Source organism: Eulemur rufifrons, chromosome 5 (genome assembly GCF_041146395.1).
Source record: "Eulemur rufifrons isolate Redbay chromosome 5, OSU_ERuf_1, whole genome shotgun sequence".
NCBI classification, from domain to species: Eukaryota; Metazoa; Chordata; class Mammalia; order Primates; family Lemuridae; genus Eulemur; species Eulemur rufifrons.
In genome coordinates, this window is record NC_090987.1 from 54,615,214 (window position 1) to 54,759,392 (window position 144,179).

General features: G+C 43.6%; 1 protein-coding gene across 5 annotated transcripts; it reads right to left on the reverse strand.

The window, feature by feature from the left end:
* Positions 1-4,205: 4,205 nt before the first annotated feature.
* Positions 4,206-113,974, reverse strand: RNF130 (ring finger protein 130). Of its 5 annotated transcripts, XM_069468598.1 has the most exons (9): positions 113,660-113,974; positions 86,359-86,553; positions 64,556-64,806; positions 49,366-49,437; positions 47,071-47,153; positions 39,513-39,609; positions 37,181-37,385; positions 33,399-33,492; positions 26,062-26,219 (listed from the first exon to the last, which is right to left on the reverse strand). In XM_069468598.1, the coding sequence occupies exons 1-9, from the start codon at positions 113,904-113,906 to the stop codon at positions 26,204-26,206; spliced, it is 1,260 nt and encodes a 419-aa protein (XP_069324699.1). In that variant the 5' UTR covers positions 113,907-113,974; the 3' UTR covers positions 26,062-26,203. The 5 variants fall into 5 exon arrangements, with proteins under 5 accessions (XP_069324700.1, XP_069324699.1, XP_069324701.1 ...); XM_069468599.1 differs by lacking the exons at positions 26,062-26,219; positions 33,399-33,492 and adding an exon at positions 4,206-4,363; XM_069468600.1 differs by lacking the exon at positions 33,399-33,492.
* Positions 113,975-144,179: the final 30,205 nt, after the last annotated feature.

Genomic DNA, 144,179 nt, shown 5'->3' on the forward strand with positions numbered 1-144,179 from the left:
GGGAAATCACACCTGGTAGTTTTCCAGACTGTTTGCCTTTAGCATTGACTGCTCCTTCTGTCCATGCCTTAAATGTCAGTGTCCCCAGGGCTGTACCCAAGCCCTGCTCTCATGGCTCGGGGCAATTCCAGCCCCACTCTGGCTTCCACCTTCATCTGAACTAAAGGAATACCGCACCGGCTGGACTTTCACTCCAGGACATTCTGAGCCCAGCGAGTGTACACCTGTGCCTGGTGCACGCACATCCCTGTGTGGGGCAGCACAGGGGGAGAGAACGCTCGGGACGCCTGAGGGACTGCGAGCACGTGGAGACCACCTCAGCCTGGCTAGGTGGCATGCACACTTAACACAGCTGCCCAGGAACTCTGGTGCAGGAGGGGCCACACCTTGCCCACCTTCCCTCACAGACCTCCACCTGAGATCCGGAGCTGCACCTTCCTGTCCCCCTCTGGAGACCCTGCCAGCCCCAGACCTAACATGGGCTCTTCCTGGGTCCCTCCAGCACCCACCCCGCACCGCGACTGGACACGGGGCTTCTGCTCTCCCCCACCCCCGGCGCCCCTCCTTCCACACAGAGGCCGGGGTCGCCCTCCCTGCCCAGGGAGTGAGGCCCTTGCCACCTGCCCATGCCGCTCCTCCTCTGGGTCCTTGTCTCGGCTTCTCTGTGGCTGCAATGCCACCCCCCACCGTGCCCTGGGGAGTCCTCCTCTCCCAGACTCACCCTGATTCCATTTGATCTCATGTCCCAGATGGTCGTTAATGTGCCAGTTTTCTACAACAGTCAAAATCCTAATAGTCACTGGACTCCCCTCAACTTCAAGTATCTGTGTTTGGCACATAGTGAGAATGTGATAAGGGTCTGTTGACAAAATTAACTTTGAAATCCTCCTTTTTGCTTTCTAAATTCTTCCTAAAATCAGCGTTTTTGTTTCATGACATTTATGAGCAGCAACCACTTGTCAAGCACCATGTTGTTGCTTGTCAGTGGTTAATGTCAACCACTGACGTTAATGTCACCTCCTTGTTTTCCTACGGCAGAGCCACTGCCTAGACAATACAAGTTAACAGCAGGAGAACACTCTACTTTTTCTTCAGTTAGTCCCAGCTAGTTGGGGGGCTGAGGGTGCGGCGCGCCAGGGTCACACCTGTGAACAGTCACCGCGCTCGAGCAAAAAGTCCCAAAAAAGTTAAAAAAAAAAAAAAAGCCATTTCATTTAGCATGTAGCTCAATGTGCGGGTGATGAAAATATGAGAAGAGCTAACAAAGCCCACAGGAAATGTCAGGTTCGAAAAATTCAGTAGTCTCCTTTGTTTAATCCCCTTGGCTCCCTGGCAGCTGGGCTGCGCTGTGCCAGGGTCCACACCAGTGCTAGGGGTGAGGCCTCAGGGATGTCCCTGGAGCCAGGCGGGGCCGCCAGAGGCGCTGGCGAGGACCCAGGGGACGGACCCACCTTTGCAGCAGGGCTCAGCACACCCTGCGGAGCTGCTGACTGTCTGGGGTGGAGCCTGGCACCCGGGAGGAGGGCGACCCCGAACCCAACCCCCTCTGGTGGACGTCCTGCCTGCTGTCTGGCCAGCCTGCTCGCCCCCCCCCCCACCCCTGAAGCAACAGGAAAGAAGGGCTAGGGCAGTCCCCCGCTCAGGGCGTTCAACCTCACCAGAGCTTACGCATTTGCCCTTCAACTGTCATGGCTGAATTCCCAGTTGATGCTTCTGGCTGCTCTGGGCCCCACTCCACGTGCATCCTGTGGCCCGTGCCAGTGGCTCTGCCCCCGCTCGCTGGGGACGGGGTGAAGGTGGCGGGGGAGGAAGAGGCTGGAGAGCGGCCCAGCTCAGAGCGGCCCGCTGGAGGTGCAGAGGCCCGTGGGGTGAGCAGCTCACTCCTCAGCCCTTGCTCTCCTCAAACAGCACCACCCAGCCCGGGAAACCGATCCGAGGTCACCGTCCGTGTCCTGAGGAACAGCCACTGCGGGCGGTAAGACTCGCAGCAACTGAGATACGCGCTGCCCAAGAATCGCCTATCTGTGCCCACCACGCCTGCCACGCCAGTGCACTCTGCCCGCCGAGCTCCTCAGAGATCGCCATGCTCATGTGCAGGGTCCCCCACAGCCGGTACTGCAAGCAGCCCTGGCCACCTGCACCCTGCCAGGGTCCCCTCTGCACAGCTGCTAGTAAAGAGGTTGTTACTTGGGATAAAAAAATGCCATCCTGTCTCTACCTGAAGCACGACCTTGATGGAGAAGTTAGCGTCCCTCCTGACAAAGACAGGATATTCTATAGCTGAGCGGGAAAGTGCCCCGATTTTTAGGAAAAGGGTCTTGAGCTGGAATCTGGAGCACTATTCTGAGCAAATCCCCATGAGAAACGCCTCCTTGGTTATTCTACAGTGAATGTGTGCCCCAGATTTCCAGGAAATTCAAATGTAATATTAATAGATTTTAAGGGCCTGAATCTTTTATTTCTTCTCAAGTATTTTCATTCCTTTTCAGTAAAGAAACTGTCTCGAGTGGAATTTAATGTATGTTCCTTTCTAAGACCGCACAAATTGGAAGAAGATAACACGCCCAATCTGGGTGTTGGGGAGTCCTAGTCTCCTGGACACGCGTTCTCCTATGAGAAGCCAGCGCTGCAAACCTGCTTCTCTGAGCCATGCTCTCTTGAAACTGCTTATGGAAAATATTTTTTTTTATAGTACAAAGACTTTAAAAATGAAAAAGAAAACAAAAGCTGCTAAAACCTTCAATCTGCACCATTCCTGCCTCAAATTATTAAAACCAAGATGCTGCTGGTCACTCTGCAGCGCACTCCCAAAGGCTGTCACCGTCCCCGTTGTGTTTCGGGCACACCTGTGTCTGAGGCATGTTCGCAACACATGACAAGAAAAGATGCTGACATAGAGGAGAAGCCGCACACGGGAAAATGGGAAGTGCTCATTTCAAACTTACGTTCCACAGAGTCAATAGAACCAGCAGGGTGGGATTCGCGTGTCTGCTTGGTTTGCCGTCAGACCTAACCGTGGACATGTGGAGACGGAATGCCCACTCTCATAACAAGGAAGTGCAGGCCTTTACGCCTCTGTGCAGCTCCTAGTAATAAGGGCAGCGTGTCCCTTCCCAAAAAGGAGGCGTAGATTTGTTTTATAAACTTGCTCATCACAGTTCCATGCTGAGATTACTCATAACATACAAGTTTCTCGACATGTTAACTTGATGTCATCCCAGGTGTGTGGGAAGAGCCCATGTGTCCCTGACGTTCACCACACTGGCCACCACGCCCTCTTCTGTAAGCCTGGCAACCAATGCTCCTTGTGCCTTCTTCATGCCAAGGCTGAGGCCAGCGAGGGGACCGGAGTGGATGATGAACCTGGAAGGGGGCTGCTCATCTGGTATCTGCAGCAGGAGGTGGGCTTGGTTTTCTCAACAAAACATTCCAGAATGTTCTGATTTGGACAACTGCTAGCCATGCCCCTGAGATCAGTGTGCCCGGAGAGGCTGCTGGGCGTGCTTCCAGGTGCCACCCCCCATATACACACCTTAGTGGTCACCAAGTAGACAAGTCCACAGGCTTCAGGGACAGAGGGGCCTTCGGTGTTTTTGTGGTGACATAAACACTTGTCACCATACATCATGCTCAACACGGAGGCTGGAGAATGATGATGGCGCTGGCTGCCCGTCCCCACATGCAGACCCTGGCCAGGGGCCGGTGCCTCCTGTGGCCAAGCTCTGGCAGGAAAGGGGTGGTCAGAGTTTCCGAGGAGGTACAAAAAGCAAGGCTTTCTCTCAACTCCTTTTAGCAAGCGCTCCTTAACAAGAAGTAGAGTGTAAGACAGAAGGGAATACAGAGCAGGGCAGGAGCAGCGACTTGCGTTCAGCATGGGTGAGACGTTTCACCCGCAGCTTTAGTGCACATTGTAAGTGGAGATCACAGAAATTAGTTTATAGAAACCCCAACTCCACCAGACACAGCATAGCATGTCAGAGATGTGTTTGCAACACAACATTAACCCCCAGGCTGCCTATTCTCTGGAAACAGCCAGGCTCGTGGGTGGGATCAGTATCACAAGGCCCACCTGGGCAATAAGGCTGTCCTCAAAGCCGCATCTTGGGGAACTTTGCAAATTAACCCTGAACCCCAACCGTGCTTGGAAAGCGCTGCCACTCTTCTGAAACAGACGCGGACAGGAGAATACAAAATAAAGGTGATCATAAATCAAATCACAAAAGATATGACTCCCAACAACCCATTTTTAAAAATCAGGTTTTGTTCTCATCATACATGTCCAAAGAAGGTTCGATTGTGGAGAATTCACTCTCATATACCAGGCTCCGAGGGGACAGAGAGTTTCGATGAAAGAAGTGACCACCTGAAAAGGAACAAGAGAAACAGCTTAAGTCATCGGACCCACCTTTCCCATATGGCCTGGAGGAAAGAATGTGGACTGTCTTCGATGCATCACATTTTCTCAACTATCCCTCATTTTGGGCTCTTATTAGAGAGATGGGAAGATGCAGGCACCCCTTAATCTAAGCACACTTGCAACATCTGAGTTCCAATGTTTGTATCCCTAAGAAACTGACCGCTGGAGCTCTTCAAAGCAAAAGCTACCTGGTGCTCTTAAAAAGGTTCCACTTAAAATTTGAAGACTTCTTCCTAGGGACACAGATCATATGGACACGTGCCCCAGCCCTCCTGTTGGAGGCCCTGTTCCAGGCTGATCCTGGGGCTGGGGTCTGCACGGAGCCCCTTCATCAGCTGGGTAGACAGGGGGGTGTGACCTTGAGGCTCTGACTCTGTTAATACATTTAATAAAGTTTAAGTTATATTAAAGTTATACCTTCACATGGTTTAGTTAATTAATTCCACATGTAATGAACATGGAAAGGAGGTGCTTATGTGGCACCTGCAGCACAGAGAGGGTTTGGTCTTCTCAGTGAAACATTCGCCATCATTCTGATTTTGACACTGCTCTTAAGCCCAGTCAGTAATCTCTCCTTTCTCAGAGCCACTTTCAGCTGCTGCTTACGGTATCGACCTCCATGTCTCTAAAGCGTACACCTATGTTGATCCTTCCTAATTTTTTCAGTCTTAGACTTTATCTACTGAATTCTCACGATGGAAGATGAGGATTTCCTCCCACCCCTTTCCTGTGCCTCTTGGTAATCCCTTCACCTTGTCTCTGCCCTACTTCTATCACCAGGTAAACAGATTAGTTTGCATCTTTCCAGAACTTTTTTTTTTTTGGAGACAGAGTCTCGCTCTGTTGCCCGGGCTAGAGTGCCATGGCGTCAGCCTAGCTCACAGCAACCTCAAACTCCTGAGCTCAAGGGATCCTCCTGCCTCAGCCTCCCGAGTAGCTGGGACTACAGGCATGAGCCACCACGCCCGGCCTAGAATTTTATATAAATGGAATCGCATAGTATATACTCTTACAAACAAAGCTGCCATGAACATTTGTGTACAAGTCCATGTGTGACCATAAGCTTTCACGTCTCTTGGGTAAATGGCTATGAGTGGAATGACTGGGTAGCGATATGCTTAATTTTTAAGAAACTGCCAAATTGTTTTCTAAAATGGTGATACCATTTTACATTCCTATCAGTGGTGTATGAAAATTCCAGTTCCTCTGCATCCTTACCAACACTTGATATGGCCAGGCTGTAAAAATTTTAGCTATTCTAGCAGGACTGTCGCAGTATTCCATTGTGGTTTTCATTTGTATTCTCCCTGATGACTCATGACGTTGAGCGTCTCTTGAAGTGCTTATTCACCAATTGTATACCTTCTTTTGTGAAGTGTTTCGTTCTAATCTTTAGTCCATTAAAAAAATTTGGTTGTCTTTGTATTATCAAGTATAAAAGTTGTAAAAAACATTCTAGATATGTCATCTGTCAAACATACATTCTGCAAATATTTTCTCCCAGTCTGTGGCTTGCCCTTTCATTTTCATAGCAGTATCTTTTGGAGAACAAAAGTTTCATAGTTTGATAAGATCTAATTTATTGATTTTTCCTTTTATAGTTTGTGCTTTTTGTACAACATTTAAGAAACATTGTCAATCCTAAGGTTATTAAGATTTTCTCCTATGTGTTCATCTAGAAGTTTCATAGTTTCAGTTCTTACATTTATTTACATGATCCACTTGCATTTAGATGATCCACTAAATTTTTGAATATGGTGGAAAATAAGAGTTGAAGTTCATATGGATATCCACTTTTTTTGCATGTGATATGCAATTTTGGTCCATCATCATTTCTTTAAAAGATTGTCCTTCCCTGGCCGGGCACAGTGGCTCACGCCTGTAATCCTAGCACTCTGGGAGGCCGAGGTGGGCGGATCGTTTGAGCTCAGGAGTTCGAGACCAGCCTGAGCAAGAGCGAGATCCCGTCTCTACTAAAAATAGAAAGAAATTATATGGACAGCTAAAAATATATATAGAAAAAATTAGCTGGGCATGGTGGTGCATGCCTGTAGTCCCAGCTACTCGGGAGGCTGAGACAGGAGGATCGCTTGAGCTCAGGAGTTTGAGGTTGCTGTGAGCTAGGCTGACGCCACGGCACTCACTCTAGCCTGGGCAACAGAGTGCGACTCTGTCTCAAAAAAAAAAAAAAAAAAAAAAAAAAGATTGTCCTTCCCCCATTGAATTGCCTTGGCACCTATGTTGAAAATCTACTGACTGTATACATATGGGTCTACTTCTGGGCACTGTTGTGTTCCAGGAATCCATTTGTCTATCTTTACACTGCTAAATTAAGTTTAGCCTAACGCTGCTTCCTTACATATTTTAAGTTCAGCTCAAAGGTTTTTCCATACATATCCCTGATATGTCACCTACCTGGATACGTAAACAGACTGTAACCTACCCTTGTACTAAGTAGCTCAGTCTCAGCCAATCATAGCACCTGGGTTTTGGCCAATCACAGGCAGTCAACTGTTTAAACCATGTTCAAATAAGGCAAAGCGGAGCTGTAACCAATCTCGTTGTTTCTGTACCTCACTTCCTTTCATGCATGTCACTTTCACTTTTCTGTCCATAAATGCAACATGACCACATGGCAGCCTCGAGTCACTTTGACCCTATTCTTGAATAATTCTTTGCTCAATTAAACCCCGTTAAATTTAATTTCTCTAAAGTTTTTCTTTTAACAACACTAATATCACATTGTCTTGATTACTGTAGCTTTGTAAGTCTTGAAATTAGGTGTTATAAGTTCTGTAACTTTGTTCCCATTTTTCAAATGGTGTGGTGGACAGGGAGGAGAGGAAGGCTGCTACAGAGTACAGACAGGCATCAAATAAAAGCATCTCACATACTGGTGTATGAGTGCTGGGACCAATTCTGTTTTCTAAACTTTTCTATATTTAAAAATATGCACTTAAAAAATTGGAATAAAGATGGGCACGGTGGCGCATGTTTGTAGTCCCAGCTACAAGGCAAGACGAGGCAGGAGGATTACTTGAGCCCAGGAGTTTGAGACCAGCCTGGGCAACATAGTAAGATCCCTATCTCTAAAGATAAATAAATAATAAAAAATTGAGATGAATTCAAAATGCTTCCTATCTGCACGAAGTAGTCCTCTAAGAATAAAGTCCTATGTAAAATATGGGATGTTTCACCTTTGATAATGGAGTTTCAGCCCCCAAAGGAATTTGCACAATCTAATAGTGCTAAAGAGTGAAAGATTAAAAAAAAAAGAGAGATAATATGGAGGTTTCTGCGCTGCAGGATGAACTAAAGCCATCTGTGATAGTGTGAAATATATATTGGTCTTTATCCTTGATACACAACTCCCAAAATACTTGGAAACTCCACAGAGCTGTCTTTTGTATGCTAATGAGTTGACTGGTGGCTGGCAGCCTCTGGGCAGCTTCAGGATGGGGGCTGGTCACCAAGACCAAGGCAGGTTCAGAGGGTGGGGACCTCCAGCCCCATCCCGCAACCTCAGGGAGGGCAGGGGCCGAAGGTTAGGTTGATGGCCAATGGCCAATGGTTTAATCAGTTGTGCCCATGTAACGAAGCCTCCATAAAAACCCAAAAGGACAGGCTTCAGAGAGCTTGCGGACAGCTGGACACAAGGAGGCCCTGAGGGTGGTGCCTCCAGGACTGCATGGAAGCTCCGCGCCCCTCCCCCCGTACCTCGCCCTATGCATCTCTTTGTCAGCATCCTTTGTAATGCCCTTTATAATAAACCAGTAAACGTTAAGTGTTTCCCAGAGTTCTGTGAGCTGCTCCAGCAAATTAATCAAACCCAAGGAGGGCATTGTGGGAACCCCCATTTATAGCTGGTCGGTTGGAAGCACAGAGTAAACACCTTGGGACTTGTAATTGGTATCAAAAGCGGGGTGGGGGGTGGTGGGACAGTCTCATGGGACAAAGCCCTCGGCCTGTGGGATCTGATGCTTCCTCCAGGTAGAGAATGTCAAGATTGCATTGAACTGGAGGACACCCAGCTGGTGTCCGCTGTAGAACTGATTGCTTGCTTTGTGTGGGAACCCACCCACATTTGGTCACAGAAGTTTCTGTGTAGATCATCATGGGATCAGCCTGGGCAACATGGCAAGATCCCATCTCTACTAAAAATAGAAAAATTAGCCGGGCGTGGTGAACGTGCCTGTAGTCCCAGCTACTCTGGAGGCTGAGGCAGGAGGATCGCTTGAACCCAGGAGTTGGAGGTTGCGTGAGCGATGACGATGTCACTGCACTCTAGTCCAGTGACAGAGCAAGACCCTGTCTCAAGACAAAGAAAAAGAAAAAAGAAAAGTCTGACATTTATGTTGCAACATTCATCCCTATCACCGAACACAGCAGCAGCCCGCTCACTTCCACTGCCGCAGGCCATGCCATTGTGTGACCTCCGCGTAACCTACTTGCCTACGCTTTCCTGACAGACGTCGGCACTGTTTCCATTTAGGGGCTCTTACGAGTGCTGCTGTTAGGAACATTCATTCTGTGTATATCTTTTGTACACGTGTGTGTGCAATTCTCTTGGTAACGCCCAGGGGTGCAAGGGCTGGGACGCTGGGCATGCATATGCTCAGCTTCAGCACACACCGGCAGGCTTCCAAGGCGTCTGTGCCAACTGTGACTCCACCGGCAGGTAAGAATTCTAATTGTTCTATTATCTGTGCCAATTCTTGATATTTTCTGTCTTTTTCACTTTAGTACTTCTGGTGGGTGTGTAATGGCATTTTGCTGTGGTTCTAATTTATATTCCCCTGATGACTAAAAAGGATGAAAACTTTTCATGTGTTTTTAGGCTATCTGTATATCTGGTTCACTCCGAAATGTCCAATTATTTCTTTTGCTCATTTTTCCATCAGGTTGTCAGTCTTTTTTCCTTACTCTGACTACGAGTCCTTTGTGAGTTATAAGTATTGCAGGTATCCTCTTCCAAAGAGTGCACTTTGATGAACATAATTTCTTTCTTTTTTGAAACAGAGTCTCACTCTGTCACCTGGGCTAGAGTGTAGGGGCGTCAGCCTAGCTCACAGCAACCTAAAACTCCTGGGCTCAAGCGATCCTCCTGCCTCAGCCTCCTGAGTAGCTAGGACTACAGGTGCATGCCAGACCCCAGATAATTTTTCTATTTTTAGTAGAGACAGGTTCTCACTCTTGCTCAGGCTGGTCTCTAACTCCTGAGCTCAAGCGATCCACCCGCCTCGGCCTCCCAGAGTGCTAGGATTACAGGCGTGAGCCACCGCACGCTACCAACACAATTTGTTCCTTTTAGTATGGACCAACTTATCTTGTATTTTATGGTTAGTGCTTTTCTGAGTCCTTTAAAAGAAATCTTTGCCTATCTAAGGTTTTGACAATATTCTGTTTTATCTTTTAGAAGCTTCGTTGTTTTACCTTTTGCATTTAGGTCTATGCTCCATTTTAAGTTAATTTTTGAATGTGGTGTGAAGCAGGAAATTAAGATTCATTTTTTTCTATGTAGCCATTCAGCTGAGCCAGCACCACCTTGCAAAGACCGCCCCATCCCCGCCGCTGCGCCCGCCACCTTTGTCACGCGCGCGTCGCTTCAGCACTGTGTTCTGTCCTGTGAGCTCTTCGTTCATCCTGCATCAGCACCTCACTGTCTTAATTGCCATATTTTTATAAAAAGTCCTAAATTCCAGTTCTGTGAGCCCCTCCGCTTTATTGTTCTTCAAGATTGTCTCGTTACTCTTGGCCCTTTTCATTTCCGTACAGATTCTAGAATCCGTACATCAAGTTGCCACCCCCCGCACTGGGATGTGATTGAAATTGCGTCAATCGATAGATCACTTTGGGGAGAAGCAACACCTTTACAATATTGAGTCTTCCATTCTGTCAACCTCTTACATTCGTTTATTTAGGTCATCTTTAACTTCTCTCAATAATGCATGCAGCTTTCTATGTAAAAGCCTGCTCTTAGATGTACTCCTCAGTATGTTTATTTGATGCTCTCATAAATGGTATCTTTCTGAAAATTTCATTTTTAATTGATTATTGGTATATAGAAATATAAATGACTCTGCCACATTTATTCATTTTAAGAGCTAGTTTGTAGAATATACTGAATTTTCTACATATACTGCTGTGTTGTCTGTGAATAGTGACAGTTTTATTTCTTCCTTTCTAATCCTTACACCTTTTATTTAGTTTTCTTGCCTTATCATAATGGCTAACACTGCCAATGTAATGTTGAAAGAGATTGTAACAGCTAGTGTCCTTATTTATTTAAAATCTTAGGGAAAAAAATTTTCAGTATTTCACCATGAAGTATGATGTTTGCTGTAGTGTTGAAAATACATATTAAAGAAGTCTCTGTTTTTCCTAGTTTGCTAAAAGTTCTTTTCTCTTAAAATCAAGAATGGCTATTTAATTTTAGCAAATGCTTTTTTCTGTATCTATTAAGGTGAAAACATGACTTTCCACTTTTATTCTATTAATGTGCTGAATCACACTTTCAATCTTGCATTTTTAAAAATAAAGCCAACTTGATTGTAACATTTTTTTCCTATTTATATATTGTCAGATTCATTTAGCTAGTATTTTGTTTAAAACACTTACATCTATATTCATATAAGAAATTAACCTGTAATTTACTTTCTTTCTTTTTTTTTAAGATCCTACAATAAGCAGAATAATTTCCCTTTTTGTAATGTCCTTGTAATGATTTGGTATTAATGCTATGTTGGTCTCATAGAAGGACTTGGGAAGTTTTCTTCTTTTGCTACTCTCTGGACAAATTTGTGTAAGACTGGTGTTATTTTTTCCTTAAATGTTGAAAGGAATTCATCAGTGAAATCATCCAGGCCTAGAGTTTTTCTTTGAGGGAAGGTTTTAAACTATGTATTCAATTTATTGCCTAGATGTAGGAGAATTCAGATTTCCTATTTCTTCCTATATCAATTTGTATTGTTTAAGAATTTGTCGACTTCATTTACTTTTCAGAATTTACTAACAAAGTTCTCCTAACACCGTTTTATTATTATTGTTTTCTTTATTGTCGTAAAAAGCACATAGCATACAATTTGCCATCTCAACCATTTTTAAGCATGCTCTTCAGTATGGCAAGTATATTCACATTATTGTGAAACAGATCGCCAACTTTTTCACCTTACAAATCTGAAACTCTATGCCCACTAAACAACTCCCTTTTTTCCCTCCTTACAAGCCCTCATAACTGCTCTTCTACTTTCTATCTCTATGTGCTTTATTATGATCATTCTTTTTAACATACGTAGGCTTGGTAGCAGTGCCCCCCTTCACTCCTGATAGGGATCATTTAGGTTTTCTTTCTTGATCAACAGAGGTTTATTAATTTTATTAATCTTTTTAAAGAAACAACATTGTGCTTGGTTGATTTTTTCTTATTGTGCATTTGTTTTCCATTGACTTCATTTATAATCTTTATTGCCTTCATTTGATTTCGTTTGTTGTTCTTTGTTTGGTAGAATGCTTACAACATCAATCGTAGACTTTCCATATTTAAGTGGAAAGTCACAGGTTTCCCTCTAACATGGCTTGAGCTCCATCACACAAGTTTAGACATGGCATATTTTTATCAGCACTCAATTAAACATTTTTAATAATTTCCACTGCAATTTCCTCTTTGATCCATGAATTTTTTTTAGAAGTATACTGCTTAATTCCAAACATATGGGGATCTTTCTCAATTATGTTTTTGTTATTGATTTATCACTTAATTCCACTGGTCAGAAAACATACTCTGTATGATTTTAATCCCTATCTATTTGCTAAAATTTGCTTAACATCCAGTATATGGTCTTAGTAAATGATACATGTGTACTTGAAAATAATATATATACTATTGGCTGGGTGTGGTGGCTCACACCTGTAATCCTAGCACTTTGGGAATCCGAGGTGGGAGGATTGCTTGAGGCCAGGAGTTCAAGACCGGCCTGAGCATGAACAAGACTCCAGCCCTACAAAAAAACAGAAAAATTAGCCAAGTGTGGTGGTGTGCGCCTGTAGTCCCAGCTGCTCAGGAGGCTGAGGCAGGAGGATCACTGGAGCCTGGGAGTTGGGGGTTTCAGTGAGCTATGATGATGCCATGGCAGTGTAGCTGCAGTGACAGAGGAAGACCCTCTTTAAAAAAAATTATATATATACTGTAGTTGATGAGTGCTACAGAAATATACATGTCAGTTACATCTTGCCTGTCAATTGTGATGGTCAAGTCTTCTAGATCCTTGGTGAGCTTATTAACAAGAGATGCATTTAAATTTCCCACTATAATAGTGGAACTGTCTATTTCTCCTTCTATATCCATCAGTTTTCCTTCACATGTTTTGAGGCTACATTAGATTCACGAATTTAGATCTGTTTGCTTCAGGATGAACTAACCCTTTCATTTAGTTTTGACGGATTTTCTTTCTCTAGGTATTTAGGTTGGCAGGTTTTTTCCTCCCAGCACTTCACTCCATTATTTTCTGGTTCTGTTGTTTCTCTCAAGACACCAACTGACAGCCTTCCATTGCTACTTTAATGTACCTCTTATCAGAAAAAGGAAAAACAAAGCTACTACAAAATTATACTGATTAAGACAGTGTGGTACTGGCATAAAGATAGACATATAATTTAATGAAATAAAATTAAGAGTCCAGAAATAAACGCACACATCTATGGCCAATTTATTTTCAACAATGGTTCCAAGGCCACTCAGTGGGGAAAAGAACAGTCTCTTCAACAAATGGTATTGAGAAAACTGGACGTCCACCTGCAAAAAGACGGAGCTGGACCCCTACCTCACACCATATACAAGTATTAACTTAAAATGGATCAAACACCTAAATGTAAGTGTAAAACTATAAATTCTTGGAAGTTTTTGTGACCTCAAATTAGTCAATGGTTTCTAAGCAACCAAAGAAAAAACAGACAAATTGGACTTCACAAAATTACAAATTGGCACTTTGAAAGTCACTACTAAGAAAATGAATAGACAACTTATATAATGGAGAAAATATTTGTAAAGTGGAGAAAAAAATTTATCACATATATGAAAATGGCCTAGTATCTGGAATACATAAAGAAACTCTTTCTTCCCCCCTCTCTCCCATAAGACAGAGTCTCACTCTGTTGCCCGGGTTAGAGTGCCATGGCGTCAGCCTAGCTCACAGCAACCTCAAATTCCTGGGCTCAGGCAATCCACCTGCCTCAGCCTCCCGAGTAGCTGGGACTACAGGCATGTGCCACCATACCTGGCTAATTTTTTCTACATATTTTTAGTTGTCCATATAATTTCTTTCTATTTTTAGTAGAGATGGGGTCTTGCTCTTGCTCAGGCTGGTCTTGAACTCCTGAGCTCAAACGATCTACCTGCCTCGGCCTCCCAGAGTGCTAGGATTACAGGCGTGAGCCACCGCGCCCGACCCATAAACTCTTAAAACTCAACCACAGAAAGACAACACCTCCAAATACTGGAAAAGAATATATGGTCTACGTATTCTTTTTTGGAGAATGTATTGTATTCTGTATTCTTAGTCTAAAATTTTGTGAAGTACTTGTTTTGTTATTCAGTTCTAGAAAATAGCAAATAGAAGCCCATCTAGGCCTTGACATTGCAAGCTTTGGTAAGAAGGAATTTTAGACATTTGAGGGAACTGTTGATGCAGATGTAAAAAGAAAACAGCATTCTGTATAGTGAAGCCATTTCAGAGAAACTTGTAAGGTTTATATGAAGACTGGAAACATTCACAAAAGCCTAAGCTTTAACTCTTAGTGACAGTATTCATGAAGTCCCTTTCTCAGACTCCTGGACTTCAAAGCTGTGATGTTTCCTTCAGAGATGTTACATGTTTTCTTAAAATAGCCTTTGCTAATTTGTTGCTATGGGCAACCATATTTCCACTGTCATCTGTAACTCTTTTCTGTGGAAATAACATGGAGATTTTTTGTTTGTTTGTTTGTTTGGCAGAATAGCCTCAGAAATGTCTATTTTCCTCTGGGCTAAAGGAAAACTAATAGGTCAGTGACCAATAGATAACTGGTTTTAAGACTATGAGACTAGGAGAGATTTTGTTGGGGAAGGACAATGTGCATATTATGTTAGTAACTATCTTAAAGAGGTGTGTGTGAAAGAATGTACTTGTACATGCACACGATCTCTTGAGGTGTGCACACAGACACAGGTAACAAGGGAGTGCTGGTAGAGGCCTGGGAAACAGGTTCCACGTGGGAGTGAGATGAACTTTTTACCTTCCAACCCTTTTCTATTTTTTTTTTTTTTTTTGCCATGTGCATTTATTACTCATTCAGAAAAATAATTAAAATGATTTCTAAGTAGGAGAAAAAGAGGTAAAGGGGGAAAACTTAATATTTATGTATAATTTTACAAGCCTGCAAGATAGATATGTAACTCTTATTTATAGCTAGAACTGAGGCTCAGAGAGAGAAAATCAGAGAAAATCATAAAGCTAGAATTAGAATTCAAGTAAATCTGAACCCAAAACCAAGTTATCTTTCAGTTTTATATTCTCATACTTATAAGTAATGTGGATTATAGCTATGATCAAATTGCAAAATACATTTAATGGTAATTTAAATTCCCTCACTGCAGTACTACTGATTGATTTAAGAGCTTATGCTGCATAAGAAATGGAAATAGTAAATGAAAAGATACACTTTTTCTAGGGCAATCAAAATTTAATTAAAATTCAAAAACTTCTCAAGGCCTTTACAAAGGTCCAATGTTGCTATCACTTCTCTTTATTTTCAAGAAATTTAAAATATTACAAAAATGAAGACAGACAAGTCTTCAGTGCTATTTCCAGTAGACCAACTGAATAACTAAAGGATGTGACAAATTTTTAGAATTATTTTCACTGTGTAAATCTCACTGTGTTCCTATAATAAATGTAACAATGGGCCAGGCGTGGTGTCTCACACCTGTAGTCCCAGCTACTCAGGAGGCTGAGGCAGGAGGATCGCTTGAGCCCAGGAGTTTGAGGCTGCAGTGAGCTATGATGACACTGTGCCACTAGCCTGGGTGACAGAGACCCTGTCTCAAAAAAAATAGTGTAATAATGTAATCTACAAAACTGGTGTCTTTGTAAAGAATTCAATAATACTCAATGTCCTCTACTCCGAGTCATCAAGAGTGCACATGGAGCGAGGCTACGGGGGTGGGCGCCTGGCTCTGTGGGAGGGGCTCCACCCCAACTCCCGTCCCTTCCCTAACATTTTCTCTATCATTGTGAGCATAACTGCAGGTCCTGTTTCCAGGTCAGGAGCAGTATCTGCTCACGAGTGGAAAAGCTTTGTGTTATCGTGCTGCACGCGGTGGAAGTGATAACCGACTAGAATTTTCACATTAAGCTCTCGTAGAAAATAGGAAGGGTGGCTGGAGGTGAGACTGAGCCCTTCCGAGAGTCCTTTCCAAGGGCTGCAAGAGTCCTCCAGACCTGCGGTCCCTGTTCTTCCACAAGGACCTGTGGCTCCGTCCCAACACACCATGGCGTGTACCGGGAAAGTAGCGGGACCTAAAAGACCCAAACACTGGACAGAAGATCAGCTGCCAAACCTCAGTGGTGCGGGGACTTTCCTGGGCTCAGCGACACCAGAACCAGGCTTTTCTATCACCAGTGTTAGGAAGGACTTTGATGGATCAGTTCATCTTTTCATGCAAGAAAGGAAAAAGCCACTGCTGATCAGCACTCCATGCCAAGCACGCTCGCAAACACCATCCTTCTAATCCTCACGGCCTGTGGCTCTGCTGCGGCACCTTTATTCCACCTGTGAGGAACCTGAAGCAGGGAGGGGCCCAGCAACGCCCCAGCGCGGGGGCAGGCCAGGCTCACACCTAGCGGCTGCGGTGCGCCCACCCCCGTGCGGGGCGCCAAGTCTCCTGCGCAGACCGGCTCCAGTTGATTCAGCTGGCGACGCAGTTGACGCGCTCAAGAGGGATGACAGAAATCTGCTTGCTCCACCCAAAGCTTAGGAGCAGTGTCTGGCCTCAGCAGGAACCTAAACTCCACCAGCCGTTGCTGGGAACTCTGTTTCCTGTCCTGGGCTGCTCCTGTGAACTGCCGGAGTGCAGAAGATTCTGGCTGAAGCTGTCTGCAGCACGGGAGGCTGCGTCGCCTTTGTGCCCACTCAACAACGAGTGCCAAGAGGAAGAGTGGGTGGGGAGAGGGAGAGAGAATATCTGAACAATGGGTGATTCTGCCTAGCAGGCGAGCACCTGCCCAGGTGTGAGTGACAAGAGGAACGTATGACTGACGGTCCTTACGTCTCAGCTCCCCTGTACTTCTCATCAGCAGTTCACTGTCATCTGAGGGATTCTCCAATTGTCACTTAGACGACACTTTGCTTTTTGCATTTATAAACTAACCCCAAGCCCCTAGCATGCAGCTGCCCTACAGTTACGATGAGCATGCCACCAAAAGCCAGGTGCTGGGAGCTCACTGTCTAGGTCTCAAGAGAAGGAAATCATTTGCGCCTTCGAAATCTGAGTGACCCTTTACTGTCCCTGTGTCTGGGCCGCTCCTGTCTTAGTCATGGCGCGGCCAGGCCACCAGGAGAGAGGCCCCTGCCCCTGCAGGCCGGGCAGGAAAGGGCGCCACCTTCAGGCCCATGCGGGAAGGCCCCTCTCCCCAGCCTTTGGTCAGGAGACACCAACTGACATTTCCTACAAGGAACTTTCACGAAGAACTTCAAGGTAAAGAAAACAAGAGTAAAGGAGCTGGAGAATTTTTACAGACTTACTCACTTTCTTCTCTGTTTTCTCAAAGCTCCTCAGAGGCTGGCCAGGCTGCGGCCACCAACACACCCATTCTGGCATCTTCTTGTTCCCTGGGTTTGCCTTTACCCTCCTTCAGCCTCCGGCTGGGCCCTGGCGCCTGTTATTCCTACTTGCTTTCTTAACCCCTCAGGAAAGACAGCATTCTCCCTCTCCGAGCAAGCACTGCTGGGGGGGCACACATGCACCGATGACCTCCTCCCCTGTGGGTTTCTAGACTCTTCTCCTCATCAGACCTAACTGTCTTCACTCCGACTCTTGCCTGCTGGCTTCTTTGGGAAAGGCAGTTTCTGAACTATTGATATAATGTTCTAAACTAGCACCTCTACCGGCTTTCATTAGTAACCCCATTATTTGAGTTTCAGGAGCCAGTCTGCCTCCAACTGACACTTTCCAGAAAGCACGAGCCTCCTCGCTGCTCCCCCAGGAAAGCCAGGGGAGCCCGTGCTCTGGACCAGCATCAGCACCCAGCCCTAGGGCTCCCGAGGTCCAGGGCCAGCACACTGCCGGCTTTCCACCGTCCTGCTCCACACACGTCCTGCTCCACACACCGGGGCCGCCGGTTGGGATGCCCCCTGACCTGCCCCTGCCACGGGGTGAGCTTCTCCCCGAGGCAAAGCAGAGGGGGTTAGAACACAGAGTCTGGAGCCAGACCGTATGCGCTGGAACCTTACTCGCAGTGTACCCTTGGCAGATCACTGAATTTCTCTGAGTTTGTTTCCTTATCTGTACAATGGGGTTCATAAGAGGGTTGTTGCAAGGATTAAATGAGTTAATATATGCAAAACGCTTAGAAGAGTCCCTAAGCACTATATGTGTTATTATTACTGTGATTGTTCACTAACTTTAAAAAATAGTGTATATGTGTATGTAGATGTATAGGTACATATATGTACACACACCCCATATGTATGTCTATACATGTACATCAGGTGTGTGTGTTGCTCAGCCCCCAAATATTAAATAGTTCTCTCTAGTCATTTCTCCTAGTTTTTCTCGGAGGCTCTGAATTGCTTAAGCATCCTAAGCGACAGACTCTTAGCAATGCTGGTCTGGCTGTCTCAAGGCTAGAGGGCAATGAGTCGTTACGGGCAATGACTGAGCTGCTTGGGTCTCAGTTCTGACTTTGCTACTTACCTAGTAAGTGATTCGGGTCAAGTTACTCGAAGCTCTCTAAACATTAGTTTCTTTACTTGTAAAAGAGGAAAACTACTATACCTTCTCTCACTGGATGTTGCCAAGATTAAAATGATAATATATGTAAAAAACCCAGCACGGTATCTGATGTGGACCTGCCAGCAACAGTTAACAGTTTCTTCCTGCCCAGCTTCCTAGCAGCGATCTAGAATGGCAGTTTCCTATTTCACTTAGATTCTTTATTCTATTTGTTGCTATTAGTTCTATTCTTAAACTGTCTTGATAAGGAACTTAGCATAACCAAACACTTTGGAAGATAAAAAGTCAAGGAAGTTTCAAGCTTTTCTCAACTATTTAAAAAGTCCAAAGTTAAAACTTAGCTAGCCAGAGAGAAATCAGACTTAACCCCGTCAGGCCTTAGGCCACTGGGGAGGATCACGAGAACTGCTTTCCCGTGTAAGCTCTTGGGACCATATTCTTACCATCTTTGACAAACTTGGTCAGTGCTTCCTTGAAATAAAATATTTCTGAAAAACATTTTGTTTTGGGGAGTAAAAAAAGAACCTATGCTTTATGCATTACAAAAGTTTGTCCAAGAAAGGTTTAAAACTCTGAAATATCACATCTATTCTAGACTAAATATTGGTCACTTTCTAATTTATAAAATAGTAAGTGAGAAATTATTTAACTTCATACATTGCTTCTATTTGTAGATCTGACTTCTTAAGTTGATAGCATCATGCCCATTAATAAATAACTGCATTTCAGTCCGGGCGCGGTGGCTCACGCCTATAATCCTAGCACTCTGGGAGGCCGAGGCGGGTGGATCGCTCGAGGTCAGGAGTTCGAGACCAGCCTGAGCAAGAGCGAGACCCCGTCTCTACTAAAAATAGAAAGACATTATATGGACAACTAAAAATCTATATAGAAAAAATTAGCCGGGCATAGTGGTGCATGCCTGTAGTCCCAGCTACTCGGGAGGCTGAGGCAGTAGGATCGCTTGAGCCCAGGAGTTTGAGGTTGCTGTGAGCTAGGCTGACGCCACGGCACTCACTCTAGCCCGGGCAACAGAGTGAGACTCTTGTCTCAAAAAAAAAAAGAAAGAACTGCATTTTGATGCGGATTCTATATGCCTATTCACACACAAAATGCGTTACTTTCCTGGTCACTGAGAGCATGATTCATTAAATCAAGAAAACTGAATGATGTCAGTTAAGTCTCAAAGACACAAAACAACAGGTTCAAATTTCAATGGCTGATGACAAATCTTCCCTCAGACTGATAGGAAACCTCATCTATTAATTAATTCACTTCTTACTTCTTGCAAAAATTCTGTATCTGCCCCTGAACAGCACCTATTACAAAAACAAAGTCTTACTTAATGCTAGGACTTAAAATAATGAGAAAAGAGTGATAGAATATTAAATGAGTAGAAAGTTACACTATCATTAAAAGTCCTACGTCTCCTGATGTAGTCCAGCATCTTCGGATGAATGTTGATAAAATAATAACTCACCATAAATAAGACAGAAAGGAAAAAGCAGAACTTCTTTGACTTCCACTAGGATAAAACTAAGTGGAGAGGAACTATACTATTAATTTATGAAAATACTGCCAGAAGAAAAAATTTTGTACTGAGGAAGATGTCAACACAAGAGAGTCCACTCTAGAGAATAAGGCCAAACACACGCCGCCGAACTCCAGCGTTTTCAACTGGTGGGTATATCATGTGGGCCACTGAACCAGTGAATTGCAATGGGCAGAGATATAACGAAAAACCTGTGCAGCTTTTTAAAGTTCTTCAACTCCACATACCCCTAACAGTAGAGTCCCGAAATACATAAAACAAAAACTGAGAATGGAAGGGAAATACAATTAAATAATAATAGGTAGAGATGTCAATACCCACTTTCAATAATGGATAGAACTAGACAGAAGATAAACAAGGAAAGAGAAGATTTGAACAGCATTATTAACCAACTGGACCTCACAGACATCTACAGAATACTCTATCCAACAATAGCAGAATGTACATTCTTAAGTGCACATGGAACATTCTCCAGGAGAGACTGTATGTTAGGTCATAAAAGAAGCCTCAGTAAATTTAAAATAATTGAAGTCATACAAAGTATGTTCTCCAACCAATGAATAATTTAGAATGAATTTAAAATTTAGAATGAAAATAGAAACCTATGAAAAAAGTAAATTTGGGAAATTCACAAATACATAGGATTTAAACAACATATTCCTAAATAACTAATGGGTCAAAGAAGAAATCATAGGGTAAACTAGAGATGAATGAAATAAAAATGACAGGGCCAAGCACGGTGGCTCATGCCTATAATCCCAGCACTTTAGGAGGCCCAGACAGGAGGAATCTTGAGGCCAGGAATTCAAGACCTGCCTAGGCAACATAGTGAGATCCCATCTCTACAAAAATTTTTAAAAACATTAGCCGGGTATGGTGTTTGTTGCATGCCTGTAGTCCTGGCTACCTGGGAGGCCAAGGTGAAAAGATTGCTCAAGCCCAGGAATTTGAGGTTACAGTGAGCTATGACTGCGCCACTGCCCTCCAGCCTGGGTGACATAGAGAGACCCTGTCTATAAAAACAAACAAACCCACAAAACCCTAAAGAATACCAAAATTTATGAATGAGCAAAATAGGACTTAGAGGGAAATTATAGCTGTAAATACCAATATTAATACAGAAGACAGAAGGCTGGGTGCAGTGGCTCATGCCTGTAATCCTAGCACTTTGGGAGGCTGAGGCAGGAGGACTGCTTGAAGCCAGAAGTTCAAGACCAGCCTGGTTAACATGGCGAGACCCTGTCTCTACAAAAAGTTAAAAAAAAAAAAATTAGCTGGGTATGGTAGTGTGTGCCTATAATCTCAGCCACTCAGGAAGCTGAAGCAGGAGGATCGCTTGAGCCCAGGAGGAGGTCTGAGGTTGCTGCGAGCTGTGATCGCATCACTTCACTCCAGCCCGAGCAACAGAGCAAGACCGTTTCAAAAAAAAAAAAAAGATCTCACATCAATAACCTAATTTGCCACCTTAAAAGTTGAAAAACTAAACTTCAAAGAAGGAGAAAGAAAATAAAGATTTGAGTAAAAAGCAATGAAATAGAGAACAGAAAAGAAAGGAGAAAAATCAATAAAATTGTAAGTTGGTTCTTTGAAAAAAATCAACAAAATTGACAAAACTTTAGCTAGACTGACAAAAAAAAAGATAATCAAATTACTAAAAACAGAAATGAAAAAAGGAACATTACTACCTACATTACAGAAATAAATAAAATATAAAGGAATTCTATGAACAATTATATGCCAACAAATTAGATAACCCAAATGCAATGAATAAATTCCTAGAAAGATAAAACTACCAAAACTGTCTCAACTATAAAACAGAAAATCAAACCTATATTTAAGGCCGGGCGCGGTGGCTCACGCCTGTAATCCTAGCACTCTGGGAGGCCGAGGTGGGCGGATCGTTTGAGCTCAGGAGTTCGAGACCAGCCTGAGCAAGAGCGAGACCCCATCTCTACTAAAAAATAGAAAGAAATTATATGGACAGCTAAAAATATATATAGAAAAAATTAGCCGGGCATGATGGTGCATGCCTGTAGTCCCAGCTACTCGGGAGGCTGAGACAGGAGGATCCCTTGAGCCCAGGAGTTTGAGGTTGCTGTGAGCTAGGCTGACGCCACGGCACTTACTCTAGCCTGGGCAACAAAGTGAGACTCTGTCTCAAAAAAAAAAAACAAAAAACCTATATTTAACAAGAGAGAGCGAGCTGGTAATCAAAAAACTTCCCACAAATAAAAGCCCAGGACCGGATGGCTTCCAAATATCTAAAAAAGAATTAACACCAATTCTTCTTAAACTCTTCTAAAACACAGAAGAGGAAAGAATACGACATAACTTACTATATGAAGCCAGCATCACAATGGTAGCAAAGCCAGATAAAGACATCGCAAGAAAATTACAGACCAATATCCCTCATGAATATAAATGCAAAAATCCTTAGCAAAATATCAGCAAACTGAATCCAGCAACAGATAAAAAGCATTACATACTATACCAAGTGAAATTTATCCCCATATTGGTTTAACATAAGAAAACCAATGTAATATACCATATGAATAGAATAAAATACAATCATCTCAATAGACACAGAAAAAGCATTTGACAAAATCCAAAACTCATGATAAAAACAAGGTCGGGCATGGTGGCTTACACCTATAATCCCAGCATTTGGGAGCCAAGGTGAGACCCAGACAGAGTTCAGGACCATCCTGGGCATCATAGCAAGTCCCTGTCTCTACAAATATAAATAAATTAGTCAGGCATGGTGGCATGTACTTGTAGTCCCAACTACTCAGAAGGCAGCAGCAGGAGGATCACTAGAGCCCCGGAGTTTGAGGTTACAGGGAGCTATGATCATGTCACTACACTCCAGCCTGGAGGACAGAGTGAGACCCTTTCTCCAAAAATGGAACAGAACATATCAGATTAAAATAGAATAGAGTAGAACAGATTAGAACATAGAATAGAGTAGAATAAAGTAAAATACAATAGAGTAGCCCAGTCAACAAGCCAGGAATAGAAGGTAATTTTCTCAACTTGATAAAAGGCATCTAATCTATGAAAATCCTAACAGCTAACTTTGTAAAATCAGTGGTGATAGAGTGAAAGCTTTTCCCCCAAGATCATAAGACATGGATGTCTGTTCGTACCACTTCTACTCAACTATCTACTATCTGAGATTTTAGCCAGGGACAATTAGGAAAAAAAAAAAAAAAAAAGAAATAAAAAGGCATCCAGACTGGAAAGGAAGGACAAAAACTCTATTTGCAGATGATATGATCTTGTATATAGAAAATCCTAAGAAACCCACTAAAAAAGATTAGAGATAATAAATGAGCTTGGCAAGGTTGCAGCACGAAAGATCAATGTATAAAAATCAATCATATTTCTATAGAAATTAAATAACTTATTTATTTAAGACACCCCATGTTCATGTACTGGAAGCCTTAATACCGTTGGGATGGTAATGCTACCTAAGATGATCTATGGATTCAGTGCAATCCCTATAAAATCCCAGCTGGTTTTTTTTGTAGAAATTGAGAAGCTGATCCTAAAATTCATATGGAAAAGGGACACTAAATAATAAAAACAAACTTGAAAAAGAACAAAGTTGGAGAACTCACAGCTCCCGATTTCAAAACTTACTAAACAGCAACAGTAATCAATTTCATATGGCACTGGAACAAAAACAGAGAACAGTGGACTGAGAATCTGGAAATAAGCTCACACCTTATGCTCCACTGATTTTCAACAAAGGTGCCTAATGGGGGAAAGAACAATCTGTCTCTTTAACACATGGTGCTGGGAAAACTGAGTATCTACATGCAAAGAATGAAGCTGGAGCCCCACCTCACACCATATGACAAATATCAACTCAAAATGGATCAAAAATCTAAATGTAAGAGCTAAAACTATACAGCTCTTGGAAGTTTCTGTGAACTTCAATTAGGTAATAGTTTCTGAGACACGACACCTACAGCACAAGCAACCAAAGGAAAAAAAAGACAAAATTGACTCTATCAAAATTTAAAACTTGTGCTTTAAATGACATTACCAAGAAAATGAATACTTTATAGAATGGGAGAAAATATTTGCAACTCATATATTTGGTAAGGGCCTAGTATCTGGAATATATAAAGAACTCTTACAACTCAACAAAAAGACAAACAGGCTAATTAAAAAATGGGCAAAGCACTAGAATAGGTATTTCCCCAAATATACACAAATGGCCAACATCCACATGAAAAGATGCTCAACACCATTAGCGATTAGAGTAATGCATGTTAAAAACACAATGAGGTAACTACACCCACTAGGATGTCTATAACAAAAAACACAGTCACCGGTGTTATGGAGGGTGTGGGGAAATTGCCACCTCACACATTCTTGGTGGGAATGGCAAATTGCATAGGTGCTTTGGAGAACACTTTGGCTGTTTCTCAAAAAGTTAAATATAGAGTTAAAAAATATGATACAGTAATTCCATTCCCAAGAATACTCAAGAGAACTGACAGTATACATTCACTCTAAAATCTGCATACAAATGTTCACAGCAGCACTATCCATAATAGCCAACAGGTGGAAACCCCACATACCCATCAACAGATGCACGGATGAGGCAATGTGGCACATCCACACGGGGGAGGGTCATCCAGCCACGAAAAGGAATGAAGTACTGATGAACGGTACCACGTGTATGAACCCTGAACACATTGTGCTAAGTCAAAGGAGCCAGATACAAACACCTCCTATTATATGATTTTATTTATATGAAATGCCCCAAATAGCCAAATCCATAGAGACACGGAGCAGATTTCCTGGGTTTCAGGGCTGGCAGAGGTAAGAAGTTACTATTAATGGGTATGAGGCTTCCTTTTGGGATGACGAAAGTGTTCTGGAATTAGACAGTGGCGATGGTCGCACAATCTTGTGAATATACTAAAAATTGCTAACATGTATACTTTACAAGGGTAAATTTTATGGTACGTGAATTATATTTCAATTTAAAAAACCCTTCAGTCCTCTACTGATTTGAGTGTGACTGCTGTAGTGAGCTCCATTCTCAGTAGAAACATGTTCTTATCCCTCAGGGATGCTGATGTAGGTTAAGAATTCTCTGCTTAAAACACGTTTACAAGGCCAGGCGCGGTGGCTCACGCCTGTAATCCTAGCACTCTGGGAGGCCGAGGCGGGAGGATCGCTCAAGGTCAGGAGTTCGAGACCAGCCTGAGCAAGAGCAAGACCCCATCTCTGCTAAAAATAGAAAGAAATTATCTCGCCAACTAAAATATATATAGAAAAAATTAGCTGGGCATGGTGGCACATGCCTATAGTCCCAGCTACCCGGGAGGCTGATGCAGTAGGATCACTTAAGCCCAGGAGTTTGAGGTTGCTGTGAGCTAGGCTGATGCCACGGCACTCACTCTAGCCTGGGCAACAAAGCGAGACTCTGTCTCAAAAAAAAAACACGTTTACAAATACTGAAAATCCTTCAAGCATACAATTCAATGTAACAGAGTATGTCAATATTTTCATCAATAAAGCAAAAATTATTTCATTTACACATGTAGAATTGCTTTCATCCACCCAACTTTTTTGAATTTGCTGTTTTTAAAAGAACACTGTACAAACTAGGTAAAAAAAAAAAAAATCTTAGATGTGATTTATTACTAATCAGTATGTATTTTGGAAAATCCTTTGTACACGCATCCCTTCATTCCACAAATATTTACTGAGCACGTACGATGTACAGAGCACTCTGCTAGGTGGCAGCAGGGCTAAGTCTCTGCACTGCGGAGCTGGAGTTCCGGAGGAGGCAAAGCCACCACAAACAAAGGAAGAAGTCATCACAGAGTCGATGCCCACCTTGAAGATGAAATGCCTGAGGGGGCACTGCTGTGCGGGAGTATCCTGCTTGGGTGAGGAGCCAGGGTGACAATACCAACAGCAGCAGTGTCACTGCACCTCTCCCAGGGAGTCACGAGCATATTCTGTCTATGAGACACACACAGGGAAACCTGGGTATGTGATCTCCAAATCAGCCCTCAAAACACGAGTCCAGCGAATAACACACAATACCACAGTCTTTTATTTATTATTTATTTCTTTTAATACAAAGCTTTGGCATTAGCAATTTTATGAAAAAATAAAATGTACTAAAAATAAATGCTTGTGTGGCATGATTGGTAAATGATGCACAAAAATAGGTTCTTTTTCCTTCAAGGCAATCAGTCAGAAAGCAGTTTTCTTCTCTTCAAAACCATTCTACCCTATGGAATAAAAGGAAAAAAGCAGTCATGAATTAGTTAAAAGTTAGTTGTCAATGTTTAAAATAACAGAGAGGTGGTCCTAACTGAGGGGTGGCCTGGCTGTCCCCAGCTATTTCCCAGCCCCTTCTGGTGAGGGCAGCAAGCCACCAGCACGCCCCTGAAGTCTGCAGCTCACTGCTCGGTCATCTGGGAAGGGCCTTATATTCTCAGACGGGATGCACGGAAAAGTACCGGTTAATAGCATCTTATTTAAATATACAGGGACAATTGCCACGTAATTCACAACATGTTCTAAGTGCTGAGTGTGCTGAGGTCTGCAGCTGTCCTCTCTGGAATATGCTCCTTGTTTACCCTCCAATGACAATCTTATCACTTATTTTGACATAAGAGCTAAAGAGCACAGATATCAGGAACGTATGTCTCTCTCAGGAATTCTCCAGATCTTGGAGGGGTGTGTGTGTTTCTGTCCCTACATCAGGTGCTAAAAGTGCCTATAGTCTTTGGAGAAGTCCCCACCTGCCCCTCAGGCTCCTACAGCCTCTCTGCAGCCCCTCGTACTGTGGGGCTGCCCGGCTCTGTGATCCCTGGGACTTCTGCTCACTTCTGTGGCTCCCAAATCATGCCTACAGCTCTGACCTGTCTTCTCTTTGCTGAGCTCTGGGTCTATGTTTCAAACCACTGAATCTTTGTTTGTCAGATACTCTCTAGCTTTTATCTCCTCCCTGCCTCCCTGATTTCTTCCTTCAACTCCATATTTTTACCTAACCTAGCTTCCTGCCTCCACTCTGTAACCACTTCAAAACAACTTTCCGGCCACCAGGAATGATCTTTCTGCTGAAAAGCCTTAGGTATTACCTACTAATAAAGTCCAAATTCTGTCGCTGGCTTACTACCACCACCGCCTATAGCAGACACCACACAACTCCCAGATCCTGCTCTGCTCTGTCCTCCCTTTGTGCCCTCATTATGCCCGGCCTTGTTCCTAAGTCACCCCCTCCATGAAGCCTTCCTTTTTCAACTCCTCCACAGCAAAAGCGGCAGCTCCTTGGGCTGTGACACAGAAGCACGCCGTGTGCACTCCCGCCAGCACACACGCACGGTGCGCGCACAGCTCTGAGCGCCAGCGGGGCATGGCCAGGGAGGGCCCTACGGGCTTCAGGGCTGTAAGCCCAGCACCTGGCACAGGCCTGGTGTCCCGTGGGTGCTCAGTAAATGGCATCAAATGAGTGAGAGGGAGTTGCTCGACTGTTTTGAAAACGCTCTGGTATGAAGGATGTTCACAATGACTTCATATAAGAAAACACTGCCCTTATATTTCCTCAGAAAACTGGATATTGGATATAAGGATTTTTTAGGGGTGATCAAGTTTTTAAAGCTACTTTATTTTGTTGCCCTTCTAAGAAATTATAAACTAATGCAGCCCTAACATTGAAGTTATTCTGAAAAGCAAAATAGTAGCCACTGCCAAAGACAGTAGAGGCGTCCAATGGAAGGTCCCCGTTGCCTTCGACACTCTTTTTGCATCACGTTTTTAGAAAACCAAATCTGTCTTCTTCAATCACATCCTTTGGCGCCATCTCAGACGGCTCTGCGGAGTCGTCAAAGGCAAGCAGGAGCCAGGAGTGTCGGCTTTGACTCCAGCCCTTCACCCTACAGCATCTCCCAGCAGTCACCCAGTCGCCCTGGGCCAGTGTTCGTTCCTTTGTGTACATATAGCCCACACTCCGAGTGGCTAAAAGGAGAAATGAATACTAAGAGAACATTCATTACCCAGCAATATACCTCAAATAGAGATTAAATTTACATCTTTGCTGGAAATGCTCTAAGAAAGGCAGCCTCAGAAAAGTAAAAGCAATCAATGATGTGCACCAGTGTGAGCAAAATACTAGGTCGAGAACTGAAAATTCAAAATTCTTTAGACCAGTGTTTCTCAAACTGAAGGACACAAGCTATTAATGGTTGATGTATTAATGTGGCAGTTCGTGACTAGTATTAACAACAAAGCCCAGAATAACCTGTATCAGAGAACACTGCATACAGCGAGGGGAGCGCCTGTGAAATCTGTCTCGGCTGTCCACGGGAGCGCCGGGCCAGCGCAGGACGCAGTTCTCACAGTGGGAGAGGGCAGAAGACAGGCTTGAACAACACGCTCTGGGGCTTAAGGTTCCAAAAGAGGCACTGGTAGAGAACCCAATCCCTCTCCTTGGGCTCTCACCCCTCCTAGGAAGGAACCACTCAAGAGGGACCTTCAGAACCGGAAGGAGAGTCTTCGAGACGCCACCTGGTGTGAGATGTGCCTCAGAACAGCTCTGGCCTTGCAGCTTCTGTCTGAACGACCAGGTCCTGGCAAGCTCAGTAGCTTTCAAAGTATCCCATGCTACGGGTGGACAATTCTGACTGGTGGACAATTCCGTCTTACATTAAGTGGAAGTCCACCTCCCTGCAGATGTCTCCAAGGGTCCAGAACTGCAGCTTAAGAATCACCCTGGCAAGTGCGGGCCAGCCAGCCTGAGGCCACCGCAAGTACGAAACAAGGCCGCGAGGGCGGAAAAGCCCAGCGAAGGAGCAAGCTCTTGGCAGGCATTCAGTGAGTAGTTATTCTCATCTTTAGGAGTCCTTCGAACAACTGGAAACATCTATCACCTCAGGCCCCTTTTCTAAGCCAAGCATCCTCCAGACATCAAATGATTAAGTTTTCAGACCCTTTTATATTGAGACGTGCTCATCTGTCAATGTTACTCTTAAAAAGAGGCCCCCACCCGCCCCAAACGGAATAATTCAGAAATAACGAGTAGAGAGTAAAATAGACACATCGTTTCTTTTTATTGGTGTACAAGGTTCTGCTACTACACCTAAGAGGAGGACAGCAAATCAGGAATTCTGGTGGGGCAACCAAAGCCCACTGGCCTGCTGCAAGCAGCCAGGGCTTTCTGAGCTCGGGCAGTGCTTTAGGAACATTTGTTCAGCTATTTCATCACGTTAACCATATCAGGGTCATTTCTTTCTGCCAAGATCGCTTTGAGTCTTGAATGCTTGGGCTACACTTCTCTGCAAATCTTAGGACATGATTTCTATGAATCAGAATCTAGGACCTGGAAAAGGGCTTTAGGGGACACCTAGTCAAACTTCAAACTCAACTTAAAATCTCTCCTACAGGCCGGGTGCAGTGACTCACACCTGTAATCCCAGCACTCTGGGAGGCCGAGGCAGGAGGATCACTTGAGCTCAGGAGTTGAGACCAGCCTGAGCAAGAGCGAGACACCATCTCTACTGTAAATAGAAAAATTAGCTGGGCGTGGTACGTGCCTATAGCCCCAGTTACTTGGGAGGCTGAGGCAGTAGGATCGCTTGAGCCCAGGAGTTTGAGGTTGCTGTGAGCTAGGCTGATGCCACTGCACTCTAGCCAGGGAAACAGTGAAACTCTACCTCAAAAAAACTCTCCTACATCATCCATATATTTGTTCCTCAAATAATGAAAATATTTATTTTTCTTATATTGAAGGAAAAATAGTGACACAAATATAAGCTGGTAAATGTTGGGATTCCACAAGGCTTGTATGAATAACAAAGTAAAGCAAAAATCCTCCTTTGGGAACTGAAGTCCAATAACGTTGCTCACGTGGGTACTAAGAAATAGAAGTGTGAGAAAGTAATACATAAATACATTTACCTTGCATTTACTTGCTTCTTTGTCTGACTACCATCTGTTTATATCTTCAAAGTCTCAAATTCATCAGATTTGTTTATAGTGTTAAAAAAATTTAATGCACAATTAGTCACAGTTGAGCATTTAAATAAATAGTATCTCATCACAACAGAAGGGCAGTGATTCCAAACACATGGACCTTGGCTGGACATCTGACTGAAGTCGGTAGTGTCAGGACCGTGATAAATGCATGGTGAGTGGGGGAAGGATGGGGGTTGGGGGGTTGCACCACCTGCTGGCCACTCTTGTGCAGTCAGCAACCTACCCACTGCAGGGGAACCTGGACCACTTGGGTCCCCCATGCCTGCCTTTGCATCTTGCCTGGAGGGCTTCATGAGTGACTAGACTGGGTCAATGGCTTGCTGAAATTGTGCTGTACAAGATCAGCGACCAGCAACACTGTCAGAAAAGTAAACTATTCCAGTAGGCATAAGTGTAAAGTTCATCATCAATTTTCAATCATTAAAATGCCAAAAGATGAATCTGCTTATATTATATTTGAGACTATCTTTCAAATGGATGAGGTTACCCAGAAAACTAAACCAGGACAATTAAAATGAAAAAAAATAAAAAAATAAAATCTCATTTTGGCTATAAGCTTCTTGGTAGATAAAGGCAAAAAGAGAAATAAGAGATTTAAAAAAATTCATTAATGAAGAATAATTGCAAATTTATTTGCTAAAATAAAACTTTTCTCTGGAACAAAATCACATAGGAATTTTTCATCTATAAATATATATATATATTTTTAGACAGAGTCTCATTCTGTTTCCTGGGCTAGAGTGAGTGCCATGGCGTCAGCCTACCTCAGAGCAACCTCAAACTCCTGGGCTCAAGCGATCCTTCTGTCTCAGCCTCCCGAGTAGCTGACACTACAGGCACGCGCCACCATGCCCAGCTAATTTTTTCTATATATATTTTTAGCTGTCCATATAATTTCTTTCTATTTTTAGTAGAGACAGGGTCTCGCTCTTGCTCAGGCTGGTCTCGAACTCCTGACCTTGAGCGATCCTCCTGTCTCAGCCTCCCACAGTGCTAGGATTACAGGTGTGAGCCACCGCTCCTGGCCTCATCAATATTTTTGAGAGACATTGGGTAAGAGTGATTATTATCTTTTCTATTATCCCCCACATAAAAATGGCCTTAAAAAAACTAAATAATTCTTGCTCATTGTTTAAAAAAAAAATCAATACACACAAAAGCATACATTGAAAAGGAAAACATTACCCCAAATTCTAATTTTAGACGATCGCCATTAATATTTTGGTGACCGTCCTTTCATGAATCCCTATGTGTGTATATGTACACACATCCACACACATCCACACACTCTCTCTCAATTGTTCTTTCTAAATGGGGTCATGAATATTGTCCTTCAGAGTGGTTTCGACCCAAGGCACAGAAATCCTATCTGAATGAACAACTGCAGCAGCAACCCTCTACAAGGCTAATGGGGAAGGGCTGGACTAAGCCATGGAGCTCAGACCCATGACTTGGCTCTGAATCACGCAGGCACACATGCATGGACTGGAAATGTCATGGCCCAGGCACTCCGCTTTGCAGCAGGCAACATGTTTACTGAGCATTCTCCAAGATACCTGATGCGTGGACTGAGCATCTGGCAGATTCTGAGTGGCAGCCAGGTGGCTATTAAATTACTCACTAATTCTCTAAAAGTTCAGTGTGTCACTATCTGCTTGCGTAGGGCATCACTCATCTGTGAAGTTTCTAAGTGAGCTTGAATCCCAGCCCAGCCTGCTGGATCAGCACAGGAGTGAGCAAGAGTGGTGGCGGCAGGGGATGGATATTCCCTCCTGACTCGGGTCTGAACCATCGGCACTCACAGAGTTCCTATGGCTCTATGTCCTATTTCATGAAAGAAATTAAATTCATTTGTCAAACGATAAAGACTGACGGCCATCTTATTCACAGAACTTTGACAGAATCTCAGCAGCATCAGTTTGGCTAACATTTATTGAGCACTTATTATGTACCAGGCACTGTGCTAAGCACTTTATATGCTAATGCTCACAGCACTACCAGTGTGGTGGTAGCCCTACCATTACCTCCATTTTATGGATGACTGAAGGGAGCATCAGATAAACATAACTGTCCAGGTCCCACAACTGAAAAATGGAGGAGATGGGAGTCAAATCCAGGGGTGTCTGACCCTCGAATCTGAGTCATTAACACTGTGCTGAGTTGAAGAGAAACTGCGCCGGGCGGCCCAGCAGAAGCAGCTGGTGGTCCACCCGCTGGACGACACTACCCAGCTCAAGACTGGAGAACGCCAGCGGGCTGGGACCCACCCGCCGCCCTGTGTGCAAGGGGTCCCTCTTGCAAGTCTCTGGCCAACAGATCAGGTTAGATGCATTAAGATCATGTCCCTGGGTGGTGGTCTGCCCAGTGTTTCTCCAGCTGGACAACGGCAGCCAACGAATTCAACTGCGTGAGCCAGTCTGGCTACGACTCCCCAGGTAAAGTGTCAGGACCTAACTGAACATGGAGAGCACGTTGAGACTCACTAGTGCCAATTTAGGGTCAAATTTAGGCAGTGACCCAGGGTTCCTTTCATCTTTAACTAGTTTTCATGAATACTAGTAAAAGAAAGGACTGAAAAATATCCTGTAGTAAAATGCCTCCAATTTAAAACAAAACAAAACCAAAAAACTTTTTCTACATCTTATACCTGTGGAAAGCTACTCTTGGAAAATCACTGCATCAAAATGGACCTTAACAGTCATCTAGCCCAATTTTCCACCCTCTGGAAAGCACGACCCCACCTCTGCCTGCATTCCTGGCCCCGGGCACTCCCCGCAGGAAACCATCCCCCCAGTAAGTGGCCTCCCTGACAGATGTTCTTCCTTTTACTTGGGTGAAGCTTGCCTTCCCGTAGCCTCCCTTCGGTCCTCACTTTGCGTTTTGGAGATGGAGTTTATCATTATTTTCTCTGCCCCCCAACAGTCTTCCTAATATTTGGCAACAGCGGGTCTTCCTGATGGCTTCTTTCCTGCAAGCTAAACACCCAAGGCACCGTGCCTTGACCACAGCAAGGCTGCCTGGGTTCCACCAAAAGCTGACCATGGAAGACTCCAGATAAGGTCTGATGAGCACAAGTAAAGCGGGGCTGTCCCTGTCAGTGAGGAGGACACCGACATTCTTTACACACAAAGACTACACTGGTTCCCTTGGCATTTGTACAACATTGTTGATTCATTCTAAGCTTGTGGCTAATGAAAACCTTTAGATCTTTTCTCAAAGGAGCTGTTTCTGTGGAACAAGGAGAACTCCCAATCTGTGTTAACTGACTGAAAATAAACGTTCATGAAATAAATTATTTTGCTAGATATGATCCTATCAGGATCAGTATTAAACTGGGGGAACCCAATTCTCACTACCTTCATGAAAATCACTGTATGTGTTTTCTTGGGATCATCTGGCACATGCAATCCAACAAACAATTTGTTACTTACTCATTAGCATTCAAGCTAGCTGTGGCTCTGATGATCATGTAGCAGAGCGTGAGCGCACTGAGGAGGCCAAAGCTGGCAATAATAAACCATTCTTCTGTTGACAAAGGAAAGGGAGGAAATCACTCTGGGGAGAAGGTTTAAGTCAAATCGACGTCAACATTTCCCTCAAATGCAACGAAGCAGACGTCAACGGAGGTGTAAGCCAAGACTGGCCCAAGGAAGTGCAGCAGGAGGAGGTTTGCCAGAGAGCTACTAACTGGAGGAGGTTAGTGGACGTACTGATGAAAGCTGCAAGGGAGAAAGGAAAGCACGGCCCAACCACTTCTTCCAGTTTAGGTGCTGAGGTCTGCGAGTGTGGCCACCCAGAAGTGTGCAGTAAAAGTATGTATGTGAAGTTGCACGTGGACATAGATTGTTTTCATTAATTTAAATGACAGTAAAGTAGACTAACCATACATGTAACCTTCTTTCCTTCTTCATATTGTCATTTCTGCATGGTTCTATCATTCTTTCTTAGAAAAGTCTCAGAAATATGGAGCAGTGGTTCTCCAAGGTTCTTTAGGTGCTTCATGGCTACGTTCTTCTCTCTCATGCAAGAGTTAACTTGTGATATTTACATAAAAAGGACGTCTTGCTGGTGTCCACCCCTCACGACCTAACTGCTGGGAAACAGCACTGGTTGCTCTGGATTTGATAAGCAGGAGGAGGAAGGACAAGGTGCTTGGTCCACCAGAGCTGAGAACCTCTGGCACATGGAACTCCATGGGTTGTCTTGTCTGTCTGTACACCTGTCTGTCTGTCTCTCCTTCCAGATATTTTTCCTTAACTTTTCAGAGACTGTATGGCCTGTATTGTCAAGTTACACTTTAAAAACAGTATTTATTGAGAACCTCAAAAATAATCTCAGAACCAATCTGACTTCCTAAAAAAAGTCTTAATTATAAAATATTCTTTAGCATATAGAGTGGCTAGGGCTGGTTTAACAAAGCGTTACACAGCAAAATTACTTATATATCTGCAAGAAGGTGGAGAAAATAAATTATTTACACATGGAATGCCAAATGTTTATATGCAAAAGCTGTGTATAACCTATGTTTCTTAACCTGGGTCCCATAAATCTTAACACTGCACACAAAATTATGTGTGCACAGGCATTTTTTCTAGGAAAAGGTTATTATACTTCTATGACATTTTAAAGGTGATACCTTCCAAAGGCCAAGAGGAGCTGCCCGCAGAGCTCCAGGATGCTGAGTTTCTTCTATGAGCATTTCTCCGCCCACCTTGTTTATATTATCAAAATGCTTAGTAAACTCTTTCTTTTTAGATAACAGCACAGCCACTGCCTCTTAGATTACACATTTCCTCATCAATAGATTGAAGTTTTTTTTTTTAATTTTAATTTTTTTTTGAGACAGAGTCTCGCTCTGTTGCCCGGGCTAGAGTGAGTGCCGTGACATCAGCCCAGCTCACAGCAACCTCAAACTCCTGGGCTCAAGCGATCCTCCTGCCTCAGCCTCCCGGGTAGGTGGGACTACAGGCGTATGCCACCATGCCTGGCTAATTTTTTCTGTATATTTTTTAGTTGTCTATATAATTTCTTCTATTTTTAGTAGAGACGGGGTCTTGCTCTTGCTCAGGCTGGTCTCGAACTCCTGACCTCGAGCGATCCTCCTGCCTCGGCCTCCCAGTGTGCTAGGATTACAGGCATGAGCCACCGCTCCCGGCCGATTGAAGCTTTTTACATAATCAAAATGAACATTCAAGAATACATGTGAAATCTACCATTTTTATCTGTAATATTTTAAGTTAGGGGAAAGGTATACTGGCATTTAAAAAAAATCAGAAGATGAGTGGTCAACATCAGGGAACTGAACACAAGATTCTGCCTTTCTTTCTTCTTAAGAACTTTTATACATGATATGCAGACTAACCTTCAGAACTTCAATTCTGTCTATGTTTCCAAATTTTGGATATATCACTCCATATTTACATGTCTTTTTTCGTATGTGTGATTTCAGTTTTAAAAACTCGTAACCAAAAAGAAGTGACCACCACCACAGTAATTCCCAATGTGCCCAGAGGCATTTTAGCAGCTGGGGCCTTGTCACCTCCACCTCCCCAGCGCCTCCCCTTAGCACAGTGCCTTGCACACAGCAGATGCTGGTCAAAAGCACTGCGGCTGCCTGCCGCAGTGCTACAGGACCTCGCAGGGAAAAGCAGAGGGGTAGCTTTGGTGTAGTTTAATCATATCAATTTTATTTGTTAACATTACATGTAAATTATGATAAACGTGATTAATTTGGTGTATGCAGTAATATTTTTTTATCATCAAAACATAAGACTTTGAAACATTTCTGTATAAAATATAATGGGATCAGTACTTAATGTAGTAATTAGTAGGTGCTCAATAAATGTCTGATCAATGAAGGGTGTAAAATAACTCATTAATAAACAGCTTTTGTCTCCTTTATGATTACTAGATCAATTTATAAAAAAAAAAATCTAAACCATAAAACCTAAATACCGAAGTATGAAAACCATGAAATGCTGTTAAATCATTGAGAAATAGTAAGAAGTGAGCCAAACTATATTCAAAGGATAGTTCTACCTATTTTATGACTGAAGACTCTGAGTTTAGACATGATAGAATAAAACCTGGGAAATCGCTTCCTAATAATAATTCCCAGCTGGTTGCAAACATGAATCCTTCACATGAACAGACTGCACGAATCTTAGGGTGCGAAGGGAAAACCCTGGCAACAGCTCTTCTCCGTCTCACCCCCGGGCTGAGCGGGATCCCACGGCTTCAGGGCTGAGCTCTAGGCAAAGCGGCAGCGCGGACGGAAAGGCAGCGCCACGCGGCGACGAGGAAGGACGGGAGGGGTTAGGTGAGAGTAGCACGCAGAGAATGGAACTGAAGAGAAGAGCTGCTCGCTTCGGGGTGGAAGTCTACAAGGCCCACGTGCACACCGCACCGTCCGCCCACGCACACACCCCGTCCGCCCACGCACACCGCCCACCCGCGCGCGCACACCGTCCACCCACGCACACACCCCGTCCGCCCACGCACACCGTCCGCCCACACGCACCGTCAGCCCGCACACACACCGTCAAGCCACGCACACCGCACGCACTTCGGCACTGCCATCAAAACCTCCGCGGCTCCTTTCTGCTTGTCAACAGTCCAACAAGCAAGACGACCGTAACTAGCCCAGATTACCTTTGCTTTTCTCCCACCCTCTGTACAATTATACCAAAGTTAAGTACCAAGACATCAAACTTCCATAAAAAGTGTAAAATAAAGTGAGCAACAGACAGTTTCAACTGTTCCTAGAGAAGTGAACCTTTAGGTTCAAATTCTAGGTTAGTTTTTTTACTAAGCTGCCTGCAGTCTGGGGGAAGAAGAGCGCCAGTGCTCAGCACGCGACATCCCGGACGCTGCCGACGACCTAGGTCACGCTCCATCGTCTCCCTCTAAGATGCCTGTTTGCAATGCAATGATTTCAAAACGAGGTTCATAAAACAGCAACTAAGACAAATCTCTGAACTCCTCCTCAAATGCAGCTATTCCTATTATTTACACACAAATACACAAAGCTGCCTATTATAAAGAAAGTTTCGTTATTCCAGGTATCTGTTTTAACAAAAGTACACGTTTCTTTCTTGGGTACAAACTGAGTCGCTGGCCCAGGTGACAGCCTTGACTCTCCTCTCAGCAGTCCCCGAGTGCCCAGCACAAGCAGCAGTGCCACCCTGGGCCTGAGCAAAGGGTCCTCACTTACTTGTTACTGCAATGTTGATCTCTCCTGTTCTAGGAGTGAGTTCCCCATCCTGAGGAAGAGGCGATATCCCCGAAGTTCGAAGTGGCTCAAGGCCAAGAGAGCTGTCACTGCTGAGGTCACCTAGGGCTGACCTCCGGTTAACTGCCTGGGTTCTGGTGAGCCTTTCCATATCAAACGCTACGTTGTCGGTACACGGCATATTTGGCTGCAAAATATTTCCAGGTTAAAAATAGCTGTAAGAATAACAAATCTGTTTATAAAATTCTTAAATGTTTGACACCCCATTGCAAAGACTTCACCAAGTTTTTCCCATGTGATTTCCTCTCATTTCTCTGCCATCTACCTATACTTTCTACTCTCACCCGAGAGTTTTTCTTCAAAAGAAACAGGCGATCTCTTTCCAAATATGGCACAAAGAAAAGCCAAAATCCAGTGCAGATCCGAGAAAAGTGGCCACTGCATCTTTATCAAGAAATGACAACCTTTTGTGGACATGGCACACAGGCAAAGGGAGTCATGATCATAATTATGAAGCTGACAAACATTCAGTTTAAAATACAGTAAACTATTACTTTGGTTAGTGTTAGATGTTGACGCTGAGGGACAGCAGGAAACACAAAATACCATTTCATCCGGCTAACTTCTCTGTAGTGCCCACTTATCTGGTAGTCAGTTTTTAATACCTTCTACCTTTAAACACAAGGAAAGCACACAACCAAGAGTAGATAAAACTGTAAGAAAACCACCTGTTTCAGAAGCTAAGCACCTAATCCTGAAGGAGAGATACAGAGCTGGTTGGGGTCAAAGTCTACCAATTAAAAAGTGAGCATAAAATTCCTGTGGCTTAACAATGTGGATACTCGGTTTCCCTAGCAACCTTCAGTTCTAGGCACATCACAGACAGCATGCAAGATGCAGGGCTGGGAAGGGTGGCTGGGAGTTGATACGGAGAGAAGCAACAGGCACCCAAACCCAGAGCCAGCGGCTTCCGGGGCAAAAGGAATGTTTCAGAGCACCTCAACGTCTTATTAAAAGAATAAATTACAGCACAGCGTAGTAACTGATGCTTATAATAATGCCTACTTAGAAGAGACTTATTATGTTTATTATATTTAAGGAACCATGGTAGCTTGTAATACAATACATTTTAGAAGAATTTTCATTAAAACCCAAGAAGGTTGGAGGTGTGAAGAGAGGTGTGTGAATACTTTCCCAGCGCACATTCCGTGCCAGGCAGTAAGGCAGATGCCCTCTGTTAAACCAGTCTCAAGTGGTGGTGACTGTGCCCCAGGGGACATCTGGCAGCACATGGAGACATTTGTGACTGCTGAGACTTGGGTGTCATTTTACTGGCACCGAGTAGCACAGGCTCGGGAAGCTGCTGAGCAGCCCCCAAAGCACGGGGCAGAGCCACGAGGAACGACCTAGTCCACAGCGTCAGGCATGCTCGGCCCTTTGGGAAACTGCGTGTTAAATATAACTGAGGTGCTCTCTGGAGAGAGGATAGACAGAGCATCGGAGCCCACTGCAATACACTTCAACTGTGATTTGACAGTACACTGAAAATAGGACTACTTAGATCTTTGGGTTGCAAAGCTAAAATGAGAAGCTCATATGTTGGTTCGAACTAAACTTCTTGTTCTATAAGGAGATTATTCATTTGTTCTTTTTTGAGACCAGAAAGTATTCTATTTTCCTATAAAAAGCAAAATCCTGGGTATATACTTGTCTTAGGCAAGGAAAAAAAAAGTCTCCCAGTCATGTTAGTCAGCCACAGCTGAACTCCATGTAGTGTAACTGGCCAGAGTCCGCGCCAGGCTGGTGGGGCTTCTCCCAGGGCTTTGGTCACCACCCACCTTCAAACTGCTTGCAACTTACCAACACCCACAAGACCAAAGTAAAACTTAAAGAGAAGGAACGTAAGTGATGACATAATTTTACATTATGCCAAATGTAGAAAGTATTACTAGTGGACCAGAGTCAATAGTCTAGATTCTATTCTTTTTTAAAAATATTAGAGTGAAGGAAAATCGTGTCCTCCTCTCTATATCAGTTCTTATTCTACACCCACCACCCGAGAGTAGCACACTTAGAAAGGTGGACTAACGGAGTTATTTATCTTCTCTTCCAGGAGCTCCCTGAAATGGGTTAGAGTGAGACTTTGAATTAGCCTAGAAGAAAGGCACTGTTGGACTAACAAGGTTACGTGACAAAGCAAGTCAGTGCTTTTCTTGTGAGAGGTAACCATGCCTCCTATTACCCCGAATATGTTCCGTTATGTTACACTTAGATAAACTACTACATAAACGTAGTAACAAAAGAGGAAACATACCACAATTCCCAGGGCCTTCAATATATTAAGTTTGCACATAGGACAGGTACAATGTTCACTAAGCCAGGGATCTACGCAGGATTTGTGGAACACATGCCTATAAAATAATGGAGAACTATGTTACAAATTATATACTGAAAAGCCATTAGGTCAAATGGAAAGAAATGGAATTTTAATTAGTCTGTTTTTCCCCCTTTCAAGATATATTTGCAAGTCCCAAGAGACAAATATTGAGGATTAAAATATAACTTGAAGAAAACCTCCTGAACCAAACTCACATTATCAATGGCACTGTGTAACGAGGGCTGGTAAGTAGGATTTGGCTGTTTAAATTCTTTATTCCACCAAATTCCAAAAAAGACTCAAGGAAACTTAGAAAATTTATTAAGAATGAAGGTAATTATACCTTATAAATGAGTTACGTTTTCTATAATGGCATAGAAAAATGGAATTTCAAAAAAATATTAAATGAGGGTTAAGTCAAGAGTTCCCTGCGTAATTACTTATTAATTTTATGAACCACTCCCCCTGCTTTTTTTTTGAGACAGGGTCTTGCTTTGTTGCCCAGGCTGGAATACAGTGGTGTGATGATAGCTCACTACAGCCTTGAACTCCTGGGCTCAAGCAATCCTCCCACCTCAGCCTCCCGAGTAGCTGCGACTACAGGTGTGTGTCACTGCGGCTGGCTAATTTTAGTAGAGATAGGGTCTCGCTATGTTGCCCAGGCTAGTCTCAAACTCCTAGCCTCAAGCAATCCTCCTGCCTCAGCCTCCCAAAGTGCTGGCATTATAGGAGTGAGCTACCCCACCAAGCAGAAACTCTGTTTAAATGCCATTTAAAACATTAAAAAAAAAAACCAAAACTTCTAAGCAACCCCTGTTGAATGTTTGTAAGTTACAGGGCAGTTGGAACTATTTAAGGGGTGAACTATGCCTAGAATCAAATGATACTTAGCTAGCAATTTTCAGCTGAAATGTTGCAGGGGGAAGATGGGTGATTTTCTCTCTTATTCAGGAAGGCAGAAAGTCACATCCTCATGACTGGAAAAAGTCAGTCATGGAGGCTTTTGCATTCTAAAAAAAAAAGAAAAACTTAGCCCTTTGGAAAGAAGAAAAGACTGAGGGAGCTCGAGCTTTCAGAAGATGTAATGAAGCCTGACCAGCCCCGGAGTCCTGGCAGAACAGGGAAAGGGTACCAGGACAGACACTCAGGGTAGCTTTGGAAGAAACACTATCATTGTGTTTGGGGTAAGATAAAAGAAATTTTGAGAATGATACAAAATGGAAACCTTTAAAACTTTGTTAATTTATAAATTTAATCTTATTTATAGCTGTTTAGAAATGCAGTTTTGATTAAAGAAGAGGTCTAGAAAACTTTTTACTGAGATTTGGAATAAGCATTCATGCTCACAATGCACACCTGCCCACCTATCACCACTCGATGGCTGTATACTCATGTCTTTGGGGATGAGAAGATGCTGAAGAATGAATTTATCAATCTAGTTTTAAACTTAGAGGTAATGCAATTAACCAGAACCATCATCCCTGCTGGCTTTTATATAAACCGTTAAGGTTTTTCCTCGAGGAGTGGAATGCCACCAATCTGTAGGGGAGATCTAAAGTAACTTAGCATGCATACAGCATTGCGTCCCCTTCCTGTGACTTGCAGCCACACCTGCGAGTGCTGTGAGAGTGAGGCGCAGGGCTGCCCACTGCCGGCACACCCTGCAGCTGAGGGGTGGCCGTGGAGCCGGTGCCTACTGTGCAGCAGAAGCCAACTGTGCTGATGCTGGCTGTGGTCTGCAAAGACGAGCACAAGGCCTCCTAACCATTTTGGGGGACACAGACCCCTTGAGATCTGAAATAAATTATAGGACTTCCCCCTAAAAAGTCACAAGGATGCATCTGCCCAATACCTTGCATCTATTTTAACGAGGCCTATGGAACCCGGTGGTCTTGGCCAGTCCTGGGTGGGGGAAGAGTGGCTGGGAAGGTGCCCCAGGTCAGTTCTCTGTGGGGTGAAGGATGGGACCTGGCTGGCTGACAGGTGGCAGGAGGGGTGAGGTTATGTGACCCCTGGCCAGGGTGCATGGGTGCAGGAGTGGGACAGCAGGGGTGGCCTGGGGGTGGACCAGGGTTTGGCTCTGGTGCTCCCTACTCAGGCCAGTGTCTCTGCTTTTCCCTTTTCTTGTCCTGCCTTTCTTTTCTTACTCGTTATTCAGAAAGAACAAAATGATTTGATCTCCATATTTAACTTTTAAAGCTACAAGAGTTGAGTGTTCTCCGTCTCTTTACCCTTAAATTAGTTATAAATGGATTTTTCTTATGTTAGGGTTCCTGAGTAATTGGTTGATCTAAAGAAAAAGCACTTGCCCTCTGTTTTACTACATAATTACAATCGCTCCTCTATTCTGTGGGGTACTGTAATGAAAAACCACAAAGACTAACTGGTTTTCTGGGGACAAATTTGGAAAACTTCCCTTCCTTAGCTAACTTAAAAATCTGAAATATTTTCTCTCTTTAAAAAACATTTTCCTTTTGGCTCCCCGTCCAGCTCATCACTTCCTCACCACCAGCCCCACCCCCGCCCACGAACACCCTCCATCCTCCCTGAGTCTTCTCACGCCCCGCTGGCCGATGGGCCTGCCGCTGACATGCCGTGGGCAGCTGCCCTGGAAGTGGTGCCTTCTCTTCTTCCTCGCCCCTTCTCTAACCCACCTGCTTCTGTCTCCTCAGTGCTGCGGTTCCACAGAACTCCTCGGCCCTCCCTTCTAGCAAAGCTCTGCTGCTACAGCCACACGAGGCTGGACAAGCCACCTCTCTAACCCTGGGCTGTCTCGGCCAGAAGATGGCAGGCAGGGAGGAGAGGGGAAGGTGTGCTCGACTGGCCTCAGGAGGTGTCTGGAGCGAAAATGGAAAACTCTATGTGGAACACGTAGGGAAGGGCCAAGGACTGTGCAAACAAAAGGTATTATTAACAGCAGAACAGCGTGTTTCCCACAGCCCCCGACGAGTGGTCAGAATGCCCGCACACCCAGCGGCGTCCTTCTCATCAGCTGGAAGGCGGCACTGGGGAGGTAAGACCTTAAAAAGAAGCCCCTCTCCACTCAAGTAATAAAAATACACACGGAAGCAGAAAAAGGCCAGCACAGTTGGGGCTGGGTGGTGTACTGGGATGGAAAGCCAACAATGGGCTGAGCAACAGCGAAACATGAAAAGGACAAGCATATGAGAGCTTCAATGAAAAAGTCCTTTATTCCTCTAAGAAATTCTTTGGGATACAGAATGTGAAACGGATAGAACCTCCCAACAGCACTGAAACGCAGCGCCCTCCCCTCCCTGCTTCCCACCCACGCCGCACACTAGCGCGCAGCGCCGGGGCGGGTGAGCACGCTGCACTGGAGCGAGTGGTTTTCACAGCTCTGCAGCCTCGCGGTGCCGTGTAAGAACCTGGCAAACATAAAAGGACCCAGGATTATTAAAGGTCAGAGACAAGAACCCTTTCCCGCTAGCTGGCTGGCATGGTGTCAACAGGCCCCTCTGCAGTGGGGCGGCCACAGGACGCCTCAGCAGCTGGCAGCCTGACCCTTTTGGCTCCCAAAGTGGCATCTGAAACCTACATCTATCCAGGCCGCTGCACTCTGCTTCTGAAAACAGATTGTACACTACTAAAAAACTTTGTGGTTAGCCTTTAAATAAAAGAGGCCTAAATAAGGTGACAGATTTTCAGCCTCTAAGACATGCTGGGGAACATCCACAGGATGATCAGCTATAATCAGCGGACACAAGGAGGAGCCCAGAGCAATGCCAACCGCCATCTGTCCACAGTAAGCTAATGCGACAGGACGAAAAGGAAAGGTCATGTGACAAAAAGCAGCAATCCTCAATGGGGCTGACAGCTATAGATAGAATGTCCTAGTTTGGCTTGTTAAAAATTAAGGACAGACAGACACAAAGGCATGTGGCTTGTCTTCCTCCCTTGCTGAGGTGAAGGAGAGACAGTGGGTGCAGGTCCTGCCCAAGGGCTGCTGCGATGGGGAGGGGTTGCAGGGAGGTATTTGGAGGGTGACAGGTTTGAAGCAAGTTTTAAAAAAATAGGAAATGCTTGAGTGTGATTACACGCCAATGGGTGCAGACTAAAGGAACATGTGGAAGAAGCAGACACCCAAGAGGACAAAGTCCCTGGGAAAGGGAAAGAGCAGTATCAGCCCAGGGCAGGCCACCCACCCAGACAGGAAGGCCTGGTGGGCACAGAGGCAGGCATGCATGAGGGCCTGGGGTCAGGAAGCTGGGAGAATCATGCCCATTATTTTCTCTGGGAAGCCTTAGAGACAGGGTCTCGTTCTGTCACTCAGGCTGGCGTACAGTGATTATAGCTCACTGCAGCCTCTAACTCCTGGCCTCAAGCTATCAGAGTGCTGGGATTACAGGTGTGAGCCACTGCACCCGGCCTTCTCTGAGAAGTTACTGGTGAAGTTATCTGCTGTGAGAGAGGAATGAAGGAGTGAACTGAGGAGTTCAAGGAGAACGAATATACACCAGGAAATGTTGCTGTGCTGAACAGGGACAAGCAACCACGGCAAGGGAGAGCTCTGGGCAGCGCTGTGATGAGGGAGCAGAGCTGCTTAGCGCTGGGAGATGTAGGAAGCCGTAGCAGTTAACACCCAGGCTTGGTTTCAAAGACCATAGGGACAAAAGCAGAAGGAAGGGTACTCAAGGCAGAGGGAAGGCTAAAGCAGCAGCACACGGTAAGTGCTAACGCGAAGGCATGTGAGTGGCACCCACTGGAAAGAGGCCTGAAGATGTGGAGTAAAGATTTCTGTGCACAGCCATTCTCTAGGTCAGTGGTTCCCATCTGGAGACACTCTTGGTTGTCATCAATGTGTCTGTGTGTGGGGGGGGGGTGCTACTGGCACCTAGCGGGTAGAGGCCAAGGACACTGCCAAATATCCCACAATGCACAAGACAGACTCCCCAGCACCAAACAAAAAATTACCTGGACTGAAATATCAACAGTGCCAAGGCTGAGAAACTCTGCTCTGGGTCAAAGGTTGTCACAAAATGTTGCTCAATGTGCAAAGTTAATTTTTACTACACCTGAGAAACATACTGTCGTTACAATTTCAGTGAGGTGAAATGTTCTGCTGAGCAGGTTGAACACTGTAATTTAGACAAAGCCACAAATTGTTGAGATGTGAGATGTAAGAGTAACACATATCAGCTTGGCTCCAAAGCAACATGGAGAACGTGGACGTATGGTCCAGTGAAATGAAGACCTAGTACTGAAATGGCCAAGTGAACAGTGCCCTAACTAGGGGTGCAAAGAAATTCCATTCAGTTTACAAAAACATTCTAATATTCAAAAGCAGAGCACAAACACAAAGATTGAGAGCCACTTCTCTGGTGGTAGGTGCAGTCATGGAAAGGGTTAAAGCCAGCCAAGGCTCTGGACTGCAGCGGAGGGGACGCCTTGAAGCGTCAGAGTCACTCCGGAACTCACTCCGACAAACACACCCAGGCTCCACTTGGGGTGCGCTTCTGAAAGCTCCCCCAGGCCCTGCTGCACAGTCAGGTTTGAAAAGCACTAGACTGAGTTAATAAAGAGAACTCAGAATGGAACTGTGGCCAATGCATAAGAGACAGAATGGGAGCAAAGTTCTCAGAATAATCTACTCCAGGCTGAGGCCCCTGAGGAAGACATTCCCATTTTAGTAGCAACCACGGATGGTGTTGAAGGCCTTCGTTCTTAGGTACCAGATGGTTCCGGGAGATCCTGGGCTGAAGTAAGAAGAGACAGAATTTGGAAAGACTTAGCTTCTTCCTGGTCATTCCAGTGTCAAGGCAGGCAACACGCATCCTACTCGTCCTTTCCTGATCTGCACTGGTGCACGCATGTCCTACAGCCTCATGGTGGTAGACTGTAAGTGACTACGGGTGAAGAAACACTGGTCATTACCTAGTTGAATTTTCTACGGGACAGCTTACATCTAGTTTGACACATTTTCCTTTATATGTAAAACAAATGACCTGACTACCAGAATCCTGGCTTTCTATTTCAGTGTATATAAGTCTTCTATGATTTTTTTTTTTTTTTTTTTTTTTGAGACAGAGTCTCGGTTTGTTGCCAGGGCTAGAGTGAGTGCCGTGGCATCAGCCTAGCTCACAGCAACCTCAAACTCCTGGGCTTAAGCAATCCTCCTGCCTCAGCCTCCCCAGTAGCTGGGACGACAGGCATGTGCCACCATGCTCAGCTAATTTTTTTTCTATATATATTTTAGTTGGTCAGATAATTTCTTTCTATTTTTAGTAGAGACGGGGGTCTCGCTCTTGCTCAGGCTGGTCTCGAACCCCTGACCTCGAGCGATCCACCCGCCTCGGCCTCCCAGAGTGCTAGGATTACAGGCGTGAGCCACCGCGCCCGGCCTGATTTTTTAACAAAACAGATTTTCCTAGACTCAAAATACGTAGATTATTTGTGAATAAGTAGAGTAAAACAGTAGCCTCATGGAGACAACTACTCACAATGACTGTGTTCATTCACGTCTGTGCTATCAGTTCTGTGGATGTCTTTTAGAGAAGGAGAAGGAAAAGGAAAAGTCTTTGGTTTTAGGCTGCTCAGCAGCTGATTTCCTATTTTTCCAATCGACAGTCAGAATGTATATCTTAATGTTTCACATTTCCTAGCTTGGGATAGAATCATGGTAGAAATCAACATGCTTATAAAGAAAATTTGCTCTTTTTAGGACAACAAAGCACAAGTGAAATTCTCCTTCTGGAGGGAGGTCCCATGTAAGGAGCACTGACACTGAAGGCAGATCTTTATGTCTATTATTTCTGGTCTATGAGACCCTGGGACCCACTACCGGCTCACCATCCATCCTTCACTCTGTAACGAATGAGGAGAAAAGCAGCTTCTGAGGACCGCTGGGAGCGTTACAGGAGGCAGTAAATGTAACCTGCACACAGCAGAGTACCTGTCCTAGGGCAGGCATGAAGCAAATATCTGTCCTCTCACTTTGCATAATCCAGGTTCAGAAAAAGATTTAATCCAAGTCCTTCGAGTTGTAGTACCCCGAGCCCAGGTGAGTCATGTGGAGGTCTCATGGGAAGGCCGAGCAATGGACTCGGATTTAAGATGGAGAGGAACAAGGGGCTGTTTTGAAACTCACATAAATCATAGAATAATGCTGGGTGCTTAAGGGCAGCCTGGGCAACACAGTGACACCCTACCTGTCTGTTAAAAAAAAAAAAAAAAAAGAAAGGAAAGAAAGAAAGAAATCACAGAATAAAAATTCTTGACCTTAATACTCTGAAGTTATGGTGTGCCTGGAGGCTGTGCCACGTGTGTTTCTAGAAAAGGCTGTAAAGTCAGCTCTTGCGAAGGCAGAGCTGCTCCCTGCTGACCTCAGCCCCACGACGGGCAGTGGGCAGCGGGCTCTGGCCTGCCAGAAAGCCATGGGGTAGGTGGCTCTCAGAAGCAAGTGAGACACCCACTCTGAAATGGAGACATACAAAGCACAATAATATTATTCTTTTTCAAAGAAAGAAAATTGACATACTTGCAGGGGAGAATCCGGACAACATCATTCTGCTTATAGCTCTCTATGCAGACGGCACAATGATCAAAGTCTGGGTCTGTTTCCTGCAACAAAAAGCAAAGGAACAACTATCACATGCTGAAAGTACATAAATGGTGGAGATACAATTCAGCTAAGAATTTTCCTGTAGCATGGTAAACAGTGGTTATAAAGGGAAAATTATTAAAAATAGTTTAATATATTTTCATTTGCTTAACTATATCAACCCCAATTATATCCGAGCCAATCTATTTTGTTTTAAAATTATGTTGTAACAATCTCTACTAATTCTGTTTATGATATGTCTTCTGTTTATGGTAAGTCAGAATTCTAATCTTTCCAAGATTCCTATCAGGTATCACCTTGGGTCATCACCATCCCCCCCTTCCCCTCCTTTCTACCACACTTCTCATTTAACTAAATCTGTTTTACAATCTGGGTCTCCATCAGGATGCTCACTACTCACATCCCTAAGTACAGACAGGAAGGTGGTGAGCCCCCAGCAGACTGCTGTCCAGAGACCACCCCAAGTCCGGGAGCTCGTGTATCGGTCAGAGACTCGGGGGAGGGAAGAGTCACTGGCAAACTCCACGCTGGGTCTTTACTAACAGTCACGAAGCATCAGCCAGGTGTTTGGGCACCAGGTGAACTGATTTCCTTCCTCCTGGGGCAGAAGGGGATCTGCCTGAGTGGTCAAAAAAATGAAACATGCCAGGAACCTCAGCCAGGAAAGGTATGACTATTTGCTGCGTCACTGCCACTTGGACTGAAACTCGTTGAAAAACTCTTGGCAGGACCAGGAGGTACAAGCTAAGGTGTATTTGCTTTAAAAATTAAAGGAAATATAGTTTTGGGTTGGCCTGGGGTACAAGTAAGATAGGCAGGTTAGATGAGCTCCAGGGAATTTCAAACTAATGTGACAGCTGAAGGCTACCAGGCCAAGAAAGCATTTGTACTGGTTACCACTCCTCTGGGGTTAAAGTATAACTGTTTTGATTTTTTTTTTTACTTTTCTTTTTCCTTAGTATATAACGAATTTCACTAAAAACGTCATCACCTTCTGAAGCTGTGTCAAAGGCAACTAGATATGGTGATGTCAAGGCAATGGGAATAAAAATGGGTAAAGTCCAAGAGAGTGATAAAACTTAGGAAGACCAAGAATCATCTGAAATTATCCTTCCAGACAGAGTTCTCTGTGTAAATATTAGAGTTGGGTGTGGAGCAGGAGACAGTTTTGGTTTATGCCTTTCAAGATGCAATTTTTTCATTCTAGATAACCTTGAATACATTGAATGTAGGGTTTAGCATTAAGGTGCTACTTTGTCCTTCCAGAGGAGAAGCAGTGCTCTGCCATAACTTGAGCTCTGACTAGGGAACTCTGGTTAGAGGTCTCAGAAATAACCTCTTGTCACTGCCTCCTTGATTTGGTCCCCTCAAGCCATCAGGCCCAACCCTGATGAACTGCTTAACCCACTGTAAAGAGAGCACCTTGTTAGGTGGATTCTCTCAAATGTAGGACTTAAATTTTCCATTTAACTGGTGAAGAAACAAGACACAAAAGAGGCACAGTAAAGTCACAGGAAGTATAGGAAGAAAACACACATCTGCTGGCTACTTAACATACAAATTGCCCCATTAGAATGCTTTGAAAAGGTATGCTAGGTTTTAGCAGAAGAAAACTCTGCAGAAGGGGCTGGCACGGTGGCTCACGCCTGTAATCCCAGCACTCTGGGAGGCTGAGGCGGGAGGATCGCTTCAGGTCAGGAGCTCAAGACCAGCCTGAGCAACAGTGAGACCCCGTCTCTACTAAAAATAGAAAGAAATTATCTGGACAACTAAAAACATATAGAAAAAATTAGCTGGGCATGGTGGTGCATGCCTGTAGTCCCAGCTACTCAGGAGGCTGAGGCAGGAGGATCACTTGAGCCCAGGAGCTTGAGGTTGTTGTGAGCTAGGCTGACGCCACGATATTCTAGCCAGGACAAAAGAGCGAGACTCTAAAAAAAAAAAAAGAAAACTCTGCAGAAAAACACTGCTAGTAGTCTAGTGACGCCAATAATGGCAAGAACGTCTGCAGTCCAGGAAAGCTGAGGGCTGTCTGAGGGGCTCCACATGGCAGGCATGCCAAGAAGAGAAGGTGGTTCAAAATAAAGCATGCGGGCGTACACCTGAAGAAAACAGTAATCTAACAAACGACACACACACACTTAGGGTGTACCCTTTCCCACCAAACAAATTGATTATTTTTACAGTGCTAAAGTGATTTCATTACTGTACCTTATCGCCCTTTTTTACTGTTCTGGTTGTCAATTTACTGATGGCTTTCTTGGCTGCATCTCCAAGACGACGCTGTGAAAATTGCAAATACAGACATTAAGTGTAAGATCTCTGAATGTCCTTTATTCTTAAACAATTAAAAGTATAAAGTTCCTATTTTTCTACACCCCTCTCCATGTCATATAAGAGGATCCTAAAAAAGCAATTAAAAAATTAAAAGAACTGGCAGCTGTACCACAGATTCAGCACTCTGAATGAAAAATGTATATAGTGAAAAAGTCAGGTGTTATAATCACTGTTGCATTTTGTGTTTAATAAACATTTGATATCTCACGAGTTATCAAAACGTACTTCTTGTACACCCGGAGCCCCTACCACCACTCCAACGGCTTTCCTTTTCCGTTTGAGAGGATGACCATGACCAGGTCTTAGGAAATGGAAACCGCTCCTCACATCACCAAGCGTGACAGAGGGATACGGTCCCGAGCTCTGCCTCTGGCTCTGCTACTACTGTGCTCGGTATTCTCGGGAAGGTGCACTTGCCTTTCCAGGTTTGAGCTGTTCTGATTCATCTGCAAGGCTTAAGTCAGAGAATCTCCAAGGCTGGATTTACCAGTCGCCCTACCAGACACTGCTATGCTAGCACTGCTTGACACCAACGACCCAAAGATGAAAAGACAGCACCCCTAACAAAGTTACCTGAAGCGGGAAACAGTTAATCTGATGGTGTACAATAAGCAGGCGACCAGGGTGGGTGGGATAGGGCAAAGGAGAAATGTCAGGGAAGCCTTCCAGGAAACAAGGCCTGAGCCAAGACTTGGAAAGCTGCGTAGGAAGCAGATAGGAGAAGCACAGGGCTAGGAAGGGGGATTCTAGACAAAGGAATGATCAGGTAAAGACAACAGGGGTGAAGCACAGGACGCAACGGTGAGTGCATGTCACCGTAACCCCAAGCTGAGCACAGGCGGTGCTGTTCTAAGCAGAATGCCCCGTGAGGCAGAGGGCATTAACACTCACACGGGACCGCAGGCACACCGGGACAGAAGGCCACTCCAGACACAACCAGATCCCAGCTGTGGGAAGAGGCAGATGCTGAAGGAGCAACGTGGGGAACAAAACAAGGGAGACATGGATTCCACCATGAGAATAAAACTAAAAATCATAAAAACATTCAAGAAAAATTTTAGGAAAAATTTCAAAATACACAAAACAGAATAATTTAATGAAGCCTTCCCTATGTATCTATCATCTAACTTCAATTATCAATATATTACCTATATTTTTCATGTGTTCCCCATCGTTAGTGTTACGGGATTTTAAAGCCTAGCACAAGCGTCATTGCACCCAGTCTTCACTGCGCATCTCTAACACATACGGGCTTTTGTTAGATGCCGCTGTCTTACCCAACAAAGTTAATAATTAACCAACATTACCCACACTCCGACTACACTACTACAACTTCCCAGGCTGTCCACACGACGTCTCTACGCTGGCTTGGATCAGCATGCAAAGCCCACACGTGGCTCTCAGCTGTGAAGTGTCTCAAGCTGCTTGTCCTCTGAGTCCCCTTTAAACAGCCTCATGGAGACATAATAGACTTAAAAGAAACTGCATATATTTAAAGTCTACACTTTTGTTTCCATGACCTGACCTAAGAAAACATAACAATTAAGGCAGTGTACCTATTTGCCCCCAAATTTCTTTGTGCCCCTTTCCTAATCCCTTCCTCCCGCCACCCTACCACCCCGGCCCTCCATGAACTACTTTTTGCTACCACAGTTGTCATTTTCTTTTTTTTTTTTTTTTTTTTTTTTGAGACAGAGTCTCACTCTGTTGCCCAGGCTAGAGTGAGTGCCGTGGCGTCAGCCTAGCTCACAGCAACCTCAAACTCCTGAGCTCAAGCGATCCTCCTGTCTCAGCCTCCCGAGTAGCTGGGACTACAGGCATGCACCACCATGCCCGGCTAATTTTTTTTTTTTTTTTTTTGTATATATATTTTTAGCTGTCCATATAATTTCTTTCTATTTTTAGTAGAGATGGGGTCTCGCTCTTGCTCAGGCTGGTCTCGAACTCCTGAGATCAAACAATCCGCCCACCTCGGCCTCCCAGAGTGCTAGGATTACAGGCGCGAGCCACCGCGCCCGGCCCACAGTTGTCATTTTCAAGTGTTTTCTATAAATGGAATGATACAGTATGTATTATTTTGTGTGTAGTTTCTTGTACTCAGCATAATTATCTTGAGATTAATCCATGTTGTTGCATGTATCTCAATAGTTCACCCCTTTCTAATGTTAATAGTATCCCATGGTATGAAAGTACCACAATTTCTTCAATGGTTCAACTGTTAATGAGACATCTGCACTATTTTCCAGTCTGGGGCTGTAATGCATAAAGGTGATAACATTCTTTACTTGTATAAGCACTGCAAGTCTTTGTATGGACATATGCTTTCTTTTTGCCTGGGGTAAATACTTACGAGAGGGCATGTATGACAGACAGGTGTCTGACTTTTATTTAAGAGACTGGCAAAGTATTTTCCAAGTGAGTGTACTATTTTTTATTTCTAGCAGCAATGCATGAAAATCACACTTGCTCCACATCCTCACCAAAACTTGGTACAGTCACTTTCATTTCATTTTGCCATTTTAATAGGTGCACAGTGGCATCTCCTTACAGTTTTTTCTTTTTTTAATTTTTTCTCTGAGACAGAGTCTCACTCTGTCACCTGGGCTAGAGTGCAGTGGCATCATCCACAGCGCACTGCAACCTCAAACTCCTGGGCTCAAGTGATCCTCCTGCTTCAGCCTCCCAAGTAGCTAGGACTATAGGTGTGTGCCACCATGCCTGGCTAATTAGAAAAAAAATTTTTTTTGTAGAGACTGGGTCTCACTACACAAACTCCTGGCCTTAAGTGATCCTTCCACTTCAGCCTCCCAAGTGCTACGATTATGGCGTGAGCCACCGTGCACAGCCTACATTAATTTTGAATGTTAAATCAGCCTTGCATTCCTGGGATAAATACCACCTGGTCATAATGAATTATCCTTTATATATATTTTTGGATATGATTTGCTAAAATTTTGTTTAGAATTTTTGAAACTATGTGCAAGAGGGATTTTAGTCTGTAGCTTTCTGTTTTTCTAATGTTTCTGGCTGGTTTTGGTATTGGGAATGATGCTGGCTTTATAGAATGAAATGGGAGGTGTTCTACCCTTTTCAGTTTTCTGTGTAGGTTGTGCATTTAAAATCCAAAATGTTCTGAAGTCTGAAACTTTCTGAGTGCCAACATGATACTCAAAGGAAACGCTTTTTGGAACATTTTGGATTTTGGATTTTCAGATTTGCAATGCTCTGCCATTACGCTTAATGCAAATATTCTAAAATCTGAAAAAATCTGAAATATGAAACACTTCTGATATGAAACATTTCACATCAAGGATACTTAACCTATAGTTTGTTTAGATTTGTTATTACAGTTGACCCTTAAACACAGGGGTTAAGGAGATCGACCTCCAGCACAGTAAAAAAATCCACGTACAACTTTTTACTCCCCCAAAACTTAAGTACTAATAGCCTGTTGGCTGGAAGCCTTACAGATAACATAAACAGTCAATTAACACAATTTTATATGTATTATATAGTGTACCCTTAAAATAAAGTAAGCTAGAGGAAAGAAAATGCTATTAACAAAATCATAAGAAAGAGACAATGTATTTACTATTCACTGAGCAGAAGTGGATCGTCACATAAAGGTCTTCATCCTCACTGTCTTCATGCTGAGTAGGCTTAGGAGGAGGAAGGGTGGGTTTGACGGAAGGGGAGGGAGGAGGAAGAGGAACACTCAGTGTAACTTTATGGAAATACACGGTAATTTGGGGCTGATATTTTTGCTTTTTCATTTCTCTAAAAATGTTTCTATAAGGTACCAATCCTAACGTTTGCTTTAGTTTCGTTGCCCGTAACATAGAAGGGTCCATATTATAAAAGTCAAAAATGGTCCTGAATAATTGGAACCCTTCTGCCACACTATCTAAAGTCAATTTGTTTTCTTGCACTAATTTTTCTATGTCTTCTTCATCGACGGAAGCATCGTCTCCATAAAGCTGTCTTCTATTAATTCCTGTGGTGTGGTGTCTATTTGCTCTTGAACTTCTCCTAGATCTGTATCTTAAAATCCTTCACCCCCCAACCTTTTCTACCATATCCACAATCTCTTTCATGTTTTCCTTGATTGGCTCTGTCATAAATCCTGTTAAGTCATGCACAACATCGGGACAGAGTTTTGCTTTTGGAAATTCTGCAGGGGGCTTGATGACTTTCACGGCTTTTTCAGTAACAGCAGCACATTCAATGGTGCAATTCTTTAGTGATGTTCTATCAAGATGGTCTTCCACAGCATTAACAATCCCTTTATCAGCGTACTATGTGCAAGGAACCTTGTCCCTGGTCTAGAGTCTGAATTAAAGACACTGTGTTTGGAGACAAGAAGACCAAGTAGACGCCTTCACTGTTGAACTCACGGTGTTCCGGGTAACCAGAGGCATTATCCAATATCAATATAACTTTAAAAGGCAGTCCTCTACTGGGTAGGTACCTACTAACTTCAGGGAAAAGGCACCGATGCAACCAATTTAGAGAAAGCGTTCTTGCCTTCCTGACTTTCTTACTATACAACAGAAACTGGGAGATGGTGTTGATCTTTTCCCTTCAGGGCTTGGGGGTTAGCAGCTTTATAGATGAAGGGGGTCATGATAATACACTCAACTGTATTTTCATAAAACAGCAGAAGTACACTATCCCTTTCTGCCTCAAATCCTGGCTCTCTTCTCTTCCTTCCTAATAAATATCCTTTGTGACATTATTTTCCAAATAGGGCACTTCTGTAGACATTAAAAACCTCTTGAGGTAAATATCCGTTCTCCCCAACAATTGTCTTAATGGTCCACGGAAACTTGTCTGCTGCCTTTTGATTGACAGAAGCTGCTTTTGCTGTTACCCTGACATTTTTTGAGCCAAACCCCTTTGTAAAATTTTCAAACCAACCTTTGCTGGAATTAAATTCTGCAGCTTTAGATCTTTTTCACTTTTCTCTTAAGTTGTCATATAATGACTTCATTTTCTCTCTCATGGAGTCTATGTGACTTTCTTACAGCAATCTTGTACCCACATAAAAGGCACAAAAGGTATTTCACAAAAAGTACAAGGTTTTTGCACCTGCTGGCATAGCTGCAATGATACCTGCACGGTTCCTTTTTTTTTTTTTTTTTTTTTTTTTTTTTTTACAGTGGTCCTTACACTATGTTCGTTTTCATTCATCACGAAATGGCAGACACCTGTAGCGGCAGACCTCAAGCTACAGTATGTATAGAGTAGTGCAACTTTTTCTTGTAACGTCATGACTTTGCTTCTTGGGAACACTTCAAGCAGCACAAGAGACACTTCATATGGGTCCCATGGTGTTATTCAAGATTGCACTAAACACAATGAAAAATATGCAAAAATCACAAGAGATTGCTTCTACTATGAAAATTTATCTATGAGGAGAGATGATTACTATTAGACGGCGTTTTAAATGCACACTCGTGACAGTGCTTGCTGCAATAGCAACAGTAGGTGGCTACAAAATTATTACATTAATAAATACTAAAGTTAATTTTAAGCACTTATGATTTAACGCTGCATCTTTCTATTTCTTTACATTCTATCTACTGTGAGTGGCACCACGTAATCTGTGTTTGTGTGTGTAAGTTTTGAAAATTTTAACTCATTATAACAGACTACTGAGTATTTTACGGTATTAAATGATAAAATAGAATGGGATCTACATATATTTTATCCATGACATACCTGACTTTTCTGATATTTGCAGGCTACACAGGTCATCTGATTTTTCAAATTGTCACAAATTTCTAAAAAATGTTCCAATATATTTACTGGAAAAAAATTTACTTATAAGTGTATGTGGATCTAAGTAGGTCAAATCCATGTTGTTCAACAGTCAACTGCATGTCTTCCTGAAATATTTGGTAGACTTCACAAAAAAAATCACTTGCACTTTGAGTTTTCTTATTTGGAAGTTTTGAAATTACAAACTCAATTTTCTTTATAAACATATGGCTATATCTCCTAGCACGTTGGGACCCTGAAGCAGGAGGATTGCTTGAGGCCAGAAGTTCAAGACCAGCCTGTGCAAGACTGAGACTCTGCCTGCCCCCAAAATAGAAAAATTAGCTGGGTGTGGTGGCCCTTGCCTGTAGTCCCAGCTACTGAGGAGGCTGAGGCAGGAGGATTGCTTGGGCCCAGGAGTTTGAGGCTGCAATGAGCTATGATGACGTCACTGCACTCTAGCCTGGGCAACAGAGTGAGACCCTGTTTCAAAAAAAAAAAAGAAAGACTAAGCAGGTAAAACTGACAGACCCTAGTACATGAGGCACAAGGCAGAAGAGTCCAGACTTGAGCTAGGTGACCAGCTGGGTGGGAGGGCCACTACGTCAGACCAGGGAAGATCAGAACGCAGAGTGCAGGTGCTGGAGGCAGGCACAGGTCAGCCTTCATCAAGCTCTATCTAATTGGAGATCTCTCACAAATATTTGGATATATTGTCCTTTCCACCTCTAAATTTTCAAAATCTCTTGTAGTAAAAGTAAAAAAAAATCTTTTCTCTGCATTTGATATTAATGTCAAATACCTTCTCTGTAATATTTTCCTTTGGACTTGGCTTCAGTACTTCCACGTTCTTCTGAATTATCCCTTGAGTTTTTAATCCTTCCTTCAACACTTCCCATCACTTTGTGACAGGTGAAGCTCAGGCACAGGTGTGCGTGCATGCATGTGCGTGTGTATAATTTGGTCTCTTACTTGAATTTGTTTAAAAGCCACTATTTTTTTCTCTTGGTTCTAATACTATTTGCATCCTATTGACTTTCAAATACTTAAGATGAAGAACAAATTCCTTTCATGAACATCACTTACCTTCACCTAAACACCATGCCATTAAAGTGACTGTGTTTTTGAGGTGTGGTCCATGGGGCAAAGGCATTAAATCTACCTTGGGTGCTTATTAGTAAACAGTTATATAAAATGATACTGATATTCACAGTAACTAAGATTATTCAGTACACACCACGTGCTAGGTACTGTTCTAAGCCCTTCTACGTGTACTGACTCATATAACCTTCACAATCATGTTATGAGAAAGGAAATACATTATCCATATTTTACAGAAGAGACTGAAGCACAGAGAGATTAAGTAATTTGTCCACATTAAAGGCTGGCAAGTAGGCTCCATCCAGACCTGCTGAACTAGGGGGTAGGGGTCCTTGGGAATTTGTAAATTTAACAAGTGCCCTCCCCCTAAAAAAGAAAAAAGAGCACTCACATGATTTCTGTATATGAAAGTCTGAGGCTCACTACACTAAGTACAAACTGCCAACCGCACTGTCCAGAGCATGTTCCTGTGACGCTCATCTGCCCATTGTGTAACTTTCGCCTGTGCCCTGTTCCCTAGAGTCCTCAAGTTTCTACCCCATCACACACAGAATGTTAGAAATGACAAAACCATAAGGATGCATTATTTCATAAAGGAGAGAAGCCAAGTCCCAGAGAAAGCTGAGGGATCTGTCTGAAGTTAGTACAAGTGCTGGGACCAGAACCCTAGGTCTCCTTTCTAGGCCAGTTCTTCTCCCACCATAAAATGCTTAAAAGGCTTCGTACATCATAAACTAGAAAAGGATTTGATAATCAGGGGCCAGATTGTCTTACCCTACTTGGTCAAAGTTGACAATAGTATCAATTTGAACACTTCTATATTTGAATGCAAAGTGTCAAAATATTTGAATTGGTAGAAAATAACTTAAAACAACTCATATTGCTTAATCTAATAGGAAAAAGTTGTTCAAAGCCAGATAGTTCACAGCATTTTGAGGACAGGTCACTTTGATGAATCTTATCTCAGGTTTCCTCCTTCAGTAATTAGAACTCTCCGATAGGAACTTATCAGCATAGAGTAGGGTTTTCTTATTTTAAACACTTGTGAAATCCAGGTGCTGTGAATATAATTTTTCCATGATTTAAAGTGCACTGTAGTCTGCATCCTCATTCATTCACTCTCTCATAACTACCACCATTTTTTTCCTTTTTTTCCCCAAAAGAAGTGTCTGTAGCTCCCCTCCCCCCCGCCTTTTTTTTTTTTTTTTTTGAGACAGAGTCTCACTCTGTTGCCCGGGCTAGAGTGCTGTGGCGTCAGCCTAGCTCACAGCAACCTCAAACTCCTGCGCTACAGCAATCCTCCTGCCTCAGTCTCCTGAGTAGCTGGGACTGCAGGCATGTGCCACCACACCTGCCTGATTTTTTCTATTTTTTTAGTAGAGATGGGGGTCTCGCTCTTGCTCAGGCTGGTCTAGAACTCCTGAGCTCAAGCAATCCTTCTGCCTCAGCCTTCCAGAGTGCTAGGATTATAGGCATGAGCCACCGCGTCCGACCCTTTAGCTCTTTTTCAAGGAACCATCTGCCTGTGCCCCTGACTGCCCCCCTCAAGCTCTCTACATAACCTTACTTATTAATATTATCTTCCTTTGCTCTTCAACATTTCCCTCTCCCTAAGCCTTTCCCATCAGAAAAAAAAATCTTATAACATCCCACTACTTAAACACCTAGATGACTCCCTTCTGCTTAGAGAATAAAGTCTAAACTCCTCAGCATGTGATTCTAGCCTTTCATTCTCTAGTGACAACTACTCATCTGATATCAGTTCCCCACTCCTCCTGAGGTTCCAGCCACTCAACTTTCTCTCCTTTTCTCTCTGTGCAAAATGACCACGTTGCCTGATTTTCCTCCCAGTCTCTGTCTGATGAAGTCTTATCCATCCTTTAAAATTCAGCTCAAATGTTACTACCTCTCTGTGACGTGTCCTTGACTCAGTAAGAGTAATATCATTCTGCTCAAAAAGAATAACACATACCACACAATATGCTGATTACATCTATCTGCCTTCCCCAAAGAACGTAAGCTCATTCTTAAATTTACTTAAACATCTACTGAGTCAGTGTGATGTGCCAGGCCCCATGCTAAACCCCAGGGTATAGAAATGAATATCTTCAACTACTATCATCTTAAGAGCATATTTTGTGCTAAAAAAAAAAAATCAAATTTTAAGCTCTTGATATATAACTTTAGAATATATATAGTCTCTGTATATTGTCAGTTTTATTTATATAAATTGATCATAATAACGGAACATAAAAAGGAAGATATCAGAGTATTTGTAGTATCTTTAAAAACTGGCAAAATAACTTCTTAGCTCAAACATCTATTCTGCTTTTCCAGTTCCTTGGAACTGTTAATTCCTAATAAATATAATAAAGAAAATTCATTCTACTATCCAACAATGACAAAAGAAGTGTGCTTCTTTTGACCATATAATCCTTTCCTAGAGGAAAAAAATCTCAACAGTACGTGCACATACAATACTTCCTTCCTCTCAATTTGGAAGGGAAGAACTTCTGGATCCACCATTTCCCAGAGATTCACTGTGTATATGCAAATTATCAGCCCTCCTCCCACATGGACGCTGAGTGGACTGCCCACATCACTGTATACATACGCAAATTATCAGCCCTCCTCCCACATGGACGCTGAGTGGACTGCCCACATCACTGTACATATGCAAATTATCAGCCCTCCTCCCACATGGACGCTGAGTGGACTGCCCACATCACTGTACATATGCAAATTATCAGCCCTCCTCTCACATGGACGCTGAGTGGACTGCCCACATCACTGTACACATATGCAAATTATCAGCCCTCCTCCCACATGGACGCTGAGTGGACTGCCCACATCACTGTACATACGCAAATTATCAGCCCTCCTCCCACATGGACGCTGAGTGGACTGCCCACACCCTGACATGCAAGTGCCTTCTCCAGTGGCCACTTACCTGACCTTCCAAGAGGAACACGGACAATAAAAGCACAGTTCATTGCAGCAACTTTGAGATATTTATAAAGTCTATGAAAATTCTATACATGTTATGGCAAGAAGATTTTTTTTTTTTGAGGCAGAGTGTCACTCTGTTGCTGTTGCCCAGCTAGAGTGCCGTGATGTCAGCCTCGCTCACAGCAACCTGGGCTCAAGCGATCCTCCTGCTTCAGCATCCCGAGTAGCTAGGACTACAGGCATGCGCCACCGTGCCCACCTAATTTTTTCATTTTTAGTAGAGACGGGGTCTCACTCTCGCGCAGGCTGGTTTCGAACTCCTGACGTCAAGCATCTTCCCACCTTGGCCTCCCAGAGTGCTAGGATTATAGGTGTGAGCCACCGCACCGGCCAAGAAGCTTTTATCTTATTTTAAAGTAAACATATTACCTTATTTTAAGGTAAATGTATACCTTCAAAATTGTATGCATTTTCATAAAACATTCTAAACTCAGAAGTGTACTAGGTTGTAGAATTTTTTATAACTGCCCTATTCCTCAATAGTGAAATTAAAATTTTATTGTTCTGTTTTAGGAGTCAAATTTGACTACTTTGGAATTCAAGGTGCAGTATTAACCATGTAATTGTTAAAAATTTTACATTTCTCAGAAAACCCTTAGGTACCCTTTCAAAACAAATGTACCAAGCATCTACTCTTTTGTGTGAAATAATTGTCACTGACTTAATTAGAAGGTGGCATTTAAGTTATACTATCCGCCATCATCTGAGCTATTTGTGCATAAAGACAGTATTTATGTGCACTCTGACAGATTTTCAGGAAGAACAAACCACAGACACTTAGCAGTAAACTAAAAAGCCAAAGTATTAGATTTTCATATCACATGTAAAATGGGCTCAATTGTGAGATTTATACTGTATGTAGAAAGTTATTTACAATGCATGGCTCTCCTTGGTAGCATATTCTGTAGAAAGAACTGTTTCCTGATAACAGTTTGTGGGAGAAAATCAGTCTCTCCCTAACTCATTGTTTTTTCTTTGCTAATAGTTCTGGTTTCTCTTTTAAAATAGCCAAAGGTTTCAACCAGTTGAGTTGCTGCCACTTTCTTATTAAACTTTAATAAGTTAAGCTTTTTAAGCCACATAAAAATTTCATCAAGCATTTCTCAACCTTAGGGGAAACGGAAGGAGGAAAAAAGGTTAAAACATCACTTTCCACTAAAGCAGCGTCCGGAGAGGGATGCTCTGGAAGGAGCCTGTGTGCAGCCAGCCACAAAACAAATGCTAGGAAGCAAGCCCCTGCTTGCGGTTACGTTTCCTCCTTCATCACACACAGGTCCCACACTGGGTGCTAATTAAAGCACCATCTTCCAATAGCAGGCTCCTGGGACAACTATCTGAGCTTCGTTTCCCCCATCCTATGGCTGTGCTGCATTCAATGCATTTCCACAGGGCTGTCCTGTCCAAAACACCCTTTCAGAGCAGCTTCTTATTTTACTTTCAGTGTTTCATATGGCAACATATGCAAAAAACAAATCTGTAGGTAAAAAAAGGTAAATAGCATGTTGTAGCATGGAAAAACAAGGTGGGCTGTCTAGGGACCTGGAGACCCGAGGCACACAGGGTGGTGAGTTCCCGGGGCTTCCTTACTGCCTCCCATACGCATCACAGACCACGTGCTGCAGAAGCTTCCCATCCAGAAGTGACAACAGGGACAAAAAAAAAAAAAAAAAGAGCCCCCAAAATCCTGGCTCCCCTAGCCAAAGTACTGGGAAAAGCGTGGCGTAACGTCAGAAAACCTTTTGGGCAACACACATTCTACTCCAGCCAAATGCCTAAGAAAAAGCGCACTTTCACCAGCGCCCAGTGGGAAGATGCCTTCCCAGACCAGCTCCTCAGTAGAGCCAGCGGAGCACATGAATCCGACGCCCAGAGAACACCCCGTCCAAGAGCAGAACATACATTTTTTTCAAGCCCCCACAAAACATTCACCAAAACAGACCATGTCTTACATCATAAAACAAACCTCAAGAAACAGAAAGGAACTGAAGTCACACAGAGTACTTCCCTGATCACACGGAATCCAACCAGAAATTGGTCACGTTTAAGATCATAGCAAAATCTCTAAACAACTGGAAATTAAAATATATACTTCTAAATAATACCTGGGTCAAAGAGGAAGTCTCGAAATAAAAAACATGTAGAACTCAATGAAAATGAAAAGGTATCAAAATATGTGGCACAGCTAAAGAAGTGCTGAGAGAGATTCACAGCTCACAATTCTTACATTAGAAAAGAGGGAAGGTTTCAAATGAAAGGATCACAGATGAATGTAAAGAATCAAACTATAAAACTTTTAGGAAAAAATAGGAAATCTCTGGATATCTAGGGCTAAGCAGAGTTTTTAGATTTAACACCAAAAGCTATGATTCATTAAAGGGAAAACTCCTAAATTAAACTTCATCAAAACCCCAAATTTTTGCTCTTCAAAAGACTTCATTAAGAGGTTGAAAAGACAAAGACTGGGAGAAAGTATTTGCAAACCACATATCTGACAAAGGACTTGTATTTAGAATATATAAGAACTCTCAAAACTCAACAGTAAAAGACAAAAAAGCTAGGTAGAAAATGGGCAGAAGATACGAATGGACATTTCAATAAAGAGGATACACAGAAGGCAAATAAGCACATGAAAAGATGTTCAACACCAATAGCCATTAGAGAAATGCAAATGAAAGCCACAAGAGCTGTTATGACACACCCAGGAAAATGGCTAAATAAATAATAACATCACCAAATGCTGCTGAGGATGTGGAAGAAACAGATCAGTCATATGTCTCTAGTGGGAATGTATAATGGTCCAGCCACTTTGAAAAAGAATATAGCAATTTCTTCTAAAACTAAATATGTGCTTACCATGATAATCCAAAAATTGCACTCTTGAAATTTACATTGCACTCAGAAATTGACACATTTATTCTAGGCAAATGAAAACTCATGTTCACACAAAAACCTGTAAATGAAATGTTCATAGCTGCTTTATTTTTAGGAGTCAAAATCTGAAAACAACCCTGATATCCTTTAATGAGTGAGTGGTTTAACAAATTGCAGTATACCCAAACCATGGAACACCACTCAGCAATAAAAAGGAGTAAACTATTCACACACACAACTTGGATGGACCTCAAGGAAATTACGCTGAGTGAAGAAATTCAAACTCTAGAGGTTAAATACTCTATGATTCCATCTACAGAGCAGAGGGGGGACAGATGAGCGGTAGCCAGAGGGCAGGGAAGGGAGCGGGAGGTGGCTGTGGCTACAAAAGAGCAACACAAGGGGTCCCTGTGATGAAATTGTTCTGTGTCTGACTGTGGTGGTCACACAAATCCACGTGATCAAACTGCACAGAATACACACACATAACCACACACACAAATGAGTACAGGTTAAACTGGAGAAATCTGAGGTTAAACTGGAGAAATCTGAGGATTTCAGAGGATTCACTAACATCAGTGGGTTGTGTAGATGCCAATTTCTGGGTTGTGATGTTTACCACAGTTTTGCAAGACATTCCCATTGAGGGAAGAGTAATAAGAGACCTCTCCATGTTATTTTTTATAAATGAAGTCAATTACAATTATCTCAAAATAAAAGTTCAAAAAAAATGTAAAGGACTGGTGTTCCTAACAAAAATGCATATAACCTGAAGCTCATCACAAAGGACCACAAGGCATCAGACAAACCCAAACACAAAGTAACTGACCTGTACTTTTCAAAAATGTCAATGTCATAAAACCAAGTGAGAGAGAAATGACAACTGAATGCACCATACAACCCGATCCAATCAATCTGGGGTTTTCTTTGCTCTAAAGGACATTACTGAGCCAGTTTTACAAAACTTGAAAAAGATCTGTAGGTCAGATAATGTAAGTGTTAATTTCCTGATTTTGATAATCATACTGTGGTTACATAAGTGAATGTTCTTATATCTACAAAATACACAAGGAAGTATTTAAGAATAAAGGGGCATCATGTCTCAAACTTACTCTCAAATAGATTAAAATAAAATATATATATGCACACACACATAGAAAAGGAAATATAGTAAAACATTAACAGCTGGAACATCTGAATGAAGGGAACAGTTTGTACTATTCTTGCAGTTTTTTGGTAAGTCTGAAAGTATCAATAATAAAAATTATCAAAATAAAAAATTTTAAAGGTATATAGAATACTGCAGAGCTTGGCATGTAAATATTCAATAAATTTTAGTTTTCAGATATTTTACACCTATTTTCAGATGAAGAAAGAAGTTGAGAAGCTAAATAAACTGTCCAAGCAGACAACTGGTGGTAGGGCAGGGACCTGAACTCAGTCTGTGCTTCTTTCACTAGAATGCAGAAGGACAAAAACTCCAACTCCCCCACAGGGATCTGGATGTACTCTGCTAGGAGAAGGTGGCATTATATAAAAATTGGCTTCAAACCACTCTCTAAACAATCCACTTCTTAGTTTTCTATAGGAAAAGTCTAGGCTGAGGACCCAATGCCTTGACCCTGGCCCCTAGGATGGATATTTGTCCATAGCACATCAAACAAACAAAGTAACAAACTGAGAGAACCACGTCCAGGCCCCCGCCCCAGGGCAGCATACTGCCTCTGCTGTGTCTGCATCCACTCAGCCAGCATCACTGAGCACTTCGGACACGCTGGCATTTCTAGGATGACTATCTAAAGAGATCTCTTCTATCAGCCGCACGCCCCCCCCCCACCCCCGCCACTCCCATGTCTGAGCTTAGATATGACTGAGATTTTTAGTTGTTTTTTTCCTGAATAGAAAATACATAGTTCAAAACTCCCATGGGAAAACAATTCACATGGAAAAAGGTATAAAGTGAAGTCTCCCTATCCCTCCCTTCCAACCCCCCTCTCCAGAGACATCCAAAGTCACCAGTTTAAAAATGCATCTTTATGATATCTGTCCAAATTAATAGGATTATCTAGATCATATTATGATATTAAGCTATCTGCCTAACTAGAATAATCTAAGTGATCACTATAAATTTAATAATTTCCCCTTTTAGGTATTTAAAATATCCTTAAAATACCTGTGTAGGTATTTTTTCCACATATTAAAATGACTGACGGTTACACCTTTTTTAATGAAAACAATGTTTGTAACATGTCTGACCATGGCAGATGCCTATGAACCATGTTCGGTAAGAGCCAGTCTCTGTACAGTATTACTGGTAGCTCACCTGGTTCCTGTCGCGTGCATTTGTGTATCTGATCTTCTGAATGAAGTAGAATATGAGCCACGCTGAAGAAATAATCATCAAAACAATAAAGGATATTGACACGAAGACTAGAGAGCCACGGCTGAAGTTCTTTGGCGGCATTCGAGTTCCAACTGCTATTGTCATTTGTACAGAGATGTTTTTCTCCAGATAACTCAAAATATCCTTACCCCTCAATTCTGTTATCATGACAGCAATAATATCTCCAGTGCCTGCAATGTAAAATAAATATATATACTCAAGTGACATTTAAAATTTATAGAAACACCAAATATATAAATATACTTAGAAAAACTACTGCAATGTTTGCTAGTGGGAGGGTTTGCAGATTCAGCTGAAATGAAGCTGTGGCTGGGTGTGCAGGCACCACGTGGGAACATGCAGTGTGTTGCCGAGTAGTTCAGCCTTCAGCAGACATGAAGTGTGAAACGACTGCAGAGTTAAGAACCACATTAACTTGTCTTTTTAAATGATTATTAAACCAGCCAACTGAGACAACAGACTGCAACGTTACATAGCAATAGAAATCTGGTAAAATCATGCAGGTATACATTGTAAAACTTCTTTTATTTTAAAATGATCTTTAGAAAGTCCTAATTCCTTGAGAAAAGGACGAAAGTGCTGTTGTTTATAGTACAAATTGGTGCTTCTTGCACTAATCATTCGAAGAAACATTCACGGAGCACCTACTGTGTGTAGAACTAGTACAAGGAACAGAGAAAGGTGCAGGATATGGAGTTTTATATCACTGAGACTTAGGATATACACCTGGTAACAGACCTGCAAAAACATAGTGCCAAATGGTGGTACCTTTTATGAATAACATTTGAAACTCACTGTGATCTTATGTCTAGATCTGAAAATCAAACTCTTCCTGAGACAGGTCCAAGCTTCAACATTCTGGACTAGTTTGGCATCAAAACTCCTCCAGCTTGTATGCTGTCAAGAGGTCTGCCTACAGCCACAACTATGCACGTTCGTCACAAGGAGGGTCTTAAGTTGCCCTTCTAGTCACCTAGCTTTTTCTGTCACATAATTTCCTGAAGCAGTAATACAGTAAAAGCAAGTCACTCCCTTTCCTATGGATAGCAAGAAATTGCTTTGCTACTCTTCTCCTCCACAAAAGGAATAGCTTTCCCACTTTCTTCTCAGGAAACAGAGAAGCCTTTCTAGCAATCTAGCTATCAGCAGTCCTCCTTTCATAAACTGAAGCTGCATGTGGCAACATGCAACTTGTACAATTTGGCTTATTCAAAGAGCTCCTAAGAAAGACTGGGGGTCAGGAGAAGAGCAATAAAAATTTTCTTCTGGAAAAGAAAAAATTATAACTACTTATTCAAATTTGAATAAGGTTTATACATGTAACTGTAAACCACCAAAATAAAACAAGGAAAACCCCCAAAACTTATCCTTTCAAATGCTTCTTCAATGAATAAGATATTAAATATTTGATTTTTTATGTTCATTTATCATATTTAGCTAAAAGGATCATGTTTGTTACATGCAGTCACAGAAGACTACAAGCACCTGAAAAGAAATTCAATAATAAAAGGAGTTTTATGGAAAATGTAAGCCAATGAAATATATACCTTTTTATTACCTTATGCAAAATTGTTCCAGCCACTTTATCAGAACAGCAATTTTACAGAATACTGATTTAAAATCCACAAGCAAAAAGACAACTGCAAAATTAAAGCAAGCAATAATGTTATCATCTAATTATCTTTCTGAAATAAGAGTTCTGATCAGTAAGTTAGAGAAAATCCTAAAATAATGCTAAAGCATTTTAAATTTCCACTTAGAAACCTTAGGTTTAGTGCTTTTAAAATGTTGTTCAACAGGCAATGTGGTATAAGATACCAGGTATGGCTATAAAGTAACTGAGACGGATCCCACAAACAACACATGACAATCAGTCTCATTGCTTTATAATCACACCAGGTACAAAAGGTTTTAGAAATCAGTTCTGAGGTTCCCTCTTGAAGACTCAAGCTGGAAAAGGAGTGGGGAAAGCTGCACAGGTAGCCAAGGACAACAATGCACCAAAAAACATTGAATGAGTGCACCCACTAATTTTACCTGGAAAGCTGTTTGGGAAAAGAAGTGTTTAATTATTTCAACCACCCATTCCATGGTATTTATTGAGCACGTACTATGATCAAGGCTCCTTTCTCCTCTTAAAGAGAATAGAAAATTACCTCCTTTTAACATGAAAATGGCATACGCCCTCAGGAGTACAAGGAGCATCTTAAAAGGACTAGAGAGAGAAGCCAAATAGTGGCTTCATCACACCAGCACAGAGGACACTGGGGAGGGTGACAGCAAAGGACAGTAAGACTCCATCAATCAAGAGGAAAACGGTGACAGCACCACCAGAACACTAGCAAAGGCACTAGGTTCTTAATGAACCAGTCTGGGTCTCAAATCCCTTATATAATCTGATGGAAGTTATACAGGGGTCCATCCTAGAAGAAAAGCCCCACCCCACGACCCTGCCCCTAAAGCCTATCTGGGTTCAAAGACCCTGATTTAAGGACGCCTCAGACACGTGATTTAAGGACGCCTCAGACACGTGATTTAAGGATTTGGGAAGCTCTGGCACAGCTTTAAGAGGGACATTAATGCCAGAGGAAATGTAAACTTCAGAATAAAATTATGGTTAATCAAGCAGTGATTGATCAGAGTTAAGGATTAATTAGACTATAACGGTGTAAACACTCAAGCAGAAATGACAAATATTTGGGGACATCCATCACCACTCCCATATCCCAGCCTTAGACAAATACTGCTAATAAATCAAGGCTATGGCCACAGAATCCTATGCATTTTGACATGTCTGGTAGCTAGTATTTATTAGAAATGACAATGAAATAAAAACCTATTTGTGATCCCTGCTTTCAATTATTTTCTTGAGAAACTTTCTTCATTGTTATTCTTTAATGGGGCTCTATGTTTCCACTGCTTGAGTTTGGCTGCTATAACAAATAATACAATTCTTGCCCCTTTCATTTTGAGAATTTTCAAACAGCACAGAACAATTCAATAATTATATGAACACTCCTGAGCTTTTATTAAGATATGTCAACTGGTAACATTTTGCCCTTTCTATATGCATTTATTTTTGCTGAACCAATTAAGAGCAAACTACAAACATGACAATTCACCCTTAAATACTTGAGCAGTAACTCCTAAGAATAAGGTTATTCTACATGCCCACAATTCAGTTATTCATACTTGGGAAATTTAACTCTTTGTTCTTTAATATACACACAATCCATATTCAAGTATCTCTGCCGGGTCCTAGTACCAAGTTTAACAACTGTTTTGTTTAGCTTTGTATCCAGGGTTCCATCGGGGGCTGTGGGCATTGTGCTGAGCTGTCACGCCTCGTTAGTTTCCTTCGGTCTAAGACAGTTCCTCAGACACTAGTCCACTAACCTTTTTAAGGAGTCCAAGCCAGATGTTTTGACAATGTCCCCTGATCTGGATTTGTCTGCCTGTTTCTGATGATCAGGCCTCCAAAGCACACACTTGCAGTAGGAATGCTACAAGGGAAGCTACGTCCTTCCTCCTCAGTGCATCACACATCAGGAGCACATGCTGGGTTTACCTTTATCGCTAATGGCAAATTTTATGACTTGGTTAATTTGGTATCTACCAGAATTCTCCACTGTAAATGAACGCTTTTTCTCTTTTTAATTAGTAAGCTATCTGTGAGCTGATACTTTCAGATTGTGCAATTAGCCAGTTCCCCCAATAAACTTTTACTCAACGCTCTCAGCATCCACTGATACTTGCCTGAATCTGTTACTATAATGGCATTTGCAAAATTCTGATTTTCTAATGCCATAATTTCTTCTACATCTTGTAAACTGATTCTAAAAGCAGAGGCATTAACAAAATTTCCTATTTATCTTTTTTCCCACTAAAAAAATAGAACTAACAGCTAGGCAGTTTATATGTAAAAAACGAACCCCCCCCCCCGCCCCCGGGCAATTCTGTTTTTGAATGGGGAAAAAAAGGTAAGTGGAAAAATAGGGTAATACTGTTATAATACTGGCTACAAAATTAATTTTGAGGGGCCAAGAGAAAGAACTTCAGAATCAACCTCCTTTGAGCTCTGCAATCAGGTCTAGGTTCAAATTCCAGCATGATACTTAACCTCTCTGAATCTCAGTTTCTTCTTTCAAAAAATGAGATACTACCTGCAAGTTTCACATCAGATGCTCAGTAAATGCTACAGCCGAATGAGCTACTCCTACTTGTAATGTTACTACTCACAGAAAGTGAAAGAAGGAAACTAAAAAGCCCCTACCCCAGAATTTTGGATTCCTATTCCCTCTTTTTAATTCCTCCCCACTGCTCAGGAAGCTCTCGGGCACCCGCTGACAGACACACCCTGCTGACTGCCAAGAGGATGAGTGCTTCTGCGGGGAAGGTGAGTCTACCCGCTGAGCTGTGTCAGAAATCCATCCCCACCCCTTGTCTTCCCTCTACCTGACTGGGAGTAAAGCTCAGGCCAGCCTGTGTAGCTGGGGAACTGGGGTAAAGGAAGATCCAGGAAGAGAACACACGAGTGAGGAGTCAGGCTGCAAGGACAGAGAGGGGGTTGTGTGGTAAGTTGTACTATAAGCTTACCTGTTTTCTAAGACAACAACATCCCATACAAAATCCCATTGAGCAGAGGTTTTATGCCTTAACAGATGAACTCGTTAAGTTAGAATCCCTGCCAAAATTTTAAGGAATTTCAAAACTTGGAAAAAGATATAATTTTAGGACATATCCTATAAAAAGAATTCAGGGGGGTGCTGCATTCCCACATTAAGTGTCTGCACTGATACTTTTGTAACTTCTGGTAAATGAGTAGCAATGGCATTAGAGTTATTCTTGCAGAATTCAACAACCTATTTATATGTAAAGCAGAACACCATATACTTTAAGCGAAAGAGACTGAGATCACTTTAAAGTTCCAGAAGGACTGCCGAGGAGGAAACTGCTGGGTGTGACATCTGCTGCATCAAGCTATACGGCCCCGCCCCCAGTCCTGTGCTCGCCTGTGGCTCAAAGACTCTGCTCATCCAGGGTCTGAGCCTTCTCCGTACTCACTTCCACTGACTCAACGTAAGTCCTTCTCAAATGTTTACCTAAGTACTTTCCTTTCTTCAAAACTAGTCCTCATTTTTCTCTTCATCTCTCTGAGATCCCTTAAAGAACTCAAGCGGGAAAAAAAAAAGATATGCCCCATTCTTTTATGAAATAAATACACCAATAATTCTGACAGATGCAGCTGACAGGTATATCCATTATAGATTTCCTGCTGGGATCTGTCAGTAGTTTTCCTGAAACATAGATCTGCCCAGTCAATCTCCTGTTCAAAAGCCTTTGATGTGTCCCTTCTGTCAACCAAATGAAGTTCACCTAACATTCAAGGCACCTGGGAAGCCACATGGCCCTACAAGTAATGGACAATCATGGTACAAAGGACTCTCCTTGACCCAATGAAACCACGTGCCAACAGTGACTGAAACAATAGCTCATGCAGTCTCAACAGAATGGAGGGGTGAGGCGAGGAGGAGGGAACTTGGGAGGAAGTGGAGAAAGGGTCAAGACACGGGAAGCTTCAACAAAACCAAATGGCAGGAGAGAGAGAAGAGGCGATGGTCAGAGCACAGGACACTGCAGCTTGCGACTTGAGATGCAGCAATTCTGGGAGACACTGCAGTCCAGGGGAGCAGCTACACGACCAGGATCCTGGAGAAGCAGAATGGCCGAAGGACTCGAGGAAGGAATGTTCGGGCAGGGCGTTCACTTCCCACCCGGATTCTGAAGCTGCGCAGGACGACGGGAAGACCACGACTGGTAAGTGAGCCAGGAGTCAAGGCCTCAGAGGAACAGGAGAAGTGACAGGCAGGGCAGTAAATGGCTGTGACCAGGAGGGACACAGGGTCTGCAGCGCGAAACTGGAAGGTGAGGTCTCGCGGCTGTGGAACCGCACTGGTTTGAGAGCAGCTGTGCACCAGCACCGCAGTACCCACGCGGCGCCACGGGATGCACAACACCCATCTGCAATTGTGCTGAAGCTTGCACCTGATCTCCTGCTGTGAGGCTGACACGACACGTCAATGTGTCAGCCACCGAGGGATACCACAGTCACTGATAATTCCTGCAGACGCTGGGCTACAGTTTGTCCTCAAAAAGAACAAGGGCCTACTGAGCCCTCCTTCCTTTACTCCTTGGACAAGAAGTTCTTCAGTCTCACACAAGCAGAACGAAGGGCCTATGCACAGCACTCACGCGTGTTTCTTCTGCCATCTCCTAACTGTATCACTCTGTAAATGCTCTCTTAGGTTTCTCCACGTTGGAAAAAAAAAAGATGGCATGAGCAAAGACCTGAAGAGAGAGCTTTCTTCCTTCATGTAGAGAGGCAGAAAAGGGGATCAGGAAGACAAATCACCAGTCAGCAGAGAGTCCACAGAATCTTTCTGTTAAAAAGAGTTCCTAGGGATCATCAACCTTCACATAACGCAAGAGGAGCCCTATAAATCACTGACCCTTTTTAGGTAAGTGGTTCTATCCACAGGGAGTTGTAAGGATTAGAAAGGTCTTCCTCCTAACCAGAACCTAGATGTCTAAATGCCCACCCATGGTCCTTGCTTCTCTCCTCCATAGAAGTATCACTGAATAAATGAATTGTATTTCATTAACTGATGTATAAAACACCATCAACGATAAGGTACATCATTACTTTACGTATCATGAAGGAAAAAAGTTTGTCAGTAAGTTGTAAGATGCCATTGAATATCAAAAACATTCCAACTTTAAGTTGTACATCCCAGAAACAATGAAAATTCCTCTTCCACACAATAGTTCTTCAAATATTTAAAGTCATGTTCCTTGTTACCCCACCTCAGTCTTTTCTGCATAATATTATAACTACTAATATTTTTAGGGCCCCAAATTACTCATTTTAAAAAAAAAATTCTTAATCTAAAACTTTCAGAAAAGTTGGAAGTATCATATAAAAACTTTTACTCAGAACAGTTTAAGTTGCCAGCATGATGCTTCAACACCTCAAATATTTAGTGTGAGTGTCTTACGAACAAACAAAATTATAAAAAGAAAACAATCTCCAAGCCAGGAAATTAACACCAATACTTTCCTACCATCTCATCTCAGAGTCATGCAAGTTCCCCTACTTCCCCAATGACGTCCTTGAGAGCAGTCCAGACCAGAGTCTCAGGCTGCATTCAGCCACCACGTCACGTGTCATTAATCTCCATCAGTCTGGAACAGTCCCTCGGTCTTTCCTTGATGTGATTACAGCCCAGTTTTTAGTAAAAGGTACTTCTTTGTGGCTAGAGTCAAATCACGCACCCCCAGCAGTAAAGGCAGAGTGAGGCTGTGCCGGTTCCAGCCTATGCCGCCAGGCGGTGCACACGGTCGTATATCCCATTGCTGATGAAGTTCGCTTTGATTATCTGGTAAAAGTGATGTCTTCCAGGCATCTGCACCATTAAATTACTCTCTTCCCCTTGGTGATTATTAAGTATTCTGTGGGGAGGTACTCTGAAATGAGGTAAATATTCTATTCCTTATCAAACTTTCAATTTATTCTTTTACTGTTTAGATCAGAATGGATTCACGGTTCCTCTTTTAATAAAAATGAATGCAATACTTCCAGTATCAGGAGTAGCACAAGACCAACATCTCCCTCCATCTGATTATGTCCACAGGGATACAGCCCAAGATTCCAATATTTAAAAACTAAGGAAATAGACTTTAGTTAATTATGCACCAATACTGGTTCACTAGTTACAACAAATGTACCATACTAATGTAAGATGTAATAACAGGGAAACGGTGCAAGATTATGGGAATTCTTTATACTATCTTCACAATTTTTCCATAAATGTAAAACTGCTCTAAAAAATAAAGTTTATTGAAAAAAAGACTCATCATGTAAAAGGAAACAACTTCTCATCAGAAAAAACAGAGGCTGAAAAACAAGGAAATAATATCTTTAAAGCTCTGAAAGGAAATTCTGTGAACCCAAAATTCTATACATATGTCCTTGAAAAATGATGACAAAGAAAAGACTTTCAGATAAGCGAATGTTGAGAGAATTCGTCACCAGGAGATCTGCACTGCATAAAATGATTTAAAAAAGGAAAATGATACCAGATGGAAACTTGGAACTACAGAAAGGAGTAAGTACACCAGGAATGTTAATGTGTAGGTAAATAAAAAGGCCTACCTTCGTCAGTTTTGCCATTCCCATTTCCCTCTCCAATGAGGGGACCCCTTTTACACTTCCTCTAAAAGCTCCTCCAACTTAAGATTTGGGCAGTGGGTCTCAACAGGAGCAGCGGAAACCCCCCGGGGGCATCTAGAAACCCTGGGGAAGGGTCTGCACAAACAGGAAGGAGCCACTGGCACTGAGTATGCAGGGGTCAGGGAGGCTGAACGCTCTGTAATGCAAAGAACAGTCTTGCATAGCACAACAACTGTCTTACCCAAAATACACCCACACAATCCTGAATTGAGAAGCACTGTAAGGCATCCATCAAGAGGCAAGGGATCCTCACCAGACCTCTAAGGCATGCGGCTGCTGTGCTGGTGAGACTACCTTTCAGCTTAGCATGCGGAGTCCAGGCTCAGCATCAATCACATGCACTGCTATCAGGTAGAAAAGTATCTTCCGGCCTGTAACCTATGAAACCAACGTATAGAACGGTATTCTAAACCTACACAGATCCTTTATGCTATTTTGCCTTCTCCACTTCTGCTGCCAGTGAGAAAAGATAAGCATAGGAAAGACAAAAAAGTAAATCAAGTGATGAGTTCAAAACCTACCCAGGATGCAGAGCCTGCAATGGCTAAGTTAGCCTAAGTTAGGATAATACAACAGAAAAATAGTCTCACGTATCTGGCAGGCGGAAGGGCTTGCCAGTTGTACTTTAGATTTAGAAAAGAAAAAGAAAATTTAAGAGCGTACAGAAAAGTTTTTAAACAGAACTGCTGCATTTATTTTTCTAAAGTTATTTATATTTTTTAAAGCTACCACTTAAATGTTTCAGTTTTATGTTTTTTGATAATCATGCATTTCTTTTTAAAAATGTTATGAAACATACGGAAGATACAGCAGAAACATTCGAACTCAGGCACAAATATAAATATAATTTAAATTCATACTTCCTGCCATAGCAGTACATTAAAACTGTAGGCTCCACCTTTTATGAGGTCATTAAATCCATATTCAATTAGAAGCTAAAAAACTTGAAATGGTAAAACAACAGCATGACTATTATATTATTCATTTTCTTGATGGGCTTTTAACATAAAGATAATAGATTTACATAAAGTGGCCCAAATTATTGATATTTGAAGGTATTCTGCAATGTGTTTGTGATGTTCTCATAAAGTATTTTTTAATACTTAGTGAATTTTCTATATTTTACAAAGTATACTTTTTCTATTCATTGCTAGATAATATAGACCTAAATAAGTTTTTAAAGAGAATATGATGAAAAAATGTAAAGAATCATGCAACCGATTTTGTTCAACCAGCCCAAAAACCCCAGTAACAACCACTTAATATTGCTGACTGATAAGATTTAAAAAGTAACATTACTGGCCGGGCGCGGTGGCTCACGCCTGTAATCCTAGCACTCTGGGAGGCCGAGGCGGGTGGATCGCTCAAGGTCAGGAGTTCGAGACCAGCCTGAGCGAGACCCCGTCTCTACTAAAAATAGAAAGACATTATATGGACAACTAAAAATCTATATAGAAAAAATTAGCCGGGCATGGTGGCACATGCCTGTAGTCCCAGCTACTCGGGAGGCTGAGGCAGTAGGATCGCTTAAGCCGAGGAGTCTGAGGTTGCTGTGAGCTAAGCTGACGCCACGGCACTCACTCTAGCCTGGGCAACAAAGTGAGACTCTGTCTCAACAAAAAAAAAAAATTATTATTTGGTTACATGTTTATCTGAATTCTTCATCTTCTGCTAATAATGGAAAAAATGTTCACATATTCTTACAGACATGCAGATAAAACTGTAATGAGACTTTCCATTAGACAGTGATTTGACACAATTTAAGACTGTTAAACAATAACAGTAAAGTCTACATAAATTTTTAAAAACCAGGACAATAGATCCTTAATTTTTAGACAAATGTGCATTATCTTGAACTATCCAAGGGCCCGTAACTTCCCCTTTATACTACCACATATCCGCTAACTACAAGACAAAGAACTCATTCTGCTAACTAGAGGTAACAAGTAAAACCACAGATCGAGCAGTCCTTCCCGTCAATGATGTCACCCGGCACTGCGCTGGGAAAGATGCCCTTCAGTCACCAGGCAAAGGGCATGCCCTAGAACAAACACAACAAGCTCTCGAAACACTATTGACAAGGCAAGGAAACAAAGTACTGATTGCTTAACAATGTGGAATTTTAAAATTACTTCTTAAGTATCCTTAAATGGAAATAAAACTTAATAACAAAACTAAATATCTTAATAAAATCATTCAGGGCAACACATTTATTTTGTTCAAGGCATTTTATTGACCACTGCTGAGATTAAAGACACAAACCTTAACTTAATGAAACTTGTAGATCTTTTCTTACTGCCAGTCAAGTACACAAACAAGGACAACATAAAAAGAAAAGGACAATGCTATCAGAAAGGTACAAAAACAGCTCTGAGGACTGCAAGGGCCTTGGATTGTAAAGTAAGAAAGGGCCGTGATCCAGGTCTATTTTTGACTTATCAGTTCATATCAGTTCATATTAAAACGCACAGCACAGACAGCTACTCATTCAATGTTTCCGTACTAAATGAAGGCAGGACAAAATCGCCATGCAAGCAGGACAGGGCTGAACCACGGATCTCTGGGTCCATCCTTTGGGATCTGAGTGCTAGGTTGGGGTGGGGGAGTCTCCTGGAACCAGTATCTTTCCATGCACCCCAAGTGATTCTGATGCAAGGGTCCTCAAACCTCCCAGTGCCGCCCTAGATGGTGAAAACGGTCCTCTGTGGAGGGAGAGTGCTAGCCAACGCATTAATATTAGCCAGCAAAGCAAGGAGTAGTCAGTGCATAACAATTTTCTCTGGAATACAAGCAGAAACACAAGGACAGGGACCTACAGCACAGAAAGGTTAGAAGAGGATCATAACTCTGGAGACGGGAGTCAGAGAAGGCTCCCCATGATGTGCGCTACTGTGTGCTGTGCAGCCTGCCTTCTCAACGCATTCTCAGAGGTGGGTTACAAGGCTTTTGGCAAGCTCGGCTCACTGGACTGAAACGGGACCTTTCTATGACCACTGTCTCTCTGACCCTGAACACGGGCTTCATTTCTTCTCAGTGTGTCTGCCAGGAACCCCTCCTGCTCTGCTCTTCCTCACTTCACCTGTGGGAACTGTGCTGTGTGAGCTGCTTCACATGTTCCCTCCATATCCCCACACAATGCTTCCTGCTGGGTTTTCCAAGTCCCACCTAGATGACAGAGAAGACAGGAACATCCTTCTAGTTCCTTGTTCAGGGCAGCTGCTTGGTAGCCTGGTTTTGTTTTTGCTGTGGATATGAGAGTCCACGCCCCTAGGCCAGGGCTGGGCAGATGAGCACTCAGGCAGCATCAACCCCACTGGCCCAGAGAACCACCCCTCTCTTCTTTCAACATCCTCATGATGTTACTAAATAGCCCTTGCCTTAGGCATACTTCTGCTTTGAAGATGAAGCTTTTCTTTTTTAGAGACAGAGTCTCCCTCTGTCGCCCAGGCTGGAGTGCAGTGGCGCGATCATAGCTCACTGCAGCCTCAAACTCCTGGGCTCAAGTGATCCTCCTGCCTCAGCCTTCCAAGTAACTGTGACTACAGCCATGTGCCACACACCTGGCTGATTTTTTAAATTTTTTTGTAGAGACCGGGTCTCACTATGTTGCCCAGGCTAGTCTTGAATTCCTGGGCCTCAAAGGATCCTCCTGTCTTGGCTTCCCAAAGCACTGGGATTATAGGCCTGAGCCACAGTGCCCAGCTTTGCTTTTGTTAACAATACATCCATGTTTTTCACTGAAATAATTATGTAACTTTTGGGATTAATATGTACCAATCTAGACCAGTCTCGTTTAGATTTCTAACTCTAGAATACACAACATCTATGTCTTCATAGTTAATCTTTTAATTTTACACTTAGCATACGTCTACTAATTACAAAGCCAAGCAACCATCTTTATGTTTACATTTTTCTTGTCCACTTTTTAATATCATTCGATCCTTGTATGGTCTTTTAATTTCTACCCTGAACACTTAAAACATAAATACAGCAAACAAGAGACCACCTCATGAATATTTTCTATGTCTCTCCAAGTAAGGATACTTAAGGGCATAGAATTCAAAACCATTTCAGTTTAAGAATCTTCTTTTTGTGTTGCTTCTGAACTGTGGTTTGCACTATACTTTTCAAAAACAGCTTTAATGAGATATAATTTATATGTCACCAGACTGACCCTTTTTAAGTGTACAATTCATTAATCTGAGTGAAACTACAGGGATGTGCAACAATCACCACATCCAGTTTGGGCCATTTCCATCACCCAGAAAGTTCCCTCATGTCCATTTTTTAAAACACATTTTTGTATTGATTTTTAGATCTCACCTATGTTGCCCAGGCAGGACTCGGACTCCCGGGCTCAAGCGACCCTTCCGCATCAGCCTGAGCAGCTGGGACTACACATGTGCACCACCATGCCCGGCTCCCTCATGTCCACTTGCAGTTAATCTTCACATCTAGCACCACCCTACACAGCAACTAACCCGCTCTCTCTCTGTAAATGTCACTTTCCTAGACATTTCATGTAAGTGGAATCATGATAGTAGCCTTTTGTGCCTAGATTCTTTCATTCAGCACAACGCTATTGAGATTTATCCATTTATCAGTAGTTAATTCCACTTGGAGTTGATCCTTGAACAACACGGGTTTGAACTGTGAGGGTCCACTTAGATGCAGATTTTCTTCCCCTCTGCCACCCTGGGACAGTGAGACCAACCCCTGCTCATCCTGAGCCTACTCAACGTGAAGATGACCAGGTTGGAAACCTTTATGATGATCCACTCCCACCTAATGAATAAATATATTTTCTCTCCCTTTTGATTTTCTTAATAACATTTTCTTTTCCCTAGTGTACTTTAAGAATACACTACATAACACATATAACATACAAAATATGAGCTCATCAACTGTTTACGTTACTAGTGAGGCTTCTGGTCAACAGTAGGCTATTAAAGTTAAGTTTGGGGGGAGTCAAAAGTTATACATGTATTTTCAACTGTGCAGGGGGGTCGGCACCCCTAACCCTTGCTGTTCAGGGTCAACTATAATTGTTAAGCTATATTACATTGTATGGACATAACCACATTTTGTTTATCTATTCACCAACAGATGGGAGTTTGGGTTGTTTCCACTTTTTTGGCTACGAGAAATAATGCTGCTATGAGCGTCTGTATATAAGTCTTTGTAACATTTCACTGTTTTCATTTCTCTAGGGCAGATTCCTGGGAGTCGGATTGCAAGGTCATCCAGTAAATTTGCATCTAACTTTTTAAGAAACTGCCAGACTTTTCCAAACTGCCCGTACCATTTCACATTCCCACTGGCAAAGCACAAGGGTTCCAGTTTATCCACATCCTCAACAAAACTTGGTACTGACTTTTTAATTATAGTCATTGTAGTAGATGTGGAATATTATCTCGTTTTGATTGCATTTTTCTAATGATCAAGAAAATGTCTAATCATTAAATCCTTTGCCCAGTGTAAAACTAGATTGTTCGTTCACCTTACTGATTTTGTAAGAGTTCTTTATATATTCTAGATACAAGTCATATATCAGATGTGTGGTTTGAAAATATTTTTTCTCAGTTTGTGGCTTTTTTTTTTTTTTTTTTTTAAACAGAGTCTCACTCTGTTGTCGTGGGTAAAGTACAGTGGCATCATCATAGCTCACTGCAATCTCAAACTCCTGGACTCAAGCAATCCTCCTGCCTTAGCCTCCCGAGTAGCTGGGACTACAGGCATGTACCATGACATCTGGCTAATTTTTCTATCCTTAGTAAAGATGGGGCCTCACTCTTGTTCAGGTTGGTCATGAACTCCTGTGCACAAGCGATCCTCCCACCTTAGCCTCCCAGAGTGCTAGGATTACAGGCGTGAGCCACAGCTTCCAGCCTGTGGCTTTTCATAGTTTTAATGGTGTCTTTTGAATGAAAAAGATTTTTAATTTTGATGAAGTCTAATTTATTTTTTTCTTTATGGACAGTGCTTTTAGAGTCATAGATGATAACTTTTTGTCCAAAATCACAAAGACTTTCTTCTACAAGTTTATGAATTTAGTTCTTACAGAATTTGTTTAATATCCATTGTAAAGTAACATATAAAGGTCTCACTTCTCTTTCTTCTTTTTATTTCTTTGGTTGCATGTAGATAACAATTGTTTCGACACCATTTGTTGAAGACTATCCTCTCCCCACCGAACTGTCATGGCACCACTGCTGAAAATCAATTAACCACAAAAACATTCTTTCTAGATTCTTAATTCTGATCCACTGATCTGTATGCCTATCCCTATGCCGATATCACAATACCTTGGTCACTGAAGTTTTGAAATCAAGTAGTGTAAGTCCTTCAACACTGTTCTTTTTCAAAATTATTTTGGCTATTCTAGGTACTTTGAATTTGCATATAATTTTAGGATCAGGTAACAATTTCTATAAAACAGATACTGTAATTTTTATAGGTACTGCAATGAATTTATAGATCACTTTGAAGAGAACTGCCACCTTGACAATACTGAGCACTCCAATACAAGGTCATGAAATGTCTCTCCATTTATTCAGATTTTCTTGAATTTCTCTCAGAAACGTTTGTAGTTTTCAGTGTACAAGTCTAGCACTTCTTTCGTTAATAATACTTCTTAAATTTATCAAGTTTTTTTTGTGATGGAGCCTTGTTACATTGCCTAGGCTGGTCTCAAACTCCTGGGCTCAAGTGATTCTCCTACCTCAGCGACCTGAGAGGCTGAGACTACAGGCACATACCACAGTGCCCGGCTAAGATGTGGGGTGTTTTTGGTTTTGAGGCAATTGTGAATGAACTATTTTCTTAATTTCATTTTTGGAATGTTCATAGCTAGTATATAGAAATATCATTGATTTTTGTACAATGATTTCATCTTCTGCATCCTTTCTAAACTCATTCATTATTATTAGATCTAGTAGCTTTCAAATAAATCCCATCAGATTTTCTACATACACAAACTGTGAATAATATGTTTTACTTCTGCCTTTCCGATCTGGATGCCTTTTATTTCTTTTTCTTGCCTGCCTGCAATGGCTAAAACCACAAGTATAATGTTGAATAGAAATGGTGAGAATGGAGATCTTTGGCTTGTTCTTGATCTTAGGGAGAAGGCATCAGATATGATGAAAAATGTGGGCTTGTCATAGATGCCATTTATCAGGCTAAGGATGTTTCCCTTTACTTCTAACTTGTTGAGTTTTTTGTCACTTATTCTACTAATTGATTTTCAGATGTTAAGATACCCTTATATTCCTGGGACAAATCTCCCTTGGTCATGAATCTAATCCATTTTATATATTGCTGGATTCTATTTACTAATACTTTTTAAAGGATTTTATGCTCATATTCACAAGGGATATTGGTGCGTCATTTTCACGTATATCTTTACTTGGTTTTGGTATGAGGGTGAAACTGGTGTTCTCTATTTTCTGAAACAGTTTGTGAAGGGTTGGCTTTTTTTAAAAAAAATATTAGATAGATTGCACCAGTGAATTTTGTGGTAAGATACTTAATGCCCAATTCAATTTCTTTATTTATGATAGGTCTACTCAGATGTGCTATTTTTTTCTTGAGTCAATTTTGATAATTCTTTTTTTTTTTTGGAATCTGTTCATTTCATCTATGCTGTCTGATTTGTAAATGTACAGAAAAGAGTAAACATAGCAGGTCTGAACTGCTATTCTTTAAAAGGTCTGCTTACAAAGCTGGCCCTTCGGTGACACCAGGGAACTTGGATTTTGGGAGGGTTCCCACCATGAATTGGTAAGAGTAGCTCCCTGTGAGTGTGACTATACACTGAGTCCACCTGGTGAATCACTGAACCAGTGGGAGGTCTCTGGGACCCCAAACATAGCTGACATAAAGTTGTTCATAATATTCCTTTACAATCTTTTTAATTTCTGTAGAGTCAGTAATGATGTCCCCTTTCAGTTGTGATTTTGGTAATCTGTGTCTTCTTTTTTGGTCACTCTATCTAAAGGTTTGTCAATTTTGTTGATAGTTCTAATGGTTCTAACGGCCAACTTATGGTTACATTGACTTTCTCTATTACTTCTCTGTTTTGTGTTTTATAGATTTCTCCTCTAATCTTTATTTTTTTTTTTTTTTTTTTTTTTTGTTGAGACAGAGTCTCACTTTGTTGCCCAGGCTAGAGTGAGTGCCGTAGCGTCAGCTTTAGCTCACAGCAACCTCAGACTCCTCGGCTTAAGCGATCCTACTGCCTCAGCCTCCCGAGTAGCTGGGACTACAGGCATGCGCCACTATGCCCGGCTAATTTTTTCTATATAGATTTTTAGTTGTCCATATAATGTCTTTCTATTTTTAGTAGAGACGGGGTCTCGCTCAGGCTGGTCTCGAACTCCTGACCTTGAGCAATCCACCCGCCTCGGCCTCCCAGAGTGCTAGGATTACAGGCGTGAGCCACCGCACCCGGCCTCTCTAATCTTTATTATCTCCTTTGTTCTACTTGTTTTGGGTTTAGTTTGTTCTTTTTTCAGTTTCTTAAGGTAAAACTTAGGTTACTGATTTGAGATCTTTGTTTTCTGACCTTGGTGTTTAAAGCTATAAATTTCCCTCTAAGTACTGCTTTACCAACATTCCACAAATTCTTATGTGTTGAGTTCTTAATTTTCATTTGGTTTGAAATATTTTAAAAATTTTCTTGTGACTTTTTTATTTGACCCATGTGTTATTCAGAAGCGTGTTGCTTAATTTCAAATACTTAGGGATTTCTCAGATTTCCTTCTTTAGTTGATTTCTACAACATAGTCTATTGTGGTTGAAGAATATACTCTACACAATTTCAATCTTTCAGATTAATTCAGACTTTCTATTAGGGCTCTATAAACTTCTTGGATATACAGATTAATGTTTTCATCAAATCTGTTAAGTTTTCAGCCATTATTTCCTCAAATATTTCTTTGGCTCCTTTGTTTCTCTTCTCTTCTCTGGGACTTCCATCACATATATGTTGGTATATCTGCTAGTATCTCACAGGCCTTTGAGGCTCTGTTCATTTTCCTTCAATCATTTTTAAAAAACTTTTTTGCTTCAGATTGGATAATTTCTATTGATTTATCTTTAAGTTCCCTACTGATTCTTCTGCTAATTTTGAATCTGCTATTGATGTCTTCCAGTGAATTTTTCATTTCCAATATTATACTCTCTAATTCTATAATGTCTATTTGGCTCTTTCAAATAAATTTTATATTCTTTACTGAGAATTTGTATTTGTTGACTCATTGTTTCCATTAACTATTGTCATATTTTCCCTTACTTCTTTAAATATAGTTTTCTTTAGTTCTATGAACATACTTATATTAATTGTTTTCAAGTTTTTCTCTGCTAAATCCAATATCTGGGGACACTCAGAGACAGTTTCTATAGAATGTTTTTCTTCCCTGATTATGAGTCACACATCCCTATTTCTTTGCATGTCTTGTAATCTTTTGTTCAAAATTGGACATTTTAGATAATATATTGTAGCGACTCTAAATTCTGAGATTTCCTCCGCCCCCTTAAAGTTGCTGTTGTTGCCTTATCTGCCTGTTGGCTTTTGTTTACTAACATGCCTGAGTTAAACCTATGAAATGTTTCCTCTGTGGCATGTAGCCACTGGTATCTCCACTCAGTTTCTTATTTTTTTATGTTCTTTTTTTCCCCTTCTTTTTAAGACTGACTTCCTAGGGATTGCTAAGCCACTGGCTCTCCTCTGCTTTCCTGCCTGCCTCCGTGAAGTGCCTTCCACAGATGATGGCAATGGGCACTGATGTCACCCACTATTCCAAATAGAGCCCCTTCAATCAGCACAGATCAAGCTGCCAGTCCTTGCAGTTCCACCCTGGCAGAAACTCCACACACCATAGTTTCGCGAGACTAGGAGGCAGTCCCTACTAAACACCACAGCTTTCCATTGTTCTTACCTGAAGTCTGGCAGTTTTTCAAAGCACAAATGTGTCTCAGAGTATTGTATGCCTTTGGTTGATTTCCAGAACACTGAAATAACTGTTTTTGTCAATTCTGTACAGTTTTACAGTTGCTTTTTTTAGAAGATTTGCTGATCTCCTCAGTTGGTCATAACCAGAAGTACTACCCTCTCTCCCCATTATTTCTAATCCTACCTTATACATATTTTACAAAGTTTTTCTCTTATGATTTTTATTTTGAAATATTTCAAATGACCAAAAATTAAAGAGAATATAATAAACACCTGTGTACCCAACACTCAGCTCAAGAAATGTACATTACAGGTGTATCTGAAGCTCTTCATTTACTTCTCCCTGATCCTATTTCCTTTCTTCTCTCTCCAGAGGGACCCACTGTCCTAAATTTGATATTAATGTTATGTATGTTTTTATTATTTTATGCCTATATATATTCTTAAATAACTACTGTTGTACATTTTAGTATTATTCAAATGATATCTGATTATAAATATTTTCCTATAACTTACTGTATTTTGGGGATTTATTCATATAAATATATCCAGCTTTAATTCATTCGTAGTTAACTGATGCATAAATATGCCACAATTAATTCATTCTCCTCTGACAGACATGTGCTTACAATAATCTGCACAGGTGCAAGAGTAACAAGGATGTAGAGAAGCACAGGGAGAGGCTGTAAATGCTTGTGTAAGTCCATGAAATCTCCCCATCGGCCTCCACGTGGCTGGAGGTGGAATCCATGGCCTTCCACAGAATCTGGATTTAGAGTTACAAGAGTCCTCAGAGAGCATTTTCTCCAACTCCAACACAGGAGGCAACTTGGCCTTTGTCAAAGAGCACATAAGTGGAAAATCTGGGACTAAATCTAGGTTTCCTATCTTCTTTACATCCTTGTTTCTCAAAGCAAGATCTGTGGACCAGCTGCATTAGTATCACCTGGACACTTACCAAAAATACAGACTCTTGGGTCATATTCCAGTCCTACTGAATAAGAATCTGCATTTTGACAAGATTCCTAGGTAATCTGTATGCACATTAAAGTCTGAAAAGTACTCTAGAGTATACATCTAGGTGTGAAATTACTGGATGACAGTATATGAACTCTTTATACTGGATATTGCCAAATTTCTCTCCAAGGTATTGTACCAATTTACCTTCCCACATTATTCTAATTTTCTACGCATCTAATCACTACACAGAGCCATTTCTTATTGCTCTTCTAAACACCTCCATTCTGTTTGCCTTACAAGTTACACTTCCTGAGAACATGTCCTCAAACTATACCCCTGAGGTTCCTTGTTTGTGCTGTTACACACTAATCTATGATAAGAGTTATATGTCAAATGAGTTCGGGACACACTAGGTTAATCAACATAAACTGGGTTCTTTAAGACTTCACAGAGCCCCCAATCGTTAATGAGCACCAGGAGCCTCTAACTGTGGAAGACATTTTAAGCATTTTCAAAACTTATTTTACAGTTTGTCTTTTCTCTTCCATGGATCATCTATGAACACATCTAGATAAACTAACATTTCAAGGAACATAATGGGAAATGCTGCATGAATTTATAGGATCTTCCCACCCCTTTTAAACAAAAATCATTTAAAATATTTTTTTTTAAAGATTTCAGTTCCCTCTTAAAATTCCCAGATCATCTCACAGTTTTATTAAAAGACTCTCATTCTAGCTATTTCTCTGTGGTTTTGTCTATGTAAAATAACATCATTGGGAAAGACAAATACATTTTGCTCAACTGAATTTCTCCTTGTCCGTTTTTCTTCATGTTTTCAATAAAGAAAAAGTCAGCATGGAATAATAAGCTGTCTTAGGTCTAAAATTTCAAACAGTTTTTCTTTCCTCTAAGACTGCAGACAAAAACAAACTAGTACCTGCTGAGACCCAGGAGGAAAACTACTGTCTTGAGCCCAGTGTTCCCACACAGATGTCCAGCTAAAGTAAACTGTCCCATAGTTTCCTTTTGGTTTCCCTGAATAAATTAAGTTACAGGACTCTAGTTATCTCTGGACAGTGAAAAATCACATATTCTTTCTATTTTATTCTCTGTGCTTTTCCTTAGTTTCAGTTTTTCTACAATGAGCATGTGTTACTTTTGCAACAGGAAAAAAATGGATTTTAGCTCTAAAAGGCTTAGTTTAAAAGGAATAAAATAAGTCACAGGGAAATAAAATTTAAATCTATCTGTATTATTCTATCAAGATACACACAAAAATATAAATAGCCCTTGATTACAGTGAGCAAGTCTTTGCAAAAATATTGTCTACAACTGGATTACATTAACATTACATGATAAAAAGTTAATTCTTTAAGCCATTGAATTCTAAAATCTTTATGAATGCAATATTAACCCCCCCCCCTTTTTTTTTTGAGACAGAGTCTCACTCTGTCGCCTGGGCTAGAGTGCTGTGGTGTCAGTCTCACAGTGACCTCAGACTCCTGGGCTCAAGCGATCCTCCTGCCTCAGCCTCGCAAGCAGCTGGGACTATAGGCTAGAGCCACCATGCCTGGCTAATTATTTTTGTTTGTTTCTATTTTTAGTTGCCTGGCTAATTTTTTTCTATTTTTAGTAGAGACGGGGTCTTGCTCTTGCTCAAGCTGGTCTTGAACTCCTGACCTCACGCGATCCTCCTGCCTCAACCTCTCAGAGCGCTGTGATCACAGGTGTGAGCCACTCTGCTCAGCCACAACACTAACCTTTATCTAGGTTTCCACTCAAGGAGATAGAGTGGTGACACTGAAAGAACACCAGCAAACTGGGGTCTGAGCCCTACTCTGACAGCCCTTACCTGCCTCAGTCTCCTTCCTGCTCTGTAAGGTGAGAGAAGACCCACGTCACCATGGTTATTGTGAGGACTAAGAAACATATTTTAAAAGCTCATAGCATAGTGCCTGGCATACATATAGTAAGTGCTCAATAAATTGTGACAACTGTTATTAAAACAATCACATTAGAAATATCCTAAATGCTTCCAAAACAAATGAAAAACTATTGTTACTACCATAATTATGCTAATTACTAAGTCGGTTTCAACATTTATCCTGATGAGATAAAAAGTATCCTTCCCAGTCAGGTAATCCTCGAAAATCCATGACGTAACTTGGGCAAATGATCCCATATCAAATACATCATCTGTCAAAGTCATCCAGTAAATGCAGAAATGCGAAACAACAAAGGATGCAATCACAGCCAGTTATTTAATAAGTGTAACTTTTACAGACTATTATAATCATTACAGAAGGAGGAGGAGGAGGTGGAGGAGGAGAAATTCAACTAAGGGGAAAAGACAGGTGTCTCAACAAACAAATGGTAATGCCAAAAGTAAAAATAATCATAGAATTATGTCAAAAATTACATAGCTTCAGCAGCAGTAGAATGTCTTCTATAAAGCAACCATTTCTACAATTTCTAGGAGGAAAAACAAAACCTACAACTCCCTCATCCGTTTACCTGGGTGAGTCATGGTGACTGGCTCCTCTTTGGATTTATTATTGTAGATGACCACAGCAACTGCATTGTGGAAAGCAGCCCGCGATATCTTCTCTTTGAACGTGCAGTTTCCCCTCTGCAGCAAAGCAATCCACTGTTTGATGTTAGGAGGGACAAAGAACCGTGTTTGAGGATCACAGCCCAGATGATCAGCAACTATATAGAAAAGAAAAAAAGTATTTATTAAAGATCAATAAAAGAGACCAAGTCCTTATCGCAGTCCTGAACTGTTCTCTGAATGCCATAGAGTCAAAACACTTCCAGCAACTCACTGCCAGCAGAGCTGTGAGATACCTACAAATGACAATACAATGAATCTCAATCAATATCTGTATAGGGAGAGAGGTGCACCATTAAAATGTTAACTGTAAGGTAAATTAAAACAATGAAACTTTCTTTCTAACTTTACAGACTTATATCACTTGCACTTACTACTCTATCCATTCATACCTTACATCACCACCAACCACTACCACCACAGTGAGAAAACAGGAGATTAATTTTGCTTGGGGTAGATGAAGAAGTCAAAGTAACCTTTGGTTCAGTTACCAAGTGGTGGTATTGAAATTCAAGCATGTTTGAACAAATTTCTAAGGAAATTTTTAAAGTTCAGTTTTGGCCTATGTTTGAAAGTTGAAGTAGTTAAAATAACATCAAAGTAGAACATTCCTGTAATTTACACTTACTGGTAAAAATTATTCCACAACACCACATTAAAACGCATTTACTGTAATAGGATACGAGAAGACACCAATACCATCCCTTGGGACTACAAATTACATGGCTATTGTTCTAGATTTCTGGGGACGGTTTCTTTCAAATATCCATAGGCACATGTGAATCTGTCAAACCAAGCTCCTCACTCTGATTCTGCACGTGGTCATCACAGCTCTGGTACCTTCTTAAAAATCTTAAAAAGCTGTCCCTGGCTGCTCCTCCCATTCCACACTCTCGCATGCGTAACAGGTTCATGAAAGGTTAAAATGAAAGAGAAGGGCAGTCCAGAAGTGGAAAGAAGTCACTGAAGGTTAAGTCAGAGACTGATGGCACGTGGGGCAGAGGGTGGCAGCCCTGTGCCCCCTGGAGCCAGCCACTGCCAGCCCTGTGTGTGCTGGGGAGGACTTGAGGGGGAGCAGGGAAACAGCACACTGACCCTAAAGTGTCACACCGGAAGTAAACAAATCAAGAAAAATATTGAGTATTAATTAGTAATAGAGTGTGACAGTGGTATATAAAGAGATGACAGCAGTGGGGAAATGTTTGTTTTCCACACACCTGAAGCACACTGCTTAGCAAAAGAAAACCCTTATGCCACTTAAACTGTACAACGTAAAGATGCCACTAACTTCAGAGAAATATTATAGCTATCATTCCCACTTACCTATCTTTCTCCAAATTTCTTATACTTAACCATGGTGAGAGATTGAAATGAGAGCATATTTGCTACCAGTGGTCTTCTAATACATAAAGTAAGTGGGAGACGAATGTTTTCAGTTTGTCCTGATTGATATTGACTACAACTTATCACCTACCCTTTTCCTTAAACAGTGTCTGCACTCTGAAACGTCAACCCTTTCTCAGTCAAATTAAACAGGGAGATAAAAACCTATGGCATGATTGTAGCAATCAATTATTGAAAGACACAGTCAACACATCATGAAACTTTAAAATCCTGAAACAGACTGTTTACTTTCAGTGATATCTGTTTCACAGATAATTATGCTGTTTTAAAATAACAAGCAGTTAGGCGACATTAGCCTCATTGTCTTAGGAAAACCTCCAATACTGTATCCAACTGGTGACAAAAAGCTGGTTTTAAGCGTTTCATTTGTTATTTTTCAAAACATACTGCTACATAAACCCTGGAAGAAAATGCAGAATCAAGAATATCTAAAGGAATCTGTATGTTTATCTTCTGTGAAGCATCTATTCACTTTTCTGTGGCCGTGCGTGCATTTACAGTGTAGTAGAGGAAGCGACACAGTTACAGAATCAGCAAGAGCTGGGGTCCAAATTCTAGACCAAATACTTATCAGCTGAGCAACTGTCACAGGTTACTTAAATTCCCTGATCTTTAGTTTTACTTATTTATAAAGACTGAGATATTCTTATCTCATAGTCATGTAAGTGAAAAAGCCTTTAACAATTCCTTTATTCTTGAGTGCTTAAAAAAAAAAAAAAATCCTTCCCCTCTAACCGGTGTCCATCCTATATTGTCCTAGCGATCCAGTTCAGTGCCTTGGGTATTTTCTGAGCCAAAATAGGTGAACTTCGCCCAGGCTTGGCACCTCGCTTTCCTCCTATATCCCTCTGGTCTTAGCCACCGCAGCTCCTGATCCCAAGTCTGTCCTCTCTGCCCCACTCCTCTTGGGAGTGTCACAGTCCACTGCCAAGAACAGCAGTTCAGTAATATTCACAATGTTCTCGGCACAAAAAGGCACAGCAAGGAGTACAACCACAGAGCAAAATTTATCAAACACACTGAAGAACTTAAAAATTCTCCTAAAGGAATCCCTACCCACTAGAAACATATTCTATGAACTACATGATCAAAACAAAATCCAACAGACCATATGAGCAAGAGAATGCTCCTGTTCCTCAAAATTCATCACCCATAAAAGGTCTCTGATTTTATATCAGTAAGAATATAATACATAATAAGCCATAGTAAGATAGTCAAAATTCTGTTCAAGGAACTCTATTTATTTTTCAGAAGAAAATAAAAGGTTTTTATAATCAAGAACTTAATACTGTCTGTCGTATACTCATTTTATCTAGTTATTCCTTCCTACAATTAAAATAAACATGAACAATAAAAATAATGTGAACAGCTCTGTAACAACTTCCTAAGAAGACTAATGACTATGATTATGTGGCACTACTTCAAAATTTAGTAGCAGCTGTTTACACTTGAAGCAATTTATTAAGTTAAGAAATATCATGGCATAAAGATCTATGTAATTATGACCCATTAAAATTTATCAATAGTGATTTTGTTCAAACTCAGAATCATTTTCCTTCCATTTTTCTTATGTGCAAAATTTTATAAGAGGATACTACTCTGAATTCCTTGCATTAATTAGTTACAGAGCCAGGAAAACTTTATTAAAGTCTATGATAAAAATTTAAAATTACAGATAATCTAAAATATTGTACTACAGAGAAACTGAATTTTTTTCCCTAAATGGTCATTCCCTGGAGTCCAAAAATAGTAATGAGAATTTTATTTGCCTCTCAACAGAAACCAAACAATTATGGGATCCTTACCTCAATGAGTATTAACTTATGCTCTTAGCAACATGCAAAGTACCAAAGGAACAACGGAACACACATCTTGCTTTGACGTCTTACAGAGCCTCTAAATTTACTGAGATTGGCACAGAAATTAAACACTGACAAGATGGCAGAGAGTGCCAACACAAAAGCACTTAGAAACTGATGGCGGGAAAGAGCAGCCCAAAGGTAAAGGTTTGGGGGGAGGTGGGACCTAAACAGCACGCTGGAAATGCGCAAGCACACAGGAGGCGCAGGCACTGCCAGCAGAACAGAGCAGAGCACGTTTATGTCCTTCTCTTGAACACTTGTGATGACCAAATAAGATGCTATGTGACAGAAGCTATAGCACGCTACAAATTTAAGATAATCAAGTTCTGAAAAGATTTAAGGGGAAGAACTTCTGGTAGGAAGAATATATAAATATTTGGAGAGTTGGTTGTATGAATGAATGAAATCTCTCTTCCGCATTCCACCAGTCTGAAATTCTCCACTTTGATTCGTTTGATTTAATAAGACCTCATTTCTTAAACGTGCAAACCCCCCACATAAGAAGTAGCAGCCACCATGCTGTGGTATGGGTTTGTGCTTTCCTTCCCAGCTCTGGGAACCATCAATCTGCCGCAGGCTGTAAATCTTTCAAGCCCATAGCAAGGCCAGCCAGAGTGGCTCATGCCTGTTATCCCAGCACTTTGGGAGGCCAAGGGAGGAGGATCGTTTCAGGCTAGGAGTTTGAGACCAGCCTGAGCAACACAGGGAGACCCTGTCTCTGTGAAAAATCAGCCAGGCACGATGGTACGCACAGGCAATCCCAGCTACTGACTGGGCAAGCTGAGGGACAATCACTTGAGCCCAGGAGTTTGAGGTTGCAGTGAGCTATCATGACACCACTGCACTTCAGCCTGGGTGACAGAGAAATCTGACAGTTAAGACAGGCAGCCATCTTCACCCCAGACACGTGGCACAGCTACCCAGACACACCTCTCCCTCTCAGAGCCTGTGTGTCTTACTTCCTCCTGAAATGCCAGTCCCACTGCTCTCACTGTCCACCTCTGAGCCTTAGGATTCCACTCTCTTTTCCAGAATGCCTTTGCAGCCTCCTAAGACTGAGCGAGTTGGGTGCTTTTTCAAGTTGCCATGGCACCCTGAGATTACATCCATCTTTGCATTTATCATCCTGCATAAGTAAGTGGCTGTTTATTTCTCAATCTTTTCTTCTAGAATGTGAGGTCTAGTATCTCCTATAAAATGTATGGCACATAGTAGATGCTTAACATACTTGATGAAGAGAGAAGGGGAAGAATGACACAAGGAGGGAAATCAAGCAAAAACCGCATTAAAAAAAGCTTGTGCCAAAGATCTCTGTTTCATATGGTAATGTACTAACTGTAATAATGTTCTATTAGTTGTTTCCTACAAAAGATGTAAAAATAAAAGTGAGACTAACTAGTTCCCTCAGACTTAGATGCTTCAATTGTCAGATATGTTCCTGTTATTTGCTTTCCTAGTCCTGAATTAGATTATAATCTCCTCAATCTTTTTTGTTTTTTGGGGTTTTCTGGAGACAGAGTCTTGCTCTGCTGCCCTGGGTAGACTTCAGTGGTGTCATCATAGCTCACTGGAACCTCAAACTCCTGGACTCAAATGATCCTCCTGCCTCAGCCTCCCAAGTAGCAGGGACTATACGCACACACCACCACGCCTGGCTAATTTTTCTATTTTTTGTAGAGATGGGCTCTTGATGTTGCTCAAGCTGGTCTCAAACTCCTAACCTCAAGCAATCCTGCCTCGGCCTTTCAAAGTGCTAGGATTATAGGCATGAGCTGCCACGCCTAGCCCCATTAACAATTTTTTAATTTCATTTGTAATGTTCAGCTACTGGACTTGTGTCTAGCTTTCATTCCTTTATCTACTTCCATGGATATAACTTACTCTCTTACTGTTTCTGCATTTGCACTTAAATCTAACATCTTATTTCTTTTTTTACTTCATTGGATGTTTAGTCTTATTGGAAATGTTCTACTCATCCTTTTCTCTTAATTTTCTGTTAACTTATTCATCAAGTCTCGATTTTCTCTTAACCTTGCATCTACATATATTATTCCTCCATTTTTTTTTTTAATTCTCTCCCTTCTCCTCCCCTCCCCCTGTCTACTTCTGCTACGTTTTTCTTTTTGGTAGAACTTGCTATCATAATGGCCAGTAAAAATGATCTGGATCTTATTCCTTCCTGATTTATCAGAACTTTATACGAATGATCATTCCCTCTTGTTCTTTTTCCTCTCATTTAAACCTGTTAATCTCTTCCATCTCAAAAATAAAGAAGAAAAAAACAGATATCTCAAAAACTCCCCTCTACTGCCACTCTTTTCAAGAGCCATCTGTGCCTACTGTAGCTATCCCCTTGTCTACTCATTCCTCAGCACACTTTCATCTTTCTGCATCCCACCACTCCACTAAAATTGCTCTCACTGAAAGGCATCAATAACCTCCACGCTGTTAAGTCCTAGGCCATTCTCTGTCCTCCAAACTGACCCGCTGGGCTGAGCACTCTCCTCTCTGCGCTCCCCGGCCCCGCTGCTCCTGGCTTACCTCCTCCGCACCCTTAAATGCCCGCGGTCCTGAGCACCGGACTCCCCAGCACTGCCATTCTTACTGTCTCAACAGTTCCCTTTTCTGTTACGGGAACAATGATACTTACTAACGTCTTGTGCCAAGCAGCCCTTTTTTGAGAAACTATTTTTCATTTTCTACTTACATGAGTCCAGTTTCCAATACACACAGCTAAATCAGGTCAACAGCACGCTGAGAATCAGCAGAGGACTACAGAAACTGCACACAGGGAAGGGGTCCGTTCCCTGCCCTTCCAAGTAAAAACTCTGGCATTGACTGTGATGAGGAAAACGGAATTCTTAGATGTTCAACTGGATTACACGGAAGGAGGCATGGACAGGAATGTCTACCGTAGTCAGGTTTATGGCAAAAATCACTCTAATATAGTTTATCTGCTTCTGGGTTGTTCTGCTCCACCTCCAGGCAGGGCCATAGGACCACCTTGGAGTTTGAAGTGAACTCTCAGTTGGCCACCAGCACCTGCTTATTTTAAAAAACAAAGCAAACCCAGAAACCTTACTAATTCAGGCACCTACAGATCACTTCCATGCTAGTGATCCCCAACCTTTTGGCACCAGGGACTGGTTTCATGGAAGACAATTTTTCCACAGATGAGGTGGGGGAACAGTTTTGGGATGATTCAAGCGCATTACATCTATTGTGCAGTCAAACCTCTCTGCCAATGATAATCTGCATTTGCAGCCGCTCCCCAGCACTAGCACCACCTCAGCTCCACCTCAGGTCATCAGGCATTGGATTCTCATAAGGAGCCGCAACCTAGATCCCGCGCATGCGCAGTGTACATAGAGTTTGAGGTCCTGTGAGATTGTGATGCCACCACTGATCTGACAGGAGGTGGAGCTCAGGCGGTGATGCGAGTGACGGGGAGCGGCTGTAAGCACAGAGGAAGATTCGCTGGATCGCCTGCCACTCACCTCCTGCTGTGCAGCTTTAAATGACACCGAGGTGGGGTGAGGGGAGACAGACGACCTAAGATAAGCCACACAAGAGTGAAGAACGTAAATTACATATGTGAAGGGCTGGCTTTTTCTGTTTCCCACTGGATGTGAATAAGGAAACAAGTGACTCCAGCTGTTGCTGGCAGTCGCCTTAGGATAAGGAGGAGACCCACCCTAGCATGCAGCTGAAGCTTTAGACAGCAAAGAGAGGAGACTGAGAGGAACCAGATCCCTGCGAACACTGCCACGGCACTGAGTCCTGAACCCGAAACACGGCTCTCCCTCTCCATTTCCCATTCTGAGACTGGATAAATTTCCTCATTATTTCTAAGCAATCTAACTCAGGGATTTTGTTACCCAGAGCACTCATTTTTTCTGAGTCAAGCAGACACTGCCTAGATTAGAGGATTATCCCTGCTGAGTGGCTCTTGATTCACCAGGATCCACACTTAACAATCCAAGCCCCCCAAAAAGGCCAAAGCTAAGAAGCAGCTTCCTTGGAAAGTCCTTTGACACAAGAAGGAGGTACAGTGCCGATCCTTCTCCTTCACATGAGGGAAGTGCCAGCTATTTGGGAAAGGAGAGCTTCACCCTAGAGCAAAGGTTCTTGACAAGGCTCTGGGGACAGAATTCAGGGGTTAGTGAAATTTGGATGAGGGGAAACCATCTTCATTTCTGCTAACCTCTAATTTAAATCTAGCATTTTCTTTACGAATATAGACAACAAACTACCTATAACTCTGTAAACAGCAGCAATCACATTACGGTAACTACAGATACTGCAAAATGCTGGTAAAGTTATTAGACCTGCCACTAGATCTTGCTACTCAACTGATGTTGATCAAGCACACGTATTACCATGTCACAAATATTTTAATATTTTGATACTGCGTTTTCAGTATACTTGATTTCCTTTAATCCTATTTCCCTTTGCACTGACCACTATTCTGAGAGGCAGCCCACACACTTCAACAGTTCTAAACAAACAAATTCTTAACCTTTTTGTATAGAATTTTTAAGAAGGCAACACAGTATCTTCTGTGCACCCAGAGTGCTGGATGCGCCAGTCGGCGTTACAGGAAGGGCTGTGCAACAGCTGAGTGGTCAGCAAGTCCAGCTGTCAGCAGCCATCCATCACCGTTTGTCTCCTGTACTTAGTGTACACCTCAAATGGATTTTGATTATTTTTCACATCCTTAGTACACAAATATATCTGCTGGATATTCTCCATGACATAATAAAAAGCATCTTAAGAGTAAATTTAAATGATGGCTAATACAAATCATGTCACATGAAAAGTTATGTTCAAAAATAATTTCTATTAAAACTGATACAATAAATACTTCATGCAAGAGAGATGTACAAATCAAAGTAACTAAAAATTGTAGCTCAGCCCTCATACAAATTTGGTATCATAGTACAACACAGTGTTAATTATTCAGTCCACATCACTCCCTATGCCACCAGGGACTGCAATATTCAGGGTAGCTCTTCCTGAGCCCCGTTTTCTCTACGCTCCGTTCATCATGTTCCCCCGCCCCCTCTCTGACTATTCTTCCTCATTTTCCATTGCTAGCCCCTTACCTGGAGGTGTTCACCAAGGTTCTGTCCTACGCCCTGCCCTCTCTTCCTGGTGGGCAACATCACCCACTCCCATGGCCTCAGCTACTGCCTATATGTAGACAATGTCTAAATGTAAATCTCTCTTGAGCTTTGCTGTTTAATACTCACCTGCCTGCTAGTTATTTCTCCATGAATACTCAGCACCTCAAACTTATTATCTTTCCCTCAAATGTGACCTTCTTCCTATGTTGAATTCCTGACTAACAGTGTCATTACCTACCTAAACACACAAGACTGAAATCCTGAAGTCTCTGTTGAAAAATGAGGAAGTGGCGATACAGAGACCCCGCTCAGTAAATAGAGTAGTCTGTGTTCTTGGATGTCACCAGGGGCCCACCAAGACAAGGCAAAACTACTTATTGTACCTCAGCCTGCCAATGCACATAGGGATGCAAGGATACCTTCAAGGATCCAGAGTGGTACCTGAGGACATTATTAATTCTCGGGCAGAAAAGTAAAGGATGTAGGAGACTCCCTGTTTTATTTAATCACTTCTTACTTCCAGTACTAATGACGCTGACATAAGGACAGTATTGACAAAGATTGGGCTATGTGGACCATAATTTAAAATACAAGTATGATGGGCTAGGAACCACGTGGCCCACACTAACAGGGAAGAAGGTATTTGTCCAGGGGTTGCCTGACCAGCAAGCAAAGGACTTTAAGCTAAATTGCCAAGGAAGGAGGCAGGTAAGGGAACTTTGGGGGTTGGGGGGGGGCTGGAAATCATGAAATCCGTCCCTATGGGGAACAATAGGGGGATAAAAAAGGCTGGAAGAGATTATCACATAAGAAAAATGTGAACAGGAGGTTTAAAGTGTTCATAATCTGGTAAGATGAACATCGACCAATAAATAAGAAAAAAATTAAAAGTTTACCTTAAATATACAAAACAATCAATGACACTTGCTGAAGCAGGTCTCAAGATCAGCCTATAATGACGGAAAAGTATACTCTTTACTACTATTCTAAGGGGGAAAAGGAGAAGCAGATATCATGATAAGGTGTCCTTCAAGGAAACAAGTAAACAGAAGCACTCAAGAACATGTCTGAGAGAAAGAAAAGGGAAACGAGACTTTGAGGGGGCAATATACCAAGGTCAACTGGCGAATATGAAACTTCTTAACAGATCACAAAGTTGGGAGACCAGAGAGAGCACTGAGGGATGCTAGCTATCTGCAGAACTACAGAAATCTCGCTCGGCTAAACACAGGCTGTCTCACCTGCTTCCCAGTTCACTTCATCTCCCTGGGAGAATGGCCAGGCAGGACCAGGTAAACCGCTGTCTGGAACCTCATGCAGACCCAGGGTAAAGTGACTAGTAACTTGGAAGAAAGCAACATAGCATTTTATAGTTTACAAAATCCAGGGCAAACAAAGCTGGGTAATTACGAATCATCTTGGTGAGAAAGAAAATGAGATATTCCACGAAGAAACCAGCAGGAATGCACAGGATGAATTTAACCTGAAGGAGGACTCATACAAAAGCTGAAAAGGCAAAGGCAAGATGACAGGTCAGACTTACAAAATTTTTTCAAAAACTAAACCACTCAGAAAGAGTTGAAGGTTGCCCACAATGACAGGAACAAGCAAAGGGCTTCTCTTGCCTCCTTTCCAAAAGCTTTTCCTTTTTTTAAAAGTATATTCACAGCAAGAAGAATAGGACAGAAATAGGTCTACTGCTCAGAGCCAACTTAACCATGGATGAAAATGTTTCTCCAGACTGTTCTGCGTTTGCTCTCTCCACCACAGAGAACGACCTCAGAACTGAAACAGTCAGAGCGAGGCTGGAGAACACTGAAAACGGGCGCAGAGGCTGCAGAAGAGCAAATGCTCTCTTAGGACAGATTCCCTCCGCTACACAATCTCACTCCATCTCAGTGAAACTGCTGTCTGTAGCCTGTGCGTTCAGGCTGGTTTCTTCAGGCAATCTCCACTTTCTTTCCCATTAAGATGATTTGTAATCACCCAGCTTTCTTTGCCCTGGGATTTACAAACTTTAAAATGTTACAGCTGCCTTCTTCTGAATTTCTGGTCACTTTTGCTTTGTATCACTAAATGCAAAGAATTCTTTCCAGTCCTCAGCATACCATCCCCCCAGCAGATGACCATTTAATTTGGAGGCGACACACATTTCTTCAGTCTCCTCCCTCTCCCTTCTCAGTCTTTTGGATAGCCATTGGTCCCAGCACCCTGTGCTGAAAAGACTATTTTTTTCCCCATTGAGTTATCTCAGCACCCGAAGTCAATTGCCCATAAACATAAGGGTTTATTTCTGGATCTCAGTTCTATTCCATTGATTCCATGCCAGTACCACACTTTCTTATTGCAAGTTTTAAAATCAGGAAATATGAATTCTCTAATTTTATTATTTTTTTCCCCAAGATTGTTTTGACTATTTTGGATTCCTTATACTTTCATGTGAATTTTAGGATCGCCTTGTCAATCTCTGCAAAAAGCCAGCTGGTATTTTCAAAGGGTTGTTTGTATCTGTAGGTCAATGTGGAGGAGTACTGCCACCTTAACAATACAAGTCTTTGGACCCAAGAACATGGAAAGTTTCTCCATTTATTTTATTTTCTTTAATTTCTTGTAACAACATTTTATAGTTTTTTTGTGCCAATGTAATTTTAAATTATATTTTTAAAAATTTATTTTCTAATTGTTTCTTGCATATACAAATACAACTGACTTTTTTTGTTGTTTTTGGTGTATTGACCTTTTATCTATGCATGTTCCTAAATTTACTTGAGTTTTAAAAAAGTTACTCTGCTGGTACTGGTAATAAGAAATTAAGCTTTACTGGCATTTAATCAAGGACTAACACTGGCTGCTTTCCTCAGTCCGTTTCAGGTGGCTGTGTGTCACACCTGGTACACGAGGTGTCCTGAATGAAGAGTGGGAGTCCTCCAACATCAAGGGGATGGCAGTGGCTCCCTCACTCCTGTGTTTGTCTTCAGCATATTGCAAAATGGCATATACCACAGACGACCGTCCCTCTCTAAATGTCTCCCTTTCAATCGACAAATGCCTTTAAAAAAAATCCCAGCAAAGTTAAAAAAAAAAAAAAAAAATACTGGCAGAGCTAATACTTCTACCTCTGTACAAGCTCTTTTTAGCTACTATAAAAGATTTTTAAAAAATCAGATTTGGAAAATGAAGCCAAAAAACAAGAAATTAACATGAAGGCTATTAGAAATATGTAGATTTATTACAGCTGTTATTAATCTAAGTGTTAGGTCCTAAGTACTAGCTTATGTCAAAAAACCCCAATAGTGTGTGTATAACATTTTTAAGTATAATGTATATACTGGGGCTATATACACATGCACAATAGAAAAAGTCTGTGTCCTACTGTAGAGAATGGGGCAGAGGGAAGCCACAGTGGACACAGGGGAGCCAGTTAGGAAGCCACATCTAGATGACAGACTAGAGAAGGATGCAACAGATGTGGAGAGAAATGGACACATTTCAGATCGACAGGATCTGGTAATTAATAAGATAAGTGAGTAGAGGTCTAAAAAGGGAGATACCTCGGTTTCTAGGTAGAGGTGATGCTATTAACTGAAGTAACAAACATTGCAGGAGGAACAGATTTTTGGAAGGAAGACAATGAACTGCCTTAGACATGGTGGATTTGAAAGAAGACCAACAGGGAGAGGACAATTCCACTCTTAAGTATATACCCAATAAAACGTGTATGTGTGTGTACCAAAAGACATGTACAATGATGCTTATAACTGCATTATTTGGGCCGGGTGCAGAGGTTCATGCCTATTATCCTAGCACTCTGGGAGGCCAGGTGAGAGGGTCCCTTGAGGTCAGGAGTTGGAGATCAGCCTGAGCAAGAGCAAGACCCCATCTCTACGAAAAATAGAAAAAATTAACCAGGCATGGTGGTGCACACCTGCAATCCCAGCTACCTGGGAGGCTGAAGCAGGAGGATCGCTTGAGCCCAGGAGTTGGACGATGCTGTGAGCTATGATGGATCACTCCACTGCATTCTACCCAGAGTGACAGAGCAAGACACTGTCTCAAAAAAAAAAAACAAAAAAACAAACAAAAACAAAAAACTGCATTATTTGTAACCACCAAACAGCAGGCAACCCATATGTCCATTGAGAGCAGAATGCATAAACTATGACATATTCATATAGCAGATCACTGATAAAACTATCACTGCATGCAGTAACATGAACTTATCTCATTAATAGGATGTAAGCAAAAAAAAATTAGTCACAAGAATGCATATCATCATTCTATGTATATTGTGATAAATATATATTTGGTCTTCATCCCTGGTTCGTGTCACAGAGCTCCTAAAACTCTTGTAATTTCCTGGGTGATACAGATGAGAGGAACATCTTTTGTTATTCATAATAAACGCCTTTCAACCAATCCTAAATTTAAGCCAATGACGTGACTCTTGGAGGATGGGGACTGCTTGTCAAACAAACCAACCTGTGATTAGAGGGTCAGAACTTTCAGCCCAATCTCCAACACCCCAACTTTTGGAGAGGGGCTGGAGATTGAGCCAATCACCAATGGCCATGATTTAATCAACTGTGCCTATGTAATGAGGCCTCCATAAAAACTCTAAACGACGGTGTCGGGGGAGCTTTTGGTTGGTGACCACGCCTCTGTGCGAGGAGGGACAGCACACCCTGACTCCACAGGGACAGAAGCTCCTAATCTCAGGAGCTTACCCTATGTACCTCTTCATCTGGCTGTTCATTTGTATCTTATATAATATCCTTTACAATAAATCAGGGATAGTATTTTCCTGAGTTCTGTCAGCTATTATAGCAAATTTTCTTTTCTTTTTTTTTTTTTTTGAGACAGAGTGTCGCTTTGTTGCCCCAGGCTAGAGTGAGTGCCGAGGCGTCAGCCTAGCTCACAGCAACCTCAAACACCTGGGCTTAAGCAATCCTACTGCCTCAGCCTCCCGAGTAGCTGGGACTACAGGCATGCGCCACCATGCCCGGCTAATTTTTTTTTTTCTATATATATTTTAGTTGGCCAGATAATTTCTTTCTATTTTTAGTAGAGACGAGGTCTCGCTCTTGCTCAGGCTGGTCTCGAACTCCTGACCTCGAGCGATCCACCCGCCTCGGCCTCCCAGAGTGCTAGGATTACAGGCGTGAGCCACCGCGCCCGGCCGCAAATTTTCAAATGGCAGAGGGGTTGCAGGAATTCCTGGGCTCAAAACTTGCAACTGGTGTCTGAAGTGGAGGGGCAGTTTTGTCAGACTGAGCCTTTAACCTATGGGGTCTCGCTAACTCCAGGTAGTGTCAGAGTTGAATTAAATTGTAGGACATCTAGTTCGTGTTTGTAGAGAACTGGAAAACTGCCTGGTGTTGAAAACCCATGCATTTGGTGTCACAAGTGTTATGAATAAAGAAACATTTCCTTTACATATAAAGTTAAGAAACAGGCATAATCTATGGTGTTCAAAGTGAGGATAGTATTTCCTTTGGGGAGAAAAGGGGAGGGAGGCAAGAAGGGGACACAAGGGGACTCTGGAGCTGGTAGTGCTCTATTCCTTGATCAGGCTCACGGTGATATCAGTGTGCTCACTCTGCTAATCCATCAAGCTGTGGACTTTGTGTATTTTCCGGTGCGTGTTATAGCTAGTAAAAATGTTTGTTAATTTTAAAAAATCTGGTCCTCTCATTCCCCAGGTTAAAACCCTTCAGTAGTATTCCGACACACGCTGTAACATGGATGAATCTAAGGACATTATTCTAATTGAAATAAGCCAGTCACCAATGGACAAATATTGTATGATCCCACCTGTACAAGGTAACTATAGTCAAATTCGGAGAGACAGAAAGTGGAAGGGTGGCTGCCAGGGGCTTTGGGAAGAGGGGGAATGGAGACTTGTTTAATGGGTGTGGACTTTCAGTTTTGCAGGATGAAGAGTCCTGGAGATTGGTTGCACGACAGTGTGAATGTACTCAACACCACTGAACTGTATGTACAGTTAAAAAGGGTTAAGATGCTAAATTTCATATTACATGTATTTTACTGCAATTAAAAATTAAAAAAAAAAAAACAAAAAACCTGCCTTGTAAGAGTTTTCTATTCCTCTTAATATAATGTCTGAAACCCCAACATGGCCTAGAAAGAACCAATGGATCCCTTCAGCCCTACTGTACACCACTCTCCCCCTTACTCTCTCTCTCCAGTTCTTCAGGCACATCAAGTTTTTTGTACCTTTTGGCCTTCGTATACGTTCCCTTGGCCTGGAATGCCTTCCTTTCTGTCCCTCTTAGTATTTGCTCATGCTTCAGTCTCAGTTCAAACATCATTTCTTCAGGGAAGCCTTGACTACCCTGGCCTGGGTCACTTACCCCACTGATGCCCTCAGCATCCCAATGTTTTCCCCAAGAATTATTATTAAGTAATTGCTTGTGTTATTATTTGTTTAATGTCTGTTTCCCCCACTAGACAGTATACAGGTGCTGACTCACCTAACCTCCCCCACCAGAAAGCATGTAGGAACTTCTTGTCCTGCCCAGCACACAGTAGGTGCTTAAAAATTATTTGATGAATGAGTACTTGAAGAAATACTGGCCCACATGAATTAGGATTTCTGATCCAGATGGATTAGTCTAGTGACAAATGAGAAACTGCATCACTGACAGTGACCTTTGAGGAGTCATAGAAAAGGAAATGTTAGAAAACTAACCTGTTTAAGTCGCACTCCAACATTTACAAAAGAGCGAAGGTGAACTGTGCCAACAAGGGAGCCACTGGGATACAGCCACTCCTTAGCCACATTTCAGAAATGATTATTCAAGGAATACTTTGCGGACACTGTGAAGAGAAAGCTGTAATGACCGGGTGCTAGCACAGGTTTGCTATGTGTGGTAGGCAAACTAACGGCTCCCTCAAAGATGTCCATGCCTAAGTACTGGGACCTGTGACCATGTGAGGTGACACACCAAAGGGGAATTAAGGTTGCAGAAAGTAAGGTGGCTAATAGGCTGATCTTAGGATGGAGTGTATCCTGCGCTACCTGGGGGGGGGGGGGGGGGAGCAATGTTGCCACAAGGGTCTTTTAAATGTGGACAAGAGAAGCATAAGGTTGAAAAGACAGATCTGAAGAAGAAGGGGCCACGGGCCAGGGAACGCAGGCAGCTTCCATAAGCTGAAAAAGGCAAGGAAACGGAGCCTCCCTTAGAGCCTCCAGGAGCAATGCAGTCTTGCCAACACCTTAATTTTGGCCCAGTGAAACTCATTTTGGACTTCTGACCTCCAGAATTGTAAAAAAAATCAAATCTGTGTTGTTTTAAGCCACCTAGTTTGTGGTCATTTGTGGCAATAGGAAACTAACACACTATGGCTAAGCCATGAAAGATTCTTTTCTTTTCCTTTCTTGCCCTGGCTCCTGGCCTAGCCAAGAAGGAACAGAGAATCTTTTTGTTTTCTCCACCAAAGCATTTGATTAGGTCCTTTATGATATCATAAGACAAAGAGATGCATGCTAAATGCCAAGTCAATAAAGTGAATTAGAAAACTCTGTGAAAGGCCCACCTCCCCAAAGTGCTGATTAACAGAGTAACATCAGTCATCCTAGGTTTTTAGCAGCACACTGTAAGGGTCTGTTAATTCACTCTTCAGTACTTTTATCAATAACTCAGAGCAGCGGTTCTGAATTTTGGGTCCTTGGACCACTTGGGGCTTCAAGAGGCAACTGAACCTCCTAAGCTTTATTAAAATTTTGTGCATACCTATAAAAATGTGTATTTTCTGCAGAAAGGTCCACAGCTTTCAAAGTCTTAAAGGGGATCTTTAACCCCAGAAGGTTAAGAACCACCAACTGAGATAAAGATACAGAAAGTATGCTCACGACATTCACCAGTGACACAAGGTGTTAGAAAGAGTAAAGACTGTGGATGACAAATCGGAATTCAAAAAATATCCTGAAAGGCTGAATAAACAGGCTGAATCTAGCAAAGATAAAATTACACAGCTTAGGAACAGCCTCTATGAAAAAGACTCTGACGATTTAATCAACAGCAAGCTCACTATGAGTCAGTGATTAGGAAGACCAAAATAACTTATATGACTTTAGGCATATGTCCAGAGAGACGGATAAAAGTAGTTCCACTCTGTTCTGCATCGGCGAAATGAAACCTGCAATACTGTATTCACGTTTGGGTTCCCTTTTGTATTAGTTCCCCGAGGCTGCCATAACAAATTATCACAAACTTGGTGGCTTCAAACAACACAATCTTTCTTATTGTCTCACAGTTCTGGAGGCCAGAAGTCCAAAAACCAAGGTGTTGGCAGGATTGGTTGCTTCTGGTTCGAGGGACAAGTGAAGCCTCTCCCCCAGCTTCTGGTAGTTGCTGGCAATCCTTGGCGCTCCCTGGTTATGGCAGAATAATTCTAATCTCTGTCTACCTCCTCCTCCCCATGACCTTCTTCTCTGTGTCTCTCTACATCTTTTTCTCTTCTTATAAGGACACTAGTCATTGGATTTAGGGCCCACTCGAAACTTGTATGATCTCATCTTGATCCTTAACTAATTATATCTGCAAAGATTCTATTTCTAAATAAGGTCGCATTCTGAGGTTGTAGGTGGTCATGAATTTTTGTGGGACACCATGCAACCCTCCCTATTTTAGTCCGTTCAGGCTGCTATAACAAAGTATCTTAGACTGGGTAACGTATAAACAACATAAATTCATTTCTCACAGCTCTAGAGGCTGAGAGGTCCAAGATCAAGGCACCTGCAGATTCGGCGTCTGGTGGGGGGTCCACTTCCTCGTTCACAGATGCCGCCTTCTCACTGCGTCCTCAGGCGGGGAAAAGGGCAAACACACTCCTTCCCTTCAGCCTCTTTTATAAGGGCACTAATCCCATTCTCTCCCAAAGGCCTAATGCTCTCCCAAAGGCCCCACCTCTTAATACTATCCCACTAGTGATTAAGTTCCAACATATGAATTTGGTGGGAACACTAACATTCAGGCCACAGCAACCCAAGACACCCTTTAAGTGGGATATTAATAGACAAACGCATTCTGAGGTTAAAGATACCATTTTACTAACAATGGTCAAAAGAAATAGGGATATGAAGCCTAAAGGTTACAGGACTTGAGTCACACAAGGAAATTAATGACGGTCTTAAATACCTGAACCAATTTTGTTTTTCAGATGAAAAACACTAACATTCAGTTTTCCAGAGACGAATGTGGTAGATTCCTGTTGCTGCATTTGTTCAAGCTTAAGCTGTACAATCACCTGACAGGAATGCTGAGGCCTCAGATGAGAGGCTAAACTTTTGATCACTTAAGACCCTTAAGTTCTGAGATTCTACAACTCCTCTCCCATGTCTCTGTCCCCTTAACTGACCATTATACATAACAAAGAACTTTTGTAAATCTCCACTAATACTGCAAACACTGTGTAGGGGAGAAGGGGGTGGAGGTGGGTGGGATGCTAGCCAGAAGGTACATACTGTAAAGAAAACTTAGAAGCTCAAGAACTGAAGGAATGTTAGACGGTTTCAAGTGAGCAAGGGAGAGATGGCCAGAGGGAGGGAGAGGCACACTGGAGCTAGATCAAGCAGTGAGCGCCCAGAGAGCACGGAAAAGGGCTGCGATGTCCATTTTCAGGGTGACAGGAAGCCACTGAAGGGGTTTCAGCAAGGAGTGACAGGACCAGGTGAACCTTAAGATCATTTTGGCTGCTCTAAGGAGGAAAGATTGACAGAAGTTATGAGAAAGAGCAGAGACCAAGAATGAGGAGGAAAGGATAGTTGCCTGTGAAAACGGCAAGCAGGAGACAGACGCGTGGCAAAGGCAAGTTGTAGAGGGTGGGTTAGATGTGGAATGTGAAAAAAAGCAGCAAGGATGACTCCTAAATCTGTTTAAATAACAAGTGATGTCACTTCCTAAGATGGGAAAGATTGAGGAGCAGTTGTATAGATTGGGAGGTGAAAAAGAGTCACAGCTCCATTCGGGGCTTATCGATTTAGAGATGTCCTTGAGACACTTAAGTAAAGACACCAAGCAGGCAGACGAATGTATGAATCTAGAGCTCAGCGGAGACGTCTAGGCCAAAAATAAAGGTACAGGAAGAGGTAATACAAGGCACATGGCACATGGAGAGAAAATATATTCTCATCTCAGTGGGTTGTCTTACTCCTTTACGAGAAAACATTTTCCAATTATTGGACATTGTTAAGTGCCCACTGGTTTTGTTTAAAATGTATGATCTCAAACCTCAGTCAGCTGGGTTCTAGAATTTTGTTCTAGCAACATTCAGCCACTTAGTTACAGGAAGCAAGGAACCATGCGTGGTTCATCCCGGATGGAAATTTTGTACTTACAAAATACAGAGTTTCTGCAGAGTCCTAAGTTCCATAGCATGTCACTGGAGTCAGAGAAGAGCTCAGATGTTGGAAAATAAGGAGCTTCTTCCAAGGAGAAAAAAAATTAGCAGATTCACTTGTAGTGAACAAAAGGGAAAGAGTGGGAATCTTACTGTATGCATCTAGAAAAACAGCAGACTCATCCAATGACTACAAGGAAGTGCACCTGCCCCATCCATCCCACCTGTCCCTAGTCCCCAGAGGCAACCATTTTCAACTGGGTTTAGTTCTTCTGGTGGCCTGCCCCCACAGTTCTAAACTGGCTTATAGCCATCATTTCTTGGTTTGTTGACTTTGGACGTCATCTGTGGATACATGATGTCAAAAATCAGGATTCTGCTCACTTACTCTTTTCCATGTCCCCTTTCTCCTGATTTTATTATTTCATTATTTTCCTCTGTGGCTAAACCTTTCTAGTTTATGCAACTACGGACTATCCCTTGAATCCCCCCACCCTATGAGATGAATATACTGGCTCCCTCACCTGGCCCTAACATCTCTTCTTTCTCTTCCATTCCTCCACCTTTGCCACCTATGTTTGTATATTCTCAAGGTTTCTGCTCGGTACCTAGAATTAAGTCTTCTGCACTTTAACTACAGATTAATTCTAAACCAGAAAAACCAACAAAACCAGTAGAAGCATTAACATCATAAGCACATAAATACTACTCACAAAAAAGCCAAGTCCTGCACTAGGATTCCATTTTCCCTTCTGGATTCACCAACCGCGTGCTTCCTATTTGGACCAAGTAGTCCTGGTCTAGAGTTCCTCTTTCCTCATCAGGGAAAAAATCATGCCTTTTTCAACATATCCCTAGCATCTTCCAGTTCCCTACTTATCCTAAGCAATGCTTGGGATTCAGTCCTTTTTCCTTGAAGCTAGGGAATTAAAAAATAAAAAGTCAACCTTCAGAGACTTACTTGTTCTTGGTAATCCTGTTCAGAGAACACAATTCTCTCATGCCTTTTCTTTCATGAAGATTTTTTTCCCTTTTGTAGTGAAAATTAACAATTTTTTTCAAATAGAGAAATGTCTTTCATGATCTAATCAATATAACCATTTTTATTTTTGCATATTACTTTGCGTCCTTGTCCACTGTAAGTAAATTTAATGCAGCCACAGTCACTGTCACCGTGTTCTACTTCTGTGGCACATGCACAGCTTTCACAGCGATCCCCTTTCATGGCTGTGTAACAGACCACTGGGTGGATGCGTCATCATCTATTAAACCCACGTGGGAAGCCATACAGACAAGTGGTGCAAGTGTGGGCACTAACGTCAAACAGACCTGCAGCAAGGCCCAGCTCTGCTGAGTCCCCAAGGCCACAGAGCCAGTGACTTACCCCACTGTCTTTAATTCACCCAACACTAATCACTCACTCAGCACCACCCTACTATGTCCCAGGTGCCACATTAATCCCTGAATATGCAAGAGTGAACACAAGAGACAGATCCCCACTCTCAGAAACAAAGAAGATATATAATTTCCCATCATGTTAAGTGCCGTAAGGAAAAAAGGCACTAATGGGAGACTGGAGTGCTGTGAATTGCCCATCCAGAAAGGGAGGATTAAGAGTGCCACCAGGGCTGCCATGAGGAGTAAACGTGATCCACGGAAGAGACCGAGCACCATCCTTGGCACACAGTGCACACCCAATACACGTCAGCTACGTTACTACCCGGGATGAACTGAGAGCACAGCAGGAATTATCACCCTCTTGTTACACTCTTTCCTCTTCATTTTTCTGTCAATATAAATCCCACACCTAGCTGAGTTCACTGCTAGAAGTTGTTTGATGTGTCTTTTTTATATCCATTTCTGCCCTCATATTCATGTTTTCCTTACCTCTGTGAACATATTATTATTACCAATAGCTGTTTCAACATCCTAATCTGCAATTCTGTCATTTATGTAATTTCTGGGCCTTTTTCTGGTTATGGGTCATATGTTCCTGCTTCTTTGCATGTCTGGTAATTTTTGATTGGATGCTGGTTTTGAATTTTATGTTTTTAGGAGCTGGATTTTGATGTATTCCTTTAAATACTGCTGGGCTTTGTTCTGGGATCATCAGATTAGAGTCAGTCAGATCTTTTTATGGTTTGCTTTTAAGCTTTGTTAGGAGAATCCCAGGGCTAATTTGGCACCAGTCCATGCCCTGTGCTTTAGGAGGTCTTTCTACTCTGAGGAGCAAGAGTATTAACTATTCCAGCCTTGTGTGAACTCCAAGAATTATTCCACCTGCCAGTTTCTGGCAGTTCTTCTCCCCAGCCTCTGGCAGTTTCTTCATGAAATCTACAGATTCATGCTAAACCAAACCCTCAAGGGGACCCCTCTGTAGCAATCCAGAGCTGGCTCTCCTGTGCAACTCCCATCTTTCCAGTGTCCTGTCTTGGACACTCATGCCACTTCAGCCTCTGAACTCTGTCTATTGAACCAGGAAGACCACCATACTCTATTTTGGGGTTCCTCCTTCCTGCACTGCAGCCTGGAAACTCTCTCCAGGTAATAAGCTGGGGCAATGATAGGGCTCCCTTGTTTATTTCCCTCTTCTCAGGGATCATTATCCTGTGCTGCTTATTAATTGATTTCTAAAACTGCTATTTCGTATATAACTTACGTTTTCAAGTCAATTAAGGTGGGAATGTAACCCAGTGCTGTTACTCTATTATGAGTGGAAGCAGAAGTTCCCAAATTTGAGTTCAAATTCCACATTTTCAATGAAACCTTTCTAGACAAGTTCAAATAATTTTTTTTGTTCCTCTGGTCTCTGTGTCATTTACAATTTAGCACAAAAAACAGAGGCCCCATAGTATCCTCTGTCCATTGTTGCCCTCAGCCCCTCCACGTCTCGACTGCCATCAGTTTCAGTAGCAGACCAAGTCCCGCAAGATTAAAAGCAATCGCACGCTTCAGTGGCTTGCTAGTGTCAGGCACAGTCTAGATGCTTGGCTGAAACAAAGATGACATTACACCTAACTTCCAGGAGCTCACAGTTTGGGATAACTTAGGAATCAAATCCTCATCAATAGGAGAATCTTTAAAGGGAAGCTATAAATGAACGCTTAGAACAGAGATCATCAAACTTTTTCTTAAAGAGCCAGAGAGTAAATGTTTTATTTAGGCTTGCAGGCCACGTAGGCTCTTGTTACAACCAGTCAATCACTGCTGTGGCACGAAGGCAGCTGCACACAACATGTAAACAAGTGGGTATAGCTGTGTTCCACGAAAACTGTTTACGATAACAAGTCGCTGGTCGCCAGGCTATGGTTTGCAGACCCCTGCTCTAGAACTAAATCCATCTGTAAGTTGAAAACAGCCTGCACCGACTTTTACAGTAGCCTGTCCTAGTTGTACTACCGAGACAAAAGTGATCTCAACAGTAAGACAACCAAGTTCTCTCAGGCAGGAATTATATATAATACCTTGTGTTCTGCACACAACACAGGATTTGCATAACACAAGCAGAGTATGTGCTTATTAAGTACCTTTTTATTTATTTCATTTGAAGTGTGAAGAATTCCTTTTGTTTTATTCAAAATTGCCTCTAACAGTAAAGAAAACTACACTAATACGGTTTATGAAAAGCCATGAATGCCTAGTACTTGAAACAGGTAAGGCTGACAAAACAAACGTCAGTGTTCTTGAAAAACTTAATAGTTTCATTTTGTCAATAAATCAAGATTACTATACTTAAAAGAACTACTCCTGAAGACTATCCATTCATCCCACTGATGTGGACAAGGCTGGTTTTCCTCTTTTGAGAATTATGTAAAGAAAGTTCAGAAGCATACAAACAGTAAGTTTCTTTCCTTATACTTTCTTTTTTAAACAAAACCGTCAATACCTTGTTTAGGCAGGCACGTTATTCAACACAACTATCTCTGAATAACTTTTGATTATTGTCAAAATTCAAATCTATTGAGAAAAGACAAAGATTTGATATATTGCAGATATCTTTAATTGTTCAAAAAGATAATCTCACAAAACTAATGCTAACAATGTTTAAATTAATGTTTTCATTGCTGCATATTATGTGCATATATATGTACACACACACTCTCCCAGCGTGACAGGTTTGAAAAGAACACCACTCTCTTTAACAGGTATATTCTGGCAGGTTTGTTTAAAAAGATTTGTCTTAGTATAGGTGGAGGGCTCTTAGAAGCTATTTAGTCTAACCTTTCAAATGAAGGGTTTCCCTTGTACAGCATTCAAAATGATGCTTCCTCTTGTAGTTTGTTCATCTCTTAAAACTTGTATGCAGAACTAAACATAAACTAAAGGTGTGTCTGGCCCATGTGAAGTGGGACTGCTGCTGCCCTAGATCCAGATGCCCAAATGCAGCACGAGATTGGACAGGGCAAGGTCAGGGAGAGCAAACAGGCTTTGCTGGTGACATGCAGCAAAGCCTCATCTCCCCTCAAGACAGGTGATTTTTCTTTTAACTCAAATTCAGGACTATATATTCATTCCCATTAACTTTTTTTCTTAGCTCTAGCCCATCATCCTACGTGTTGAGATCTCTGGAATCCTGATTGTGTCATCAAATATATCAGTTAAATATACCATATCTTTATCAAAATCACTGGCACAGCAATCAAAGACCTTCACAATATAAAGAACAGCAGGAGGAAAAACTGGGGCGGTAAGTGTACCTTACACTTATGAGAGGCTCTGCCCTAAGAGAAACAGAGAAATGGGATGGCAGCAGGATAAGGATTTGGTAGGGAGGCTGATTGGCTTTTTAAAAATATTCTAATATTTATATGCTAATGGCAACCATCCAAAAGTGAAGGAAAAACACAGTATGTAAAAACATCTTCAAAGCTGCGAAGTTCAACATAATTTATTGTATGCATCTCCTTTTCTTCTTCTTCCCTGGTTATTTATGTCAGAATTCGGTTTTTAGAGCATCCAGCTCTTTCTGAATTCTCCTTCTGAATATTCAGAGTCCCTGCTCCCAGGATCACACCTGTACTTTTTCTCTGAATATTTTCAAATCTCTATGTCTAACAGCCCCGGCCTTTGCCCTTATGAATTCTAACATTATGACCCCTTTCACTCAAACTCCTGTTTCACATCAATCTCCTTCACTGTTTATGAGAAGTTCTAAAACCAATTCAGGTTCATTAAAGGAACCATTAAAGGGTTCATCTAATAGGATCACTTTTTTAAAACATAAACACCTAAGATTCATTTTTTTAAAATTTTTATTGCATCCCTACAGTCAGCAAGTTAGCTAGCTAAAAGGTTTATCGTTGGGTAAAATTGTTCTCTAAGGCTGTAGCACCCAATCCTGAAAATTTCTATGCAAAGCAAAAAGTGGTGGATACCAAATTCTTCCCACCAGCACATCTGCATAATCACATCATCAACACAGGGCTTTCTCCTCTCCCAACCCCCACTCTGCACTCAAACAAAAAGTTAGTGTGCATACACATAAAGCACATTTACCATGTCTGCTCCACAAACTTACTATACGAATAAGTAGCAAGAAAGCAACTGTGATCTACGCATAAACACAAGACATACTCCCTTAAAACTCCATCTCTAAAAATGAATTCTTTATCAGTTAAAATATGAAATTTTTTAGCCCCAAACAAATGTATCTCAACTCATCAATGCATTCTACTTAATGACAAACATATTTTCAGAGTATAACACTTGTTTATGAAGTATTTCATAAAGTATACTATATAAAGTATAACACTTTTCAAAATGTACTTTTAAAATATCAAAGTGCCTAGGAAAAAATTGCCAATTTGCCCCTTTAAAGGTGCAGGACAAATAAATCTTATTGAGTAATTCTTACACGCCTGATAGTAGCAGCACTGCAAAACAGAAAAGTTTTTAATTTCACAGAGCAAGATTTAAAATGAGCCATTTTTATTTTAAAGTTCCACGAAAACCATAAAGTTCTTTTGTCTTTATGTTCATTTCTACCAAACACCTAGCCTCGAGATGAATTTTCATGAATTTCACATTATTGACGACAGCTGTTTTTGAGCCAGGAATCTGCCTCATAACTTTCCTGTTTGTGTAATTTGAACATCACTTTGCTTAGTGGTCAACACACATTAAGTCCTCAATAAACATGTCAAGAATTCAACTTAAAATTACAAGAGCATAAAGGTCATAAGAAATGAAATATTTTTTCTAAAAGTAAAACATTTTGAAACTCACTAAATCAAGACCACAACATAAAATACCCAAATATTGTTACAATTTTAAATCATTATTTTAAACATGAATAATTTTAACAGATTTCTACCACTGTTCCTGTTTTTAAAAAACATTCCCAAGTTTCTACTGCAAAAACAGAACTTGTTGGATTTCACATAAACTCATAGGTTTAGAAACAATTTCCAGGCAGACTAACTTATGAAGCCCCCCATGAGAATGTAAGCTTTAGAAAGACAGAGATTATGTTTTCTCACGGCTGTTGCCCCTCCTCCTTCCACAGTTCCTTGACTGGTGCTGGCAGTAGGATTTCAAGTAGTATTTGCTGGACTGAAAGATCACATGTGTGAAGAAAATTTGTTCATTTTGTTGCAGTGTCTAAAACCTTACCAATTTAGAGATTCCTTTAGGTTAACAAATCTGTTCTTTCCAGAATTAAGAAACTGTTTAAATCTCTGAACAACCTTAGGAGTCAAGTACTTCATCATTCCATTTTACAGATGAGGGAACTGAGACTAAGTGGCAGAATTACTTTTCCAGTGTCACACAACAGGCATACAGCACAGGTCTGACTCAGAACCTCTAATCCTATGATGCTCTTCCCCGGTGACAGGGGAAAGACTAGCCTTCATCCACACATCAGTGCACATTAGCTATTCTAGTTCCCAAGACCCTTCTACTGGAACACCTAAAAGGCGCATGCGCAAAGATGGGGCTTTTTGTCTGGGGTGACAGGTAAGCAACAAGTAATTTAAGCACATGGAACACTTTGGAGGCAAGAATCTAAAGGCCATGAATTTGTGGTGCTTGAGGGAACCAAGCCTCAAAGACAAACCACAGATTTCAAAACACTGTACAGGGCCAGCTCTTGCTCCAGAACAGCTTGCCTCTCTTCCTCTTTCTGCCCTTCCACGTGACTCCACGGTTCCCCCCCACCAGAAAACAGGCTACCATTGTTAGTGACATGGTGTGGAGACATTATGCATCCCAACCACAGTGACTGGCACAGAGCAGGCACGCAAATATTTACTGAATGAACCCAAGACAAAAGTTGTTTCTGTGGCCAAGCTGGGATCCTAACTGCCATTTTTAACAAAGTAGAGATGACAAATGCACCTTAAGCACCTGACTATTGGTGTAAAAATGTATTTTTAAAACCCCAGTCTAAGTTGGAGACAGGCTACAGTAAAAGCCTCCTGTAATTCTCTTTCCCAGCCAGACTACCTCAAAGAAGAAACAGCTTAGTACTTTAGCACACAAATACAGATCTCAGAGGGGCATGATATGTTAATATTTTAGAGTATAAAAACAAACACCATTACCTTATTTAGGTTGCCTAGTTTAGGTCATCCTAACATGAATAGCAGTTAAAAAAAAAAAAAAAAAAAAAAAGTCCTCCCTCGGCATTCTCAGAGAATGGGGGTGGAAAAGATAGCATTTCCCAAAATTCGAAGTGCCCAAAACCCAACAAATCACATTACACGACGTGGAAAACCTTTCCTTTAAAATATGACCAGCAATTTAAACATACATTTTACACAAAATAATTAACTGAACAGAGCCCAGGTGTATAAAAAAACATGACGTTAAGGCAAACGGCTTCAAAGACAATTCTTGAAAATTTTACCTATTTCCTTCTTGGTCGGCAACCGTGACCTGAAGACTTCGCTACTACTTCCAACTAGCATCAGATTCTTCACGATGTGAAATTTTCAGGCGTCAAACTACAATTAAACTATGGGGGCAGAACAAGAGCCAAAAGCAACAGGGAGATGCCCGTTTTCCCCTTCTGCCCCCTCCCCCTGACCACTGCAAAAACGACACGCTATTACTTTAGAAAACGGCCTCAGCACTGGAGATGCAATGCAGCGTTAGGTCCGGGATTTCGGGAACAAACCTGCCGATTCCCAAACACAGGCTGAGTCTCATCCACCACGGATTAGTTTTGCGCTCTCGCACCACCTCCTTTGTCTAAGCGGGCCCCGCAAACTCGCAGTTCAATGCCCTCTGGTAAACAAGCTACTTAAGCCGAGAAGAGAACGTTCCAAGTCTTTTAAAAGACCGGGGAAAACCCAACAGCGCTCGGAGCCTCCCGCAGCCGAGAGCAGGCCGGGTTCCGCTCGACGGAACCTCGACCCCGCAGGGCCGTCGGCCGAGCGGCGCGCGGAGCCCGGGCAGGGGCAGGCCCCGCCGCGCCCCGGCTGCCCTCCCCGCGGCCCCGCACTCACCTCCGTGGAGGGGCAGCGGCGCCAGCACCTGGCCGCGCACCTCGGCCTTGGGCGAGTCGAGCCCGTAGCGCCCGCGGTCGATGCGGAACGTGAGCGGGGCGCCGCGGCCGGGCTCCTGCACCGTCACGTTGATGAGCGCCGTGTAGTACTCCTGGCTCGCGTTGTCCGCCCGCGCCGGCCACAGGCCGCAGGTCAGCAGCGTGAGCGCGGCGAGCCGGGCCAGGCCCGCCCGCGCCGCGCCGCTCATCGTCCCTCCGGCCGCCGCCGCTGCCGCTCGCGGACCGGGCTCCACGGCCGGCGCCGAGAGGCGGGGCGGGCGCGGCCGGGGCTGCGGCGGGGACGCGCGCGCGCGACCTGCGCGGGCCCGAGCACGAGCACGGCTCTCCTCGGCGCCGCGGCCCAGCAGCCCGCCGCCCTCACATCCGCCGCCCGCCCGCGGAGACGCGCCCATCGGCCCCCTCGCCGGGGACGGCGGTTCAGGCCGCACGCGGTCGCCTCCTCAGGCTCCCGTGAGGACTGGGGGGGCGGGCCCTCTCCATCCCCCTGGGTCGGGCCCTCCAAGGGGCTGGGGGAGCCTCGCAAGGACGCGGCGCGGCTGCGGTGACGGCTCTAGGAGGACGCGCCCCAAGCAGCGCCACAGGCGCACGGCCCACTCGCTTCGCCGTCGCCCCGCCCCCGGCCCAACGGCAGCGCGCAGGCCCGAGCGGCAGCGCCGCCCCGCGCATGCGTGCGAGGCCCGCTCCCGCCCGCCCGCACGAGGGTCGGAGGCGGCAGCTTGCTCGCTGGGCTCGCGCTCCGGCCTGTTTGTCTGTCGTTGGTGACAGCCACAGGTCCTGCAGGCTGGGAGCTCTCCAAGGGCGTGTGGGAATGTTTGAGAACACAAAAGAAAAGGAAAAACAGTTAAAACTTTAAAATAAACATTTAAAATTAAATGTGTAAGAGATTTAACATTCAAACGGTCAACTGCAAGTCATACAATTGACATCCTGGATGGGGGATGTCTCTGTACGTAAGAGTGTGGGGGCCCACTAGACCCGGAACTGCAGGGAGATCTCAGTGGTTGGGAATGACCTCTGTAGACTAGATGAAAACCGCCAGGGGCCCTGGCCCAGAAGATTGCAGTGAGATCTGCTCCTCGCCTCACGCTCACTCTCTCACACACACACACCCCATGTTGGTTAAAACGATGCATCGTTCTAAAGCAAAAACGTAGGGGTAGAATGGGTCTCTCTTCAAGTGTGGCTGATTTCAGGAACTCACAGCATCATGTCATCATGTGGGAAGGTGAGGGAGGAAGGATGACGTCTTCTGACAGCCAGGGCTGGTCTCCGGCCTCCTGTCCTGGGAAGTGGGTGGAGTCAGCCTTGCCCAACCGACTGCACTGAGAATCAAGAAGAATGAGGCACTGTTTCCAGGTAAGGGCATGGACGTAGTGCTGGCCAAAACATCAGAGGTCTACTGGTGACATCATTCACAGTTTCTCCCTCCTATACCTTCCATCGGATCAACAGTGCTCTGGCCTGTTAAGACTGGCTTTTACCTATTCTCTTACTACCAGGCCCCTAGACCAAAGCAACAGGGTCCCCAGCCTGGGCCCAGCACTAAAAGAGGGCTGTGCTCTGGCTCTCCTCCATCTGGGCCTCTCCTATAGAGCAAGGAGTCCTTGGGACCAAGGTACTCCTGATCAAGCACCCAAGACCCTGGAATTCGTTGATGGAACAGCCCAGGCCACTTCTAGGACCGGCATGGGGCTCTTCCCCATGAGGGTCTCCTTGCTCTGCTCTCCCCACTGGGCGTGACCTGGCCTGCTCATGGCCCCTACACCCTTGTACTTACAAGTGTGTGTGGGGGGGGGGATTTAAAGTGTAGGGTGCCCATGACCCCTGGTTTAAGAAACGGTTCTAGAGGCCCACAGATACCACTCTGTCAGATCAGCAGGGAGGAGGCAGCTCTCCTTAAGGCTCTCTTTCAGTCCTTCTGAATTTGTCAAGAAGAAAGTTGATTCCAGAGTGCTTTTAACACATCCCTGGCACTTGTTGATCTCCCCTGTAAATAAAGTGAGATGAGGTCTCCGTGCACAGCCTTAGCAGGCTCCAGCATCTAGGGTGACATTAATGCCACCTTGTACTTGGGGGCATAATTGTCTTTTATGGAGACCTTTCCTTTAGGACAAGAGATTTTTCATTTATGATAGTAATATAAAGCTACCTTTTAAAAAATTGTAATATAATACACATAACAAAAAATTTACCATCTTAACCATTTTTAGTGGCATTTAGTTCAGTGGCATTAAGTACATTCACATTGTTGTGTAACCATCACCACCATCCCTCTCCAGAACTCTCTTCATGCTGCAAAACTGAAACTCTGTACCCAGTAAACATCCCCCCTATCTCCCAGCAACCATTCTACTCTCTGTCTGTTTGAGTTTGGCTACTCTAGGTACCCATATAAGTGGAGTCATACAGTATTTGTCCTTTTATGAGTGGCTTATTTCACTTCGCATAATGTCCTCAAGGTTCATCCATGTTGTGGCATGTGTCAGAATTTCCTCTTTTTTCGAGGCTGAGTAATATCCCATTGTACGTATAGTCACATTTTGTTTATCTGTTCATCCATTAATGGACACTGGGTTACCTCTACCTTTTGACCACCCTGAATAAAGATGCTATGAACATGGAGGGTGTAAACATTTCTTCAAGACCTGCTTTCTTTCAAGTCTTTGGAGTATATCCTCAGAAGTGGAATTGCTGGATCAAGTAGTAATTCTATGCTTAATTTTTTCGGGAACTGCCATAATGTTTTTCATAGGGGCTATACCATTTTACATTCCCACCAACAGTGCACGAGTTCCCATTTCTCCACATCCTCATAGCACTTTCTTTCTTTCTTTCTTTTTATTAATAGAAGCCATCCTAATGGGTTGAGGTGGTATTTCATTGTCTTTTTATTTTTTTTATTTTATTTTATTTTTTTTGAGACAGAGTCTCACTCTATTGCCCAGGCTAGAGTGAGTGCCGTGGCGTTAGCCTAGCTCACAGCAACCTCAAACTCCTGGGCTCAAGCAATCCTCCTGTCTCAGCCTCCCGAGTAGCTGGGACTACAGGCATGCACCACAACGCCCGGCTAATTTTTTCTATATATATATATTTTTTAGCTGTCCATATAATTTCTTTCTATTTTTAGTAGAGATGGGGTCTCGCTCTTGCTCAGGCTGGTCTCGAACTCCTGATCTCAAACGATCCGCCCACCTCGGCCTCCCAGAGTGCTAGGATTACAGGCGTGAGCCACCACGCCCGGCCTCATTGTCATTTTGATTTCCATTTCCCTAATGATTAGAGATGTTAAGTATCTTTTCATGTGCTTATTGGTCGTTTGTATGTCTTTGGACAAAGGTACCTTCTAAAACATTTAAGTTTGTAAAAAGTGAGTTAATTAAAAGTATCAGGCAAATAAAAGAACCAGTGGTACTTGGATATGGCTCATGGAGGTCTGTGCTGAGATCCGAATGCAGCCGTTGCTGGTCTGTGAGTGAACTGCCCCAGGAGCCTCTCTTCTTGAGGGGGCCATTTCTCTGTCTCCACCACTCACCATTCTCCTCTGCCTCTGCTGCCATTTCTTGGCTCACAAGAAATCCTAGGTCACCTATAAGTCCCAACTCAAATTCCACTTCTCCCCAGAGCTCCAGTGGGACCCCAGCTGCCAGCCTCCCACCTTGAGGCCCCGGTAAGGGTGTCAGGCCTTCAGGAAGGGCTCTGTCTTCTCTGTGAGCAGTCTGCCTTTCCAGGCTTGTGAGCAGGGGTAATGTGTGTAAAGCACACTACAGAGTGTTTGGGGGGGCTCCAGCACCCAGAGCCCAAATGGGGTCCGCTGGACAGTGTTGGAAACCTCAGTGGATTGTCCAGATTTCCCAACATCTAACAACTCCTCCTCCACTTTTTCCTCCTCCTCCTCCTCTTTTCTGTCTTGGATGGCACATAATCCCCAGGGGTCCTAGCAAGGGCCCCTCTTATTTCATTACTGGCCTATTTCTCTTTGTCATCATTTCCCACTCCCATTCTCTGCCCCATGGGCAATCATTCTAATTCACTAATGTGTCTCTTTTGTTTGTGTTCTTGCAAAATGTGTGTTGTTGTTTAGTGTGCACATATTTTTGAATTATGAAACAGTATTGGATTATAGATGTCATTCTGTTTCTCATTCTCTTCACCCAGCACTATGTTGGGTTTTTTAAAAACTTGTTTCAGTGAGACCATGTCTCAAAAAAAAAAAAAACTTTTTTCATACATTTATTAATTTTTTATATTGAAATATAACATAACTATAATGAAGTACAAAAATCTTGTGTGTACAGCTCATAAAAAATGAGAATACCTTTTAACCAACATCTAGATCAAGATGGGGAACATTACCAGCACCTCTGGAAGCTTTCCTGGGCTTCTCAGTCATGAATACCCCATTATTATGATTTCTTTTTCTTTTCTTTTCTGTAGAGACAGGGTCTCACTCTGTCACCCAGGCTGGAGTACAGTGGCACAATCACAGCTCACTGCCACCTCGAACTCCTGGGCTCAAGGGATCCTCCTGCCTCAGCCTCCTGATTAACGGGGCTACAGGTGCCACCATGCCCAGCTACTATTATTATTTCCATTGCCATGGGTTAGTTTGCCTGTCCTTGAGCATTATATAAATAGTGAAACACATATGTACTATTTGGTGTCTGGTTTCTTTTCCTTAACATTATATCTGCAAGATTCTTTATTTTTGCATGTACTAGTAGTTTGCTCTTTTTTTGATGTACAGTATTCCACTATTGATTTATCCATTTTCCTGTGGATGGGCATTTGTACTGATTTCTGTTTGGGGATATCATGAGTGGAGCTGTTATGAAGCCTGTGTGTCTCTTGGTGGACATGTGTATGCATCTCTGAGATCATATACTCTGGGGTGGGAGGATGCACGATAGGGCGGTCACATGTTTTGCGCTGGTAGACACGGCACTGTCTTGTTAACCTGTCCTGATTACCCCCATCTGAGCCCCTCTTTTCTGTCCCCCCTCCCCAGGGCTCTGTCCCTTGTGGGTCTTGGTCCCTGCTGGCTGGCTTCCACTGTTGCCAATTGTTGCAGCCCACCCCCAAGCTGGGGCTGCAGGTAAAATCATTGCAGAAACCCAGTCCAGTCCCGTGGAGCAGGCTGTCCAGGAGAAGCGGTATCCCTTATAGAGATGCCGCAAGTGAAGGGCTCCACAGACATCAAGACCATATACGGGATGTTTCTGATAGCAGGGCATAACATAATAGCACTTTATCTGGAAAAATCTGCAGTACATTTGTATTAGCAATCCAAAAACTTAATCTTAGTGAAAAATTTCAAATATATGAAAGAGTTGAAAGAATGGTACAATGAAGCACCTGTACACCCACCACCTGGTTCCAGCAGTGGTCACCATTTGGTCATAAATGCTGTATCTGTCTATTGCTTTCTTATTTGAATTTCAGAATTACGAGGGTACAAATGTTTGGTCACATGAATTGCCTTTGCACTGCCTGAGCCAAAGGTACAAGCGTTCCATCCCCCAGACAGTGCGCACCTAGTCTATTACTTTTATTTGTAAATTTTCTTCCTGAACCACTTTATGACCCTTTGGGCTGTCTTCTATATTATCATGACATACACAATGAACAGTAATTTCTTAAAATAATCCCATATCCCACCCTTATTCAAATGTTCCCAAACATCTAAAAATGTTCCCCTCACCCTGTTTTCTTTGAATGAGATCCCATAAAGGTTCTGCACTGGATTTAGTTATGTCTTTTTCCAGAAATTCAGACTTGAAGGGTACAGCCCCAGCTCCAGCAGAAGAGGAACTGCACCACTGAGAATTCTCCAGAAATATATGGAGTTCGGCAATTATCTTCTCAATAACATAAATATATTGTATTCTACCCTTTTTGTGTAAACATTGAAATTGTACCACAATTACTATAAACTGCCTCATTTTTGGCACATCAGGGACCTCAAAGTATGGAATTTGCCCAGGCTCCTGTCACCTCCGAGAGGCCCCACTAGGTGAAGAAAGCTGCGTCCTTCCTGCCCCGCTGGGGTCTCATTAGGGAAGTTACGGCGGGGGCGTGGAGGGGGAAGCCTGCCACGCTGGCTGTCTCCCCGAGCCCAGGGCTCACAGGCCACACCAGCGACAGTCTGCTGGGGTGACACTGTGAAAACCCCTCTAGATAGGGAAGTGACAGACAAATGCTCAGATTTGGAAGCTGTCAGGATTTGATCTCCCTGAGGACCCTCAGACATAGGGCTTATTATGCCCATTTTACAGATCAGGAAACTGAAGCTCAGAGAAGTAAGATCTTTGCCCAGCTGAGGAGGGGTGAGTGGTGTCTCTGGGGTGAAAGCCCAGTCCCGGCGGGCTCCAGGACCCTCACTCATTTCCCTACTGCAGGTTGGCGCCAGGCTCAGGATTCAGACAACTCCTGGATTTCCCTGCACTTGGCCCAGCCCAGGAAGCCAGAGGCCAAAGGCTGAGCTCCATCCAGGAACTCTGCTGGCGCCTGGACCGCATCCCTCCTTGGGGATGCTGAGCAGGCACAGGCTGCTGGGGTGGCTGCCTCTAAGCAGGATTGAAGGCATCGCTTTGTTCTTTGTCAAGATTTGTTTTGGTCAGAGTGATGAACGGCTGAGCCACAAAGAGCTGAGCATGAGGAGATGCTGGCGGGCCGAGGCGGGCCTGAGATGGCGACCGGCATGTCGTGGGAGTGCTGGCCCTCAGCTGACCCGCACCGGTGGTGACCCCTGCAGTCCTGAGGGCCCCTCCACCAGGCAGCCTGGTGTATCCAGGAGGTCCCTTTGCTCACGGGCAGGAGAGACAGACTTGGACCAACTGGTACAGAAAGAGACCCCTCTGGAAGGCTGCAGGGCAGCTCATCCGGCAGGGCAGGCAGCAGGGCTGGGCTCGGAAAGGACAGCACCCAGATGGCTCTGGGGATTTGGGCAGCTGGATCCGAAGGGTGGCTTCGTCAGGGTGTTGCTGTCGCTAAGCCAGCACTGCGTTGCTCTGGGAAGAAAGCATGTCACCTGTCTACCTTGAGTCAGGTGCCTGTACCTTGGCTGTAGGGCCACCTTAACTGTCACCCCTGCCAAGGGAGTGTCCGCTGGAGGAGGAATAGCGCCCCCTATGGGGCAAGCATAGCTCAGTGGGCACTGGGCAGGCCAGGACATCTATCCGCTGCAGGGGGAGCCCATGCAGGGGGCCCGATCCCGCTTCCTGGCAGGTGAACACTGGCTAGTTTCTTCCAGAGGTAGAGGTGGGGTTCCAAGCTTCTCTTCTCAGACATGTCATCCAGCTAGGGGACAATGCTGTTCCCAGGTCATTTGTGGTCAGCTGAGAGTCTGATGTCAGAGACCTCGCGGCCTCTCCACGAACGGCTGCCTGGGGGTTCAGGTGGGACAGGACGAGGTAAGCGGCCAGCCCAGAGCTGACACGGACGTCCAGGCTGCTTTTCAACTAACTCTGAACACAAGAACAAACACACAAACAAACAACACGCTTAGGATGTCTATTGTAGCATTAGCTACAGGGACAAAAAGTTGGAAATAAACTTATTTATTTGTCAAGCAAATTCTGGTGCAAAAAATTTGAGGGTGATTATGCAGATATTAATATATCAAGCAGGCTATAGCAATGTGAAGAACACTTACGATGTTCTGTCGAGCGCAAAAGCAGAATACAAAATCAGTCGCTGGCTGCTCCTGTGCAGAATAAGTCCACCTGTGCGAACAAAAAACTAAAAGGAGACAGCAAAATAAACGTAGTTGGGTTTATTTGGGACAGTTATGAATGACTATTTTTGTTTCCTTAATTTTTTTTCTATTTTCAAAATGTATCCTTTTTGAAATTATAAAAAAGCTATCTTCTGATGATCCATCAGGGGAGGGCCTCTGAGAAACCTATTAGAAGTCGTCAGACTGTGGGAGGGGAACCGAGGGTAGGGGGAGAGGGGTACTGTTGGGGGATGGAGGCTGGCAGAGTTGGGATGGTGGCTTCAAATGACCCTTGGTCAAATTCTCCTTTACGTGCCTGTATTAGTGTGCTAGGACTGCTCTAGTGAAATACTATAAACTGGATGGCTTAAACAATTAGGCATTTATTTCTCCAAGTTCTAGAATCTAGAAGCCTGAGACCAAGGTGCCAGAGATTTGGTTTTGTAAAGGAAAATAAAAATCTCAGGAACCGCCACCCCCGCAACCTCCTTATGCAAAAGGAAGTCTAGGGGCTGAGTTGCACAGCACTCCCTACCAAATGAGTACCTGTTACCTACATTAGGCATTAGCCAGATCCCCAGGGAAAGGTAAAAGGCCTCAGATGTCTACAAGGGCTGCTCCTACCTGATCATTCATAAGGAAATTATTTGCTGGCCTCCCATAGACAAGGACATGCCAATTGTAACTTTGGGTCTGCAGGTTAAGCCTAGCTGCTAAAACTGAAGTCTCTTTGATTCCACACTAAAAGTGTGGATTGCAAGTTTATCTTTCCAGGTACAGAACAGGCACAAGACAAGATCAATCATTCTTCTACTATGTGGGGACATCCATGTAATAGAGTCTTCCTTTACTCCCTTTTTCTCCTCAAACATTCACCTTATGGTTTGTAAACTGTAGATTTCCTGGGCACTCACTAAAGCCTCACCAGAATATAACCCTTTGCCTCACTTCCTACCTCTCACCTGCCCTCTCCCCTCAAATACGGAGTTCCTAAATCACTCTTTGGAGAGCACAGGTCACAGACGCTTCTGTGGTGTGTGATTTTCCTGGGCGTGTACTGAAACTTTGGTTTAATAAACCTCTACTGACTGAGATCTTTGTTGCAGTCACTTATTTTGGGCTGTCAGTTTGAAGAGAGAGGTGAGGGCTCTCTTCTGGCTTGTAGGCGACGCCTGCTCACTGTGCCCTTGCCTGGCAGAGAGAGGGGACCTTCTTCCTTCTCTTCTTATCAACCCACCAATTCCATCCTGAGGGCCCCATCTGCAGGACCTCACCTCGTCCTAATCACCTCCCAAAGGCCCCATTTCCAAATACCATCACAGTGGGGGCTAGAGCTTCAACACATTAATTTGGAGGTGGGAGGAACAATTCAGTCCATAGCACAGGCCCAAATCTCTGTTCATACTCTCCATACATTGAAGGATTCTATCTCCACCCCTTGGGCAAAAAAGACACATAAAGTTGGTTTCATTGTGTGCACCTTTGTTAAAGATAAATCTCACATTGCAGCATGTGGGCTATGAATGATGACAATGTTTCTATGAGAAGTCTGTGTTGGAAAATTGTGCCAGCTTGATGTTTAATGTCATTACTAAAGCCAGAAAGGGGCCAGCCTGTTACACCTCTGGAGGCACAATTGGATGTCATTCCTGACAATCGTTTTTGCCCAGGAAAAGTTACCAGAAAGTGGAGAACACACATTTCCAGTGAAGCATATGCCCCACGGTGTGTAAGAGTTTCCTAAGAAAGTTTGGGGAGTGAGGTGAAGGTCCAGACCCGCTCAGATATATGAAAAGGGAAGTCTCCTGAAAGATCCCTCCTATGGAAGATGAAAGCCCATGGGGTTGCCTAGAGATTGCCCCAGTGTGGGAAATAGAGTGGTAATGCCCTTAGGGGCCACTCATAGCCTGTTCCCATCCCTTCTCCCATGCCTGACCTACACTAGAGGCTGGAGGAGGTAAAAATTCAATTTTCCTGTATGAGTGTTACTGCCCAACTGTGTTCTTATGCCCGCTGCACAGAAGGAAGCCAATACACTGAGATAGCAGGGGTTTGGTAGAGAAAGAGTTTAACATTGCAGAGCACTGAGCAAGGAAATGGGAGAGATTTCTCAAATCTGTCTCCCAAGAATGTGGAGGCTATGTTTTTAAAGGATGGTTTGGCAGGGAGGGGGTTAGGGAATCAGTACTGATGATTGGCTGGGTTGGGGGTGAATTCATGGGCGCGTAGAAATTGTCTTCTTGTGCTGAGTTAGTTCCCAGGTCTCAGGATCAGTTGAGTTGGTTCCTTGGGCCACTGGTCTGGTTGGGTCAGCTGGTCCACCAGAATGCAGGGTCTGGAAGGTATCTCAAAGACCTCCCTTAGGTTTCACAAGGGTGATGTTATTATGTATGGGAGCAATGAAGAAAGCTACAAATCTTATGACCACCAGCTGTGTGACTCCTGAGTAGTAAGCAATTATAGGAAAGCAAGCTAGGGGACAATGGCTGGTTATTATTATTTTTAACTATGCCTATACCTTTGCAGAGTTCAAGCCTCTACCACAGTTTCCACCTTGTGGCCTTTTATTCAGTTTATAAAGAGCAGTTTCATGGACATCCATCCATTCATCCACCCACTCACTCATTCAGCACATTTTTCTGGAGCAGCAGTTCTGGGTACTTGGAATACATTAGCAAACAGCCAAGGACCTCCACCTTCAAGATGCATTCCAGCCGTGAGAGATTCTGGCCAAGGAGCTGCCCTCCATCTCCCCTTCCCCTCGCCCACATGGGGTCGTGAGGACAGGAACCCTGCAATAAGGACAGTGGAGAAGCCAGGGCAAAGGAGCCTGGGTCCCTGAGGACGTTCCAGAGAGCTGAGCAGAGAGCACTCTTTTGCACGTCTTTGTTCAAACCAATGTGTGAAAGATTTCCTGTTATTTGCATCTAAACGCAGACCTGAGTGAGGTAAGTAGAGACAAAGGGAAGGAGGCACAGAAACACTCTAAGCCTGCGCTCTGGTGTCTTGGCATCCTGAAACTGCCCCATAATGCTCATTTTAAAAGACTCCCAGGCTTCGCGTGGTGGCTCATGCCTGTAATCCTAGCACTCTGGGAGGCTGAGGCGGGCGGATCGTTTGAGCTCAGGAGTTCGAGACCAGCCTGAGCAAGAGTGAGACCCCGTCTCTACTAAAAATAGAAAGAAATTATCTGGACAACTAAAAAAATATATATATATAAAATTAGCCAGGCATGGTGGCACATGCCTGTAGTCCCAGCTACTCGGGAGGCTGAGGCAGGAGGATTGCTTGAGTGCAGGAGTTTGAGGTTGCTGTGAGCTAGGCTGACGCCACGGCACTCTAGCCTGGGCAACAGAGCCAGACTCTGTCTCAAAAAAAAAAAAAGAAAGACTCCCAAATTAGGCCTAGCCTAGGGAAAGGGGCCCAGCTCTGGAAATGAAGAAGAACTGGGTCTTTAAGCTAAGATGAAGAAGGGCAGTGCAGAGGGCCCCAGAGCAGTCCAAATGCCCCACAAGCTCAGGGTGCCACACACTGATAGGACCATTTTAGTCTAAAGTATCAGAAACCCAATTCATTCAGGAGAATTTACTGGGTCATGTATGAAAAATCTAGGGGTTGATCTAACCTCAGGCATAATCGAATCCAGGAGGTCAAAAGATATCCTTGTCATGTTTTGGGGTCTGAAATGTTGGTTATTGGAGCACCCATGGATGAAGAAAGACCAGATGTGCCAAAGTAAGGCAAGCACGAAAATGAGTTTTATTGAGGAGAGAAAGATAGGATTATAGAGCAAGAGCAAGATATAGGTTTAGAGTGTGATACATACGCCACAGATGACAACCAGGCCCACTGTTGTAGCAAGAGAGGGAGAGCAAAAGGAAGGGCTTGGTCATGGTCTCCATATTGCTTTACAGCATCCGCATCGGGACCTCCCTCATGGCTCAGAGGTCACCATGGAACCACTTTGATCAGACAGTTGGGAGTCGCATGAGCTGAGTCTTACTATGCATGCAGGGTATTCTAGGTCACTTCCCAGACTCTATGGTACCTATGCTGCTTGGCCCATGGGCTAGAGAGTCCTCTGCATTCTTTTGGAGTTGGTGTGCTAAGTTCTGATTGGCAGATTTATAGGGTGTTCCCTCCTCCCCCAGGTATGGCAGTTGCTCCGGGCAGGATCAAAGTGGGGCAGGACCACCCTTGTCCTTCTTCCCAGGTGGGGCAATTGCACCAAGGCAAAGCCCCCACTTTTTCCCCTAGGAGACCTGGAATCCCTCGCTGTCTACCTAACATCCTTCGAGTTTGGCTCCCTCTGTCCCTCCCTCAACCTCGCTCCTTGCTAGGTTGCCTTCATTCCTTCTCAGGTGGGCTCTCCCCATGTGGGTGTGTTAACTAAAAAAAATAAATAATGAGGTTTATACTTTGGAAAAATGAGAGTTTTATTTCTCATAAAGGGTTTTATAGCCTGCAGTGACCACAAGCCAGGACTATGTGCTTCAAGGGAGAAACAAAGGAAACAGGATTTTATACTGAGGCGGGGATGGCTAAATATACATATTTGACAAGCTATAGGAGGAGTCATGAATATTCATGAAAAGAGAAAACATGTGCATGTATAATTGTGCTTTACACCTCCCATCCTGCACGGCTGGAAACTCAGTTTTAAGGTTTTTTCTGGCATCCCCTTGGCCGAGATGGGATCTGTTCATCTCAGGGGGCTTAGGATTTTTTTTTTTTTTTGAGACAGGGTCTTGTTCTGTCACCCCAGCTAGAGTGCAGTGACGTCATCAGAGATCACTGCAACCTCGAATCTCTGGGCTCAAGCAATCCTCCTGCCTCAGCCTCCTGAGTAGCTGGGATTACAGGTGCATGCTACCACGTCTGGTTAATTTTTTAATTTTTTGTAGAGATAGGGGCTCACTTTGGTGCCTAGGTTGGTTTTGAATTCCTGACCTCAAGCAAACCTCTTGCCTCAGCCTCCCAAGGTGCTAGTCCGGCCAGGATTTTATTTTTATTTCACAGGTGCAAGATGACCCCCAGCAAGTCCAGGAGGAACATTCTGTTCTCTCAGAATCCCAGAAGGGCACAATAGGAGAGAAATCCCTTCTCTTTTTAAATGGAATTTCCATTCCGTATTTTGAGTCTCATTGATTTATCATGAGTCCACCATTGAGCCAATCAATGGTGGATAAAACGCTCTGATTGGCCAGACTTTTCCTACATGCTTACTACTGGAGGAGGAGGTGGAGACCTCTTGACTCAACCCCATGGACTGGGAATGGAGAGATTTTGTCTTGGTCCCTGGTTGGTGGAACACAGCTCTTAACACCCTCAGAATCTCTGATAATAGTGTCTTTTGTATGCTAATGAGATGACCTGTCGCAGGTAGCCCCTAGATAGTTTTAGGATGGGGGCTAATTGCCAGAGGAACCAACCTTGTGATTAGAGGGTTGGAACTTTGAGTCCTATCCCCAACCTCCAGAGTGGGGAGAGGCTGGAGACTGAATTAGTCAACAATGTCCAATGATCCAATCAATCATGCTTATGTAATAGAACCTCCATGAAAACCTCTATACAACAGGGTGCAGACAGCTTCTGGCTTGGTGGACACATGGAGGTTTGGGGATGTCCCAGAGATGGCACAGGAGCTCAGGCCCCTCCCGCCCCCTGCCTTGTGTGTCTCTTCCATTTGGCTGCTCCTGAGTTGCATCCTCTTAACAAATCAGTAATAGTAAGTGACAACCCAAAGTAAGTGACTGAGATAAAGATCTCAATCAATGGAGGTTCAGTAAGCCAACATTTGGGGATATGCCCAGAAAAACACACACCACAAATCTGTGACTATTTTTCCCCAGGGGAATTTGGGAGCTTCAGCATTTAAGGGAAGGCTTGCAGGAAAAAAGGAGTGGGGGTGAGGCACGTGGTTATAGTCTTGAGAGGTCCAGGAAACCTTCATTTTACAGAAGATAAGGTGAATGTTTGAGGAGAAAAAGGGAGTAAATAAAGAATCAATTGTGTAAATGTCTTTGGGTGGTTGGAGGAATGTTTCATCCTGTCTTGTCTCTGTTCTGCAACTGGGAAGATAAGCTTGGAATCAAAATTATTAGTGTGGAATCCAACAGCCTTCAGTTTTAGGAGTTAGGCTTAGATTACAGACCTAAAGCTACAATTGGCATGTCCTTGTCTATGGGAGGCCAGCAAATAATTTCCTTATGAATGATCAGGTAGGAGCAGCCCTTGTAGATGTCTGAGGCCTTTTGCCTTTCCCTGGGGATCTGGCTAATGCCTAATGTAGGTAACAGGTACTCATTTGGTAGGGAGTGCTGTGTAACTCAGCCTCTACGCTTGACCTTTCGTTTTGCATAAGGAGTTGGGGGTGGTGGTCCTGAGATTTTTATTTTCTTTTGCATAAGTAAAGTGTTTTCCTGAGTCTTGTAAGTCATTCTAGCAAATGATAGAACCCGAAGTGGGGGAGATTATGGGAAACCCCAACTTGGTAGCCAAGTCAGACAGGAGTGTGGGTAATGGCATCTAAGTGTGGGCAGTCTTATGGGACTGAGCCCTTAAACCTGTTGAGTGTGATGCTGACTGTGGGCAGTTAGTGTCAGCATTGGATTGAATTGCGGGACACCCAGCTGGTGTCAATTGGTTCGTGTCTGCAGAGTCAGGGAATTGGTTGTTGGTGTGAAGGAAAAAAACATAACGGAGGGGTTTCCTAAGGAAAGTGAGAGTGTGCTTACAAGCATAAGGGACGTGCATCTGGGCAGGGACAACAGACTTTAGTCCATACTGCGTTGCTATAAAGGAAATACCTGAGACTGAGTAATTTATAAGGGAAAGAGGTTTATTTGGCTCACGGTTCTGCAGGCTGTACAAGAAGCATGGTGCCAGCATCTGCTTCTGCGGAGGGCTTCAGGGAGCTTTCAGTCCAAGCAGAAGGCGAAGGGGACAGGCATGTCTCACGGGAGAGAGGAGGAGTGGGAGGGGTGATGCCAGGCTCCTTTGAACAGCCTGCGCTCAGGCGTCAAGGGGAGGCCACCAAGCCGCTCATGAGGGATCCGCCCCCATGACCCAAACCCCTCTCACCAGGCCCCTCCTCCAACACTGGGGATCAAATTTCAACCTGAGGGTAGGAGGGGCCAAACACCCAAACCACAGCGCACACACCTGGAGCCCACCTGTGGCTCGAGGCGGGCTTGCTCTGATCCTGAGCCGGGTCTCTGTCTCTGCCCGGGGCTGGGGACAGGGCTCCTGGAACATGCTGGGAGGAGCCCACTGAGGGCTGCCAGCGTCAGAAGTCCTGACTTACGCTGGCTCCCTTGACCTTGAGAAGGAAATCCAGAGGCAGCACAGGTTTCAGACAGGCCACCCAGCCATCCACAGGCTTTGTCCCCGGGCCCCTGTCCTCCCCCTCAGGGCTGCGGGGTGAGTGCCAACGCCGGCAGCGCGGGAGCAGCGTTTTCCCTTCTTCCTGTTGGGGGGCGGGGGGAGAAAACGTTCCCTCGGTGGTAGAATAAGAATCCTCATCTCCAGCCAATTTGGATACCTGCTCAACCGCCCTGGACAAACAGCGTCAACGGGAGATGCAAAGGCTGATTAGCTGAGGCCTGGGCGCCAGCTGGGAAGCGGGCTGAGATCGCGTCCCCGGCCGGTGGCTCACGACAAGGGGGCGTGTGAGGGGCTGCAGTGCCCAGTGCAGAGCTGCCGTCAGCCGGTGCCATCCCGACCCCGGGGAGGGAGCCCTCCCTGCCCGCTCTGTTCTCTCCCTTCCGGCCTCTCCCTCCCTTTTCCCTCCGTTTCGCGCTCCCTCCTCCCTGCCGCGCCGGGGCTCCTCCCGCGCCTGTCCCCGGCTGAGCCGAAACACAGCCCGTCCGTACGGAGCGGGGCGGGCGACTGTACCGCGCTAAGCCTCAGGTTCTTTGTCTTTAAATGAGAGATACTGGCCTTGCGAGGCGGTTGGGGAGGAAAGTTACCCCTACGGGTCCTGCAGCCGGTCCAGGGGGGTCGGACCCCTGCCGACGACCTGCCTCTCGTCACAGCGGGGTCTCGGGTGGCCGACGACCTGCCTCTCGTCACAGCGGGGTCTCGGGTGGCCGACGACCTGCCTCTCGTCACAGCGGGGTCTGGGGCTGCCGACGACCTGCCTCTCGTCACAGCGGGGTCTCGGGTGGCCGACGACCTGCCTCTCGTCACAGCGGGGTCTGGGGCTGCCGACGACCTGCCTCTCGTCACAGCGGGGTCTCGGGTGGCCGACGACCTGCCTCTCGTCACAGCAGGGTCTGGGGCTGCCAGCCGCGGACTCGGGAATGGTGGCAGTAGCAGGTGGATTGGGGAGAAGAGCCAAAGCTTGACGAAGGACCCCTTCCAGGGTGAGTTTCCCAGTTTCTCTTTTCCTTTCTTGTCTCCCAGTTTTGGAGCGAGGTCAGCCCCAGTGCAGAGCGAGCAGCAGGTGTGGGCAGAGCGACCCTGGGAGAACCGTCTGTGAGTGGAAAAACTCAAACCGTTTCCCCTCTGCTGTCGCCCGACAACCAACACAGAAGGCTTCAGTGACCAAATGTGACCCCACACACCAGCAAGCCAGCCACCCTGCAACAGACCCCGGCGGGCTGTCCTTCATTTCGACTCCGACACTATCTCCTGGAGACAGCATCGGATCCCAGAGGGCTCAGGCCCCGGGACTGCCCCTCGCTCCGATGGCCACCGCAGGCTCTGGGGTGTTTTCCCTGTGCTCTGACCGCCTGGCTGCAAGTTGGGGTTCCCACGACCTCCCCTTTGGGCTTGATTAATTTGCTGGAGTGGCTCACTGAACTTACGGAAACACTCGCATTTCCTGGTTCACTATAAAGGTGACTAGGAAAGACACAGATGAAGGGATGCACAGGGAAGGCGCGGAACTTCCAAGCCTGCCCTGGGTGCACCACTTTCCAGGAACAAGTTCAGTTAGCCGGAAGCGCCCGGAAACCAGTCCTTTTGGAGAGCTTCAGGGCATGGACACAATTGATTAAATCATTGGCCGTTGGTGATCAACTTGACCTTCAACCCCTCTCCCCTCCCTGAGGTAATCCTGCCTTCTGGGGGAGCAGCCCCCTCCTTAAGTTGCCCAGGGCTGCCAGCCCACAGTCAGCTCATTAGCATAAAAAAGGCAGCACTGTGGAGATTCCAAGGATTTTAGGAGTTGTATGTCCAGAAACCCGGTGGAAGACCAAATGTGTATTTTACAATATCACACCATTTCTCTAGCCAGAGGGCTGGGAAAGGGTTCATTTTCTTTTCCCTTGTCTCTCTCCTGCCCCTGGATAGGGCACCCAGGTGCAAAGCTGCACTGAGGTTCCCTAAGCACCAGCACCTGAAACCCATGTGATCACTGAGTGTGGGGTGAATCCTAGAGATTCTCAGAGGGCTGGAGAAGGGGGTCTCTAATTCTGTGGATGAGCTGATACAAATCCCAGACTTTTCTCCAAGCTGTACAGAACAGACCCAAAACAGCATAGCAAAGTCTTTTTAAAAGCATTTTATTTTGAAATAATTACAAATTCATAGGAAGTTGCAAAAATAGTGCTGAACATCCTTTGTACCCTTCACCCAGCTTCCCCCAATGGGGATGTGGACCTAAAAGGAAGAGGCTGAAGCACAAGATATGATTTATGGAGAGTTTACTTGAGCCAAAGTGAGGACAGCTGACTGGCTGGGCTCAGACCCGAGGAACCTTGGATATGAGCTCAGTTAGGCCTTTGTTACAAGCAGGTTTTTAAAGGCTAAAGTAGTGGACAGCAAGTGGGATGATACAAGGTTGTTTGCTGGGAATTCTCATTGGTATACAGAAATAACACTGATTAGTGATTGGCTGTACACTGCTAAGCTATAGAGCATGGGTTATAGTGTCTGGTGTGGCATTGTTGGGTTAATGTATAGCTACTTGTGGCAATAGCAAGCAGTTTCAAGAGATGAGTACACAGCCCAAGGAGGCAGTAGGATGGGATTGCTGTCTCATTTTACTGCCTCTCTGGGCCTGTTAAATTAAAAGGACTTACATTCCTCTGATAAAAGTTCTTTTCTTTTCTCAGAGACATTGTATATAATTATATAAGATATCATAGTACAATAGCAAAACCAGGAAATTGACATTGGTACAATACTATTAACTAGACTACAGGCCTTATTCAGGTTTCCCCAGTTTTTGCACACGTGTGTTTGTATAGTTCTATGCAATTTTGGTCCAGACTGGTGTAACCAGCACCACTGTCAAGGCACTGAACCACTCTGTCACCACAAACTCCCTTGTGCTGTGCTTTGCAGTTGCACCCACTTCATCCCCTTCTCTGTACTCTGGCAGGCACTGACCTGCTCTCCATCTCTGTAGTTTTATCGTTTTGAGATATTATAGAAATGGAATTAGGCAGCATGCTACCTTCTAAGATGGGCTTTTCACAAGCTTCATGTCGATGAGATCCACTCAACTTGTCACACATATCAGTTTTTGTTATTGTTATTACTGAGTAATATTCCATCGTGTGACTGTTTCAGAGTTCATTTCACCATTCACCCATGAAGGACATTTGGTTGTTTTTTTTTTTTTGAAACAAAGTCTCACTCTGTTGCCCAGGCTAGAGTGAGTGCCGTGGCGTTAGCCTAGCTCACAGCAACCTCAAACTCCTGGGCTCAAGCAATCCTACTGCCTCAGCCTCCCGAGTAGCTGGGACTATAGGCATGCACCACCATGCCCGGCTAATTTTTTCTATATATATTTTTAGCTGTCCATATAATTTCTTTCTATTTTTAGTAGAGATGGGGTCTCACTCTTGCTCAGGCTGGTCTCGAACTCCTGAGCTCAAACGATCCACCCACCTCGGCCTCCCAGAGTGCTAGGATTACAGGCGTGAGCCACCGCGCCCGGCCTGACATTTTGTTTGTTTCCAGTTTTCAGCTATTAAAAATAAGGCTACTATGAAAATTCGTGTCCATGGTTTTGTGTAAACATAAGTTTTCATTTCTCTGAGACAGATGCCCAAGAGTGCGATTGCTATGTCACACGGGAAGTCAAGTTTAGTTTTGTAAGAAACTGCCAAACTCTGCTCCACAGTAGCTTTATCACTTTACATTCCTACCAAACAAGGTCTTTGAAAACTAGGGGAACAGTGGACCTACCCCTTGCAGAAGGTGGGACAGAACGCGTGGTCTGAACCTAACCAGCATTGAGTGCTTGCTAAACCACTACGATAGAAAGTCACTCTTCAGAGGATTTTAACATACACCCACGGGTTCACATGTAACATTCAAAATGTCCAGAACATAATCCAAGCTTACAATAATCAAGAAAATGTGACCAATCTCAAGGGAAAAGATAACCAACAAAAGATGCCGACTTCCAGATAACCCAGATTTTGAAGCAGCTCTTGTAGTTGTGCTCCAGGAGGTCAAAGAAAACATTCTTGAAGAAAAGAAAGTGAAAAGATAGATGTTTTCAGCTAAGAAAAAGAAACAACCAAATGGAAATTTTAGAACGGAAAAATCCAATATCTGAGATCAAAAGTCCATTGATGAGAGTGGAATGATAGCAAGCGAGTGGGCTGGATGGAGGAGCAGCGAAAATGATCCAATCTGAGCAACAGAAAGAAAGAGAGTGAGGCCAGGTGTGGTGGCTCACGCCTGTAATCCTAGCACTCTGGGAGGCTGAAGCGAGAGGATTGTTTGAGCTCAGGATTCGAGAACAGCCTGAGCAAGAGCCAGACCCTGTCTCTACTAAAAATAGGAAGAAATGATTTGGACAGCTAAAAATATATATAAAAAAATTAGCCGGGCATGGTGGCACATGCCTGTAGTCCCAGCTACTCGGGAGGCTGAGACAGGAGGATCACTTGAGCCCAGGAGTTTGAGGTTGCTGTGAGCTAGGCTGACGCCACGGCACTCACTCTAGCCTGGGCAACAGAGCGAGACTCTGTCTCAAAAGAAAAAAAGAAAAAAGAAAGAGAGTGAAAAAAAGGAACAACCTCAAGAACCATGGGGCAATATCAAAAGGTTCATGATTCATGTTATTGGAGTCCCAGAAAGACAGGACAAGGTGATTGGAGCAGAAAAAAATATGGAAGAAACGGAAGATTTCCCAAATTTAACATATACACAGATTCAGGAAGCTCAGCACATGTCAAATAGAATAAGCTCAAAGAAAACCACACTCCAACACATCACAATCAAGCTGATAAGAACTAAAGATAAGAATAAATCTCAAAAGAAGCCAGAGAAGAGCGACACATAGTATACAGGAGAAGGACAATTCAGACAACTGTGGATCATTCCTGGGAAACCACGGAGGCCAGAGAACTGGGAGAAACATCTTTCCAGTGCGGAAAGGAAATGATCGTCAACCCAGTGTCTTAGTCCATTCAGGCTGTTATAACGGAATACTATAGACTGGGTGGCTTAAAACAGCAGAAATTTACAAAAGCTCACACTTCTGGAAGGTGGCAAGTCTAAGATCAAGGCACAAGCAGATTTGGCGGTGTCTAGTGAGTCCCCAATTTTCTGGTTCATAGACAGCCACCCTCTTGCTGTGTCCTCACGTGGTGGAAGCGCCAAGGTTGAGCTCCAGGGTCCCTTTTGTAAGGGTGCTAGTCCCAGCCATGGGGCTCTGCTCTCGTGACCTGATCGCCTCCCAAAGGCCCCACCTCCTGGTACCATCACTACCATGTGGCTTAGGTTTGAGGGGACACAAACATTTAGTCTATAGCACCTGGAATCCCACATCCCATGACAGTCTCCTTCAGGAATGTTCTCAGATGCAGGAAAACTAAGAGATTTATGGCCAGTCAACCTGCTACAAAAGAAATGCTAAAGGAAGCTCTTCAGGTTGAAGGGCAAGGATAGTAGAGGAAAACTTGAGACTTCAGGAGTGAAACAGGAACAACAGAAATGCTAAATATCTGGGTAAAAATACTATTTTTCTCCTTTTAAATTCTTTAAATATATGGATGACTGTTAAAAGAGAAAACTATAACATTGCTTGATGGAGTGTGCACCATATACAGATATCACACATATGACCACTATTATTAATATACAAGGGGGAAGGGCGAAAGGACACATAGAGCAATAAAGGCAAGTGATTCCAAGCTGACGGGGACACTAAACAGCACAGCACAGAGTCTGTCCTCCCCTCTGGTGTCAGCACTGTGCAGGCCTTGTCTGTGCCTCCCATTGAGACCGAAGGTTTTAGCTCTCCATAAAAATGGACTGACTAAAAGAAAGAAGGAATGAGTGGATGAATGGAGTCAGCCCCAGGTCCGCTGTCCAACCAACAGTTTCGGAAAGGGCCTCTGGGTTTTGCTCTCAAACAGGTGATCTCAGCCCTGAGGTCAGAGCTCCATCTGCCTTTCCCCTGTATTGGCCCCCGAAGCTCCCAGCTGCCTCTCCCGACCCAGGCTCAGATCCAGGCCTGGCCCGGGAAGTGTGGATACGAGGAGGGGCACCAGCCACAGAGGGCTGTGTCCTCAGCTGTGAAAGACCCTTGCTTTTTCTCTGTGGGCCCCTCGCTCTGTCCCTTGGCCCACGTGGTTTGGGGTGAACTCACCTCCTTAGGTTCCAGGCGAGCACATGGCCCCAGCCTGGCCAATGAAGTCACCCCCAGCAGTGCCGACTTGTCTGGTGGTGCAGTAGGACAGTGCCCAGGGCCCACAGTACTTGTTAGTGATCATGGAAATGTTTTAGTTTCTCTTAAAATTGAAAAAAAAAAAAAGACCCTTTAGAGCCAAAGAAGACTTTTAACATGCCTTCCTCACTAAGGTCTATCATTTCTTGTTTTTAATTTAAACTGAGAGACAGATGGGTGTAGTTTGTGGCTCCCTGAAAGAAGTACAATGATAATGTAACTGGCTTTATGAACAAATTTCAGTAAGCCCTATATGGTTTTTTTAATAGTCCTTTCCGTTAACTAACTCCTTTACCTTTTGAGTTGTTTCCCAGAAATGGTGGATTTTCTACAAGACAAGGAGCTGAGACTCTGAAGGCCCCTGGGCCGACTTCTGACACCAAGACTGGCCACCGGCCCCCAGTGCACTCAGGCTCTTGTTAGTTACACCACGACCTGCCCCAGGGCACGTGGCTCCTCCTTTCAAAGCCCAGGAGCTCGGTTAGCTTGTGGAGAGAGGGATTTGGGGGGAGCTCCGCCCTTTCTCCCATCTACCGTATTAAAAATTCCTTTCTTCCTTGGCAATCCTTGTTGTCTCAATAATTGGATCTTTGTGCAATGAGCAACTGGACCTGGGCCAAATACCCCTTGTGGTTTTGACAACAGTAACATCAAAGATCACTGATCACAGGTCATCATAACAGATATGATAATTACGAAGATGTCTGACATACTGAGAGAATCACCAACATGTGCCACAGAGACACAAAGTGAGCACGTGCTGTCGGAAACGTGGCGCCCATGGACTTGCTGGACTCGGGGTTGCCGCAGACCTTTACTTTGCAGAAAAGGAAGTGTCTGTGAACACAATATAACGAGGTGTGCCTGTACTCTGTGGTTTCTCTCTCCCAACCGGATTCAGACTGATATATGTGTTTTTATTTTTTATTCAACTTTCATTTTATTTTTAAAAATTAGTAACCGTATCAGGGTTCAGTTGTGCTGTGGTAACAAACAAAGCCAAAGTCTGCCTGGCTGTCAACCTCGCTCATGCTCCACGTCCATCCCCGGTATTGGCAGCTTTGTCCCATTAATCCTCCCGCCAGGACCCTGCCGACAGCTCCTCCGGTGCTTGGACATTGCTGATCCACAGGGCAAGAGGAAGAACCTGGCATCTGTCACTTGTACTCTCATGTCATTGACCAAACGAGTCACACGACCGCATCTGACTTCCAGAGGATGCAGAACCGCCATCTGACCACGGGCCTGGGAGGAGGAAAACCAACAATTTCAGTGAGCATCAGTGACTAGCAGATAACATTCCGGTGGGCTACAGCCACACGGAAACATGCACAGGGCACGCAGCCCCACAGGGTGTGTTCCCCGGGGGCACACTCACACAGACGAGTTTACAGAGGACGCGCTGCAGGGCATGCCGCCACACGAGCTATATTCATGTGGGACACAGGGCATGTCCCCCTGGAAGGCATTTACGCAGGATGCATCCATGTGATTCAGAGACCAAGTCGATCCTCCCCACTAAACAGGTAAGCACTTTCATTGGTTTTTGTGTGAACTTCCATTTTTAATATTTATTTATGCAAATACAAATTAATGTTCATGTACTCTTATTCCTTCTCTCTCTTTTGTTTTTCTTTTTTTGGACAGAGTCTCACTCTGTTGCCCGGGCTAGAGTGCCGTGGCGTCAGCCTAGCTCACAGCAACCTCAAACTCCTGGGCTCAAGCGATCCTCCTGCCTCAGCCTCCCGAGAGCTGGGAATACAGGCATGCGCCACCAGGCCTGGATGCTTTTTCTATATATTTTTAGTTGTCCGGCTAATTTCTTTCTATTTTTTTAAATAGAGACAGGGTCTCGCTCTTGCTCAGGCTGGTCTCGAACTCCTGACCTCAAGCGGTCCTCCCGCCTCGGCCTCCCAGAGTGCTAGGGTTACAGGCGTGAGCCACCGCGCCCGGCCTCCTTCTCTCTTTTAACATGGGTGAAGATACAGTACGCTATATATTCTGTTCTGCAGTTTGTTTTTCAAACTTATCGTCACACTCTGGACACCTTAGCTTTTGCCCGGTTCCCTCGCCTCGTGCAGGCCGCGCGGAGTCCCACGGCGGGACCGCGCGGCCTTGGGTCGGCCCGAGTCGGTGCTCGGCGCTCCCGCCCTTCTCTACCGGGAGCAAGGCCCTTGGCTCGCAGGCCGGTCCCCGCCGATGTCGCGCTGCAATCTGATCCCCAGTGCTGGAGGCGGGGCTGGCAGGAGTCGTCCAGGAATGGCTCCGTGGAAAGTGTCGGCCCCTCCCCCTCCCCTCCCCAGCTCCCTCTCTCCTCGGTGACGGTGACGCGCCTGCTCCCTTCCCTTCCCGCCATCACTGGAAGCTTCCTGAGCTTCTTACCGGAAGCAGATGGCTGCACTGCGCTTCTTGAACGGCCTGCAGAGCTGTGAGCCCAGGAAACCTCCTCCTCTGTGTAACTCGCACAGCCTTATTGCGTCCTGGCCGCGCCAAGGGACTAGGACAGTGCCGCAGTGAGCCAGTTACTTCGCGGGGAACTTTGCGCGTGTGCTACTCTGCTATTTTTCCGGGGATTTCATAACAAATACTGCAGACTGGGTAGCCCAGACGGCAGAAATTTCCTTTCTCTCAGTTCTGGAGGCATGAAGTCTCTGAGCTCAAGATGTCGGTGTAAGGTTTTTTGGAGTGGCCCACGCCAGAGAAAGACGAGCAGAGTTGAAAGGGATAAGTAAAGAGGCTTTATTGGGGCGCTCCTGGGTGAGGGTAACGGGTCCCAAGGGGAGGGGGCTGGGCGAGATTCTCGGTCCGGCAGAGAGAGACCCGAGAAGTCGCATTGCCCAGAAGTCTGAGTGGGTTTATATATGTTTTTAGGGCTGGGGGTAGGGGTTTCTTTGGCAGGAAGATTTACAGTGGGGAGAGCCAGGAATTGTCCCTTGCAGTTTTAGGGCGGGTATTGAGAAATAGGAGGGGCCGGTGGTATGTGTGGACTCTAGGAACGGAGACTCCTATCAGGGTAACCATCCAGGTGTGGTCGGCCTTTAACTTAGCTGGGCCCTGCAGGCATTGTCCTTGGCAGGTCGTGGGCTTCTTCTTTTTCCATTAGGGAGGGGCGGGGTGCCTGCCACCAGCCGTACAGTCGGCAGGTTGATTTCCTCCTGAGGCCCTTCTCCTTGGCTTGCAGGGGGCCGTCTTTTCTCTGTGTCCTCACGTGGTTGTCCCTCTGTGTGTGTCTGTGTCTCCATGTCCTCTTTTTATAAAGACACCAGTCAGATTGGATTGGGGCCCACCCCAGTGACCTCAATTACCTCTCTAAAGGCCCCATCTCCAAATACAGTCACATTCTGAGGTACTGGGGGCTAGGACTTTAAAATGTGAATTTTGGGCAGACACAGCTCAGCCCCTAACAACTGCTATAGCAGCAGGCAGTGAATGGCCGGGTCAAAGCGTAAATGGAATGTGAATTTCAGTAGCTATAACCAAATTGCCCACCATGGGCTGCTGTTACAGACTGAATGTTTGTGCCCCACCCCCCAGTCGTGTGTTGAAGTCCTAGCCCCCAAAGTGATGGGTATCTGGAGACGGGGCTTTCACAACGGAACTAGGGTTCAGTGAGATCATGAGCGTGGGCTCTGGTCTGATGGGATTAGCGCCCTGTGACAAGAGGCGTGGAGAGCTGCTCTGCCTGCACATGTGTGACCAGGAAGGGCCATGTGAGCACACAGGAGAAGGGCAGCTGCCTGCGAACAGGAGGAAACCCCTCACCAAGTGGCACCTTGACCTTGGACTATCCAGCCTCAAGAACTGTGAGAAAATACATTTCTCATTGAAACCATCCAGTCAGCCCAGCTGACTAATACAGGTGCCTGTTTCACCACAGATGTGACAACAGAGTAAGTTGCCAACATGCGGGTGAAAAATATATGTTGGTGTAATTTGATGAGCAGTTCTCTTATTATGAGTGGAGATGTGCACTGTTTCATATATTTAAGCATTTCATTTTTTGTGTATGTGAATTGTTTGTTCATTCTTTGCCCAGTTTTCTATTGGGTTGTTTGGTCTTCTTTCCTAATTTTGGGGACTCTTTACCAGCACCAGTGTGTGGTGGTGCTGATGCTGCACTCAGGAGCCAGGATTCATGGAGGTCTGACTCTGAGGGTCACGTGCTGGGGGGCTGCCCTTACTTTCTTGCATGGTTATATATGCATTTATCAAATATTGAAAGAAGTATGTTAAAGTCTTTCTCTATGACTATGGATTTCTCTTTTTGGTTGTCAAGTTTTGCTTTATACATTTTGAAGCTATGTTATGGGGTTCACACAAATTTAGAACTGTAATATCTTACTGTTGGATTGACTTCTTTATCGTTATACAATGTCTCTTTTGGTTTTCAGTAATGCTTCTTGGCTTCAATTCTCCTATGTTTGATACTAGTATAGTTACACCAACATTCTTTTGGTTAATATTTGCCTAACATATCTTTTCCCATCATTTAAATTCCAACATTGGTGTTGGAATTTGGTGTTCTTATTTTTAAGGGCTATCTCTTTTAAGCAGTGTACATGTTTTAAAAAAATTTAGTCTGAAGATTGTGATCATTTACTTGGGATATTTAGCTCATTTATGTTTAATGTATAATTGTATTGATATCTACTGCCTTGTTGATTTTTTCTTTTTGACCCATCTGTTTTATATTCGTTTTCTCCTTCTTTATTGACTTCTTTTGGTCTAACCAATCTTTTTGATTCTTCAATTTTATAGTTAAGTATCTTTTTTTTTTTTTTTTTGAAACAGGGTCTTACTCTGTTACCTGGGCTAGAGTGCAATGGTGTCAGCCTAGCTCACAGCAACCTCAAGCTCCTGGGATCAAGCAATCCTACTGCCTCAGCCTCCAAAAGTGCTAGGATTACAGGGGTGAGCCATCACTCCTGGCCTAAGTATACTTCTTTAACTATTCCTTTAGTGATTAACTTAGAGTTTGCAACAACAAGCATTCTTGTTACATGCAAATTATTACTTTTTACTATTTTCCTATTAATGCTGAATGCTTAAGAGACTTTAATTTCATATACTTCTCCTGGATTTTGCATTACTTTTGGTATGTGTTTTATTATAGAGCGTTACTATTATTTTGTAAAGTCCCTACTCAGTCAATGTTAATTTATTTTAGCCTAAATATTTACCCTTCCTGTGCTCTTCACTCCTTTCTTCAATTCTGTAATTAATTATCTCTGGGATCAGTTTTCTTCTGTATCAAGAACTTATTCGTAAGCATTATACAGGATATCCATGTAATAACAACACTTGTACCCCCTTAATTAATATTTTGAAATAAATAAAAAAACAAAAAAGGAAAACAAATCAAACAAAGAGAAAGCATTGGATGGCCTGGGGGCATACACAGAAGGGATACGTTGGTGTAGGGGAGGGGAGAGGTGTCGCTGGGACATTCCAAAGTCAGTGAATGACCTGGACTGTCTGAAATTGAGTGTTACGTTCCTTAGCCAAAGAAGAAAAGAAAACTGGAAGCAGCACTTCATCTGCCAGAGAGCTATGTACTGCTGCCTCACCTGACCTGGTGCAGCCCGCCAGTCCGCGTCCCTCTTGGCATTTGTCTGCTCAGTGCAAACTCTGAAAATTTGCATTATATTTTCCACGGCTTTTTGAAAAATGCTTTTTTGAAAAAAGTTATACACAAGTACTCCTCAACTAGATTATAAGCTTCTAGAGATTGGGTCTTCTTTATTTCATGCCATATACATAGTGTTCAATAAATAATAAAATTAACCATCAGAAAAAAAGAACCTTTGGGGGTTTTAGCTTTTAGTATAGGTTTGCTGACATTGAATTCTCTTGGTTTTTTGTATGTTTAACCTCCTTTTTTGAAAGACATTTTCTTTGGGTATTAAATTCTAGGTTGGTAGTTATTATAGTTCAGTATTCTTTTTTTTTGAGAGACAGGGTCTCACTCTGTTGCCCAGGCTGAAGTGCAATGACCTGATCATAGCTCACTATAACCTCAAACTCCTGGGCTCAAGCCATCCTTCCACCTCAGCTTCCAGAGTAGGTGGGACTACAGGTAGCACCACCATGCCTGGCTAATTGAAAAAAAAATTTTTTAAGACATGGGGTCTTACTATGTTGCCCAGGCTGGTCTTGAACTCCTGGCCTCAAGTAATCCTCCCGCCTTGGCCTCCCAAAGTGCTGGGCTTGTAGGTGCAAGCCACAGAGCTCAGCCCATGACATACTGTTAAATGAAAAATTAGCTAGTTTCAAAACAGTCTGTATGTTACGATGCTATTTAATGTGTGTATGTCCCCAGTGAAATGTCTGGAAATTAAAAAGAACTAAATCTTCCCATGCTGTAAGGATATGTGGAACAGATTATTCTCCGATGTGGCTGGTTGAAGGAAATCTGGCAACATCGGTTACAGTTCAAAAGACGTGCTCTTCAACCCAGCAATCTCACTCCTGGGAATTTATCTCATAGGAATAAAACCAGCAGTGTGTAATGACCGTGTATAAGAATGTTTATTAGAAAATTATTTTTGTGGCAAGAAGAAAACCACCAAAAGCTAAATGGATATTCACGAATAGCAGAATGGCTGAATTAAGCGGCCATTAAAGATAATGATTTAAAGCTTCTCTCTTGACTTGGAGGCATTGCCATGATGTATTGGTGGGTGAGAAAAACAAGATGCAGGAAAGCGTCTGTAATAGGATCCTATTTTTGTAAGTGACTCAAACCCTGTGTGTGTGTGCTGAAGATAAAACAGTGTAGAGGAAAACACAGAAGGGCACACGTTAGGTTACCTTGGGGGCGGTGGTAGGAGTGTTGGGGGGAGTGGGGAGGAGAAGGGGAGAGGCCAAGTACGAAAGGAAAAGTCACATTAGAAAAATCATTAGCATTCTGCAAATGCATAGACATAACATTGTTAATGAGGAGGCAGGATCTCAGGACAAATGTTAATAATTTCTGGAAGAATATTTATTCAGAGCTTAACAGTGGTTATTTCTGGATAGTGGGTTTTGTTGATTTTTACTTTTCTTTTACACTTTTAAGTATTCTTAAAATTAATAATGATGTAGTAGTATATTACTAGTATGATTAGGGAAAACTATTTGATTTTGGAGGAAAGGAAGGAAGGAGGGAGAAGAGGAGGGACGGAATGGCTCCCCTCGGGCCAGGGCTCGGAGGGTGCAGGGCACAGCAGTGAGGGTGCCCGGCATAAGCCCGGGCCCACAGTGCAGCGGTGGCTTCTCTTTTTCCTTCAGTGGCCATGGATGTCCTGGCATCTGGTCCCTGAGGCCAATGATGAAGCCCAATGTGGCGCTGCCCTGCCGCTGCCATGGAAACCGAGGGGCAGGGGCCACCTTCGTGTCCCAGGAGCCAGTCGGTGGGCACGCCGCCCCAGGGCAGCCCTCCTGGAGGCCCCGGGCCAGATAGAGACTCTTCGGGGGCCACGGTGCTGTGGCCAGTGTGTGTCACAGAGGTCAGCAGCAGGCAGGTCGTTTCCCGGGGGACTTGGGCTATCTTTGCACCTCAGTTCCTGCCCAAGCCCGGTTCTCCCACCTTCCTCATGACGTGTGAGCTGCCCAGTGCCCTTCCAGTCAACCTCCTTTCTGCCCGAGCCACACCGAGCTCGCTTCTGTCGTTTGCAGGTGTGACCGTCCCTGGACAGCCGCCCCGAGAGCTGGAGAGCCAGGCCTGCCAGGTGAAGCGACCCCTGCTGCGCGCCGGCACCCCTGTGCCTGCGAGCCCCACAACAGATGCCACCTCCTCCGCAGAACCCCCTGCCCGTTGTCCAGCCCAAGCGGTGTAAGACGTTCTCCTGCTGAAGGCCTCAAGCGAGCGTCCTGAGGTGGCGCAGGGCTGGGCGGACTGGAGATGTGACCAGCAGGGGGGCCTTCGGGGCACCCCCAGGAGCCCAGTGATTGTTCTCTCTGCTCCCCTCCACTCCTGTCCCCCTCCGGCCCCTCTTTCCTCCCTCCCTGCCCCATGCCTGCCCCTTCGCTGGGATGGAGGGGCTTGACTGACAGGGGCTTCCTGGGATGACACGGAGAGGGTGGGCTTTGCTTTTCTGCAAACAGGGGGCTGCTGGGACTCTCGGCTTCCGAGTCCAGCACCTGCAAAGCTGTGGTCGTCTTTTCCCTCAGGGCCCCCAGAGTCAAACACACTCACCCCTGTGACTGTCGGCTTCTTTGGAGACACTCAGGCTGCGCCACACGTGTGTGATCACTATGTTAGCTTCCTACGGCTGCCGTCACAAATTACCACAAGCTGTGGCTTAAGACAACACAAATTTATTCTCTTGCAGTTCTGGAGGTCAGAACGTGTTTGCGGGGCTGGAATCAAGGTGTTGGCAAGACTGCATCGCTTCTGCAGGCTCTAAGGGAAAGCGTTTGCAGCTTCCAACGGCCGTCGGTGTTCCCGGGCTCCGGGCCTCTTCCTCCAACCGCTGCCCCCGTCCTCACATCTCCTACAGCCAGATCTCCCTCCGCCTCCCATCATACGAACTCTGGCCGTCACATTTAGGGCTCTCCTGGCTATTCCAGGACATCCCTCCTTCCCCAGATCCTTAACTTAGTCACACCTGCAAAGACCCTTTTGCCAGGGCCGTGCCCAGGCGGCCTCCACACTCACGGCGGCCTCGCTGTGGTGCATCTGCCTCCCTCGGACCTGCCGTTTTCCCTGCAAAGGGTCCCTGTAGTAACTAAAAACACTTCTGAGGGTCCCATGCTCACATGGCGTCTCCAAGCCCCAAGTAACGCCCCAGGGCCCAGGGTGAAAGGTCCAATTCACCCTGCATGCACACCTGCTCTGAGGCTCAGGCCGGAGGTTGCTCCTCACTGTCCTTGTCCCAGCACTGACACCTGGTATGCCGGCACGGGGCAGGATTCCACATGCCTCTGCTAACTGCAGCGGAAGAGGCCTGTTCCCCTGTCCTGCAACAACAGGATGGTTGAGCAGAAACTTGGGCCAGTCCCTCTCCCCACGTTATGGCCTGGGCCCATGGCACAGCCCTTCGCCCTCCTGGAGGTAGAGCTGGAAGAGCTGGAGAGCCCGGGCCCTCCCCCACCACCCAGCTGCTCCTCCGGAATGTGGGCAAG

What these genes read in the sequence shown, in the direction of transcription:
- RNF130 (XM_069468599.1), bottom strand. Translation starts at nt 113,906, where the DNA reads ATGAGCGGCGCGGCGCGGGCGGGCCTGGCCCGGCTCGCCGCGCTCACG. An exon ending in AGTCACCATGACTCACCCAG is followed by an intron (nt 64,807 to 86,358) that starts GTAAACGGATGA and finishes TTTACATTGCAG; the next exon opens with GCACTGGAGATATTATTGCT. An exon ending in CAGTAAAAAAGGGCGATAAG is followed by an intron (nt 47,154 to 49,365) that starts GTACAGTAATGA and finishes TTTTTGTTGCAG; the next exon opens with GAAACAGACCCAGACTTTGA.